This window comes from Myxocyprinus asiaticus, chromosome 4, assembly GCF_019703515.2.
Source record: "Myxocyprinus asiaticus isolate MX2 ecotype Aquarium Trade chromosome 4, UBuf_Myxa_2, whole genome shotgun sequence".
NCBI lineage: Eukaryota > Metazoa > Chordata > Actinopteri > Cypriniformes > Catostomidae > Myxocyprinus > Myxocyprinus asiaticus.
The window spans coordinates 53,563,675-53,685,570 of record NC_059347.1 but is presented as its reverse complement, the minus strand read 5'-3'; the positions used below and the strand labels follow the sequence as shown (position 1 = coordinate 53,685,570).

The following is a 121,896-nucleotide window of genomic DNA, read 5'->3' as shown; positions in this document are numbered from 1 at the left end:
GGTGCTCCCAGGTAATGGTTCATGTCCAACAAACTTGGTAATGCCATTGTTACCGGTCCTGCTCGACCCGCTCCGAATGGGATTTGAACTGGCGTCTCCGGCATGGGAGGCGGGCACGCTAACGAGGATGCTAAAGGCTACAGCCCTGAGGTTGTGAGGTTTACATACTGCACAGCTACCTACCAGCTGGCTACCCTTACACTCACCCTCCTAAACCTCACTCCCATCTGGGTCACGGCACCACTGTTACCAGTCCTGCTTGACCCGCTCCAATTCGGGATTCAAACCAGAGTCTCTGGCATGGGAGGTGGGCGGGCCATCAAGGAGGCTAAAGGCTACAGCCTCTAACCTCAGTCGCTAGTGCACCTCTTGAGGCCAGGGGAGTGAGGTTTACATACTACACAACTACATACCAGCTGGCTACCATTGAATTTGTAGCGAAGCTACTGCCCATGACTGACTAGATGCATAAAAGAAATGTGCGTACTTTACTTTTGCTGTACAGAATAGAATAAAAAGACCTGAGGAGTCCTTATAATGGGTGGCAGTTTAGGAGGTGGCAGAATGCTGTGTATACGTAGCAAGTAGTCATTTGAGATGTATCTATCTGCAGAGCTGCACAGCAGTTTCAGGACAGCAATGCTAGGCCCGCAGTCTCAGGCCGGAGGTTAGGGGAGGAGCTAATGGAGCCACAGCAGCTTCCGGGCAGATGATTTGTTCTGAAGCACAATTTCTTACAGCTGAAGTCAGAAGTTTACATACACTTTAGCCAAATACATTTAAACTCCATTTTTCACAATTTCTGACATTTAATCGTAGAAAACTTTCCCTGTCTTATGTCAGTTAGGATCACTACTTTATTTTAAGAATGTGAAATGTCAGAATAATACTAGAGAGAATTATTTATTTCAGCTTTTATTTCTTTCATCACATTCATCACTATTTTGTGAAGTGCACCAGTCCCTCTTACAGCAAAGCACCCCCACAACATGATGCTGCCACCCCCATGCTTCACGATTGGGATGGTGTTCTTCGGCTTGCAAGCCTCACCCTTTTTCCTCAAAACATAACGATGGTCATTATTGCTAAAAAGTTCAATTTTTGTTTCATCAGACCAGAGGAAATTTCTGCAAAAAGTAAGATCTTTGTCCCCATGTGCACTTGCAAACTGTAGTCTGGCTTTATTATGGCGGTTTTGGAGCAGTGGCTTCTTCCTTGCGGAGCAGTCGTTCAGGTTATGTCGATATAGGACTTGTTTTACTGTGGATATAGATGCTTGTCTAATGGTTTCCTCCAGCATCTTCACAAGGTCCTTTGCTGTTGTTCTGGGATTGATTTGCACTTTTCGCACCAAAACTATGCTCATCTCTAGGAGACAGAATGCGTCTCCTTCCTGAGCGGAATGATGGCTGTGTGGTCCTATGGTGTTTATACTTGCGTAATATTGTTTGTACAGATGAACGTTGTACCTTCAGGCATTTGGAAATTGCTCCCAAGGATGAACCAGACTTGTGGAGGTCCACAATTTATTTTCTATGTCTTGACTGATTTCTTTTGATTTTCCCATAATGTCAAGCAAAGAGGCACTGAGTTTGAAGGTAGGCCTTAAAATACATTCACAGGTACACCTCCAATTCAGTACACCTCCTATCAGAAGCTAATAATGTAATTGTCTAAAGGCTTGACATAATTTTCTGGAATTTTTCAAGCTGCTTAAAGGCACAGTTAACTTAGTGTAATTAAACTTCTGACCCACTGGAATTGTGATATAGCCAATTAAAAGTGAAACAATCTGTCTGTAAACACTTGTTGGAAAAATTATTTGTGTCATGCACAAAGAAGATGTCCTAAAGGACTTGCCAAAACTATAGTTTGCTAAAATGAAATCTGTGGTGTGGTTAAAACATGAGTTTTACTGACTTCAACCTAATTGTATGTAAACTTCTGACTTCAACTGTACATCTCTTAGTTTTATTAGATTTAAAGGGGTGGGTAGTAACATGCTATATTTACGTTACATTTCCTTGAGTAACTTTTTGGAAAAAACGTTTACTTCGTTACAATGGGGGCGTTCCTGTTGTTACATTACTGGGTTTCATTTTAATTAATGCGTAATTTATTGAGAGATTACTGAATGGGATTTATACGACAGCGGAAGTTCACAGCTGCGCACGCTGTCACAGACTGTCACTCAAGCCGAGTACATCACTGCTGCAGCATCAACCTCTTCAAACTAAGTGAAACACTTTCTTCGCTCCACACAGTGTTTCATCATAAAATGCCTTCATTTAACACCAAGACAAGTGGATATTTCAAGATTAAAATTGAAGCTTCAACTTAAGGCAGCACGCTGAGGGCTCTATTGATAACGCAGGCTTTTCTGTGACATCGGTTTTGTGTACATTTGTACATTTTTAAATCTGCAGCAATATATCTGTGCACTTTATCCCGTGTCCTGCATGACATAAGCAGTATTTACACATTTACCCCGCGCCTTCGCGGGGGTACCGGCAACTATTGCAGCTACTTCGGGCTGATATAAATCCATGTAAACATCCACGTTAAGTGTAAATGCCTTTTGCTCGTGTAATTGACAACTGGAGCGCGAACAGACAGCATTTCTGCGCATGGTGCACTATGCAGGCTGTGTACTCTGCGTTTAGAGAGCAGCAATACTGTGTACAGAACTAATGATCTAAATTCTTTTGGCACTGAAAACTGTAACTGCACTGTACTAACAACTAAAAACTATGAAATACGAAAGTAGGCATTAATAAAACATGATCTCGTTTAGGTTTATATTTCAGCATTATATATAATGTCCCTGTGGGATATTGTTCACGTTTTCACCGTAATAATTCGTTTAAAAACCTCTCTTCTTATTGATAAATTCATCTAGATCTGACAAGAGCCCTAAAAGGTATAGTTCACCCAAAAATGTAAATTCTCTCATCATTTACTCACCCTCATGCCAGATGTGTATGACCTTCTTCCATCTGCTGAACTCAAATGAAGATTTTTAGAAAAATTTCTCAGCTCCTTTGGTCCATACAATGCAAGTGAATGGGTGCCAATATTTTAAACTAAAAAAAAAATAAAATAAGTCAGCATAAAAGTAATACAAAAGACTCCAGTGGTTAAATCAATTTCTTCAGAAGCGATGAGGTGTGGATGAGAAACAGATCACTTTCACATTCTTCTTCTTTTGTTTTTGGTGATTCACATTCTTCTTTGCATATCGCCCCCTGCTGGGCTTTTGGCACCCATTCACTTGCATTGTACTGACCTACAGAGCTGAAATATTCTTCTAAAAATCATAATTTGTGTCATACACACCTGAGATGGCATGAGGGTGAGTAAATGATGAGATAATTTTCATTTTTTTATCACTTTAAAGTGATAGCTCAGCCATAATTTAATATTCCGTCATCATTTCCCTACCCTCATATTGTTCCAAATCCGTGTGACCCTTTGTATTCTGTGGAACACAAAAGATATTAGACAGAATGTTAGGGACTGACAGTCTCGGTCACCACTCACTTTCAATATATATATAAAACTCACATTCACTGAATGTAAATGGTGACCAAGGCTAACATTCTGTCTAAAATCTCCTTATTGTGTTGCATGGAAGAAAGAAAGTCATACGGGTTTGGAACAACATGATGGTGAATGATGACAGAATTTCCATTAATAATAATAATAATACTAAAATTCTGTAATACATGTTAAATGTGTATTATGTAATGGAATGTAGGGAGTTAACGTCCATTATGTCATTTGTGAAAGTAACGAGTTACTCACTACTTGAGTACTCTTTTAATTTGATACTTTCTTACTCAAGTAATTATTTATGTTAGCACTTTTACTTCTAATTATTAATTATTAATTAGTAATTATTTTTAAAAAGTAATTGTACTTTTACTTGAGTAGTTTTTGGCTACTCTACCCACCTCTGGATTTAAAATGTGCTGTTTTCACATCTTAAACATTTAATGGTAACACTTTTCAATAAAGTTCCATTTGTTAACATTAGTTAATGCCGTAGGTATAATGAACAAACAATAAACTATATTTTTAACCATTATTTATTAATCTTGGTAATGTTAATGGAGAAACACACATTTGTTCTTTGTTAGTTCATAGTGCATGAACTAATGTTAACATATACAACTTATAATTTTAGAAATATATTAGTACATTTTGAAGTTAACATTAACTAAGATTTACAAATGCTGTAAAAACTATTGCTCATTGTTATTCAAGTTAACTAATGTTAACAAATGGAAACTTATTTTAAAGTGTTACCCATTTGACTATTTTAGTTGAGATAATATGATTTCCTTCATGTTCATGATGTTAAAAATAGCACTTAAAAAGGAACAAATCATAGGCATTTAATGTCATATATGTTTAATCATATAAAATAAAAAAATAACATTCAATTTCAAAGCCTAGCAAAAATGTACATTGAACAATTAGACTAGAGAACTAAAATAATAATCTAAACAACTTTACACAATTTAAATGACAGCTCTCTCTCTCTCTCTCTCTCTCTCTCTCTCTCTCTCTCTCATATATATATATATATATATTGTGTGTGTGTGTGTTATATATACTGTACTATACTGTATGTACTGTACATATACTGTAAATACATATCTGTATATATCTATATTTGACACTACCTCATTGCTGCTGGGAGTGCCTTGTTCTCCTCTTGGAATTGACTCCTGAAAATAGGCTTCTGTCCTGTAACATACATTTTTTGGTTGATTTAGAATTGTCTGTCGTTCGGGGGGTGGCTAGTGTGGTCTGGAGGGAAATAGGGAGATACCTTTTAGAGATAACTCCAATTCTAGGTGTATTTATGTCAAAAACATGATTTGCCTGTATTCCTTACCATCAGCATGAAAACCCCACAAGACTGCTGGTGTGGGCACTGTAGTTGCTTAGTACAAAGGGTGGTAATCGAGTGATGCTTTACAGCCCAATCCACAACTGTGAAAAATGAAGTAAATATAAATATTTGTGCTACATACGTATATTGACAAACAACTCAAGATGTTTATATCTCAATGGACAATTGTCTTGTTGTGGCTTTGGAGATGCAATTTTAATTTGTCCAGTCTGGTCGGCTTTAACACACTGGCCATGCAAAAAGGGTAGTGAAAATTGCTGCAACTGAGGTAACATTTGACCTCTCCAACTCGTAATATGTCTCTACAAGGGAAAAAATGCACTTTGATCAATGCAACAAAATACTTACGATGCTCAAGAGTGTAAGCTAACAAAAACTCACAAACCTTAGGCCTAAATAAAACAAAATAAAATGGAACAACCCATTTTTATTCAGAAATAATAATAAAAGCTTATGTGACTTTATTGCAAAGCTCATTTACAAAAATAATCTGAAGGGTAATAGAAATGTCCCCAGAAAATTTTTAGATTTATTAAAACATGTAAAAAAAAAAAATTCAAGCTTCAATAAGAATAACAAGAAACACACCTATAGATTCAGTAGTAAGCAGATTAAAAACTAAGCATTAATATATAAATTCATTTTTCACCAAATAATGATAGATTTAATAAAACATTATAAAGATAACAACTCACCCTGCTCTCCGCCATGATAGTTCTGTCATCATTGGCTCCGCCCTAACTTCTGGCCTGAGACTGTGGGCCTGGCGCTGTGGTCCTGAAACTGCTGTAACGTATTTCTCTGCGGCTCTGCAGATGGATATTATTGGGGTCATTTAGCAGATTTTGTACCCAAAATAACTTACACTATACTTCTTAAAGGGACAGTCGTCCTGGAGCAACAAAAGCGGATATACTTTACTCACAGGTACAGTGGTGATAGCTCTTAGATCACCAGTGTTTGAACCTATAAGCTTTCAGTTAGTATAGACTCTAGACTATAAAGCGACCACACTGCTCTGTCGAACCAACAGGCCTAACAAATGGTGGCTTTGTTCATGACAATGACAAGTTTGGAACACGAAATCAAAACTATAATGAATAAACTTCTATAGAGGTTAATGGAGAAAAATAAAGAGAGTATAGAAAAAAAAATCCACTTTAGGTTTTTTGAGGAAAAAAATGGAATAAACTGTTGAAGAGAGAAACATGTCAAAATTCACTCCCTAAGCAGCTACATGAAACCCCATTGCAACAGTGTTGACTTTTTTTTTACTTTAAATTTAAATACAATTATTATTATTTTTTAATAAAATTAAAAATGTAATCTAAAATCTAGATAATATAACACAAAGAATAATGTTATACATTTACATTAAATAATTATAAAAATAATAAATACCTGTACATATATAATAAAAACATTTATTATTTATAGTATATTAATACAGTGTAAATATATTTGTTAATATTATAAATGTATTAATATAATAATACAATTATTTTTACATAAATACATTTAAAACAATACATCAATTGAAATTGATTAAAAGGTTTGCTATATTTATGCTGCTAAATTAAGGCATCATCACAGTCTGTGAAAAAGTTCTTAGGGAGTTAGTGGCCATAAACACAATTACATTTTGGATCACTCCGCCTCCAGCCTCATGCCTGCCGCTGAATCACAGCCGTGCTGATGTAGGGTCATACGGCACTCTTGCACCTGTGATATTGCTTTAATATTATGAGGCTATTATGAGCAATATTATGTTGGACGGCCATTCTGATTACAGGCCTGGTGGAATTTTCAGACCAACACTCCCTACAGAGTGTTGGACACCAACAGAGAGCTTGGCAAACAGGCTTGGTTTGAGGTCAGTCTGCCTATCCCGGAGGTGATTGGCTGAGCTTTCAGCAACCACACCTTGGAAATCTTTCAAATGATTCAAGGTAACAGGGCTACATCCAACAGATGTAGATTGTCTGAGGACTTTAAGGGTTCAACCAGTGCAGTTTTTGCTCCTAAGAGCCTCTGGCTGAAATTGAATTTGGGACCTAACACTTGATTTATATGTTATAAGCAGGCCCAAATGGAAGCTATGCCCGCAGAGAGCTCCACAGATCTTTTTTCAAATATTCCCAAAGTTCAACACAATCCTCACCCCTCGCATATTTATTTATGAAATATTTTCAGCCAATTTGAGTATGCTTTCAGCTACTGTACTAATAAGAGTGTCATACTCTTAACTCCATTTAACACATTTCACCATAATTAAGTAAATCCATTCTGCAAAATTCTGCAGTTTTCCCACCAAATCAGCGCAAAAAAATATGAATTAAGCATGCAGATTCAGTCTAGGCTTAGTTTTAAGTTTATACATTTCAAGGGAGTGCCTTCAATAACGTCACACTGAACAGTGTTACACAACTGGCTTAAATGTTCCACACCATTTATGTCCATGTTGAAATCATATGAAATCAGTAATCATGTTAAATAATATTTGATTGCATGGGGTGCTCTCTGTCTCTCCTCTTTTAGACTGTAATGATCGGTGACTGGTGACCTGTAATTGTACATGAATTGTTCTAGAAGTGGAGGCCCAGCTGTGTACACACGGAGCTGCCTTGCTCAGAGCAGACTGCTAATGACACACACGGCTGTGGCTACCTCGCTTGCCGCACGTGGCCACCCTGCCAACATGCAGCATCAAAAATGGTGTGCTCAGATGCTTTATTAAATAACACTTTATTAAAATGTGTTCAGATGGGAGAGAGATTCTAAGCAGGAAACACTGCACTTGTTGTGATTCCTGTCCAGATGTTGTGTTATGTTTGTGGACTCTCACAAAACAAAAGATTGCATTAATATTTTTCAGAGGCATTATGAAAATGTAAATGGCCATTATGCATTACAAACAAACAAGACACTTGGCATTTTGAAGTCGTTTGAACACACAGTTACTCATGCAACCATACACAACCAACACATTGTGAACTGGTCTGTACTTTTATTTTCTGAAGATATATACATATATAAAAAATAGGGGTATATGTACAATGGTAATAAATATCAACTTTTTGTACAAGCAAAAAATAAGTTACTTAACATAATTACTTAAAAAAACAAAAAAACAAAAAAAAAAACACTTTCTTATGCAAGGAAACAAGAAAAAAAAAATGTAATACAAAAATTACAATGGCAACCACAAAGAAACAGCAGATTTAAAGCCAAGTGAGATGAAATGCACTTGAGATGACCGTATTTTTTTTTATCAAGCAGGGAATACTGGGAAGCATTTTTGAGTCAGTACAAAAATGCCATGCGTAATGTAATCGAGCATTTGCAACACTTCCTGGTCTTCTCAGTGAAATTATGTCATTCTTAAGTCTGAATTTAGGTCATTACTTACATAGGCATATCAAAGCGATGAGTGAAATTAAGGACTTTAAGATTTCACAATTTCGAGAGTCAGAAGTCCACCCTGAGAAGTTCTGGCAGAAAGGATTCTGTTTTTTCAGCATACATTTTAGTACAAAGATCTTTTCTAACCAGTGTAAACTTCCCTCTTATGCTGCGTGGCACAGACTGGATCATAGACTAGAACAAATTGAATAGCAGAATGAAAAGCTGCTTGAGAAAACTGTAAAGCTATCATGCCACAAAGAATAGCATTCCACCAAAACAAGATTAGTAGTAACAAAGATTTCCGACAACACTTTAGTTTTGTGCAATGGACAAAATCCAGAACATAAAAAAAGAGGAGGATTAAAAACATGTCTGCAGTCTGCTTTGGCTTCACTCAAGGTGTAGAGGCACAGGTATGAAAACATTTCTTCTTTTTTTATATTCTGTGTATACACTGCCTGGCCAAAAAAAAAAAAAAAAAAAGTTGCATTCTCTAATATTTCGTTGGACTGCCTTTAGCTTCGATTATGGTATGCATTTGTCATGGCATTGTTTCGACAACCTTATGCAACGTCACAACATTTATTTCCATCCAGAGTTGCATTAATTTTTGGCCGAGATCTTGTATTGATGATGGGCGAGTCGAACCACTCCGTAAAGTCTTCTCCAGCACATCCCAAAGACACTCAATGGGGTTAAGGTCAGGACTCTGTGGTGGCCAATTGTTAAAATAATTCCTCATGCTCCCTGAACCACTCTTTCACAATTTGAGCCAAATGAATCTTGGCATTGTCGTCCTGGAAAATGCCTGTGCCGTCAAGGAAGAAAAAATCCATTGATGGGATAACCTGGTCATTCAATACATCCAGGTAGTCAGCTGACTTCATTTTATTGCAGCATAACATTGCTGAGCCTAGACCTGACCAACTGAAGCAACCCCAGATCATAACACTGCCTCCAGAGGCTTGTACAGAGGGCACTATGCATGACGGGTGCATCACTTCATGCGTTTTCTATCGCTTTGGAATAGGGTCAATCTGGACTCATCAGACCACATTCCTTTTTTCCATTGTTCCAGTCCAATCTTTATGCTCCCTAGCAAACTAAAGTAGTGTTTTTCCGGTAAGCCTCACTAACAAGTGGCTTTCTTGTGGCCACACAGCTGTTTAGTCCCAATCCTGTAAATTCTCGTCGCATTGTGTGTGTGGAAATGCTCTAACTGTCACTATTAAACACAGCCGTGAGTTCTGCTGTCGATTTCTTACGATGTGACTTCACCAAGAGTTTCAGTGATCTCCGATCATGATCATTCAAGATTTTTTTCTGACTACATTTCTTCCACGAAGTTGACGGTTCACCACTATCCTTTCAGGTTTTAATAATGTGTTGGACAGTTCTTAACCCAATTCCAGTGATTTCAGCAATCTCCTCAGTTGTATTCTTTGCTTGAAGCAGGCCAATAATTTGCCCCTTCTGAAACACAGTAACATCTCTTCCACGACCACGGGATACGTCTTCCGACATGGTTGTTTATGAAATGAGAAGCTACACATTGCATCAGTTAGGGTTAAAAGAATTGTTGCCAGCTGAAACATATTAATCACTGCAATAATGATCCAATCATAGGCTCTTAAGTATCTACTTTTTTAAATCCAAAGGGCGACTTTTTTTGGCCAGGTAGTGTAGTATGAGATTATTGTTTTATTGTTGAAAATTATACAATATATTTTGCAGAACATCATGCAGTGGAATATGGGCCCAGTGATGACCATCATAGTGCCTCTTCACCCGCAGGGTCATGAAAAATGTTTGTCTCCTTTATTTGTCTTCACAATCATGGTCAACAGAATTAAAATATCCTCGGCTTTCTGGTTTCACCCTGTTTTTGTGTTTAGTCTCTGTTTAAGAGTTGCAAAGCCCACACTGAAAGAGATAAAAGAGAGATATAACCTATTAGTTTAGAGTTTTTATATTTTATTAAACAGAAACACAAACTTATATGACAATTCAGGGTTCCCACACTTGCTGACCAATAAAAATCCAGGGCTTTTCTATGACCTTCCAGGTGTTTGCGATTACTGGATACAGATAAAAAAAATAAAAATAAAAAAATAAATCTTTTTGATTTAGAACGATTTCCTAGTAAATCATTCAGACAAATTTGTGAACCTTTTTTAACCTATTTATTAACAAGAATCCACTCAAAATAATGTTTCGCTCACCATCACAATGTCTTGCGAACAAGTTTTACTCTACACAAAGGCATAATCCACACTGGGAAAAATGAATCAGTGGGGTTGTAATTGTAAAAAAAAAAAAGAAAAGAAAAAAAAAGAAAAAACTTTTTTTAATTTGCTAATTTACTTTGATATTTTTAATAACCTACTTAATATCATTAGTTGCAAATACATAATTTTTATGGTTAAATATTGTATGTCTAAAATCTCTAAAAGGCTTTAAAGGCATTAGGATTTTTGATATAGTATTTAAGTTACATTTACTTAAAAGACTTGACTGTTGAATTTGAATGATGCAATTTGGTTTAAACAGCACAAAACATGTCTCTACAGTAGACTATGCCATGAGATACATGTGATTTTAAAGTAATTTTAAAGTTTTAACATATGAAGCTGCACTTGTACTGTAAAAGACTTTTGATGGAGATTATTGTTGTAACGCTAAGGGTGTGTTCACAATTAGCAGGTTTGGTTCGATTAAAACAAACTCTGGTGAGATTGTTCTGTTAGTGCAGTTCATTTGAACAAGTGTGAATGCTGCCATCCGAACCTTGGTGTGCACCAAACAAGCGGACCGAGACCGCCTGAATAGTGAGTCTCGGTCCACTTCCAAACGAACTCTGGTGCAACATGGACCAAAGACGTCTAAACGGACCAAAAACAGGAAGTAATTTGCCTAATACTGACCTCAAACATACCTGGTTCTTCTCATCATAGGAGCTATGTTGCCCATTACAGTTCGGTACAGGTGTCAAAGATGCCGTCAGCCGTCCTTGCAGCATAACTTAGTTTGTGTCAAGGAATTCCTGGTGCTGTTTTGACTCCTTTACACATTTTATTAGCTCTTCATTTGTTCTCAGCTGGTAAAAATACCACCATTATACATATATAAATCTAACGAGTGCATTTCGCCCAGCAGCCATCATTGTTTTGGATGTTCGGCAAGTTCCGTCGCAAAATATATGACATAAAAGTGTTTTCCTGATGCCTTTTGTTTCGTACATTTAGGTTCAGTGTTAAAAATGCCAGTGTGAACGCTAAGCGAACCAGGACTAAATGTATGATTTTCTTTTTTGGTCCGGACCAAGAGAACCGAACTACAAGTGTGAATACACCCTAAATGATTGCGCACAGTGTGTGTGTGTTTTTCAGTTGAGTTGAGTTGAGTTCAGTTGAGAGTAGCAACATGGTGCATCAAATAAATGCGGGAGAAGTTCTGTTCAAATATTAATTTGTCTCTGTTTCTTATTTTATTATATACAAGTGTTTAGTCCCGATACGAATGCTCGATTACATTTCCTATGTCAAAACAAAGTTCTCATCCCGGAAGAGTCAAATCAACAGGAACAAAAGGTAAGAATCCAATGAGATAAGAACAAATTTACTTAAGAATGATTTAATGTTGGGCCTAGGTAGCTCAGTGAGTAAAGACGCTGACTACCACCCCTGGAGTTCATGAGTTCGAATACCAGGGCATGCTGAGTGACTCCAGCCAGGTCTCCTAAGCAACCAAATTGTCCAGTTTGCTAGGCAGGGTAGAGTCACATGGGGTAACTTCCTCGTGGTCGCTATAATGTGGTACGCTCTCAGTGGGGCACATGGTGAGTTGTGCGTGGATGCCACGGTGGATGGCGTGAAACCTCCACACGTGCTATGTCTCCGCGGTAACGTGCTCAACAAGCCGGAGGCAACTGAGATTCGCCCCTCCACCCCCCGGATTGAGGTAAGTTCCTACACCACCATGAGGACTTAGAGTGCATTGGGAATTGGGCATTCCAAATTGGGGAGAAAAAAAATAAATGTGGATTAGACATGATTGAAAAAAAAAAAAAAACTGTCCATAACAAATTGTAACATTGAAGGAGGGAGCGGAGTCATATTTAGTGATAAGAATAGAGACTGGGCTCTTTTCATTTGGGCCAATAAGCAACCACCCAGTAACCACACAGAATACCCTGGCAACTGCATAGCAATGTGCTACAAACACAGTTGAAACAACTTAACAACTGCATAGCAACAACCTGACAACCACTTAGAAACCCTAGCAACTGCATAGCAATATGCTAAAAACACAGTTGAAACAACTTAACAACTGCATAGCAATAACCTGACAAACACATAGAAACCCTAGCAACTGCATAGCAATGTGCTACAAACACAGAAAACAACTTAGCAACACCATAGTAACTGGCAACCACACATTGTAACAATGCACTACACACAGCAGATCACCTTGACAACTGCATAGCATACCCTAGTAAACATATACTGCAGCAGCAATGTGCTAAAAAGCAAAGAGAACATTTTAGCAACCACAAAGAACACCCTAGTTTATAAAATAAATATTGTTAGATATTTTTATGAGCGCTGGTAATTATTTAAACACATCGCATTTTGGTTAAATGTAAAAGGTAAATGCGTTTGATTGATTTTTACATGAACAGGTTTCCTGTAAAGGCAGGAGACTGATAACACATAACTTCATCATTATTTCACAACTTTCATCATGTTTAAGCCTAAACTTATCAAATTAATTCATAAAAACACAAATGTAAACTTATATGAGCAGTTTCTTGTCTTCCCAAGTGGAGACAGGCGACATAACACACATTATCTGGCGCGCGATTCGCTTGTGATTTTGATTCAGATTCGTGATTCGCAAAACGAATTATTCAGAACGCTGTTGGAATCTTTTTGATCGGTTCAAATAATTCAAATTTAAAAAAAGATTTGACAAATGATTCTTTCACGAATCAGACATCACTATCGCCGATCTGCATGCATTTTTGTACATACAGCTTGTTATTTTTCAAGTACTCCTCCCTGCAGACTGTAGCGCGATGACATAGTGGATCTAATCCCATGCGTATTGGATTTTAGTGACGTAGTGGATGTTTTAATGCGCATGCCTATTCACATTTTAATGTTTTGTTTTATTACTGTAGTGTACTTAACGGGCATTAATACAATATATATTCATACAACACACACACACACACACACACACTTATATATTAGGACTGCACAATTAATTTAAATAAAATTGCGGTATGACATTGTGCGACTATTTAACTGCAAAGGGCCACGACGATTTAATTAAATTAATAGATAAATCAAGCTGTTCGCTTCAAAGTCTATGCACGCTGCTCTGTCCTGTCTGTATTGTGTATAAGCATTATTACAGTGTATTCAGAGCGGTTCTGTGCACCACAACTCCATCTTGTGCTCAGAGTAACAGATGTGCTCCATTCAGTTCCGTGTGCTGAGCGTTTTTAAAGCGCTCCAGATTCACTTTAATTTCACTTTGCATACTTCCAAGCAGGGCTGTAGCAAGGTATTCTGGGCCAGCTGACTGCATATTGCTCTGGGCCCCTTTCCTATTAAAAAATACAGTTTAGAATTTGTTGTTGGGCCCCCCTGGACCTGAGGGCCCCTAGAATCCTTACCACATTTCACCCCACTAGCTACAGCCCTGCTTCCAAGTGTGTTTGACCACTAGATGTTAATATACAAATACAAATAATTCACCCAATGGCATTTATGTAAAGCGGAGGAGATGTTAAAATGAGCACATTATAGTGAGGAGTATATTGCTTAAATTAAAAATGGTTATGACCATTTTTAAAAGCTAAGCTATATTAAACAAATGTCTCAGTGTAATACTTTAATACTAAGTAATGTACTCAGTGTTACGCATAAAAACCAAAACATTCACTATGTCACCAAAATCCACTACGCAGAGGATTAGATCCAGTACGTCATCACGCTACAGTATGCAGTGAGGACCCTCTCTTATTTTTTGCTGTGTTCTGTCGCAAAAATATCTAAAGGGTCTGGAGAAATTTATAGGAGTAAAAGTATTAATTTTCTCTTCAAAATGTAATGAAGTAAAAGTAAAATTCCAAAGAAATATTTATACTCAAGTACAAATATTGGAAAAACTGTACTTAAGTATAGCAACAAAGTATTTGTACTTCGTTACTGTACACCTCTGGTCGGCATGTTGTTTCCGAGACTTCCGGAACCCTTGTATCGGCCACATTATTCTGACTCACTCACAAGCAGCATCTCCTTTCAGGCATTTTTAAATCAGCTCCAGCATGTTTACCTTCCCTTGTGGCGCAACCAGAAGCATGTTGCATCAGTAGTGTGGGAGACCTGGGTTCAGATCTTGCATTAAAATCAAGAAGTAATCGCATTTGCATAATCAGTAATGAGCGTGATTCGGAGGTTGCATTTTTTCGCGTAATATTAAACTTTTACTCCACTGATGGTTAAGTTTAGGTTTAGGCTTTGGGTTGGTTGCATCCCTCTTCTATTCTACTGTATTAAATCCTGTACAGCTGAAAACAACTCGCTTCACAAATCGCTTTTGGCGCCCCACCGTGGACATTACAACTGGAAAATGGAACTGACACATGCCCATACGGCGAACAACACTTACCGCTTTAGCCACTGGAGGCAGTGTTTCACATTTCGGTAACCAATTTTAGTTAAAGAAAAAGTGTTTCCGATTTCACTTTGATATCAGTCTGGACTTATCGAGACCTGGAAATCACTCTTTAAAAAAATTCCCTGATATTTCCAGGTTTTCATGACTGTGGGAACCCTGACCATTAGAAATATCAATCTGTTTTTTGGTGTTGACTTACCTGTGTTTCATCAGCCGTAGCGTCTGATTGGTCACTTAAATTGGACTTAATAACAAGCTCAGCAACTGGTAGTCCTTGAAGGATCCTGTTCCTGAGGAATAATTCGGAGTCTTCTAAACCAGACCAGAACCAAAGTTTCCTTCCATCATGTGTCTTCATTCACCTGGTTTATCATGTAGGGAAAATTTTGAGGTGAACAAGAACATAAGCTAGTTTCCTTTCACATTTCAGCTGAAACTCGTAATAGTAAAAAATAAATCCTTCTTTAACAGTTGCAATAAACAGACAGAAAAACCTCACAATATATTATTAGTGCTGCAAGTCTCAGGACACATTCTCGAAAAAAAAAAGACAATATTAAAAAAAGTTATTGAGCTGTAAAGAAAGACAAAGCATTTGTCTGTGGTTTGAGTCCTGTTTCTGTTTTTCAGCTCACAATTTTTTTTTCTCTCTTCTCTTTAACAATTTGTCCTCCGTTTTCTCTCTTGAGAGAAAAGCGTGATTGTCATCTTGCAATTTAAGTTTTTGCTTGTCCTCTTTGTCTTCTCTCTCATGCTTTTCTATTCACAAAGAGTTCAAGAAACTTGTCCAAACACCTGCCTTGACTGAGGAAAGCAACCTGGATGTCAAACTAAGAGAGCAGGGCTCTGTATCCTCCAGCTTGCCTAATGAATATGATCTGTTGCCAGAACTCTGCCTAACACAGATCAAACTGACAGCTACATTTGGCTCGTCGGATTCCTCTCAGAGATGTACCTGTGTTTGCCTGTTAGCCATGCTCAACACAAGGCCCTGTTGTCTGGTCCTTGAAATACAGACATTTACAAAAGATTGGCAAGATTTGTTCAGTCTTGGGTGAGGCTGCTTCTAGGAGCAACTTTGAGTGTTAGAAGTGCGAGAACCAGAATAATTGAAGGGAATGTTTTGAAGCATGGTGGCCTTGCGGCACGAAAGATGTTTGCCACAGCAAAAGTGTTGGCAGAGAAGTAATAAGTCGCAAGTAGAGAAGAGTAGGATGGAGAGAGATTTCCCCAAGCAGGTGGGAGGTAGGTGAGGTATTCTGTGGTTTCTACAAGATCTACACAGAAGACTCCTCTGGGTTGGCATCGGGCAGGACGGTCCTCTGCTGCAGAGTTCTCCGGAGCTCCTCTTTAAATGGACTAGAGTAGTCGTTCTCTCGGCTGCCCAGCCCAAGTCCACTCCCCATGCCCATACCTGCTCCTCCGCTCCCTCTCTCCTCCCCGGCCGTGCTCAGATTCAGGCGGATGTATCCATTGGTGCTCGAGTTTCTGATGTTGGTGAGGCTTAACCTGCTTGGTGAGTGAATAGGCTGACCTGGAATGGCGCTTGGAGAGGCTGAGCTGCCGGTTGAGCACATGGCATGTCCGGGCACAATTTTCAGGGACCCATCAGAGTAGAAATAATTAGCCCCTGTTTCCCAGAAGCGGTCTTCATCGTTGTCCATTTTGCTTGGCACAAACGGCGGACGGCTGGTCGGCTCTTTGGGTAAGGTAATTGGGTACACTAAAGTGCTCTCCAGTGGCTTCATCTCAGCCCCTTTGCCCAGGGCTAGCTTAAGTCGTCTACGAAGGTACAGGGAAGCAATAAGCAGCAACAGACAAACGGCGCCTAAGGTGATCACCAGTACCCAGAATAAACCCATGCTGCCATCAGGTGTGCGGGCTTCCATGAAGACAGGTGCGCTGGCCACCACTGTGACCTGGTATCTTTCTGTCTGGAACTTCACTCCCTGCTCCTCAGAGTAGCAGATGTAGCGGCCTGCTTGAAGGGGACCAGCTTGGGGGATAACAAGGGCACGAAGGGCTTGGTCGAATCGTGGTCCCATGGCCTCACCTTCTACTAGGGTGAGCTCACGGTCATTGAGTTCCCAAAAGGGTTGAGCCAAGTTAGAAACCAGACTGCAAGGTAGCACCAGATCCGATCCAACGACCACTGTGGCATTTCTCAACCTAGAATGATCTGAAGAAAAGACACAAAATTGATACATTCCAATCTGTTTTACAAGTTCAAAGCAGTGGTAACACTTTTCAAAAAGGTTATATTTTTTTGTCATGAACTAACAATGAGCAATCATTTTTATTGCTTTATTGTACATTTTGAAATATAGTATTGTTCATTGTTAGTTCATGTTAGTTCATATTGCATCGACTAATGTGAACATATACAACTTTTAATGTTAAAAGTGTATTAGTTAATGTTGAACATTTACATTAACCAAGATTAATAAGTGCTGTTAATGTACTGTTCATTGTAAGTTAAACAGTTCTGAAACTAAGCCTTAAAGGAATGTTCTGTGTTCAATTCAAGTTAAGCTCAATTGACAACATTTGTGGCACATTGTTGAGTACCACAAAAACGAATTTCGAATTGTCCCTTGTTTATTTAAAATAAGCAAATAACGCAGTTACAGTAAGGCACTTACAATGGAAGTGAATGGGGCCAGTCCATAAATAATAAAATACACAAAACTGTAAAAGTATAGCCAAGAGACAGAAACGTTATATGTGTTAACAAGATTTTAGTGAGATAAAATCAGGGATTTACCTGTGTTACGCTCGCTTAATTACCAGTTAAATGTTTACCAGCAGTTACATCGTCATGACAACAAAATTGTAATATTGGATATAACTTTACACGTAAAAGGTTCGCAAACGATTTTATTACACTAAAGTCATGTTAACACGAATAATGTTTACGTCTTGTGGCCAAACTTTTGAAACAGTTTGTATTTTAATGTTTATGGACTGGCCTCATTCACTTCAATTGTAAGTGCCTTACTGTAACTACTTTTCTATTTTTGCTTTTTTATAAATAAGCGATGGGCGAGAAGACATTTTTTCTTTTTTCCATACAATGAAAGTGAAAGGTGACCTAGGCTGTCATTCTGCCTAACTTCTGTTTTGTGTTCCACGTTAGGGTGTGTAATGGAAGACTGCTAACTGCAGCCTGTGGGGGCAGTGTATGTCTGACGTACCAGGGCTGGGGATGGAGACCGGCTTGTCAAACTTGGCTTTTCCTCGGTTAAACCTCTCCAGCATGAGGTCCTGGGAAAGTGTGGATGTGGATCTGTGGGGGGGAGCAGAAGGCTGTTAGATACACTGCTACGGTGCCCGGGGAGGAGAGGAGAGCCGTTGCAAATTGATGTGGAGTAAGTATAAGGGACAGGCGAACAGGTGGCTATTAGCAAGGGAAGAAATGGAAGGGAAATAAGGGGAGGCAAGAGAGAACAAAAGAGACATGAAGAAATGATTGAGGCTTAGAGTTCAGTTGAAAGGCATTAATGGATGCTAGCAAAATGTGTTAGTAGACTGGCATAATGAGGGATGAAGTAAATACATGGAGGACAATCGAGAGATATATGACTTTACCCGCGGTGGAGGTCGATGCGGACACAGGCACGTCCCTCGCTGTCCCAGGCACAGTACGGGTCTCTGGATAGCAGGCAGTCTGGCTGAGAATGATACCGGCTGCAGTTGGCCAAGGGCAGCTGAAGAACCTCAGAGCGTGAGCCAATGTACAAATACTTCTATAAAGATGGAAATGGAAAGATATGAGAATATGTTCATTAGACTTGCAACAATATTATAATTTTGACATTGGTGCGTTGTTCACGTTCAAACCGAATAACACCAGTATTACTGCTGGTTGGACGCTAAGTGGTACTATGGGGTAATTTTCATTAAGCCAACACAATAACGCAAGGCAGTTTGATTTCAAACTTTGAACTTTATTTTTTCTCAGTGATTTGGAGCATGGCATGATTGTTGGTGCCAGACGGGCTAGTTTGAGTATTTCTGTAACTGCTGATCTCCTGGGATTTTCACGCACAACAGTCTCTTGAATTTACTCCGAGTGGTGCCAAAAACAAAAAACATCCAGTGAGTGGCAGTTCTGCAGACGGAAATGCCTTGTTGATGAGAGAGGTCAACAGAGAATGGCCAGACTGGTTCGAACCGACAAAGTCTATGGTAATTCAGATAAATGTTCAGTACAATTGTAGTGAGAAGAATGGGTTGGTGCTGTCTTGGTGGCACGAGGGGGACCTACACAATATTAGGCAGGTGGTTTTAATGTTGTGGCTGATATATTTATACACACAGTATATATACTCTCTCTCTCTCTCTCTCTCTATCTCTCTCTCTCTCTATATATATATATACACCTTATCTATTTATGTATATTTTATTTGGATTTCTGTTTGTCTTTTGACTTGAGTGTGCAGAGCATAACAGCTTATTCTAGTTACTGTTAATAAAACCTATTTAAAAAACAATAAATACAAATACAAAAAAAGTGTGATTTTTTTTTAAACATTTTTTTTTACACTGTACAGGAAATAATGAAGAAAGTACACGTGGAATTGTATTGTGAAAATAATTTCCAGTTAAAAGTGCATTGTGTTTTCATACTCTGTTGTGGTGACCAAAACCGGTTTGTGCCAGTGAGGCAGTATACTTGGGTTGAAGAGAATCCCTAAGGATCAGTATCAACAAAAAAAAAAAACACACAGAGACAGAGAGAGATCCGAAATTACTTTGCTGTGAGAGATGGTGAGGCTGTCCACTGGTTGCCGTCGATCAAACAGCTGAATCTCTTCAATGACATGGGCTTCTGAACCCAAAATCACGACACGCTGGAGCCATCCATCCGCTGAACGACAAACAAAATGAGAGAAGAAAAATGGGGGAAGGAAGGGGAGGAAGGACAGAAAAAAGTGAGAGAGGAGAGACATAGTCTATTAATACATAATCTGCACATGCCATATTTTTCTGTCATTGATTTTAGGTTCAAGGTTACACAAATTACCTGCAGGAAAATTGAATAAACCCCAGATGGTGCCGTGACCCAACATAACTCTGTGTGTCTGTGTGTGTGTGTGTACTTTATCCTGTCCTCCCACACAATGCTTGTCACAGTTAATGTACCACTGACCCTTCTCAGTCTGGGAGAACAAGGGAGAGTGTGGCAAAAGGATAACGGAGGAGAAGATTGAAAAAGCTACAGGGGGTCCTTCATAAATCCACCTTGCCACTTTGCTTTAAGTCAGAGTATCTATGTTCACTCTTAATCCCCAATCCAAGACTTCTCCTACACACACAGAAGCCCACAATCTGCCTCTTGTCTCCAGCCCAAAATGGCAGTTTTTTTAGGTGTTTTAGGCAAAATACTGTCATCTCAATGGGAATACACGCTATTGTGAATTTTACACCCTGGACTCGCGGTGGCAAAGAATTTCGCCTTGGGGATTTTGCGTGGAGTTCAAGTTCGGTGAACTTTGACAGGCGAATTTGCCATGTTGACCAATAGGAAGTTTCTTGGTTTGGCAGTGATTTCTATCTGGGCGGTGTTTCATACACAGCTATACTGAAGATTCACGATGGAAAAGGATATCATTTTAGGGGCCAGATTATTTTTCACTCCCCTAGAGTATAAAGTGCAGCATTAAAAGGAGGCTGCTTGGCAATTAGATTTTTGCTGGTTTCACATGCGCTCAAAATCCACCCACGCCTTCTTCGCCCGCAGAATCTGGACGTGCAAAGGTAGCTGTACCTTTCCACTGGTGCATGGTGAGCAAAGCTGAGCAAATGTTTTCAATGCATTCCTATGGGAGTCAAGCGCCATGCTCATGCGGTGGATTGTGGGATTGACAGCGGCTTGGAGCAAGCATTGAGAGCGGTCAAAAGCATCAAAAATTTGAGAAATGCTCAAGTTTATTTAAATGAAGAGCAAAAATGCCAGGTGGCAGCCAGTCACTATGAGCTGAAAGCAGTGACGTCTGTCGCAAGCGCTTCAACATCTAAAGATAATGCTAAAGATTCTGCAGGACTTCAAATGATGAAGGACTGCATGCATTTATTGTGACAATACTGTGGCTGGTGTAAAAAAGTGCAATAAATCAATACAGTTTTTATACTTTGGGCATTCAGAAGTAAAGTTGGCATCTTTTTTACTTTAATCACGAATATATATTATGGTTATATTAACCGTGAACCGAATACATAAATACACTTTTGCTTTAACACGGCCAAAAGCAGCAGCTTTCTAGCGTGGTGAGCGGTGTTGAGAGGATTTTTTCCATGCCAGTGGACATGTTCCTTAAATGTGACATTGCCTTAAGGCTGCATCTTAATGTAAATGGAAACTTTAAGGCTAGTGTATAATTATTTAGTGAACAGGCTTCTTTTAGTTCACCTTAAATTATGATGAAATGCACTGACACTTTTATTCTGCTATTGGTGTTTGTTTGGTGATATTTCCCCTATTCACGCACATATCCCTGAAATTCTTGGCTAGTCGAAGAGCTTTGATGATCGGTTAAAACTACTCCTGGGTGTGGTTTGGACATGCCATTCTTTATTTACAATTGCATGTAATGTAGCTTGTAACTTCTTTACTATCTCGATGTTAAAAATGGCTAACTTTGAAGCCTATCTCTCTGAGATTGTTTAATAGTACACTTTCTTTGTACGATACAGCTTGCCAGCTGAAGTGTCGTCTGCCTGCCACACACACACACACACACACACACACACACAGAAATGTGTGTATTTGAGAGTGCCAAGGCCAAATACATCTTTTCAATGTTTACTTCGATGACTGACCTTCCTGCATGACTAGAATCAATTGGCGGAGGTGGCATTCTTACTTAAATACAACATTATGACTTATAAATAGCTTCTTTGGCCGATCTATCCATATTTGTGGGTTAGAGAACACAAGAACTAACAGGACAGAGTAAATCACTGAAATAATCCACTTAACAAACAGATGCTGCCCTTGTTAGCTGTGCTAGCTTCATCCATCCATCCATTTATCCAATCCAAGCATACCTGTCCCTATGAAAAGCATGCTGTAGGATCTCTGGTCCAGTGAGCTCACTCTGTCCACAGCGAGGCGAGTGAAGTTGATTCCTTTAGTAAGCAGCAGGGGGCGAGCTTCCACCTTTAGCTCCATTAGTGGATGTTTCTTGGCAAAGTTCAGAGTAGCATCAGGCAGCTGTAGAGAACTGTTATAGCCATTTTCTCTGTCAAAGTTTGTGATGCACTGTGAAAATAACAAAAGCCAAAGAAAAGCCGAACAAAAGACATTAATGTTTTTATGTTCTATATATATATATATATATATATATATATATCAGTGTATCATGCACAATCTTAATGAAGTATTTTAGGTTTGTCGGAAAGTTTGCCATTCAATTGTGTGTGTGTGTGTGTGTGTGTGTGTGTGTGTGTGTGTGTTTTTGTGGCAACTTTAAACAAATCAATTTTTAAGTCAACAGATCAATATTGAAATGATGTGTGTTGTGAAAAGCGCTATGCAAATGAAAATGACTTGACCTGACTTAAGTATTTTTTTTACTATAAATCTCCACTTTCACTTTCAGAAAGTTAATGTAAACGTGAAAATGGAGATTTAGAGTAAAAAGGACTTAAATATTGATCTGTTTCTCACCCACACCTATCGTATTTCTTCTGAAGACATGGATTTAACCACTGAAGTCATATGGATTACTTTTATACTGCCTTTATGTGATTTTTGGAGCTTCAAAGGTCTGCTCACCATTTACTTGCATTGAATGGACCTACATGTCATATTCATTCATTTAGATAAATATTAATTATGACTAAATTGGCATTTAATTTTAGTTGATGAAAGTAACAATGTGCCAAATGACAAAAACTTGTCAAGCTGTAACAGACCAGACTTACCAGAACACATTTGTTACATCAACATGCTGATCATGTTGATGTTTGTGAAATGTTGGAATGAGCATATACTCACCAGCCAATGGGTCATGTATTAAGTTCAGATTTTGGGGTGAAAAATTACAGTGCATTTTCATATGAAAAGCTTTTGCTATTTTTAGCAGCCTGCTTAGTCATGGACACCCTCTTGCCCTCCCATCTCACCGCTCCAGGTCGTGGACTGGGTACAGTGCCAGTATATCGGCCCCATCGCTGAGACGACTCCCTGTATTCTTTATACGGCCCGTCGAACACAGTTTTCACCTCCCCAATCTGATACTGACACACAGCAGACACATCCACATCCCCCCTGAGAGAGAAAAAAAGGGAAAAAAGAGAGAGTGCAAAAGAAAAAGTAGTCAGTCAGTCTGAACTAAATGACTGCACTACATTGGTGGGTTTATTACAGTAATAGCTTTACTGTCAACTTAATGACAGTATGACAGAACAGCATTTTCTACAGTTGAGGTACACGGCTGGATGTTTGGCACAGAGGCACTTTATATAAGGAGAGGCAGAATGACTTTCACAAGTACGTCAAAGTGAGAAATATTAATGAGACAGGCTGGTATGGCAGGAGAGCTCACTCACCACTGTGCATGGAAGATGCCATAGAAACTTGTGCTCCTCCAGTCTGCTCCAGGCAGGGTAAAGACGGCCCGCAGGTTATTAAAGGTGATGTGGCGCTCTGGGAGGGAGCACATCAACTGAGCCTTCTGAAAGGTGGTCCACTTTTTCTGCAGGGTCCGTGTACCTCCCAGGTCTCCCTGATAAGAGATGTAAAAAGTCATCAAACAGACGTTTTTATCCAAACTGACTTGCAGGACAGTTATTATAGAGATTTCCCATACAAGGTCTCTGCATGTTTAAGAAGTTTAAGAAGTTAGTCTGAAAAAATATAAATATAGATAATCAGTGTTATGAGATTATGCTTAAAAGGATGTTTTTCTCAAAGGAACCATCATTTGAACCAATTGTTGCGCAGCAGCTTAAAAATGTTCATTACACGGCTCTCTGGAATACTCTAATCTGATTGGTCATTTGGGATATTTCACCGGTCATCAGGGTATTGCGAGTAATCTTTCCAACTTCTCATGTCACTCTGCGATCTCTACAAGTAAGCTCATAAAATAATTATGTTGGCTTGACAAAGAGTTTCAGAGTTTTTCCAAAATCCCTAAACTATTAAAATGATCAATTGTAACTCCTCCAAGAGCTTTCAAACTAAATCCACCAATCTTGGCACAGACCTTCAGACTGTTCTGACTGTGATGTCTTTTATAATTGATCGGACTGACAGTTTTTCAATAGCACGCAATCAAAAATCCCCAAAATCCCATAGACTTTCATTGACAGAACATCAGGTGGGCCAAGACTATTCAAAATCCAACTTTCTTTCTTTCTTTGTCTAAAGATTGATTTGTGGCAATTTGGTCTCATTTTTAATAATTTGTACAATGTTGCAAATTTATGTAGCTACTGAAAATCCATGAAATGATCACATACTGTATATTTTGAGACTAAATTCTTGTTTGTTATTTTCAGTTTTCTTCAAGGTGATTAAATCAAAAGTTTTTCAATATCTGTACAATACGTGAAAGGTTAGTATTTGGGTTTGAAATGCCCCTCTGTTGTAGGTGCTAAAGGCCCCCCATTAAAAATTTCTTTTTCTTAAATGGGGTTAATAGATTTGTTATGAAAAATGTTCAAAGTGGGCTCACATTGACTGATCCAATCACAATGGAGATTCATTTGTTTATAGAATACTTGAGATGTAATGAAATGCCAAATCTGTTAGAAATTAACAGGAAATTGTGCACCTTTTTCTAAAGTAGTTATTTTGAATAAGTACCATTGTAATTTGTTACTCAAAAAAGCATCTTACTGTCTCAAAATTATTTACATTAGTTGACAAATAGCTTTTGCCCCTATATCTACACTATCCATGCATCCTTCCTTCCATCCATCCCCAAATCCCCAAAATTTCATAGACTTTCATTGATGGAACGTTCAGGTGGGCCAAGACTCTTTCTTTCTTTCTTTCTCTCTCTCTCTCTCTCTCTCTGTCTGTCTGTCTATCTGTCTATCTGATGGTTTATTTGAAAGTCTGTATATCTGTCTATCTAGCAACCTGTCTGTTTGTCTTACTGTAAAATCAGTACAACCATCAAACTTTTAAAACTAGTTAAAAATTTCAGACAAACTTTCAAGTCTTTGTCAAGCCAACATCAAAGTTTTATATCCATTTATTTATTCATTTATGAGCAGTTAGATGGTCATTTTCACAATATAAACTCCAACGCAAATCGTAGGCGGAATCCAGAGACTCTGTGCTCTCTTTCTTCACACGTAGTAACTTAATTTCAACACAAATCAATATTTCATGTACTCATGTACATTTACTTATTTTGGTACTTAGCTGTGTAAAAGACAGGGTAGTGAGCCGGTCTTAATCCCATTGGTTGAGGTTTTGGACAGGAGTACAATATATGACTTCAGAGAACAGACTGTGATTAGCACTGAAGAGGTTGGTGGTTTACGTTCTCACCTTACAAACACGTGCCACTCGTGCCACTGTCAGATCGCTGTCGCAGTCCAGCTCCACTGCTCTCTCACTAAAGAAGAAGTAGATCTTATCATCATCTCCATCTTTACTGTTCCGGCTCTCCCGCACCAGTGCAGAACCTACAAAGTTTGGCTCTGGTCCAGACAACAGATTAGGAGGTGAAAGGTGAATTAAAAGGAACAATGAGTTAGAATTGTGGATACAGCACTGTAGAGACACCAGATAAAGAGCTGGATGAAACAATTATTTAGCAGGGATGTGTTATATTTTGTAAATGTGTTTGTGGACTTACCATTGAGCCAAGCAGGTAGGTATTCACTCTTCATACTGTAATGTTGCTGTCCCAGGTTCCTCAGGATCACAGGCTCTGTGCCCAGGAAGTTATTAAGGGTGGCGGAGTACAACTCTTTGTCTAAAACAGAGGAGATGAATGCTTAGAGCAGGACCAGATGTACAGGCAGACACACCTGTCTAGAGCCTTACAGTTATGAGATATTAAAGAGGGATTCCATTTGCTCCCAAGTGTGGGAAGAGAGGAGCCATAAACACTTCTGCAGACGGCACTGAACTAAATATGGAACACTCACACACTGACACACACACAAGAATAATAATAATAATACAGGAGCAGGGTTGAAAGATACGGTACATTTCACACATCAGAAACCTGTACACATATATGACTCACCAACAATGAGTCCTGTATGACCCTTGGCAGGGTCGTAGGGGCACTTTCCTTTGCCGTCCTCCAGGGCGGCGCTGTCCAGAGTGAAGTGATCTGCATTCTATCAGACAAGACAGAAACAGTCACATATGGCTTGAACATGCACACACACACACTGTGCCACCAGCCATGTTTGGCAACTAGAGTTTCATCTGCAGCTGAGCCCCTCTACATTGTCCTTCTGCCCAAATACAAACAAATACACAGCACAACACACACAATCTTTCATCCACCACTGAATAATGCTGTCTTATCATAACAGCCTGCATTGTGTAATAACACAACCTAATTTACATTTGATATATTTCACTTTGACCCACTGGAAACCACCCCAAGAGACATACTGTGTACACACTAAAACTGTCTTAAATGGATAGTTCATCCACAAATTAAAACTATCAACATTTATTAATCCTCACGTTTTTCCAAACCTGTTGTTCATTGGAACTTTTTTCAAACAATGAAAGTGAATGCTGAATGATGCTAGCCAAGCATCTGCTTTTGTGTTCCATGGAAGAAAGAAAACTCATACAGATTTGGAACAACTATCCCTTTAACACGAGATTCACTGTCTCTCTCCAGCCCATTCGACATTTAATCACATGCAGGATATGAACTGCAGATATCAACAAATCAGTTTTGTCTAGTTAAAATGCTAATTCTTGATTTTAGGACTGAAATTACTACTAGTGAAAGTGCAATTTTATTTTATATCAGTAATTATATTTGCACTAGTAAAAACATTAGCTGTGTCCCAAACGACACACTATACACTATGCACTTTTAAAATATACTATGCACTCAGCCATGTAGTTATGAATTTTCAAAGTGTAGTATCGTCCCAAATGGAACACTTAATGGTTATTACTACACAGAAGTGTTCGGCTTTTAACAGCTGGCGGAAGTGACGTTTCAAACGCACCTGATGTGTATCCGGGTACTCGTAGTACACTTCTATATGTTGCATTTTCAGTGTAAACATACTACTCGCACAACTTACACTTCAAAATTACGTAAAATAGTGCAGAAGTGTGCGGTTTGGGACACACCTGTTAATTCTTTTTTTTTTTCTTTTTTTTTTTTTAAATGATATCATTACTCACAGAAAAACACATTCTTGATATCAAAAATGGAATTACAATTTAAAAAAACCTAATTACTGACATCTGCAATTGCATTTTCACAAGTAGAATTTAACAATGATCTGTCTTTCACTCCTGTTCAAAACACAATTACAGATATCTATAATTAATTTATTACTCGTTGAAATTCCAAATACACATATCGTATATGTACTTCTTACTAGTTAAAATTGTAATTTTTTATCTTAATAATGACATTGTTACTAGTAAAAATATCCATTCCTGATATCAACAATATAATTACAACAAGTGAAAATGCAAATTTCTGATATCTATAAATCTATTTCAGCATGTTAGATATTGCATTTCAGATATCAGTAAACCGAAGAGCAATTACAGTAAATATATCGTAAAAGCTTTAATACTATTTACAATCACATTACAAATGAGTGAAATTTACATTGCCATTTGTGAAAATGAAATTACATATATAAAAAATTTGCTTGTTGTAATTCAGTTGTTGATATCAGGAATGGACATTTGCACTACTGGCAATTTAATTTATCATTTATACTATTAAGAAGTGCATTGCTCATATGTGAAATTGGAATTTCAGCTAGCAAGAAATGAATTATAGATGTCAGTAATTGTCTTTTGAATGGGTGAGTGAATGACATATCATTGTGAAATTCTACTAGTAAAATGCAATTATACATAACAGTGCTTGTTTTTGTACTAGTTGAAATTACATTTTTGCTATCAAGAATGTGTATTTGTGCAAGTAATGATGGCATTTTTTTTAAATAAAGAATTAGGGCTCTAATTTAAGAGTGCTAAGTGCAGCGTATGGCCATGAAGTTTTGGTATTTTTGTGCAAGCATGCGCTAAGTCTAGGCGCAAGTGGGTTTGGCGATATTTCATGTGCAACATGTTAATGGCCTGGGTCAAGTGTAATTTAATTTATTAGTTAATGCACCATCTGCGTCCTATTATATACTCCATTGCCTGTCAAGCACCAGCAATACAAACAAAGACAACACATTCACAAGAAATTGGTAGTGTAAATGGACTGTATGCAATGAATTAGAATAATAGAAATATGGACATACTCCTTTTTATGCTTATAAAATTATTTATTTATATTTAATTGTTTAATTATAGTTATTGTCAGGATTTGGATGTTCGCCACGTTAAGTTATAGGGAATGTAAGTATTCATAATAATTTTCTTCTACTGACACACAAATCATGGCTAGTAGCCTATTAATAGTGATTGTATCGGCACGCGCAAATAATAAATAATTAAATGGTCAAAACAATCATATACCAAATCCAAACATTTTATCCTCTCCGCAACTACTTTATCCGGCCTCTTTTTCAGTGACTTAAAAAATCACTCTACAACAACAGGTGGAAAAATACCAATACAAATTAGATTATAAATTCAATAGAAATTTTTCACACTCCGGGTTTTGGAACGCAAAAGTAAACGTTTGCAGGGTAAACTTCGACAGCGGTTAATGGGAGTGAATGGGAGATCACAGCAAATATTATTTTCACTTGCCCATTTGCTCCAAGAGCAAAATAAAAAATCCACTCTTTCATTTCAATGACTTTAAAGAAAAGGAAAAAATAGAGAGCAGTGGATTAAGACAGTAAAATGGGAGAAGATGGCAAATTTACTGTCACTCTCTCAGCAGCTGTAATCGAAATCCCCCTTGTAGCTGTGGAATTTGTTTTTTTTTAAACTAATTCCAGGGTAATATCAAATCAAATCAAATCAAATCACTTTATTGCACTTTATTGCACAAATCACTTTATTGTGTTATATTAAACACATACTTTGTGTTTAATATAACACAAAGCATAATGTTATAAATTTACACTCAATATTGAAAAAATGTATTTTGCGAGATTTACGCTGCTAAATAAGGCAGAAACGCGTCCTCACAATCTGTTGGTTGGTGACGTCAAGTGACGTCATTGTTCAATGAACATTTCCTGCTTGTCAAAACAGAGACTATTTAGCAGAGACAGGACACTTCTGTTAAAATGAATGGGAGAAATTAGAACAGCAAACGTTCAACAGATGTAGAAAGGAAGTCCCGCCAGGTAAAATAGCCAATCACCTTTTAGATACAGAAATCGCCTGTCAATCAACTCAAGAACGCGCATGCGCATTAGCTATACATTTTTTTTTTACGTAATCTGAGTTAAAAACGCACACTTTATTATACCAGTTGTGACGGAACAACATGCCCCTCCCATGGATCATCGTCACCCGTGGTGACTTTTCCTCGTTTGGCGGCCCGTGATGGGGCTCTCTTGAACCCAATGAAGAGCCTCTTCACTGCTGCCTATAAACACAGAGTGCGCCTTTCCTCGGGAGACCAGTCTCTACCTGCTGGCGTCTTAGCAGGTCCATGAACGGAGCGGTGAGGTTCCGGTGCGAGTTAGATGCGTCGCTGGAACCGCACCCCGGAGTAGATTGCAGAAACAAAGCTTTCCGAAACTTCGAGTCAGTTGAACCAATTGCTTTGCAAAAAGATTCACTGTTTTTAAGTGCTCGAAACGCTGCTGCCGAGGACATCTGCTGGTCACAACCGTGTAAATGCAATGAGAAGACTCGAGTCAAAAGCAGCTACAGTGCTACTCAATGCATTAAAATTCATTTACTGCCCTGCTGTATTTGTCATATATTTTTCATGGTTGTCGTCTATGTCCTGGAATAAACAGATCTGAATATTTGCAGAATATGATGACCTTCTTAATAAATTAATTAAATACCAAACAATATATTTTTTTTATTCTAAAACAACACTTTGTTTTGTATAAACATTTTGTTTTGTTTTTTCAAAACATTTTTACTTTGACAGATAATTTCAATTGTGCAATAAACAATTGAAAAAGACACGTTATTGTAATAAGTTTCAGTTGGTCAGTATGAGACTCGAACTCAGACATCAAGTGTTTAAAAACACACAACAAGTACATTAACCACTACTCTGTGTAGCATTCCTAGCATTGGTAAATTGGATGTACTAAATAAAAAAAGATAGTAAATGCGCGTTATGTGCAATAGTTGAAATTCCAGATTCACTTTTTGTAAAACAAACAAATCTCTGTATGTCTCTTTAATTTTTTTTCTCACAAACACAACATTTTGATTTTTTTCCTTTGGGAACACAGCTCAAGGTGATTGACAGGAAAATTAAAATGACTGAATTCAAATCAGCAACTCTTCTTTGAATCTGTCTGATTTTATAGACCTAAGTTATTGCTGAACTGACTCGAGGTCAGTTACAGTCTATATTTAACACTGATTCACGGTTTCATCGTGGGATCAACACCCTCTAGCGAAACATTTTGAAACAGTATGACGAAGCCTTGTTTGCTGAAATCACGTGACTTGGCCAATTTGATACTTGCATTGGTTCGAAACAAATGATTCGTTAAGGTTTCTAAGCTTTATGAAGCAGTGTTTCAAAAGCGGCCATCACTACCCTGGAGCGAGTTAGATGCGACGCCGGGGATTTTATCGTAATCTTGACCAACCGTTTTGGAGATTTCGGTCTTTCCCCATTCAAGTAGATAGGAGCTGCACTTACATGGCGCTTGTTTACGTAGAAAAATATCTGCCCAAACTGCCCAAGAGCATTCTAAAAATGTCCGCCGAGTGGACTGGCTTACCTTGAAAAAGAGACTTTGTTGAAAGGATCCGGAAATACATTTGGACCATTCTAATTCCCGAACTTGAGTCTCCAAACTGCATATGTAGGAACTGAATTTAGACTTTGCGCTGAAAACAAACCTGCTTTTGAAACGTCTTAACGCAATTACCTATTTCTCAGGAAAATAGCAAATTGCGCTTTGCGCCACTTCATTAACATACAATACACCCACGGTTTGCGCGCATACACCCACAGATAGTGCAAGCACTCCCACCCATGGCCACATGTGCTTTGCTCTGGCACAAAAATTGCACTTAAAATTAGCACTCTCACAAAAATTTCATAAGACTTAGCACACGGTTGTAGTGCTTAGCACTCTCACCAGTAATTCCATTCCTGATACTGAGATTAGTATTTTAACAAGTGAAAATGTAATTGTTCATATCCATAATTCATATCCTGCAAGCAATTAAATGTTGTAAGGGCTTGTGGCTTGCCCCACTTGATCATGTGGGTCTGACAGATTTATCAGGGTAGTAGACAAAAATCCAAGTGGACGCTCACAATGTAGGTGCATTTGGGCTGGAAGGCATATGTTCCACATGTGTACAGATGAGTGTGGTTGTAGCTCTGCAGGAAGCAAATGTAGTTGAAACATTCAGTCTGGAAGACACAAAGAGAAGAAGGTGAGAGGGAGGGGAGAGTAAATGCATTTCACAAGGGTCATACAATGTAAAGCTGTTATAACATAAAGGATGAAACATCAGCCGGTACCTGGTTATTCTTCCCCTTCGCTGCACACTCACTTTTCTTTTCCACAGGAGCAGACCACTCAATCTAAGAGAGAGAGAGAGAGAGAGAGAGAGAGAGAGAGAGAGAGAGAGAGAGTGAGAGAGAGAGAGAGAGAGAGAGAGAAATATGTGACTTTTGCAAGCAAATAGCACTCTGCATGTAAAATGTGTATCTCTATTGACTGCTGCAACTGGCAAATTAACACAAATGACTCAGGCATTGAAAGAGTGAGTCATTTTTAAATGCTGATATTTTTGAATGATAAAATGCTAATGGTCTCTTGTCGGTTGATGGTTTGTGGATTAGTATTTAGTGGGTGCAGGGCTTTTTAAATGAAGAAATTAGAAATGTGTTTTCTTTGTTGAAGATACCTGCGGTCGGAGCTGTCTGCTGATGTCGTTGGGATCCAGGGCGAAGATGTGCTCCCGGGCTCCCACGTACAAAACCCTCTCATGTTCTGCCAGGGTCAACATGCTGTAGTTCCACACCCCAACAGAGCGAAACCTCGCCATACTGTCATGCACATCTGAAGAGAGAAACAGAGAGAAATGATGCAATGTTATTGGACGATATCAAACGGTGATCCAAATGCCACTGATCCAACTTGAAAGGGATAGTCCACCCAAAAATGAAAATTCTGTCATCATTTACTCACCATCATGTTGTTCCAAACCAGAATAACTTACTTAAGTTATATAGAATGTTTAGTTTCAGTCACCATTCACTTTAATTGTACGAGAAAAAGAAGCAATCAAATATGCTGATTTGGTGCTGGTCAAGCTGATGTTCACAAAAATAATTTAGCTGATGAAGTTGGTCAATCACTGTGTTTTTGGTGAAGACCAGTGTTGTCTTCTGGTTAAAGGGACAGTAAGTAATTTCATGTTTACATTTTGCTGGCTATTATTTGCATTTCAAACAACTGATACAAGAGTGGTGTATTGACAGAAAGTTTAAGTTTATCAACGTAACTATTATAAGACCTGGCTGGTCATGTGACCTCAACATGGCGGTGACTATGAGGGGGCAAACCCGCGAAATGTAGAATAAAACATTTTAGTTGTAGCTAAAATGAAAATTCGGTCATAATTGTCTCTCATGACAATCCAAACCCATATGACTTTCTAATGTGCAACACAACAGGAAAAATTCCAATGAAAATCATGGTCTGTCTATTCAATACAATGGCAGTTGATAGTGACTCACTTCAAAGCTTAAAAAAGCACCTAAAAAAATAATAAAAGTAGATCATGTGGCTCATGAATTATATTCCAAGTCTTCTGAAAGCATACAGTATGTTTTGGTGAGAAACGACACAAAATGTAAGTCATTTTAACAGTGAAAATCTTGACATACATTGCACGTTTATAAGTGTCTGAGAGAAGCTCATTCACAGTGACATGTTCACGTGAGAACTTCCATTGTTTTTAGCGCTAAACAACGTGAGTTCCCACGTGAACAATCAAGCCACTGTAAACGAGCATCTCGCATAGCGCTAATAAACACGCAAAGTCATACCAGAGACTATTTAGCCTGAGACGGAGCACTGGTATTCAATGGGAGAAATTGGAATGCCAGAAATGGCAGATGTAGAAAAGGAAGTCACGCCTTACAGGTTAAAGAGCCAATCACCTTTTAGATACAGATATCGTCAGTCTACTCAAAAATGCACATTAGCTGGACCAGCCTGAAAATGTTCGGTTTTTTTAGCATGATATGAGCTAATCAAGCACAATTTATGATACCATTGTAGTCAGATTTAACTGCTGATTTAAAATATGTTCTTTGATCGTAATCTTGACCAACCGTTTTTGAGATTTCAGTCTTTCCCCATTCAAGTAGATAGTAGCTGCACTTTTATGCCACTTGTATCCATAGAAAATAGCTGCCCAGGACCTTTCCAAATGTAACCGGTTCTGCTCGACCTGCTCCGATCAGTATTCAAACCAATGTCAGCCGGCATGGGAGGCAGTTGCGCTAACGAGGAGGCTAAAGTCTACAGCCTCTAGCATCAGTCGCTAGTGTGCCTCTTGAGGCCAGGGGAGTGAGGTTTACGCATACCGCACAGCTATCACGTACCAGCTGGCTTCTGTTACACAAAGATGACTGGACTGGACTGACTTGCCATGAAAGAGGATTTGGTCATACATATTTGTAACTACATGAGGTTGATTAAATGATTACAGAAATGTCATTTTTGGGTGAAATATTCCTTTAATCTCAAGTGAGTGAACATCATTTAAAACATTTATTAACATAACTTTAGGTGTAAAACTTTTTTAAAGTGGAAAAATGTACTTTAAGCTAGTTAAAAAGCTGGGTGGGAATGTGGTTGTGACGAGCCACACTGATCTTTTCAGCAGGGATGTGCCGTCTGAATACTCAATCATAAACTACTCCCTGATCTGATTAACTGCATGGCAGATGGGTGAAGAGTGGAAAGAGAGTTACAAGCAAGTGCTTCAAGAGAAGAATATAGAGAAGGCAAGTGAGTGGAGGACCGTGAGTGGTGGGATCGAGCAAGATGGAAGCCAAGAGAGTGTGGTTATTAGATGGAGACTGGCAGCTTGGTAATGTGTAAGAGGGTTGGAGGAGCCAAGAGGAAAGGGAAAACAGACTTCCCCCCAGGGGGGACGGAGAACATCTGCCTGGTTACAAACAGAGTTACACACATGCTACACACTTCTAAATACCTGCATAATGACTCAAATGCCTCTCAGCTAGTCACTGATGGAGTTTCTTTAAGCTTTGTGCTGAGCTAAGAGTGTCACGTCAAATAATTAAATTCAGAGAAGCAGCAATTACAGACAGTGGAGCAAGGTGCACTTACGCATCCCAACCAGACAGTGGCAGCATTGAGAAAGCCATCCACTGTTCTTTGTGTGTGTGTGTGTGTGTGTGTGTGTGTGTGTGTGTGTGTGTGTACTAAATAAAAATAAAAAAATAAAATAGGTTAACAAAGCTGAAGTAAAACAATTAATAGAGTAGACCAAGGCTAGCTATCACACTCTTTACTTCAGTGAGTATTTCTGCAAAAGCACATAAAGAAATGTTCCAGGTTCCAAGTTAAGCTTAATAGACAGCATTTGTGGCATAATGTTGATCTCCACAAAAAATAGTGTGGACTTGTCCCTGTTTTTTTTTTTTTTTTTTTAAAGCAAAAAATAAATAAATAAATAAATAAAAATAAATAAATAAAAAAAATGTAAAGCAAAAGTTGCAGTTACTGTTAGGCGCTTACAATGGAAGTAAATGGGGCAAGTCCATAAAAGTAAAAAATACGTAAGATGTAAACATTATAGGTGTTAACATGATTTTAGTGTGATAAAATCAGGGATTTGCTGATGTTACAGCGTTTAATAACCAGATACCAATGTTTACTGGCTGCTAAATTGTCATGACAACAAATTTGTAATACTGGATAGGCTATAACTTTATACAAATAGGTTTTGTAAATGATTACATCACACTAAAATCCTGTTAAAATGTATAATGTTTACATAATGTGGCTGTACTTTTGAAACTATGTGTATTTTAGCATATAGCACTTTCATTAGGTGTCACTGTAATTGTTGCTTATTTTTTATGGAAATTAACATAATGCAACAAATGCTGTTAACTGAGCCTAACTTGTATTGAACCTGGAGCATACCTTTAAGACCATTTTGAACTAGGTGTTTAAACCAGCATACAATAAAACTTCACGAGAAAACAAGCATTTTTGTAATTTAACTATTGACTCTGGAATGTATAGTTATTGAGATATAGCCATTGTGAGAACTAGCCCCTGTCTCCCTACATTAAGTAGAACTTAACCAAAGCCAACAGTACCACACCTAATGGGGCAGGGAGAGAGTCTCTATCTGTGTGTATAGACAAAAAAAAAGAAAAAAAAAATTTGTGCTAAAAATAGATACCACTTTGAATGGAATCCAGATGTGAGCAATCCAAAAGAACACAGAGGTGAACTTTGTGTGTGTATGTGTGTGTGTCTTTGTCCTTCATGAGTTTTCAGCTGGACTGAATGATAGGGCAGTCGAGGAGCATGCTCCGGTTAAGGGAATGGAGCCGCAAATCTGAACCGAGTCAGGCTGAAGGTTGCTGTTTGCCTCTGATGTTCCTCTATGGCTCCTTAAAAGCAGCTTTGCTATAAATACAGTCTTACCCTGCTTATAGCTCATAACCGCAGCACTCAAAACACACACTCCTCTATTAAAGACCTATTTTAAGCTCTTTGATGCTGCAACATGGATTCCAAAAAAACTAGAAACACAGAGAACGTACACACACACTAATTATGAAGAGAAAGTATGAGCGAGCATGTGCAAGCTTACACAGACTTTAAAAACATGCCCATGTTTACCAGGACAAAGATCCAATGAAGAAAGAGAGTCAAGGGTCAAGTCTGAGGGTGACACACAAAGGCGCAATTAAAAAAGAAGAAAGGGAAAAAGACATTGAGACACATGTAGGTGGTGTGTTTAGGCAGACACACAAACACATACATGGCGTGTATAAGAGCGTGAGAGAGTTAGCGGGTGGAGGGGAGAGGGGAAGTGCTGTAATTGCACTAGATTAGATGGAGTGGTGGGGCTGCTACTGCTTTGGGAAGGGAAGACAGGAGAACACAGCTCAGCACAGGAAATGGTCAGAACGGATTACCACAACAACAGGCAGAAAACTCACTAACACCACAAAAGTGGAGACTGAAAGAACAACAGAGAGGGAAAGAGGTGTGGTGCAGAGAAACACTAAGGGCAAATTCACAAAAGAGATCTCATAAATCTCAGTTGTTTCTCTAAGACAGCAATGAGATTGAATGGTGAGCAAATAGAGAGCTGGTTGCTTGCTTGTTCTTAGTCTCTTTTGGTCCTCTGGTTGTTTTGTGAACTTTTAAGAAGTGTTCGGCTTTTATTCATTCATTCCTTTTATCATCTTCTCCTCTTTGATTGATGGATGGCATAGTTGCTGACAGGGGTGTTGCGCCACCTACTGCACAGGAGTGATTTTGCTTTCGCTCAGCCTGACAAATATGTTTTCCGTTCTTGTCAATAGACCATTCGTCAGCGATTTCTTCGGCTTGTTTCCTTTGCTGTTTAGGCCAAGTCTTGTTTTTACTCTTGTTTTTCTGTTTTTTGTTTTCGAGAGACATGTTTTAAAAGTTGAAATTCTTTTAAAGTTTACACAGCGTTTTAACCCTTTCGCACTTACGATCAAGCTGGTGTGATTACATTAGGCTGGGCTCAGAGGCGTACGATCAAACAGGTGCGAACTGCATTCGTGCAGCTATTTTCCAGCAGAGAGGGACTGAAGTGGTTGTCTGAATGAAACAACTACTTAAATAGTCTTTTCAACATCACAACATCTTTATTTTTTGTCATAAAACATTTTTTGCTAAAAAAAACTTTAGTTGACTGTTTTGATGCAGCGATGCAAAGAATTTATTAACTTGTTAGTCCACTTGAGCCTTCTCCCGTTCCATACATCACTCATTCTCACTACTTCTGGTGCAACAAGTGGAAGGGCTAGGTTTTTAGAACCATCTTGAACTCAGAATCCCATGCTGCATTGCAATGTAAACAACATGGTGGCACATCTTATCCACCATAATCAATCATTATAAACATTGAAAAATGGTGCGCTCCTGCACAAGACACTGTAAAAACAGTGGCGCAAAGTCTGTCTAGCGCATGTTTACATATTATAATTTTTTTTTTTTAAATAGCAAGTCATCTGCTTAAGAGCCGTTCAGACTGAATTAGTTGTGTGAAAAAAGCAAGATGAAGCACAATGAATGGAACAGAATGAAGGTGTCTCGAGACAATGTTTTTCAAAGTTGAAATGCTTTTAAACTTGACACGGCATGTTAAAAACGTGCCGCTCCTGTGTGTGTCTGTCAAGTGCATGTTTACATAAAAAAACAAAACAGCAAGTCTCCTGCTTGGGGGCTGTTCAGCCTGAATGCATTCTTGCATTAAAAAAGGTGTCGCAAGATGTGTTTTCAAAAGTTTACGTTTTTTTTAACTTGACATGGTGTCTTAAAAATACAGCGCTCCTGCACAAGATGCTGAAAAACCAGCGCCTCAGCGTCCGTCTAGCGCATGTTTACATTTTTTTTCTTTTTTAAATTAGCAAGTCCCCTGCTTGGGGACCATTCAGAACGAATGCGCAATAAATGGAACAGAATCCAGGTGTCTTGAGACACGTTTTTCAAAGCTGAAATTCTTTTTAATTTGACAAGGCATCTTAAACAATACGGCCCTCCTGCAGTGCAATGTCCGTCTAGCACATGTTTACATAGAAAAACAAACAAACAAGTCTGCTGCTTTGGGCCATTTGGACCGAATGCATTCTTGCATAACTAATGGAACAGAACGCAGGTGTCTTGATAGGCATTTTCAAAGTTTAAGTTCTTTTAACACTTGACACGGCGTCTAAAAAACATGTGCTCCTGTGCAAGTCGCTGAAAAAACATCAAGATTCTTATGTTAACTGTTAAATATGTTAAATAAAAACACTATGAAAAATCTGCATAGACGGATGCAAAAAATACATTCGGTTTTAATGACCCTTTAGAGTTCTCCTGACTAAATATCTTCTCAAACTCCTCAAAAATTTTAAAAGAGATCTTAACAATGTCACAAACTGTGCTCAGATTTGCCAGACACCAAAGTCTGCTATCAAAAGTCAACAGATTACATTATGAACTCAAACTTTTCTCATCAAATTCTTCAAACACCAATTATCTGAGCTGTGCTACATTACGTTAATAGCTCTGTGCTACTGTATGTCGACAATTCTCTCTTTTGCTAGTTTTACTTCACCTACATCTGACAGTTGCTACTTAATGGAAACATAACTGAGAATTAGCTTTATGCATCCTGACCTATGAAAGAGCAACATCTGAGCAATAAAAATTTCCTCCAGGCCCACAAGAATGTGTAGAGTGAGTGAGGGGAACGTCAGAGAGAGCGAAAGAGGTACGGCTGATGAGAAAATGACAGAAACTGTATGGGAGTAAAAGAGCAAGGTGGAAATGGGAAAAAAACAAGATTGAGATAAAAAAAAAAAGAAAGAGTGGAAGAGACAGAATGATAGTAAAAGGGAAAGATGTGTGAAAGGCTGTTGAAAATAGTCCGGTGTTTGACAGTCCAGGGGGGGAGACAGCAGTCGAGAATTGAGCTCACAGCTTGTACCGAGAGTGACCTTTTCATAATAGTGGCAAGCATACAAAAAATTGAAAGACTTTCTTTTTTTCTGCCCCCTTTAACAAACAGCCTCCTTCTGGAGCATACAGGTCCACAAAGGGTAGGAGACAGATTTATTGAATGGAAAAGAAACACGGTTTTACAGACAATGAGTCGTGCAGCCACAGGAGAGGGCATCTGCTAGATTCAAGAGTATAAATCACAGATAAATCAAAGTATATATCAGTGTGCGTGTGTTATCTGTGCGTGTGGAGGGGTTCTACACAGAAAGATGGAGAGGACAGGCTTTAGTCCTCTTACATAAACCAAGCACACACAGGCCCGTCTTTTTCAACAGAGGCCGTCATTATAGTAATTGGAGGGTAGAGAGTTGTGCCGGGCAGGCAGTGCCTCTCTCCCTCTCTTTTTCTCTTTCTCTCTGTAGCTTTGCCATCCTCAGCGCATTAGACTTAGTACATTCATGCTATTCCTCTAAGTCAGCAGGAGTTTCCTTTGGCCTCCATTGAAATTTGTCTTTAATTTACGTTAGACTCAGTCTTTCTCTCTTTTTCTCTGGCCTTGTAATGCTGGGCTGCCAGCTGTGGAAAGTTACTGGGTGGGGCATGGAGAGGGCAGGGCCTCTGACTCCACTTTGAACTCTTAAAGCCGTTTTTTGTGGGCCACAGGGCAAACGAGCGGCCCGCTACAAGCGTGAAAACAACAGTTTAATGGCTGCCAAAATAAGTTGTGGCTCTTTGATGAGAAATGAAAAAGAAAAGACACGTGTTTGCGTTTCTTGCAAATCCCCAGCGTCTTTAAGTCGGGGATAATTATGGAGGCAGGGTCTTCAGGGGGCGGGGGTGTGGAAAGTCATGGGTAAATATTATCTCTGCTGCGATCCAGCTCCCCACCTCCAACCACACACACGCACACACTACTGAAGCTCTAAATCCCTCAGACTGCCAGTCTAAGCACTCTATATGCATAGACATGCAAACATTAAAGTGTACTCCAATGCTTTGCCTGATTTTTGTCTTTCGTCCTCACCAAAAAGCTCATGTTCGGTGCACTGGCCTACTGTGGCCTACTGTTTATCTGGTTTAGAGCCTGTACAAAGTCACACATGACCTAAAACAGTAGTTAAACACACACTGCAGACACATTGTGTACTTTTCTTTTCATTTTTGGACTTTCTTTGACGTCCCACATCTTCTTTCGCCCTCCCTCGCTCCCCATTGCTGTAGCTCAACTAGCCATTTCCTTTCCATTTAAGGCAGTGTGTTCCCAGCCTGCACTCTCTCTACTGTTGGCTTAACAGGATATATTATCAGTTTATGAGTGTACACATGAAATTATTCCTACTGCTGTATGTTTAATGTAACTGTTTGTTTGGTTATAAACAGAGATTTGGAAGCCACTTTCCAAGATTAGGGTACAAAATAGGGCGGTAAAAATCATGCGGTAACGGCTGTGTGTAAAATGTGGGACAAAGCTAAAGATTACATTTGCAATAAAATGAATAATTGAAAAATACATTTTTGCTTCAATGAAATAAATATCAATTCAATAGACTGTCAAAATTGTGACAATGCTATTTTTAATTGTTGGATACAGTCGAGAAGGTCAAGACCTCTGAAGTGCGACAGGCCAAAATCACCATTTTAAGTGGAGGATACAGACATTTAATGAGTTTCAAACTAGCAACTTTTCATGCAAGGTTAATTATATGTTAGAAAATTAACCTAAATAGCATGAAAAGAAGCTAGTTTTAAACTCTTTAAATGTCTGCATCTAACTTTGGCCCATCTCAATTCAAGGGATAGTTCACCCAAAAATGAAAATTCTCTCATCATTTACTCACCCTTATGCCATCCCATATGTGTATGACTTTCTTTCTTCAGCAGAACACAAACAAAGATTTGTAGAAAAATATCTCAGCTCTGTAGGTCCATACAATGCAAGTGAATGGTGATCAGAACTTTGTAGCTACAAAAATCACATAAAGAAACATAGAAGTAATCCATATGACTCCAGTGGTTAAATCCATATCTTCAGAAGCAATATAATAGGTGTGGGTGAGAAATAGAAGAATATTTAAGTCCCCTTTACTCTAAATCTCCACTTTAACTTTCACTTTCAGATGGGAAAGTGAAACTAAACATGCACCACATGTGACTTAAATTCAGATGTAAAAGTGAAAGTGGAGATTTACAGTAAAAAACAAAAAGGACTTAAAATTTTGTCTATTTCTCACCCACACCTATTACATCGCTTCTGAAGATATGGATTTAAACACAGGAGTCATATGGATTACTTATAGATTATGCTTCCTTTAAGTGATTTTTTTAAAACTAGCTACTTTTCATGCTATTTAGGTTAATTTTATGTTAGAAAAAAGGTTAACACTTTAAAAAAAGGTTGTATTCATTATTATTAATGAATTATATGAGTTAACATGAACTAACAATGAACAATACTTATACAGCACTTATTAAACTTGGTTAGTGTTAATTTCAACATGTACTAATACATTTTTTTAAAATAAAAGGTTGTATACAGTATGCTAATATTAGTTAATGCATTATAAACTAATATACATAAACAATCAACAAATGTATTATTCATGAACTAACATTAACCAAGATTAATAAATGCTGTAAAAATATCATTCATTGTTAGTTCATGATATCTAATGCATGAAGTAATGTTAACCAATAGAACCATATTGTAAAGTGTTACCATTAAAAGTTCATCGAACATAATACAACAAAAAATATATGGGATTTGTACCTTTAATGCTTTTCAAAAACCATCTTTGTGAAATGTGCCTTAAAACAGGAAAAGACTGATAAACCATAAAAGAAAAGATGTGAGATCGATGGTCAGACAAAAGGAACAAATGGAGTGAGTGCAAATGAATAGAGAGAGACAAGCACTTTTCTATAATGCCCTATAAAACCCGGCAGTAACCCGATATCTCTGTGAATTCATAGCAAAAATCACACCTCTTATCTCAAATCTGCATGGAGAATGAAGGGAGGGGTCATATGAAGAAAAGAGTGTGAGAAAAAGGCCATGGGACAGTGGAATTGGGATGAACTGCTTGTAGTTCTGTATGGTCATTAGATACTCACCATTATATTTAATGGTCTTGCGTGGGACAGGGTTCCAATTGACGCAAATCCCCTTTTCAAACCCTATCACGAACATCACAAGAAGGACTTTGGTGCAGCCCATTTCGCCAATCCCACTTGCTTTATTTTAATCCACTGAATGCTGATTCTGATTGGATGAAGAGGCGCGGAGGATCCAGATGCACAACAGCTCCTGTCAAGGGAGATAAATAAAACAACAAAACATAAACAAAAGTGATTATGGGCTCCACCTCCCCAAAGCCTCCCTGTCACTATCCCCGCAGAGCTGGAACTGTATAAACAAAACAGTCAGGACAATTTAATGACAGATTTTACACTCTTTCAAAAGGTACTGCAATAAATGCACGTTGGCAGACCACCAGCCAAAACGTGGATGCTTGTCAAAGCATGGCAGCATCAACACAACTCACAATCATTATGAGAAACACGTCACATATGAAGGACGGCTTGTTTTTGACAGCCACGGACAACGAGAGATGTGTTGGTAATTAAAATTGGAGGCTGTGTTCACTGGGATGCATTATTTCGATGCCTGAAGCAAAGCTTCAAGGGAAAAAGCGAAAAATAAAATAACCCCACAGCGCTCCAGTCTGTTCAGCACTAGCCATTTTCACACGTTTGCTCTAATCATCAAGTCACACCTGTTTCTCTCCATTAAAAAGGGAAATTAGGGCCTTGATAATAATTGCTGATTTGAGAGAAATCCCATTGACTTTTAAATGTGTGTCAAATGTCAAATACTGTTTAGTGGTGCCGATAACAATGTAAAAACCACTCTACCTGTGCAGCGTTTTTATCATTCAGCCCAAAAGGTTGGGTAAATTCAAATGTTCAGGATGATAAGCAAGTTTGGAGGGGCGGCCTTTTACCATCACTGAATTGAGATGACGACCTGTGCAGGAGCAATCTCACAGCCATTGATTTCTCTTTTACTTTTTTCATTAGCATGAAAGAGAGAAAGAGCCAGAGAGCGAGAGATAAGAGTAGTGAGAGATGATGGCGATTTGCTCCAAATGAGTTTTCCGTAATAGAAGAGGTTGCAATATAGCAATTCGATGACTCACATCTTCACTTTTATGCCAGTTTTTTATTGGACCGATGTGGTGCTGTTTGTATCTAAGTTGCATGGGAGGGACTGGTGTGATTGGAAAGTGTCAGACTATTGTGACAGGTGGACAGGTTTTAAGAATTCAACCTGTAAATTTCCCTTTGTCCTTGCTCGCTAAGATTTCTGACTGTTACAGAGAACTGTTCATATGGCCATGCATGACCTAGAGAAGGATTATGGGTAGAGCTCCAACAGCAACAGAGCAGAGGGGCCCTCAAAGATCTAGTGCTAAATCTCCAGAAAACAAAATATTTTTTGGGATTTTTCCCCTTTTTCACCCAATTTGGAATGCCCAATTCCCAATGCGCTTTTAAGTCCTCGTGGTGGCGTAGTGACTCGCCTCAATCCGGGTGGCGGAGGATGAATCCCAGCTGCCTCCGCGTCTGAGACCGCCAACCCGCGCATCTTATCACGTGGCTTGGTGAGCGTGTTGCCACGGAGACATAGCGCACCGCGGCATCCACGCTCAACTCACCACGTGCCCTAACCACATTATACGAACCACATTATAGCGACCATGAGGAGGTTACCCCATGTGACTCTACCCTCCCTAGCAACCGGGCCAATTTGGTTGCATAGGAGACCTGGCTGGAGTCACTCAGCACACCCTGGGATTCGAACTAGCAAACTAGCGAACTCCAGCGGTGGTAGCCAGCGTCTTTTAGCACTGAGCTGCCCAGGCCCCCGAGAAAAAACAACCATTTAACTACAAAGAACAGAGAGTAAAACTCTCTCGTCATGTGCAAACCAGGAGGAACATCTAGCTAATTAAAAGATTAATTTAGACAATATAGTTTTTACTGCTTTCTTAATCAGATCCTATTACATATAAGATTCTATTACTACAGATTAAACATTGAAATCATACATAGTTCTTTCCTTTATTTGGCAAATACATTACAAGTACAAAGAATGTCCATTGAATTTTCATTAATACACTGAAAAAAATTGCACTTAGTAAATTGTACATTATCAAATTGTGTTCTTTTTATTCATTTTTATTATGTTTTTCATTTGACAGTTTTTTAATAATAATATGTTGTTTTTAAGTGTATTCTCCGTATGTACTAATATACATACATACATTAAATGTATTCAAACGTATTTAATTTTTTTAGTCAATTAGAAAAAAAAAATTGTCATTCAGGTCTTGCACCCTCATTTTTAATTATGTATGCCAAGTGGTACGGTAAGGTATGGGGGATTATATTTAGCATAAATAGTTGTTGATGTTGTATTCACAGTTCTGTTTAGTGTTAACCATGATGTTTTGTGTTTTTTTTTTTTTTAAGTCACCATCATGAAGATTAGTGATCCATCTAACTAAGGTAAACCTTGTTCTCAACAATTTAATTCTCATAAATGGAACATGTGGTCAGTATTGTAGCACAGTTATATATATTATATCTCTAATAGTATCTGAAAGAAGGGAATTGAGAGGACCAAATCACCCTTCATGTTCAGCTACTGCTGGACAATACACTGAAGTTACACTGAAAAGTACTGAGTTACCCTAAAAAGATTATATGAAGCTTCATGCATATATTTTAATTAAGCAGAATGAACATGATTGGATTTAGTTTGAAATATGAGCTGTTTTACATTTACAATCTTCAGTGTAGAAAAATCTATTTTGTGCAACCATTTACCTTTAGTAAATTCAATAAGCTATTTTGTTTTCAGTGTACAGATGCAATACATTCCCACAAAAAAAAAAAAAAAACTAAAGTAAAAATAAAATAAAAGTTATTTTCTTGCTTTAAGCATAAACTTCACTCAATTTTGTTAGATTTCTCTGAAAACAAGTATATCTTGTAATTTTGCTTTTCAAGTAAATGTGTCTTGTTTGCATGTTTAGATACAGGATATTTAGATATTTTTACTGGAAAACAAGACAAAAATACTGAGTAAGAAAATGATTTTTGCAGTGTGGTGAGTGAGAAACAAACTCCTCCCTAAAGAAAACACGCCACTCTGTTTCCTCTGCTGTTTTTCATGTATGTTTGGGAAAATGGCAAAGGTTGAGTGATGACTAGCTTTGTCAGTCTAAAGTGTTTCCCATGTCTTTTCAGTCTGTTCTCTTCTCAAACATAGGCTACTTCCTCTTGGCTTCCTGCCCATAATAAGCCCTTCTCTGGAACTAACATCCAAATCAATCCCCATGTTCCTCGTCTAAATTAAAAGTAACACCATTTGAGCTATGACCTGTTGACCCCCAAGAGACAGCAGATGTCAAGGCAATGGTGGGGTCCTGACAGAGATGAAGGTTGGCTGTGAAGCTGATGCCTGAACCTACAGATGCAAAAGAGGAAACAACTGTGGCCCTCAGCATAAACAAACCTTTGCAGTCTAACACTCAAGAGCTTTTCTCTGTCCTTCCATCCCTCTTTTAATGAATGATAAACAAAATCCATTTGCATGTCATCGGCCAGTGAAATAGGAAGGAAATTTCCCAACATCCTGCCACTATCTGTGTACCATGTCAACGATTCCCGAAATTGACCACTCAACATCAGCTTCTTAAATTGGAACAGCAGGAATGAATCCCCTAAAAGCATCTACGTCAAACCCTCTTTTAAGGTTAAGTACAGTGCAGTATGCATAAACTGAATAGTCCTACTACTGAATACAAATCTGCCTTCAGAACATCTTCTTGTTCTTCTTCTTTCGGCTGCTCCCATCAGGGGTCACCACAGCAGACCATCCATGATCCACATATTTGACTTGGCACAGGTTTTACACCAGATGGCCTTCCTGATGCAACTCCCAGTGGCTGGGGGGCTCTCACACTCACCTACAGGGCAATTTTAGAGTCTCCAATTCACTTAACCTGCATGTTTTTGGACTTGTGGGGGAAACAAGAGCACCTGGAGGAAACCCACGTGAACATGGGGAGAACATGCAAACTCCAGTGCGACAGTGCTAACCACTGAGCCACCGTGCCACCCCAAATCTTCCTTCAGCACATGATCTGTTTATTTCTGTATAAGATCAGATGTCACTAGTCAAAACACAGCAGCATGCTTTTACCCCCTTGAGTAACAGACTGGGATCTTTTATAGTCACTTAACCAGGACAGTAGGGCGCCCGACCAAATGGCTTGTGGTAAGAGGAGCCACCAACCCTCTCGAGGTCTCAGTCCTGCCCTTAAACCCCCTGGCTGCTGTTCTCAGGTCTTCACAGAGAGTCTCAGGCTTTTGGAAAGAGTCTCATACTTTCAGAACCTCAAGCTTTGAGCACTGCAAATATCATTTTCTTGATATTTTTTGTCCTGTTTTCTAGTGAATTATTTAAATATACTTTATTTAAGTATTTAAAACAACACATTTACTTGAAGTAAAATTACAATATATTATGTTTAGCTTTCAGAGAAACAACAAACTTCTGCGAAGCTTATGCATACAAAAAGAAAATATATTCATATTTTAAACTTAAAACTCACAAAATTTAATTGAATTTCTCTGAAAACAAAACTTAATATCTGTTGTCATTTTGCTTCTCAATCATGTTTTAAGAATGTTCAGATATTTCTGATTGAAAACAAGATAAAAACAATTATTAAGAAAATGATTTTTTGCAGTGCTCAAAGCTTAAAATTAAAGTATGAGACTCTTTGTAAAAGACTTTTCTTGTTGTATGTACTATATGTCTCAACAAATATTGTGTCATTTTGATTCTCAAGTAAATGTGTCTTGTTTAAAGGATATATTTAGATATTTTACAGGAAAACAAGACCAAAAAGTTACATTTTTTTTTTTCAGTCAGAGAGACCCAGTCTTTTTGAGAGATTTTTTGGCTTCCAGAAAGAGTTTCAGGCTTTCAGAGAGAGTCTCAGACTTTCAGAAAGAGTCTCAGGCATTCAGAGAGAGAGAGAGAGAGAGAGAGAGAGAGAGAGAGAGAGAGAGAGAGAGAGAGAGAGAGAGAGAGAGTCTCAGGCTCTCAGAAAGGGTTTCAGGCTTTCAGAAAAAGTTAAAGGCTTTCAGAAAGAGTCTCCGATCTCAGAAAGGGTCTCAGGCTTCCAGAAAGAGTATCAGAATTTCAGGTAGAGTCTCATGCTTTCATAAAGAGCCCAGGCTTTCAGAGAGAATTTCAGGACTTTAGAGAGAGTCTCAAGCCTTCAGAAAGAGTCTCAGGCCTTAAGAGAGAATCTCAGCATTTTAGAGAGAGTCTCAGGTTTTCAGAAAGGGTCTCAGACTTGCAGAGAGAGTCTCAGGTGTTCAGAAAGAGTCTTAGGCTTTCTGAAAATGTCTCAGGGTTTCAGAAAGAGTCTCAGGACTTTAGAGGTAGTCTCAGGTCTTCAGCTTTGTGCTGGTGAATGTGTTGAGAGTAAGGTTTATAGTAATGCTGTTTGATTTTCTTTGTTTGTGACAGTGCCTGCAAATGGCATGAATGTATTATTTAGTGTGATTTTTCTTTTTCGTGGAAGAAAGTGTGAATGTTGTTTTTGGTCAGACTGCATGTGTGCTGTAAGTGTGACTGATGATGTTGGAAGTGGGAGTGTGTGAAAGAGTGGGAGGCTGACAGCTCATGTGTGTGTTCAATGATTGTGTGTGTGTGCATGTGCATGTCTGTTCTTGGGCAACAACAGGTCATGTGCTGTTTGATTAATGTATGACAATAGATGAAAGTCTGATAATCAAATGGAGTTTGATCAGCTGCAGGCCTGCATCCGGTTACAGGTGCATCCCACTTCCTGTTCCACAGGAAAACCTCCCTGCCACTGCGATCCTGACTCCCAGCGCTCCAAGAGCAAGGCAATCTCTATATCTGAGCAAAACGTCTAAACTACAAGTTCAAATCACTTGATGGTGATGTGTGTATTTTTGAATATTTAAAAATACTTTCTCCTATCCTAGATTAAAATGCAGACAAATCTAAGTAAGCCATTTGTAAGCTTACTTAAAGGGATAGTTCACCCAAAAATTTAAATCCTGTCCTCATTTACTTACCATTTACTTACTCATTACATAATTTACTAACAAATTCATCCCAGCCATGAAAGACACATTTGAAGTCATTACACTGTTATTCTACAGATTTGGCTTCTGGTTTTTTTTTTTTTTCTTTTTTCTAAATCTCTAAAGACTATAACTTTAACTCCTCCAAGAGCTTTCAAGCTAAATCCACCAAATTTGGTGCAGACCTTCCGACTGTTCTAGAACAGTGTGCTATATCTTTTCTAACTGTTTGGAATAACTGTTTTCGCAAAACGGACGATCAAAATTCTGAAAAATCCCATAAACATACATTGACGGAATGTTTAAATGGGCCAAGACTATTCTAATTCCAACTGTCAACAAATTCAAAAGTAAACAAACCTTACTTATCAAGTTAATTTTGCAATTTGTGAAATGACAACTTCACCTTTAATTACTGAGCGCAGGAGAGAAAGAGAGAGAGATAACGTAATGGATATAAAGATCCCTTTTATGATGATTTGTCCTTTCTCACATTCCGTCTCTCACTTTGTATCTACAATTATCCAGATCTCACCTTTTTATTTTTGATTATAGTATAAAATTATCTCCATTCGCTGTCTGTAATACCACATCCCTTTCTTTTGTCTTTCATCCTCCCTCTATAAACCTGTCTCTTGATCTCTTTGAATATAATCTCGCTCTCTCTCTGTGTCCTTGCTGTGTCAGTTGTTTTCATGACGTGGTTTAATCACAAAGTGATCAGTGAGTGTGTTTGTGTTAGGGTACGAGGGACAGTTCGAAACTGGCATCGCTCACTTGTTTCCATGCCCCCAGGAGCAGATGATGCTGGCATACCCTCTCTGACCTATCATTAATGCTGCATGTGTTCCCAATTCAATCAGCCTCATTAATGACAACTGTTCACTACCAAGTTGGTTTTATATAAATACAAGATATAGGTTGATTCCACACCACATGTGAGCACTGCTTTAGTGCACGGTAGCACATCATCAGAATCAACAGCAATTAGTAGACAATGAAACGGCAACCACATTGTGAGCATATGGTCCAGTGGGGCCTTTAGGAGAGAGACACGAAAGCCAGGGCAATTCTTTTAAAGACAGGAAATAGCTATACGACAGGATTGGCTTTAACATTATGCAATAACGATTACGGTTATGTTCTACTTTTATGATTTCAGTGATGACTGCTGGAGTGCATAATCATTTCAACAGAGGTCTGTAGCATGTTTGGAGAGCTGGCTGGGAGCCTGGGAGAAATATTCTGTATTTTGCTGTGTGTACAATATTTTACAGGGACATGGCTGCATTATATGCTGTTATTGTGCAGCAGCATAACATTTGTCTATATACACAAACATGCATAGATCCTACAGCACTGCTTTCATGATAACAACACAACTCAGTTTTTTCAGCTGTTCAGGTGCTATAGATTTTGTCTGTCGATGTTGATGGGTAGACAGATGGAAAAACAAACAGATAGACAAATATATGGATGGATGGATGGATGGATGGGTGGACAGGACAGACTGAAACAGACAAATGGATGGATATGGGTGGACAGATGGATATGGATTGATAGACAGATGGAAAAACAAACAGATAGACAAACATATGGAGAGACAGATAGATAGATGGATGGATGGATGGACAGATGGATAAGACAGACCGAAACAGACAAATGGATGGATACGGGCAGATGGATGGATATGGATCGATAGACAGATGGAAAAACAAACAGATAGACAAACATATGGAAAGACAGATGGATGGATAGATGGATGGATGGATGGACAGATGGAGAGGACAGACCGAAACAGACAAATGGATGGATATAGGCGGACAAACGGATATAGATGTATAGACAGATAGAAAAACAAACAGATAGACAAACACATGGATGGATGGATGGATAGATGGATGGACAGTGCTGGGTAGTAATGGATTACATGTAATATGGATTACGTAATCAGATTACAAAAATCAATTAGTTGTAATTGGATTAAATTACATTTTAAAATACTTGTAATTGGACTACAGTTACTTTTTATAGATTACATGATAACATATTAACAAGACAACAGCAGTAAATTGTTAATAATTTATTGATCATCCTAATCATTCTCTTTTTTCAATCTTTTACATTTTTCATTCTAAATCACCACTCCACTAATATACATTCGGTAATTCTTCAAGTGTTTTTGGAAGAGAGGGGGAGGGGGAGGATTGCGTGTATTGCACTCAGAACTGATACTCGCTATTAGCCAGCCAGGTGAAGATGGAGCGGTCTACCTCAGCATTTAACCACTGGATCTATAGAGATAATTTCATTTTTGAGGAGACATGGGGCAAAAACATCACTGTGCAATGTAAACTCTGCCTTCCAAAAGTTAATATCCTGTCAACTGCGAAGGATTCTACGTAAAATCTAAAGATGCATTTGGATGTATGTTTGCATGTTTTTTAACTTTACATTGTAAATCTAACCAACTCACACACATTTTTTCAATTATTATTTGAATTATCACTCTGTGTGTAATATAGCCATATGTCGCCATATCTTTGGAAGGGTTTTGTCCACCAAACGCATCAAAATGCACAAATGCACGCCATTTCATATTCAATTGGATTAGCGCTGTAAAGTTACTTTTAGTTTCTTAAATTGCTTTTGTAGACGGCTTCACAAATGCATATGAATGCACTTTTGGTGTAGTGATATCTCTGAGACATTTTCGTGACGATGATTCACAAATATAACTGGTCTGATCTCTTACCACATGTGGATGACGTTTGATAAATTGCAAAATTGCATTTGAACCTGTCCATAATTTTAGAAACTCCAATAAGAAATGCCTGTTAAACTTGAGTCTGCAATTGATGGCATCAGCATCACTGGGGAAAACATGAAAACTTCCTTCATGGTTTTACATTTGTGATGATTTTTCTGAATTTGTGGACATAAGCACCACTCAAACCATGCAGAATAAGATTGAAAGTAATCCAAAAGTAATCCAAAATAATTGGATTAGATTACCCCAAAAATGTAATCTACAAGATTATGTTAATGATTGCATTTTTGTCATGTAATTTGTAATCAGTACCTGCTTACAATTCACAAGTAATTTGCCCAGCACTGTGGATGGATAGATGGATAGATAGATGGATAGATTGATGGATGGATGGATGGACAGACAGAGAGAAACAGACAAATGGATGGATGCGGGCGGGTGGACGGACAGACAGACGGACAGACAGACAGATAGATATTTGCCTTATAAACATTCACTATTGTTTCTGCCAAAATATTGTTACTACAGTAAAAGTGTGGTAATTTTTTACAATGGTAACAAAAGAGTAGTAGCTAAATATGGTATTTCGGCGGAAACCTCGGTTGCCAACATACATTTTTCTATGCATATATGGACTCAGAAAAAACAGACAGAAAAGACAGTCCAAGACATTACAGTATGCAAATACATGCACTTGCCTTGTATTTAAGTGTAATTTTGTGTGTTTGTAACACCCTCACGCCATTTGTGTTGTGTAGCTGTCTCACTCAGTTTCAGCACTTTTGTATGCTAATAGGTTGGAAGTGCAAGACACACACTGTGCTCCCTCGGGGGTTAATTGTCCTGTAGGCCATACTTTTCCCTGTCTCTCTCCCTCCGCCCTGCTGTTCCTGATAGCTGGAGGTACAAGGGTCGGAGGAGGGCAGAGGTGGAGAGGCTATTTGTGTGCTTCATTCATTGCTGTCTATCTCTTTCAGTTAATAAGTGAAGGTATAGAGAGAGGAGGCCCTCAATGCAACTCTGTGCCCCTCTAGAGTTTCCTGTTTGCGGAGTTAATGGGGAGTCATGCAGCGCTGCTCAATGATTGTATAGTGTTGCTGTACAGTATGAAACACCTTCATTCCATAAGACACACATCCACTGTTCATTAAGGAGAGAGAGTGAGAGCTAGAGAGAAAGAAGAAGATACAGATGGTGTAGATGCATTTTAACAGACTATAAGCGAGATCGATGGAAGATCTGGTGTTAGTCTAGATGATGTAAACAGGAAGAATCTCAGAGACGGAAGAAGGGCAGATCAGGTTTAATAAATATCCAGTGTGTATGTCAGTAGGAATGCTGGGATGTATTTATGCTGGTTTGCAAGTATCTGTAATACAGTCGCATGTCATGTTGGGTTATTTTGTTTTTCAGTATTGCTGGTTTTGTTTTTCTTATATTTTTCTGAGAAGACAGTAAGCCATCTATTCTTAAATGCATCTGTCCATTTCTTTTCCTGCCTTGTCTGCAGACTTCTGTGGTGTAGGGGTGGGCGGTATGACCAAAGATCTTCAAGGAATGACTGAATTTGCATCACGGTTATGGTATACATCATAACAGCTTTTCAGTGTTGGGTACATTATTTAAAAAAGTTTTCTACTACAAACTAATAATAGCTTCTCTAAAATTGTAATCAGGCTACTGACTTTACTGGTTACTCTCCTGAGAAAGTAATCACATTACTAATTAAGTTACTTTCTAAAACACTTTTCACAAACATTTTTTTGTTTTTCTGGTTTACAAATTCCCAAAAATGTCTATACTTCCTTCTTGTTCATGGTCACACATAAGTCATACACAAAGCACCACACATTTTCCCCTTAAAATGACTCGAAATATTGACATAATTCATGTTTTATATGTATTATACATAATACTATTTTTGAAATATGTGTAAGTAATGTACTTAGTCGGTAACTGTAACTTTTTGTACTAAAAAGTAATTAAAGTAAACAATTACTCTGTAATCAGATTACAACCAACACTGGCTATTTTTGGATAGATAAAATGTTTTAGCTATTACATTACCATGTAATAATTACACTGTTGATAACCCAGTCAATTAAATACTTTGGATGACTGGATGAGCCACATCCAACCCTTTGTAAAATGGCTAAAATACACACACCTTAGTTGAATCTTATATAATTAAAGCAAGTTGTCACATTGCTCGGCAACCATAAACAACCTATGTCTAGACTATGTCTACATTTACTGCAATGTGACTCAGAACATCTTTATTTGCTTTACTCTCTACTTCATTAATGTTGTTTCTGTATTCCTTTCAAATGATTTAAAACTGTTTTTTTTTTTATCCATATATGCATATGTTTAGCCATTTCTTTATATTAATTTTTACTTATTACTTTTGATTTAATATTGTTCATACAATGTTTTGCTATTGCTGTTTAATCTTATATTGTAAACTAAAATGCCCTGCAATTGAGTTATTACTGAAATTGTGTCTCTTAGACTTCGATCTGTCCAGTGATAGACAGTTTTGGCTCAGCTATGATTAGATTTTGAGAAAACTGAGTGTATAAATTTGATAATCCACAATTTGGAAGGACAATCAAAAAACTATGAAGACATTTATAGTGTCATTTTTGCCATAGTTACAGCATTTGGCTTTGCATGGCAGAATATGTTAGAGATATGTCTTCAAAAGTTATACAAGAAATAAGAGGCTGTCTCCATTTCAGAGACTTCAAGGACACTGTTAAGAAGCAGTACATTTCTATTTCTGGACAGACAACGTGACAAAGTCTAATGGCCACATCAACACTAATTTACACTTAAGTTTGAAATCTCTGTTTTCTTTCAGTCGGGCGCCTTCCAGTGGCCCAAACAGGGCATTAAGTATTTGGATATTTTATTCCCAGCAAATTTGTGTGATTTAGATAATTTTGACACTTTAATAAAAAGGTTTTCGAACAATCTGGGCAGGTGGGCTTCATTACATTCATCTATGATTGGGAAGGTTAATATTATTAAAATTAATTGTATTCCAAAATTCAACTACCTGCTACAATCTCTCCCTATAGATGTCCCCCTCTTTTATTTCAAGTGATCTGATAGCATGGCGAAGTCCTTCATTTGGAATGGTAAACATCCCAGATTACATTTCAGTAAGTTGCATAGGCCGATTGACAAAGGTGGGCTAGGCCTACCCAAGATTTTGTTTTATTATTATGCATTCGGTCTCAGACATTTGGCTCATTGGTCGCTTCCACCTGAGAGAGCCCCTCCCTGGTTTTGTATTGAACAGGAAGTTCTTGCCCCTATTTTGCCACTGCAAAGCCCTTCTATCAAACTAATCAGAGATGTTAAGTTACACCCTGTTATCTCGCATTTGCACGCAGTATGGACAAAAGTGTCCAGAGTGTTTAATTCGGACATTTATTTAAATGTTGCTTCAAGCATATGGCTGAACCCAAAGTTATGAATTAATAAGTCCCCTTTCTTCTGGTCAGAGTGGATTGTGAGGAAGGTTAATATGCTCGGTGACCTATATGAGAGTGGAATGTTGAGATCCTTTGAAAATTTGGTTCAACATTTTGGGATTCCCAGGTCTCAATTCTTTAGGTATTTAAATATATATATATATATATATATATATATATATATATATATATATATATATATATATATATATATATATATATATATATATATATATATTTGTTTTTTGTTTTCTGTTTTTTTGTGTGGGTAATTTGGCTTTGACCACAGGGATGTTTGTTAGGGGTAAGGGTGGGGTTGGGGATTGTGAGGGGGAAGGGGAATAATGGGGGTTAAATGTTGATTCTGTGCATATATGTTTTACTTTTCTGTTTAATGTGTTAGAATCAATAAAAAGTGTTAATCGGAAAACTGTTTTCAGTTTCCTAATGCCATCGTTTTCCAAAGTATGCAGTCATGGAGAGCGCTTTCGAAAGTCTCCATTTTGGGATAGAAGAAAATGCCATTCCAGTGTGGATGAGGGCATAAACATAGTAATTAATAGTGTTTTTAAATGCATTTGTGTATTTTTGTGGATGTGGCCTAATCTTTTCAATGAATTCTGCTTATTCTTAACAATCACTTTGTCTCCATCCTCCTACTCCTCCCTAGAGTTAACTTGACTGACTTTGAATCTCAGACAAAAATCTGTTGGAGACAGAGATCTGGTGACAAATAAACTGGATTGCCATGGGTTCCTTCTGGATTTTCCTATGGGGTTTTATAATAGGGTTTCTCAACTTTTGAGTAAAATAAGATCTGTGGTAAACATTACTTGACGACATATGGAAGTTTTGTTCCTCAACATATATTACACACTTTCATACCACGGCTTCAAAATTCATGTTTGAGGTATAAAAGTGTGAAATATATGTTGTAGAACAAAATGTCCACGTATCGTCAAGGAATGCTTACCACAGACCTTATTTTACTTATAAATCCAAAACTCCCAAGATAAAACCCCATAGGACAATCCAGAGGGAACCCATGGCAAATTATCTTCTGGGTTTGTGGACTACAAACTGAACAGCTCTGTACTATAAACAGTACAGCAGAATCTCTACCATCTCTACCAGAATTTCTACCATCACACTGTATATACCATCATGCCACCCAGCCCTAGAAATGCTTGTTTGTGAATGTTTGAAATGCATGTCTTCACCATCATTGATATGCAGGCACAGTAATCTGCTCTCTCTTTGACTTCGCTCTCTGTAGTTTTTGCTTCTTTTATTCTCCTCCAACTCAATCCCACCCTAGCCCACTTTACTTCAGACTTCTCTCTTTATCCCTCTGTTTCCTTTCTTCTCTCCTCCCCACATCCCCCTTTTATCATCTTCCTTCCCCTGCCTCCTCCTTCCCAGCATGTGTGAGTGGGATTCAGACAGTGCAAATCTATTTATGATCAGCAAACCAATGGCCAGATATTTCAAACCATTCACTTCCTGAGATAAAGGGAGATAAGCAGAAACAGAGAGAGAGAGAGAATGAGAGAACACAAGGATTGCCATGGGTTATTTTTACTCTTTCTGTTGATTGAGTGAGAGAGCCCCTCTTTTGTGTGTGAATTCGGGAGACAGCAGGAATGCAAACGATTCGGACTTGTTTTCGCGACACTGTTATCTGAGGCAATTTGCCGAAGTCTGAGGTCTTCAGTTTAACTAGGTTTTTCTATGGCAGACAATCAGCTCGCACAACAATAATTTGTCTACGATTTCTCTCGCAACGCCCCCACTACCCCAATCTTACCCAAATCATCCCTCAATCTCTCTTTCAGTATTTCTCTGTCGCTTTCCTCACCCCACAAACCTATTTGTTTCATTGCTGTGTTGTGGTCAGGGGAGAGAAAGTTGTCTCTGGAATAAATCACTTCTTTGCTTTGACTAGCTTCACAAACACCTAATTTTCATCTAATTTGTGGCCCCCTCCCTGTTCTATCTAACTCTTCGAATCTTATTTTCTTCTTTGAAACATGTTCTGTCTCTAAAACTTTCTAGCCAAGTGAAAAAAAATGGCTTGTATAATTCTTCTTCATGATTCTCATTTTAGAAATCTGTTGCAGTATATGAAATCCAATTACACCGTAGGCTTAACTGGCTTGATCAAATTGAGTTGTACAGCAGTGTTGCTAAACTGCTGTTCTATCAACAACATGTACCCAAAGTTTAAGTTATGCTGTTAACTAATATACACTCACAGAGCACTTTATAAGGAACATCTGTACACCTACTGAACTTATTTGTTCAATTATCTAATCAGCCAATCGTTTGGCAGCCGTGTAATGCATAAAATCATGCAGATACAGGTCAGGAGCTTCAGTTAATGTTCCCATCAACTATTAGAATTGGGAAAAATTTAGACTGTGGCATGATTGTAGGTGCCAGATGGGCTGGACTGAGTATTTCATTCAGTCTCTAGACTTTACTCAGAATGGTGTCAAAAACAAAAAACATCCAGTGAGCGGCAGTTGCGGATGGAAACGCCTTGTTGATGAGAGAGGTCAACAGAGAATGGCCAGACTGGTTCGAGCTGACAGAAAGGCTATGGTAACTCAGAAAACCCCTCTCTACATATGTAAGTCACGTCAAATTTATTTGTGTAGCGCTTTTCACAACAGGCGTTGTTTCAAAGCATCTGCATATGAAATTATGCTATAACAGAAAATGAATGAATATAATGCCAATATTTGTTATTTATGTTTAGAACTATTAGTGGTTAAATATAGTAATCTAAGTAAGTGTTGTGGGTCAATGATTAAAAAAATGATTTTATATGAACTATAAGTTTTAGTGATAAAGTCCTTGAAGTCATCCCGAATTAACTGAGGAAATACACGTATATGCATTATCTTTTGATTTTGGCCGATGAAGGCTTTTTTTAGTGGTTAATTCATTTTCTATGTAGTTTAGAATAGCATCTCAGAATGCACAACACGTCAAACCTTGAGGCGGATGGGCTAAAACAGCAGAAGACCATGTTGGGGACTTTATTAGGGCTATAGTGTTTCTAATAAAGTGCTCAGTTAGCGTACATAAAATACATTGCTTACTTAGTCCAACAGTCAGTTTTATTTCTTATCCAATCCTAATGAAATTGAATGAAAATTATTTTTCCACTGAGCTTGTCGCAATGCATTCTGGGGTGGTCTATGCATGATGCTGCCTCAGGCCACATCCAAACTAATACGTGTTTGTTTGAAAATTGTTCATTGTTCGAAGTATTGTTCATTGTTAGTTCATGTTAACTAATGCAGTTAATTAATGTTATTACATGGCTCTCTGGAATACTCAGTTCTGATTGGTCAATGGAGCCATCCAGCGATCTGATATTTCTCTGTAACAACCGCACATCCACGTATCAGACCGCACATCTGGGTATTGCAAGCCACCTTTTCTGCTTCTCGGATCACTGTGCGATCTCTAGAAGTAAGCTAATTAAAAAATTTCAACTCAAATCAGTGTTTCATGTGCATTTCTTTATTTATTTGGCAAGTAGTCTTGTAATGAGATGAATAATGAGCAAAAACACAGTCATTAATTACAAAATAAACATCAACAGAACTCCGACGCAAACTGGAGGTGGATTTTAGCTGTTCATCAATTTCTTTCTTCTCATACAATTACATAATTTCAACGCAAATCAATATAAAATGTCCATGTATATATTTATTTAGTTAGTAGCCATGCAATAAGTGAGATAACATACAGTCAGCCGGTTGTTATCGCAAAATAAACCCCTTCAGGTTTCACCCTTTTGGGATTTATTTTTCAAAAACAACAGGCTGACAGCACATTATCCCTTACTTAAAGGAATATTCTGGGTTCAATACAAGTTAAGCTCAATCGACAGCATTTGTGGCATAATATTGATTACCAAAAAGAAATAAAAAATAATAATTTTGACTTGCCCCTCCTTTAAAAAAAAAAAGAAGCCAAAATCTGGGTTACAGTGAGACACTTACAATGGAAATGAATGAGGGCCAATTTTTGAATGTTAAAATACTCACTTTTTCAAAAGTATAGCCACAAGACATAAACAATATGCATGTTAACATGATTTTTGTGGAATAAAATCACTTACTAACCTTTTCTGTGTAAAGTTATAGCCAATTTTACAACTTCATTGCCATGACGATGTAATGTCAACAAACCCTAAAACCCTAAAATTACTGTACAAATGACATTTTTAAACAACTTTACATTTCAAACATGAATTTTCTGGTAATCAACATGGTGTCGATTGAGCTTAACTTGTACTGAACCCGGAATATTCCTTCAACAAATGGAACTTTATTGTAAGGTGTTACCGAAAATACATACATTTTCATGTTCGTGTTTATCTTCACCAAAAACATTGTTTCGAAAACGCTCTCCATTACTGCATACTTTGGAAAACGATGATTCTAGGAAACTGATTAGTGTGGATCGGGCATTAAAATCTGGCCAAAGGTCTTTAGAAGGCCAGCTGACCTGGCTAAAACCAGCAAACAAGCCTGGGCTGGTTTAAGATGGTTTTTTTTTTAGCATGGTAGCTCACTAGGTTTTCAAACAGAACTTAAAAGTAAATATACAGTATGAGTTTGTCCACACCGGGAATGTTTCAATCAAAATTTCAATCCAAAGCAATATTTTGCATGGCTAAATCAGTTTCATGTCAAATTTCATTACTGTCTCATGATCGCTCCCCCTCAGTGATGTGCTGTCTACTGGTCACAAAATGTGTTCCTTATCTTGAGTCTATCTTCTGCTTTTCACTAAAAGTACCAGAGGAACCTTTTTTCACTGAAGTTCCTGAAGGAGTGTAACAAACACACAGAGACAAGTGACTGAAGGTCATGCTAGCCCAGGGGTAAGGGGTGGGCGCTTTCAATCAGGTTAAAGTGCCTCTCTACAGCGTGATCTCACTCTCTCTCTCGCTCTCTCTCTGTCTCTCTCTCTCTCTCTCTCTCTCTCGCTCTCAGTTTTTTTCAGTTTTCAGGTGCTTTATTGGCATGACAAATATGTGTACATTCGTATTGCCAAAGCGTTTACAGCTGAGCTGCACACAAATAAAACAGTGCAAAGCAAAGACAGTCGAAACAATGTACATATTATAAGGACAAAAACGAAATATCTAAAGTATACATGACAAATGTGATACAAAAGGATAATGTTAAATAATAAAAATGAAGTTACACATAGAGGAAAAATCAAATATTACTAGAAAACTATAAGGAAGATCCATAGTAAAATATGACAGAGACCCAGACTCGGGTCAGTTCACTCACTGTCTCTCATTCTGTGGCAGACAGACACATATTGTTCTGCTATCACACAGCACTCCTTGTGTTCTCCTAATAAGATCTTTCATTGTTTGTTAAATGGTCAAATGTGCTGTGAATATGTTAAATGTTGTGGTAAATTTTTCCCCAGATGTCTGTGCATTTCATGCATTCTGTTAGAAAATGCAGCTCTGCCTCAATTTTATTTTGATCACAGTGTGGTCACAACCTTTCTTCCTGTGGCAGCCATGTTTTCCTGTGCTTGCCCTTGAGGTTGTGAGGTTGTGTCCACTGAGCCTGTTTCTCGACAAGGTGGCTCTCAGTTTTTTGTCTGTCACTGTGTACAGACAGTCTGCCATTGTGTATTCTCTTTTTAGGGCCAGATAGCATTGCATTTTACTCTGTTTTTGCATTTCTGAATTTGCAGTTGAGTTATTTAATTTTGTTTTATTTGTGCTGTAATTTGGCTGTATCTAATTAGTTTAGCAGTATTGTTCTGGTCTAGGTCTTTATTGTGATGAGGGTTAGTAGATTTTGGTGAAGCATCAGGACTAAAGCTCCGCACCAACTGAGAGAGGGGATTGGTTTCTTTGCTCAACTCTTGGTATTGCAGGGCTTTATAATGGTATGAGTGGGGGTCACTGAGTTTGAGATGTTTTTGTATTTTTATCATTAGTGGATATTTGCCTAACTCTGCCCTGGATGCATTATTTGTTATGTGCTGGTGTGCTTGTAGAATACTTTTACAGAATTCTGTATGCAGGGTCTCTATTGGATGTTTTTCCCATTTGGTGAATACTTGATTTGGATTTGTCCGTGGATCCCACAATTCACTGCCATACAGGGCAATCAGCTCAATCACTAATTCTAAATTTTTGTACCAAATTCTGACAGGTATCTCTATAGGACATTGTCGTTTTATGGCACAAAAGGCCCTGCAAGCTTTATCTCTCAGTTCATTCACTGCAGGGTTGAAGTGGTTTTTAATCCTAGATAATTGTAGTGTGATGAGTGTGTTATTTGGTTATTTCCTAATATGAATATTTGTTTGCGTTCCCTGGGATCTGGATCTTTTCTGGAAGGTCATGATTTTAGTATGTTGAGGTTTACTGTCAGGGCCCAGGTCTGACAGTATTGCTACAGCAAGTCCAGGTTCTACTGTAAACCATGTTCAGTGGGAGACATCTGAACCAGGTCATCTGCATACAGCAGGTATTTGATTTCTGAGTTGTGAAGAGTGAGACCAGAGGCTGTAGATCCCCAAGACTGGTAGCCAGTTCACTGATGTAAATGTTAAACAATGTTGGGCTTAAACAGCAACCCTGTCTCACTGGGAAAGAAATCTTGTTGTTTTTGTGCTAATTTTGACGCCGCATTTACTTTCAGTGTACATTGATTTAACAAGGTCATAGGTTTTACCTCATATGCCACTTTCAATAGGTTTGTAAAATAATCAGTTGTGCCAGATTAAATCAAATGTTTTTTTAAAGTCAATAAAGCATGAACATTTTTTTTATTTCTTTTGGACAACATGTTTTTCAATTAAGGTTTGTAATGTGTAGATATGGTCAAATATACGGTAATATGGTAAAAATCCAATTTGACTTCTGCTTAAGACATTGTGTGCTGTGATGATGTCCAAAATTCACGAATTAATTATATTACAAAATAACTTTCCTAGGTTGCTACTCACACATATGCCTCTGTAATTATTCAGGTCAAATTTATCTCCATTTTTAAAGATAGGCGTAACCAGTCCTTGATTCCAGATGTCAGGAAAGTAGTCTATACTCAGAACCACATTGAATAATTTTAGAATGGCTGATTGGAATTTAGTGCTGGTATATTTTAACATTTCATTCAATTTCCATCAGGTCCAGATGCTTTTTAGGGATTTAGAGTTTTAATTTTGTCTTTAAGTTCCTTTTCAGTAATAAGAAAGTCTAATGGGTTTTGATTATCTTTGATTGCCAATTCTAGTATTTCCAATTGTTTAGTTAATTGATTTTGCTTACAATTTGTGCCAGTTTCTACTTTATTAAATAATGTTTGGAAATGAGTCTCTGATATTTCTCAGTTTTGGACTGCCAGTTCTTCCTGGTCAGTTTTTTTCAGGTTGTTCCAATTGTCCCAAAACTGATTTGTATTGACTGACTTCTCGATTATTGTCAGTTGCTTTTGGATGTATTTTGCTTATTTGGTTTTGAGTGTATGTTTGTATTGTTTTAATATTTCACAGTAAAGAAGGCGAATCTGTTATTTGGATCTCTGTGTTTTTGATTAGGAAGCATTCTGTTTTTTAAGAATTTTCTGACAATCTTGATCAAACCAATGTTTGTCATTTTTGGATGCATCATTTTGTCCAGTTGTTGTTTTCAATTTTGACTGTTTTGCTGATTTTTCAAATATATAATTTATATCTTTCACAGCCAAATTAACACCTTCTTTAGTGTGAGCATAAGTGTATCCAGAAAGTTATCTAAAAGCAGTTGTATTGTTTGGCTGCTTATTGCTTTCTGGTACACCTCTGTGCTGTTTTCAGCCCATCTGTATGGTTTTCTGATATTGTACAGCTTACTGGGCTGTGTGTTATTAATGTTAGTCCTTGTCCTTTTGAGATACAGTGTAATTTGGCTGTGATCGGACAGAGGGGTTAGTTCTCTAACAGTGAATGCTCTGAGAGTTGAAGGATCTAAGTCTGTTATCATATAATCTACTGTGCTATTCCGAAGAGGTGAGCAAAATGTAAATCTCCCTAAAGTGTCCCCTCATGTCCTACCATTGACAATGTACAGACCCAGACTTTGAAAGAGCTGCAAGAGATTTTTCCCATTCTTATTGACAATACGGTTGTGATTATTTCTGTGAAGATGAGAAAAATTGTTGTTTATACATGTCAATTTTTTGTTAATATATTTACTCCCCTGTATGTCCATGAAGTCAGTCTGTTGTCCTCTTCTTGCGTTCAAGTCCCCACAAATAAGTACATTTCCCTGGGCCTGGAAATGGCATGTCTCTTTTTCTAATGTGTAAAACATGTCTTCACTGTAGTAGGGGCACTCCGATGGTGGGATGTATATAACACAGAGGAATGTGTCTTTTTGTGACAGGAGTAGTTCCTTACAGAGTATGAGCCAGATATTGTGCCATTACAGTAAATAGTGTCAGTAAAATTGTGGTACCAAATTATTTGTCCTCCTGAGTCTCTGCCTTGCTGAACTGTGCAGAGTTTCTGTGATGGTAAAATGATTTCTTTATAATTAGGGGGACAGTGGGTGGTGGTGTCTGCCTTGCTCCATGTCTCCGGTACAATTATAATGTCCATGTCCTTGATGCTGTGGTGGAATTCTGTGTTTAAACTCTTTTTGACATTTGTTGGCTGCTGTTATTTTTTATCTGTTCATGTCAGCTGGGCACTGATGTAGTCCAGCAGCTGTCTGATCTCACCCATCTCCAGAGTCTTTCCCTTTCCTTTAAAGGCCTCGGCATAGGTCCGGTGGTCCATAGGTGGTGCTGAGCAGGGTGTGTTGTCAGCAGGTGGTGGGTGAGCTGGATTGGTTGCTGGGGGCTGTGGACCCTTCCTAGTCTTACTCCTCTGACTGGGGTGATGTCTCTTTGATGATGGGGGTCTTTGGTGCTAAACTGCTGCAGGTGCGTGTCTCTGGTGGTATCCTGGTGCAGTCTGGGGTTTTTGGTGGTGTCCTGATGTAGGTGGGGGTCTGTGGTGTTGTCCTGGTGCATTAGGTGCTCTCAGGTAGAGTTTTACATGGGGTGGGCCACACTGGGGGTCCAGTTGGAGCCAGGAATTCTACATGATGAACCAGTGGGTTTCTGCTGGGTGTGTGGTGTGTTTGGTGGATTGGCAAGTGTCTTGTTTTGAGGGATGTTGAGGTGATCTGTCTGCCCCACGCGATGTCTTTCAGTGTTTTTGCAAACACATTTACTTTGTCCTTTTTTATGTGCACATGGTCATAGAGGTCTCTGGTTGAGATGGTGGGGTGATGAGCCAGGTGCACATTGGAGGGTGGTAGGGGGCAGTGTTGTGTAGAGGTGGGGGAGGGCAGGGGGAGCTTGGTCTTTGAAGCATTTAGAGGGGTAGAAAAACACATTATCTGTGTTCTTAGGTTCTCTATTGGTACTTGTCCACTGCACGTTATGGTTCAACTCAACTCGACTCTTTACTTTTCTGAGCTTGCTTTTCCACTGCAGTTTAGTGCAGCCTCAACACGGGTGGGATTATAGGCTGATCGTCATAGTTGCGCTGCCTCTACTGCCGTAACATCATCTTAAACGTGACACAAAACAAACTAGCAACAACAACTCAAGAACGTTACTGACCATAAACAATAGCACGACCGCTAGCTGTTAGCTACTAGCTCATGGTGCTGCATAAATCAGTTGTTGCATGGTGATTTTACACAAGTGTAACAGTTAAATTGGCCAGGTTGTTTTAGAAGCAAGCTTTCTAGTAGCTGGTCAACTAAATAAAGTGAAGCTTTCAAGCAGAATACAGATATAGAGTTAACGTACCATCCTCCATCGTGGACTCCAACAACGCCATGGCCGAGTCCAGGGCACTCTCCCTCCCATTGCTCGCTGGTCTATTGCCATAGATAGCGTCCATTTGGTTGAATCACTTCCACTTTCTTCTGTTTGAACCACTCCGGCTGTTGTGGTCCTTGATGGTTCTGTAGTCACTTAAATTTTTTTTTACTTTTTCCTACAGCGCTGGTAGGTCCGGTGGTAGCCGTGTGCGGCCAATAGCTGAGACACTTCCTCATTTTACGTCACCCCATCCAGCTCTCGTTGGATCCTCTCCTTGGCTACTAACGAGAGGAACGTCTGCACCTCGTTTATTGACCACGGCGTGGTTTTGCACACAGCCATTTCTTTTGCTGTTGCTAACTTAAAAAACTAGCAGGTTGATGTCCCGTGTCGCAAATCCAGAGTCGCTGGTAGTGACGATTCTCTCTAACCAATCAGTGATCTGCAGGGTTTTGACGTCACATTTAGTATCGACTCAGCTCGCTTGGAACTTCGACCGTTGTGGTACTAAAAAAAGTACCAGGTACCAGGTACTATCCACAGTGGAAAACCCCAAAAAAGTGAGCAGAGTCAAGTCGAGTCGAGCTGTACCATGCAGTGGAAAAGCCCCATATGTGTGTCCCTCTGTTCCATCTCTACTTTGAGACCACTGATCTCTCACTTTAAGTCCTCTTTCATTTCCGAAAGTTCCTTCCCCATCATGTGTTTAAGTTCTGTGAAGTCTCTTTTGAGTGTGTCTCTGTCCTGGGACAGGGTGTTAACTTCTCCCTTCAGCTCTTGAATGGACACTTTCAGCTGGTTTCTGATTTGACAGAGCTGGTTGCTGAGTGTCTTTGGTGGTGGTAGCCTGAGCATGGACTTGCTCACTCAGCTCCACTATTTCCACTTCCAGCAGAGCTAAGCTGTGCTATAGTTGAGCAACTGTGTTGTGGAGACTTGGGCTTGGGGGAAGGATGTTGTTCTCTGTTTCCTTTGGAGTGGTCCTTTCTAACTAATGTACTGGCATGGGGGAGGACTCAGTTTGTTTGTTGTGTTCTGATGTCCCAGGGGAGGGGGATTGCTTGTAGGGGGTTGCTCCCTCCCTTTCCACCATTTCTTTTTGGGGGTGGAAGGTCTGTTCAAACTTTGTGAGGTCAACATCATTTCCCAGCACAATTACAGTCCCATTTGATAAAAGTTTACTGTTAGGTGCCTGTTCTCTGGGTCCATTTCTGAATCCTCATATATACACAGTTGTCTGCCTTTACAAATTCCATGTTTTGTAAAATGTTCAAAAAGTGTGCAGAATGCTATGCGCCAGACAGTTGGGCATTCTGTGTAGAAAAGCAGGATGGTGGTGATGATTTTACCCTTGCTGTGTGATGTGTCTTGCAACAGGGTCTCAGGGTTTTTTTTCTTTCTGGATTTTAAATTTGTGTTGTTGTCTGCTCTTCTCAGACTGGATGTCTGTAGGATAGTCAAAGGTGCAAGCACAAGCCCCAACTACTGCTGTTGCCATAGCACTGCAGTTCACATGTCTCTGATGTTCAGGGCTATAGATCAACCAGCCAATCTGAAGGTGTGAAGGCCAACTATCCTGTGCTATTGTTATTTTCAATTAGCGTAGCATGTAACCTTTGAACAGATTTGTTTAAAACGTTTTTTGAAAGTTCCTTTTCATTTCATTCTCTCTTCCTACTTGTTTTTATTAAGATATTTTTGGGTGGAATGCTTACCTCTATCAAAGAGCCAGTTGAAATCCTCTGTTGGTTTACTTTAGATTTCTCAAGTCCTTCTGGGCTTCCACTGCTATTTTGTCTCTGTTGTTATTTATTTAATTCTCCTTTGGGTCAAATCCTTTTCCAAATATATTAAACCTTCTTGTTAATCCAATGAAGTTTGAATGTAGTTCCTTATTCTCCAGATTTTGTTGTTTTTCATTTCTGGTGTCCTGTGAAGTTCTTCAAGTACAGTTTTTCCAAAAATGTGTCTTATTTTCAAAGTATTCTTGCCAAATGTATTTTCTATTTATGGTGAACTTGTGTTCACCATGACATTTTGGCTGAATTTTGTGTTTTTTCTTAGGTTTACCTCATCTTAAAAGCAAGTTCAGGAGCTCATGTTTTGCATGACCTCTCTCTCTCTCTCTCTCTCTCTCTCTCTCTCTTTCTCTGTTTCAGCCAGGGCAATCTCTCTCTCTCTGTCCACTTGAAAGGAGAAAGAGAGAGAGATAAGGAGAGAGTAAAGATTCAAGATACTCTCTTATGACAAAAATAGGCTATGTTCTATTATGAATATTTTATCATTCTACGATATACGGTTTGACAGTATTATGTTACACTGTTGTCACATGACCTCATTATGTTGCCAGTTTAAATTTTATCTAAAAATGTCAACTTTTGGCAGTCTGATCAAATAATGAATCAACATAGATACAAAATCACAGCTGACATTGTTTTCATCACATTGGAAATTTGTAGGATACAGTATTTCACGGAGTAAGCTCTGTTGAATACTGCTAATTTTGTATGTGTAGTTGGTCATCTAGGAATTCAATACCAAATTTGCTTTCTGTGCACAGTATATATATACCACTGTATATACTGCAGCTATAATAAAAGTAGTATGCTATTCCAGCCGTAGTCAGCTGTGTCTGTCACATCACCTTTAAGACGTGCATAATACATGCAGGAATCCATACTGTAATGGCAATAGCTCATGAAAAATGAGATGCATGATAGAGAGAGAGAGAGAGAGAGAGAGAGAGGTAATGAAAACGACAGAAGGGGAAGTTTAAAGAGGTTAGATTTCTGAAAAGTTAATCCTTTCACCCTCTGATCGATTACAAGATATAATTATACATGCTAAGATGAAGGGCAGACACACTGAATCACTAAGACTCACTTTTGTGCCTTCAAATACATAAAAAATTGTGCACCCATGCACATAAAATTAACTTCTGCAAATGCATCTCATTTCAGATTACTTTAATCAAATGACCTGCAAACTCAATTTAGGCCATAATTAGAAGCACGACCCATCTGGGAGAGCTATTGTGAGTGTGTTTCTGTGCAAGCACGTCTGTTTAAACGTTTAACCCCTAATGGAGAGTCCCCCGCCTGGAGTTGAAACTTCCACTCTAATAAAAAAAAATAGCCCAATGGCTTTACGATCTGTTTGGAAAAATCTAGGGAACATCGGGAATGAACGCACACTTCTTAGAGGCAAGGAAATGTCACACTAATAATGGTTAACTGTATGGAAAATACACACAGGCATACACAACACAAACAGATCAGTGAATAAAAAGTCTGCCGGCACATTTGCTATTGCGCTCAATGTTGATTTTCCAAAATAAATGGGGCAATCCAAAAACTATTTTATTTCAATCCCTTCTTTTTTCAACCAGATTAGAAAGAGCTGCAACACACACTCAAGATCTAAACACTCCAAATCGGATCTGTTGAGGGGGTTGAGCACATTTTTGTTTAAAGAAACGGGATTTAAAAAACACTTGCACACTAAAAGTTGAACTCCAGAGTTTTAGTCCAGCTACTGCTGAGTTTCTCAGTCAGAACACACACATATTTACCTTGAAAAGCTAGGTATAACTATAACAAACTAACCTTACACCTTAAAGAAAAAATGTCACACTTTTGGCTCTGCTGAAATGAAAGATAGAAAAAAAAAATAGACAAAAAGAGAAAAAAAGCTTTGGTCTTAGCTGGTCTCCCAGCCTGGTCTGGTTTGCTGGTTTTAGAGGGGTTTAGGGCACTTGTCATCAGAACACCAGCAAATAAATAAATAAATAATATAATATAATAAATTAAACAGAGTGTCTATTTGCACCTTGGTGTAAATAGCATCTGCCACACAGTGCGGCTATTTGCACCCCAATAGTCTCGTGAATCCACAGGAATATATGACAAACTAGACAAAAGGTGTCGCTGCAGTGGCGTGGGGTGTAAAGACGGTGTGAATGTGTACCGTTTTCTTAGCGACCCTGGTTCGAATCCACCATTTGTCCCACTCTTTTCCCATCCGATTTCCTGTTTCCACTCTTAATATTTCCTTTAATACTACTTAAAATAATAGATAAAAATGAATATAAATGTTGATTTCATCACAGTGATTTGGTCACGGTGAATGTCGGGGAGTTTGATCTGGAGGCAGGGTCTGTTGATCGCACTCCTTCCCGCGGCTCGGCATCGCTTGTGCGCATTGAATCACTGTATTACTATAGTAATATTGTAGTAACCATGTTTTTTTTGGCAGAAACCATATTTTTAATGCAGTTAACCATGGTGTTACTACAGTAATATGGTGGTAATATAGTAACCATGGTTAATTTTGTGGTTACTGTAAATTTAAAACCAAGTAAAACCAAGGTTATTTTTTTCTAAGGGAAGGTTAAGGTTAGGTTTAGGGGTAGGGGTTGCTGTAGGGTGTCTGTGGGACTGCCAATTATCACGCTGCAGTGATGCCCATATATGTATGTTAGTATTTAAATGTGGGTGCAATTAGTATCCACCAATATTTGCACCAGGGTTGGGATGCAAATAATATCTGCCACTATTTGCACTGGGGTGTAAATAGCATCTGTCTAAAATAAATTATATACAGTATATACAGTATATATATATAGAGCTACATTAAAAATATCCCCTTTATTACACCCTGAAATCGAGCGTGACAGCAGCATAATACAGATGATTCATTAGCTGACATCGCTAACGCTAATCACAGCCATGCATAGCGGAGGGAGACACCGCTGAGTCATTTGAACTGATGCTTGTCTCAGGTCAGTATTGCACCCGTGGATTTGGCTGTGAGTTCTCTGACACTGGCCCCAGATCAGTGCTAATTGCATCCTGGCTTAGTGCTGACTGCATTAGTTTCTTATCCAAAGTCTTGCAGCTGTGGTTTTGATTGGAGTTTTGCTGGGAAACTGGTTGTAAATCAGTACTTAGTGAAAGAGTTTTGCCCTGCTATCCATCCTAAATAGTATAGAAGATTAGAATTAGTGTGTTCCAAATATAGTGTAATCTATCACAATAGACTAATTACTTCTCTAATTTGCTAATCTGATTACTGATTTGACTGATTACTTCATCAAAAAAGTAATCACATTGATAATTACTTTTAAGTTGCTTTCTAGAAAACTTTAACAGAAAAGCACCCCCCCCGCATTCAAAATAACGTCTATATTTAATCCTAACAAAGGCTGTGTCTTGTTTCGAAGGCTGCAGTGCTAGGTAGGACGCATCCTTTGAAGGCTGCAGAATACTGAACGTCCTCCTTTAATCAAGCCTCATTTAAACGAGATGGCCTTCATAGGACAAACGGAAACGGAACGGAACATGGTTGCAATGACAGCACGGCACTCTTTAACAAGCGCAAGCGCTTTGAGTGAGAAGGGAACAAAGTCCCTTTAGAAGGGAATGTATGAGGTAAATTTTAGGAGAGTTTTAATGGTGTAAAGAGAAAAGAAAATAGATTTTACAGGTGTACTTTTAGTCTAATACTTTATTTTAATTATATATTAATATAATTATACATATTATATACTCTGCACCCATCTACTGAGGTACTTCAACTTGGGAATTAACATTCCTTGCATTTGAACATCATATTTACAGGCAAATTGGCATCATTTCTTTAGACATTGCCGTTGAAGCAAAGAATTGTGGGTTGTGAGTGCCCACGAAGGATACACCTCATGCATCCTCCGAATTCCCGTGAAAGAAGGTCGCATTCGAAGTGTCCTACTTGCTTTTCTGAAGTGAGACAGCCTCGCTGACGTATGTGGCCGACAAATGCGACCTCTGGAGGACGCATCCTTCCAAACGAGACAGCCAAAAGGTGCATGCTCTTCATACTTATAAACATAATTCATGTTTTAAATTAATTCTGCTACATAAATATTGTTGTAGAAAAAGATGTAACCCTATTAATGAACTTATTAATGTATATAAATGATTTATATGATATATGATTTTAATAGTAATGTGTTACACTACTTTTATGCTTAAAAAGTAATTGAAGTTATTTTGTAATAAGATTACACCCAACACTGTCCAAATATTAGTACATAATAAAATTGCTTACCAATGGCTGGTACTGATGGTCTACTTTTTTGCTAACACTTTACAAAATTTGTTCCATTTCTTAACATTAGTTAACAACATTAGTTAACATGAACTAAAATGAACTAACAATGAACAACAGGGTACAACAGGGCTAAAGGCATACCTTTAGGAAAATTAGCTTTTTTTCTGGTTACAAAGTGTCTCAAGATTCAAGAAATAAATGTATTTTTATTGAATATTGATGGAACAACATAATTTGTATTAAAATAAATAACAACAGAAGGTTATTTTGAATGTAATTCATTTTTTTTTTTTTAAGGTGGCAAGGGGGCCTTTTACCCCACACCTGGGGTAAATTGCTCCATCACTTGGGGTAAAAGGCCCCTAGGGGATTATATTGATATAGTGTAGATAATGGGGCAATAGCTATAGGGCACAATTTGTCAACTTAGGTAAATCATTTTGAGACAGCAAGATGCTTTTTTAGTAACAAATTAAGATAATGCTTATTCAAATTAACCACTTCAGAAAAAGGTGCATTATTTCTTGTTCATTTCAATCACAATACATATTTCATTACATCTCAAGTATTCTAGAAACAAATTAATCTCCATTGTGATTGGATCAGTTAATGTGAGCCCACAAAAGTTTTCATAACAAATCTATTCAACATTGGACTCAAGATGGCGCCGAGTATGGCTGCTGCGTTGCGAGCTCCGACACAACTTAGCAATGGTTTGTTTGTTTTGTTTACAATTCTTATGTTTTTTGTCTTGGATGTTGTCTGCCTTATTGTCTACGACAGACAAACACTTTTGGACATTGGCTCAGCGATCTCACACCGTAAACCGGACTTCACATTCCTCAATGCCGACCCGCTGTTTACAAACACGCAAGCGGAGCCCTTTGTCTGGGCAGCACGGCCGCGGAAACGCAGGAGGAAAAGGGGAAACAGAGCCGGCGTTCTCATCAGAGTAAGACGCCGCGCAAATCGACCCCCGCTACCCACTATTCTACTGGCAAATGTTCAGTCTCTGGATAACAAGCTCTGCGAGCTGAAAGCGCGGATCTCTTTCCAACGAGAGACGAGGGACTGCTGCGTTATCTGCCTTACGGAAACTTGGATGTCTGCGGAGATTCCAGACTCAGCCATTGAACCCGCGGGGTTCTCCATGCTCCGAGCGGACAGAGCGAAAGACCTCTCAGGTAAAACTAGAGGAGGTGGTGTATGTTTTATGATCAACAAATCCTGGTGTGATCAGAGGAACGTACATTCCATCAAGTCTTTCTGTTCTCCTAATCTGGAATTTCTTATGCTTCTGTGTCGACCATTCTGGCTACCGAGGGAATTCACAGCGGTCATTATCACTGCTGTGTACATCCCCCCACAAGCCGACACAGACCGGGCACTCAAGGAACTGTATGGGAGTATAAGTGAGCAGGAAACCGCGCACCCTGAGGCCGCGTTCATTGTGACCGGGGACTTTAATAAAGCCAGTTTAAAATCAGTCGCACCAAAATATCACCAGCACATTAGTTTCAACACACGAGGGGACCGGGTTTTGGACCATTGCTACTCTCCGTTCCGGGATGGCTACAAATCCCTCCCCCGCCCACCATTTGGCAAATCGGACCACTCTTCCATTCTGCTTCTGCCCGCTTACAGGCGGAAACTGAAACAGGAAGCACCCACCCTCAGAACGATCCAGTGCTGGTCGGACCAATCAGACTCTACGCTACAAGACTGTTTTGATTGCACGGACTGGGAGATGTTCCGGTCCGCCTCTGATGACGACATCGAGCTTTACGCTGATAGCGTAATGTGCTTCATCAGAACGTGTGTAGAGGAAGTGATTCCGACCAGAACTGTGCGAATCTATCCGAATCAGAAGCCGTGGATCAACAGCGATGTTCGCGCAGCACTTAATGTGCGGACCTCCGCTTTTAATTCCGGGAACGCGGAGGAGCATAAACAAGCCAGTTATGCCCTCCGAAAAACTATCAAAACAGCAAAACGCCAGTACAGGAGTAAGATTGAAGGACAGTTTAACACCACCAACTCTAGAAGCATGTGGCAGGGAATTAACATCATCACGGACTTTAAAGGGAATAAAAACTCCGCCATGAACACCGCTGCCTCTCTACCGGATGAGCTAAATACTTTTTATGCTCGTTTCGAGGGAAATAACACCGCCCTCGCGGAGAGAGCTCTCACGGCCGAAGCTACAGAGGTTAGTTCACTCTCCGTCTCTGTAGCGGATGTAACCCGATCCTTCCGACGGGTGAATATCCGCAAAGCCGCGGGTCCAGACGGCATTCCGGGCCGCGTCATCAGAGCGTGCGCGAACCAGCTGGCTGGTGTTTTTACGGACATTTTCAACCTTTCCCTCTCTTTGTCTGTAGTCCCCACATGCTTTAAAACATCCACCATTGTGCCTGTTCCAAAACAATCGAAAATAACTTGTTTAAATGACTGGCGTCCTGTTGCTCTGACCCCCATCATCAGCAAATGTTTTGAGAGACTAATCAGAGATTACATCTGCTCTGTATTACCACTCAATCTTGACCCGCTGCAGTTTGCTTACCGTAACAACCGCTCCACTGATGATGCCATTGCATCTACAATACACACTGCTCTCTCCCACCTGGAAAAAAAGAACACTTATGTGAGAATGCTGTTTGTAGACTACAGCTCAGCATTCAACACCATAGTGCCCTCCAAGCTAGATGAGAAACTCCGGACTCTGGGCTTAAACAGCTCGCTGTGCAGCTGGATCCTGGACTTCCTGTCAAGCAGACGCCAGGTGGTTAGAATAGGCAGCAACATCTCCTCATCACTGACCCTCAACACTGGAGCCCCGCAGGGCTGTGTTCTCAGCCCACTACTGTATTCCCTGTACACACATGACTGTGTGGCAACACATAACTCCAATGCCATCATTAAGTTTGCTGATGACATGACGGTGGTAGGTCTGATCACTGACAATGATGAAACAGCCTACAGAGAGGAGGTGCACACTCTGACACACTGGTGTCAGGAGCACAACCTCTCCCTCAATGTCAGTAAGACAAAGGAGCTTGTGGTGGACTTCAGGAGAAAAGACAGAGAACACAGTCCAATCACCATCAATGGAGCACCAGTGGAGAGAGTCAGCAGCTTCAAGTTCCTGGGTGTCCACATCACTGAGGAACTCACATGGTCCGTCCACACTGAAGTCGTTGTGAAGAAGGCTCATCAGCGCCTTTTCTTCCTGAGACGGCTGAGGAAGTTTGGAATGAACCGCCACATCCTCACACGGTTCTACACCTGCACTGTGGAGAGCATCCTGACTGGCTGTATCTCCGCCTGGTACGGCAATAGCACTGCCCACAACCGCAAAGCACTGCAAAGGGTGGTGCGAACTGCCAAACACATCATCGGAGGTGAGCTTCCCTCCCTCCAGGAAATATATACAAGGCGGTGTGTGAAAAAAGCTCGGAGGATCATCAGAGACTCCAGCCACCCGAGCCATGGGCTGTTCTCACTGCTACCATCAGGTAGGCGGTATCGCAGCATCAGGACCCGCACCAGCCGACTCCATGATAGCTTCTTCCCCCAAGCAATCAGACTTCTGAACTCTTGATCTCCCACGATCAAAATACATCAGCCCTGCACTTTATTACTCTTTTATCTCACACCGGACTGTCATAAATTATATTACTGTCATTATATTATGTCTCTCTTAACAACTGACTATCAACCGACAGCCTGAATGTCAATACAGTACAATACTGTACATTCTATATATATACTTTTTTCATATATATTTTAATTTCTATTGAATAATGTGTATCTATATAGTATCTATATAGTAAAAAAACAAAAAAAACAAAAAACAAAAACAGCATATTGTATACTGTGCAATGTATGTTATTATTGTATATTGTTGAGTGTAATTGTGTATAACAGATGTTTAAATTGTGTTGTGTTAATTTGATGTTTTAAGTTGTGTAATTAATTATAACAGATGTTTAAATTGTGTTGTGTTAATTTGATGTTTTAAGTTGAGTGTAATTATGTATAACAGATGTTTAAATTGTGTTGTGTTAATTTGATGTTTTAAGTCGAGTTTAATTATGTATAACAGATGTTTAAATTGCGTTGTGTTAATTTGATGTTATTGTAAATTGGTATATGTCTCATCACTGTCACGACTGCTATGTTGATCGGAACTGCACCCAAGAATTTCACACACCATTGCACTTGTGTATATGGCTGTGTGACAATAAAGTGATTTGATTTTGATTTTGATTTGATTTATTCGCCCCACTTTAAGAAAACACAACGTGTTTAATAGGGAGCTTTAGTCCCTGCAACAGGGGGGCTTTTTACCTCAAATACTATCCGTTCACTTATTGGGCAGTTATTGAAAATATTTTGATATAACCACCTTGTAAAAAAAAATAAAAATAAAAAATAAATAAATAAATAAACTGTTGTTTAAAAGTTTTAAAACATATAAACCCAAATGTTAAAACCAAATTTTAAGGTAATAAATTTAACTAGATGTTAACGTTCCAATATTGCCGCACTGTCTTACTACTCACTCCATAGACCTTCCCATGCAGCAGAAAGCATACTTTTTGTGCTTAGTATAAGTATGCAAATTGGTACACAGCTTAGCTCAAGTGCTGATGACATTAGTCTCTCTTGAGTAAAAGCTTTTATGTCAATGTAAAATTTAAAAAGGTGTCCCTGTAGTTCAACTGGTAGTCAATTTATACCAGGTGATTTGGCCAGATAGATTGGGGGTTCAAGTCTCAGGGCACACAGCAGGTATTGATAAAATGTATCCCTTTAAAGCAGTGTAAATTGCTTTGGATTAAAGCATCTGCCAAGTGCATTAATCATCAATGGCATCTGTGGATATTAGCAAACTTGTAAAAGCACAAGTATCAAAGTGTCTTATTGTGTCCTCTGTGTCTTCCAGTGTCCATCTGCACAAGGTCAATCATAAGGCCATAAAAGTCTGTCCCATATAAAAGGGGCATTGTGGGTCAGTGAGGCAGAAGTGGCGGCCAGTGTGTGCCCTCTTTGTTGAGTAACTGCACTTCTGCATTGACCTTTGACCTCCAGAACCTTCTAGAGCCCAATTATTCATGGGGTCATGATGGGCAACCTTCGCTTTAAATTAGCCCACTAATTATATAGACACTCCCTTCACTAAGGTCTCTAAAAAAAGACAGAGAGGAAGGAAAAAAAAAAGAAGGAAAGAAAATGTGGTTAAGATAAATATGAATATTTAGCTGCACAGTCACACATCCACATTCATTAGAGTGGGTTTTGGCTGTGCCGTGATTTGAGTCGATATAAGCTTGTCTGAGAGAATGCTGTGGGTTGCTTTTGTTATTTTTTCAACTATGCCAGTGTGTGGGAAAAGAAAAATGAAATACCCTCCACCTGCTGCTGGGCCTGGCAAGAATTAGTAACCAGCCAACAGGGAGCGTGGAGACACACACACACACACACACACACACACACACACACACAGGCTTGTTTTTATATCATTGTGGGAACTCTCCATAGACTTCCATGCATTTTATGGATTTTATACAGATCTAATGATAATTTCTAAACCCTAACCCTACCCCTAAACCTAACCCTCACAGAAACCTTTTTGCATTTTTACATTTTCAAAAAAACATTATTTAGTATGTTTACCAAGCCATTTCCCTCGTGGGGACTGCTGACTGGGCCCCATAAGGTAGGTGATCTCAGGTTTTACTATCCTTGTGGGGACATTTGGTCCCCACAATGTAGTATAAACATGTGCACACACACACACACACACACACACAAATTCACAAACTATGACTAGACAGTATGTGGGAGGACGGCCTCTCTGAGACAGGCCGAGACTGGGTGTAGAGAATCTTTTGTGCTACAATAGTTTCACTCAAGTGGCACCTTTGAAGAGTTCCATGACCTTGGATCCAAATCCAACGGACACAGCTTTTTCTATTTTTCTTCCAGGAGATGGCGAAATGGACTGGACTGAAGTTATTCAAAGTTGCAGCAAAGTGAAAGTCAATATAGTGCATGATGTGTGTTTTATTCCAACTTTGAGAGCATGCCGATTTTGATATGTGTATGAGTTATCTTTAAAAATCTGGTGTGTTTATGTTAAATAGGCTTATTGTATTTGAGCTTTACAGTAAAATCAGCATGAAATGGCATTCACAATTTTTTTTACTTCTGTTATGTGACATATTTCCAAGTGAAATAGTATTCAATGAGAAAAAAAAAATCTATTGGGAATTGATGAGCTCATAAAAAGTTGTCTCTATATAAATGGTTCCTAAACTTTTACAACACCCCTTTATGGTGTTTTTTTCCCCCAACAGCACCCCAATCACTGAAAAATAAACAACCACTAGTTATTTAAAAAGTTTTACATTAATATAATTTTAACAAATTAAATAAAAAAAAATGTAAAGTAAACAATGCTTCAAGCTTTTAAAGTAATTATTCAAAAGCCAGTTATGAAATAGAGTAAAAGAATAGAGAACAGAGTAAACAGTGCTTTAAGTTTTTCAGTAAATGCTGCAATTAAAAAAATAAAAATAAAAAAATCATAATATAAAAACACTAAACAAGTAATCTAATGCAAAATACTTAAATTGTTGACTATCTTTACTGTGTTACTGTTAGATTTCGTACTTGGTACTTGGTGGCATAATATTGATTACCACAAAAATTAATTTAGACTCGTCCTTCCTTTTCTTTAAAAAAAAAAAAAAAAAAAAAGCAAAAATCGAGGTTACAGTGAGGCACTTACAATGAAAGTGAATGGGGCCAATTTTGGAAGGTTTAAAAGGCAAAAATGTGAAGCTTACAGTTTTATTAAAACATTAATTATTCTGTTACAACTGGTGTATTATTTGAGCTGTAAATTTGTTTAAATCTTAGTTTTATGATCGTTTAAGGGTTTACGGCATTATGGCGCCAAGTAAAATTGAATATAACTTTACACAAAAAAGTTAAGTACACAATTTTATCACACTAAAATCATGCTTACATGCATTTTGTTTACATCTTGTTGCCATACTTTTGAAATAAGGAGTATTTTAATGCTTATGGATTGGCCCCATTCACTTCCATTGTGAGTGCCTCACTAGACCCCAGATTTTTGCTTATTTTAAAGAAAAGGAAGGTCGAGTCAAAATACATTTTTGTGGTAATCAATATGATGCCACAAATGCTGTTGATTAAGCTCACCTTGTATTGAACCCAGAATATTCCTTTAATACTGATTCAATGCAGTCAGAATTTGACTGAGAAGCAGACATGTCATTGAAACGTATTTGGCTTAAAACCACTAAAGTTATCCACCTGAAGACAGTGACTGCTTTTCGCGTTTTCTTGTCAATATTGCTGACTGATTAATATTAACAATATAACAGATAGGACTCTATAAACACAAGTGCTCTATGGAGTACGTGCAGACATACACACGGGGGCATTTGAAAGCAGCCGGCTGTAGTAAAACAGCACGCGTGTAATTGAGTCAGTCCTTTTAACATCAATGGCTATTAATATATATATATATATATATGATTTTCTCCCCTTTTCTCCCCAATTTGGAATGCCCAATTCCCAATGCGCTCTAAGTCCTCGTGGTGGCGTAGTGACTTGCCTCAATCCGGGTAGCAGAGGACAAAACTCAGTTGCCTCTGCATCTGAGACCGTCAACCCGCTCATCTTATCATGTGGCTTGTTGAGTATGTTACCACGGAGACATAGCATGTGTGGAGGCTTCACGCTATTCTCCGTGGCATCCAAACACAACTCACCACACACCCAACCGAGAGCGAACCACATTATAGCGACCATGAGGAGGTTACCCCAAGTGACTCTACCCTATAGCAACCAGGCCAATTTGGTTGCTTAGGAGACCTGGCTGGAGTCACTCAGCACGCCCTGGATTCGAACTCGCGACTCCAGGGGTGGTAGTCAGCGTCTTTACTCGCTGAGCTACCCAGGCCCCTGATGGCTATTAACATATTAAACTGAGCAGAGTCTGCAACAACACTTGTTAGTCATGGCTGTTCCCAGTTTGGGAACCACTGCTCTATATGACAGGTGGTTCAAAATAAGGAGGCTTGGTGACGTCAGTCAAGAAAGAAAGTAATTTTGGAGGTTAAGCAAGTTATTAGAGTTTGATGAAAGACTAAGATGACAAACATTTTTTTTTTGTCTTTGTAATAATGTGCATTGATGAATTATGCACAATAACACCAGTAATGTGTGTAGAAAGTGTCCCCCTTTGATAGATGGACTCTCCCAGTCACCTCTGTCATTCAACGCGAAATGGACTATTCCCAAACTTTCCACCGGAGTTCGCAAAGTGACGGAGAAGAGAGCAGCGGATGATAATGGGAAAAGGAGATCGGCTGAATATTGTAGATAGTTTGTAGAGTAAAGTACACTGTATTAGTCCAAATCGGAGGAGTTTTATCAATTGTGCGTGTGCGTGCATTACACTGTAAGTAATCACATAATTACTGAATATTCTCGGCAAATGTAAAGACAAACGCTATTCCGCCTGTATCTGTGTTTACATTTAATGTTGTTTACAAGATTATATTCCTCTGCTATGACATTACTGCCATTCCATATTTATTTGTCATTCTCTGTTAGTATTAGGTATATTTATTCTTTATAAGCACAAAGGCACGGTTGCATCTCAGGTAGCGCGCATGCGCTCAAAGTTGTTTACATCTTAGTTTGACCGCCCGTGCAGCAGCAGCCATGCTCACGTGCGCAGCTCCTGCACAGCGTTAGCGCACACATAGTTTGTATACATTGTATTGAACACCCACTCCCATTTATTCAAGTATTTGATAATAGAGATCGTAATATTGTGTTATATTTTACCTTTGTTGATCAGTGTTTACCAAATAAGCTTTATTAATATTGTGTTGTGTTTTTATATATGTTTATATCCATATTCATATTTGTATTTTGTATTCACAGACCCACACATCTATGCACATTTAATAAAGACAACGATTTGGATTATAACCTGAGTAAGACATCATTGTTCTGACCGGACAAACTGTAGCCTTCAGCCAAACCCGGACTAGCAATTAAAGTGAAGACTCACAAGATTTTTCAATGTGTATTAAGAACGTAAATAATGCCAATTTTCACGTCATGTTGATTTTAAAAGCATATTTAAAAAGTATGCGTTTATGTCTATTATGCATGTTTAGTGTGTTTATAAATTGGTGATGATGCATTATAAAGCACGTCAGAGGATCTGTGGATTGTGAGAGTGGGTAGAGAGATTTTGGGTGCCTTTGCTTGGAGTGTATCTTTGTGTTTATATAAGTGGGAGGATTGCAAAGTAATGCTCTGGCTTCATTTCAAGCCTTTTCAGAACAAACCCCAGGGCTGTGTGAGATTTATCTGAAAATTTTCTCATAAAAAAAAGCAAAACCAAACAAATCCATGTTCGGAGACGCCCACTGATAAAAACAGCCGCTCACAAGCCCTGGATTCAGCTCTGCCCCCACCAAACAAACTTTCACTGTTTGTCTCTGAAGCCTGGAGTTAAGTGTTTTAGTACGTATCATCCTAATCCATCTCTCCTGTAAGGGTGCCCAGGGTGAAGTTCTCATACTGCGAGTCGTCAGATCAACAAAAGAGATTACAATGTAAAATTTGTTGTCTAGTTAGTTGACGTTTTGTATCGCCAAACTTTGCCACCCAGAATTTCGGACATTATTCTCATGCATCCATGTCACAAAGGGTGCAATTTTATTCTGTTTAATGTTTCATCTTTTTCTGCTCTTAAAAGAGAAAAATGAAAGAGTCAGATGCCGCCTTTGTGTGGTGCATGAAAAACAATTTGGTTTATCTTCAATTGTTTACAAATCAGCCGGTCTTGCATTCCGCACTCGTTCGGCTCTGCAATAAAAAAATCTCTCTCACAATTTTCTGATTTTGACAGTTGAATAAACAATATTCTGTTAACGATGTTTCCACACAATGGAGGTCTACAAATGTCTGCACGGGGTGGATCGGCTTTCCGAAGGTTACTGATATCTAGAAGACCGGAGGAATATTTAAGAGGAGTTTTATTCATGAGGTATGAATAATAGCATGTGCATATCCATTTCAAATAAGCGCATACTAACATGCTTTATTGACGGTTCAAAATATGATGGCTCACCCTCGCACACACAGTCACGCAGAGGTGAGGTAAGGTTGAGGTGAGCTCATGTGTTTACCTCGGCTTCCATCCCAGAGGAAAAGTAGAGCTTCTACACACTATAATGAAGAAATACTACAGTATCTCTAACACACCTGATTACTACTTTCTCTAATGCACCTTAATATGCATTTTCACTCTGTACTAAAACATTACATCCTAAAAGCAACATCATTGACTCTAATTATGGTATGAAGGCAAAAAGCCTTTGGGAAAAGCCTCACATACTGGTTCTAATTGCAATAATTCTCGCATATGGCTAGTTTTCTAAACTTAATCAACATTTCTTTTTAAATATCAGGTAAATATTTTGATGGCAATTCTATCAGTGTATGTTAGATAATGCATTCAGTGAATGTTAAATTAAAGAAAACCAGCTGTTTGTTGTTTATTGCTAAAATAAATGCAAACAAAATAATTATGCAAACACTTAAAGATCATTACGATATATTGTGATCATCACAAGCATACATGCCGATATGCAGCTGGGATTATCAAATACATAACCTGACTGAATAATTCAAATGTACACTACCGGTCAAAAATTTTGAAAAACTTACTCATTCTTTATTATAATTTATTTTATTGTATTTTATTTATTTATTTTTTACATTTTAGAATAATATTAAAGTCTTCAAAACTATGGAATAACATAAATGGAACTATGGGAATTATGTTGTGACTAAACAAAATCCAAAACTGTGTTATATTTTGGCATCTTCAAAGTAGTCACCCTTTGCCTAGAATTTGCAGACATGTACTCTTGACATTTTCTCAACCAACTTCTTGAGGTATCACCCTGGGATGCTTTTTAAACAGTATTGAAGGAGTTCCCATCTGTGTTGGGCACTTATTGGCTGCTTTTCTTTATTATTTGGTCCAAGTCATCAATTTCCAAAAATGTTTTTATATTTTTTTATTATTAAATTTTAGTTTTATAATGAAATAAATTAATATGATGGCACAATTATATTTTTGTCTACAAAACTAATTTCAAACATTTAAGCATATGCCTTCAGATCAAAAGATTTTTAAGATCATGAGAAACATTTCAGTCAAGTGTTTCAAATGTTTTGACTGGTAGTGTATAAAAGAACAATAGCCTGACAGTGCAAAATTGTGCTTAACTGACATGAAAATAATGTCACAATGTAAAAACCTCAAAAATAGACTTATATAGGCTTAAAATAGCCTTAAGTGACTTTATTCAAAAAATAAGCTCTTTATAAATAACTTCTTTAGTATATTAATATATTAAATTATATATTTTTATATTAGATAATATATTTCTTTTTTATTTTTGATTTCGAGGTGGACATCTCTTTGTGTTCTGTTACAAATACACACAGAGCCAGAGAGTGACAGGGAGCAGACATGAAAGACAGAGGCAGACTATGAAAGTAGAAAGAACCAGAGAGAAGGCAGATGGATGACACACAGAACAAGAACACAGAGAGCAGGTGAGAGACACAGAGAATTGAAGAGGGAGGAAAGATATGAAAGAGAAGGCGAAATATGTATTGCATCGAAAGAAAGAGAAGGGGGGTTGAAAGCAAAGAAAGATGGAACAAGCAAATGAAGTCCACAGAGGGAGAGCCGGGGAGGGAAAGGAAGTTATCTGAGGACATGTCCCAAGAAACTTTAAAATGGCAGTTAACAAACCGCTTATTAAGAAGCCACAGCTTGATCCTAGAGAATTGGCTAATTACAGATCGATTTCAAATCTACCATTTATGTTGAAAATACTAGAAAAGATAGTGTCCTCCCAACTATGTTCATTTCTACAGAGAAATGGAATTTATTAAGAATTTCAGTCAGGATTTAGGCCCCATCACAGTACAGAGACTTACAAACAGAGTTACAAATGACTCGCTCTTATCATCTGATCGTGGCTGCATTTCTCTTCTAGTGCTTTTAGATCTTAGTGCTGCCTTTGACATGACAGATCACGACATTCTCTTGAATAGGCTAGAGAATTATGTTGGCATTAGAGGACTTGCATTAGCATGGTTTAGGTCCTATTTAGCAGACCGCTACCACTTTGTATGTGTAGGAATTGTCAAATCAAACAAAAGTTAAGTATGGAGTGCCACAGGGATCAGTTTTAGGACCTCTGCTTTTCTCCTTATACATGCTTCCCCTGGGAGATATTGTCAGGAATCATGGAATAAGTTCCCACTGTTATGCCGATGACGATACCCAAATTTATATTTCTTCTAAACCCAACGAAAATTCACAGTTCTCTAAATTAGCAATCAAGTGTATCAATGAAATCAAAGATTGGATGGTCAGAAATTTTTTTCTACTCAATTCTGACAAAACAGAGGTACTAATGATTGGACCAAAAACCTCTAAAAATAATCTGCTAAAATATAATTTGACTCTTGATGGATGTACTGTTACGTTGACTACTTCTGCAAAGAACTTAGGTGTAATATTTGATACCAATCTGTCCTTTGAAAATCAAATTTCCAATGTTTGTAGAACAGCATTCTTCCACCTGAGAAATATTGCTAAATTACAACACATGCTCTCTGTTGCTGATGCCGAAAACTTAATTCATGCATCATGACCTCAAGACTAGATTATTGTTATGCATTACTGGAAGGATGTCCAGCAAGTTCAATAAATAAACTTCAACTGGTTCAAAATGCAGCTGCCAGAGTGCTGACTAGAACTAAGAAATATTATCATATTAGCCCAATTTTATCGTCGTTACATTGGCTACCTGTTAAATTTCATATTATTTTTAAAATTCTGTTAACTATATACAAAGCTTTGAATGGTCTAGGTCCACAGTACTTAAGTGACCTTCTGACACTCTATATTCCGTCACGTCATTATGATCCGTTCTGTAGACGGAAACATCTTGTTGATGAGAGAGGTCAACAGAGAATGGCCAGACTGGTTTGAGCTGACAGAAAGGCTATGGTAACTCAGATAACCACTCTGTACAATTGTAGTGAGCAGAATAGCATCTCAGAATGCTCAACTCGTTGAACCTTGAGGCGGATGGGCTACAACAGCAGAAGAACATGTGCGGTTCCACTTCTGTCAGCCAAAAACAGAAAGCTGAGGCTGCAGTAGGCAATTAGTATCCATTAATATTCATCAATCATCGGTTGAATGCTACAGCCTATTTGATTATTGTTACTGACCATGTGCATCCCTTTATGGCCACAATTTACCCATCTTCTGATGGCTACATCCAGCATGATAATGCACCATGTTACAAAGCAAAAGTCGTCCCAAACTGGTTTCATGAACATGACAATGAGTTCACTGTTCTTCAGTGGCCTTCCCAGTAAGCTGATCTGAATCCAATACAACACCTTTGAGATGTGGTACAGCAGCATTTAATTAAATATTTCGCTATATAAAAACTTTCATAAAAACGTTCTTTATTTAAATGAAGTGTCCGAAGTTCGCTCAGTTGTAAAGCTGTGTATGAAATACAATGTGACAAAAAACAGAGTTTTGTAGTCCATGTTATAACACAGCAGTGCTGATTTGTCAGAGAACACTGCGTCGAGAACAGAGAGAAAGACAGAGAGCGAGAGAAAAACTGAGGTTATACAGGGCCACGCTGGTGGTTGGAAGCTTGGATGGATTAACGGCACATCTGTCAATAGGTAACAGAAACAGAGAGAGTGAAAGAGGGAGTCAGAGTATAACACACATTCTGCTGTTTAACTCTTCTACCAACTAAACATTTTACCATCATGATAGTACATAAAATTTCTAGCAGGCTCGGATGATGTCAGGCTATTCTAAGTTATCAGACTGACAGCTAAACCAATCTAACCTATGGCTAAAGGCAGTGTATCACTCTCTCACTCTCTTTTTGAGAGACTCTCAATAGATGATGATTGAAACTCTATCTCTCTACTCTATAGGCTGCTAGTACTCTCTTCTTCAGACTCTTAATGGATCTCTAATAGGTAAAGAGCTTGGAAAGAAGAAACGGAAGCCCCTTTTCTATTCTTCTCTGCAGATCCCATGCAGACACACACAAACCCTCTTCTGCATCACTTTAAATTCATTTAGAACCGCTTTCAGTCAATAGCCTCCTAATAAACTGCTGGTAAATGTTGCTAAGTGTAAAAAGCCACTATTAAAATCCGCTACGGACCCAGAGCCAATCACTGACTGTGAAATCTTTCAACGCAGCTAGCTCACGTCTCGGTGTGTGTGCATCTTTAAATCAATGCATTTTGGCAAGCCGGCTCTTTTAAATGACAATATATTTTCTGTTTAGGATGGAATGAAAAGAAAATAGCAGGAAGAACAAACAGAGAAACAAACAGATGAGACAGAGTGGGGAGATGGCAAAAGGGATGCCGGTGGGCTGGCCTGGGGTCAGTGCCATGAAGTGAAAAAAAAAAAAAGAAAGGGGAAAAACAGCAGAGAAGTGGAAAGTGCTTTAGGTCTCCTCCTGAGAGAATGCAAGCCACCTGTGCAGCATCCTTGATTACACCAGTAACTAGTGAAGCCAAACACACACAGACACACACACACACACACAAATACAAACACATACAATACACACACCCTGAGTCAAATACACACAGCATGCATATACATTTGTAATTAATCAAGTACACTTTAAGCTTTGCAACAAGTTAAGCAACATCAAAGTTGTTAGACAGAAAATGGATAAATATAAAGGTTATATATATATATATTTCTTACACATTTTAAATATGTATATTGGGGGGATTTGGGGGGCTGATATATTCACAGTATGCTCACCTCTTCAGTCACCACCAAACCACTGGGCCTGGGCACGTTGTCACATTTGTATTGGGACAGGTTGTAATGTATGCTTTAAATGTTATAACTTAATACAATTTATCAATAATAGTATTTGTTGGCCATGTTTTTATATTTTTGTACGTTTTTTCCATTTTTGTTTCATGAATCGTGTTGTGCTTCATCAATGTTTACTGTTTAAATGTAGCTGAAAAGACTATATTAAATTGTTTACTGTAGGCTTACTGTAGATATAAAGAGAGTCATAGTTTTGTTGGTAGCAATCATGTCGCGGTGGAACGTCCTCGCTATTGAGACAAGCTGTCACAAAAGGTAAACATGTGTTCAATGAACTGTATCTTTTGACTAAATCTGATCTGATGACTAAAAGTTGGGGTGGCCGATGGCCAATATAATACCCATAATTTGAGATATAGGCTATAGCAAATGACATACTGTATATACATAGTATATTCTGATTTTAAAACATTGATTACACAGTATTTTTATTGAAATTCCCTAACAATATTTTAAACAGTATTTTATTTATTTTTTTATAAATAAATGTGCATTATCCTTTTTTAAGGCTGTTGGTAGAAAATGGCATAAGGGAGAGCTAACACTTTAGTTAATCAGCCAAGCTGGCACAGTTATTGGCCGATGCTAACATTTTGGCCACTACACACTAGTGCTCCAATCTAAAATTTTTCATGTGTCAAGAAAAATCATGCCACAAAACATGTCATACAGAACAAAAGATGGATAACTGTTTCTGAAACCTGACACAGAGATAGAAATGGTGTGATTTGAAAAAATAATCCCTGATATTGTCTGTTTCTAATTTCAGACTGTTGCTGATCTTTAGACTAAACGCTAATATCACTGATATATTGTGCATCCCTTAAACTAATTGCTACCACAACACAACCTACATTCCATAAATACTCCAGGAAACATGACATGTTCAATCAATACACATCCTGTATATGATATACCTACACACTCTCACGGCGAATTCGTTAGGATACATATGACTTTTCTAAATTTGGCTAATTCGTATGATATCATACGACTGCACTTGTGTGAATTCATACGACTTTCACAACAGCCAATGTCGTCGCTGGACATCATTTCCATCTAATACGCGACAATTACTTGCTTCTGTCACACATAACAGCTTCCTATCTTGTTTACACATTCTACTGATCGGTTAGGTTTAGATAAGGGGTTTGGGTAAGGGCATAATATTAATAAGCATGTCCTTAATGCCTCATGCACAAAACTTGCAATTACACATCCAGGCATATGCACGTGATGAAATCGTACAAATTTATACGAACGAACTCGTACGAAATCATACGAAATAGCCAACTCATAAAATATGTATGAATTTTCATGAGACCGAGTTGGATATACAATCATATACTCCAGTCTGCTGCAGTTATCCAGCACTTTGTGTAAGTGATACCTGTATTTCCAGGTACAGACAAATGCAGTAAAGCACTGCAGCTTGCCCATGACAGCCCTGAGCACAGATTAACCCATGACAAAAAACACACACACAATACGGCTTTGTTAACGCTGGGAGGAGAACCCCAGCACCACAACAATACAAGTGCACAAACAGTGTCACACAATGATCACAACCACGACAGCCATGAGATTCACTCTGTCAGACAGACACCTACACAGACACACACGCATAACAGTGTTGCAATAGTAAGCCTGTGTTATTAATTAAATACAAGCTCCCTGAGGGGGGCAGCTTGTATTGTGTGATTTTATTCAGCACACATAGATAACATTTTCATAGGGTCGGATGTGGAGAGAGAGAGACAGAGAGGAAAACCCCATGCAATCTAGGTATCTGTATCGCCTTTTTAGAATGCTTAAAGTCTGCATGACTACACTGCTCGTCTGGACATTTGTCCAGTTATAATGCTGTTCGACATAATTTGAAAATGTACACAAACCTTTACCACTTGCTTATGTGACTTATGTGAATACGCCGCAATCTACAATAAGCATTCGCATAAAAAAGAAGCATGTTTGCGGTGAAAAGAATGACAACTACTTAATTTAAATGCAATTATATCCAGCACAAATAGCGCCTGGTTAAACTGGACAGTGAATGGTTAGCAAATAAATGGCAAAGTATCCATCAGTTTTGCTTTATGCGCGTAAAGCCGCGGTTACACTACACTTCGTGCTATATTCACTCCCATTCAAACGCATCCGAACACAGGAGACAAGTACAAAAGTTCAAGTTAGGTGAACTCCTACCTGAGAATTCATATGAAGAGAAGACATGTGACCAAAAGAAGATCAAAACGTCACAGACTGAACTCTTGGCTTGACACAAAGAATACATATTTAAAGCTGTATGTTTTTAATGTTGGAAGGTGAGTAGATGGTGTGTTTTAACATTTTAAATATAATAGTAATTGCTATTTGTGATTTATTATCTATTAAAACCAGTAGCCCTTGCACATGACTTCATTTCCTGCCCGAATAATTTAGCAATATCCACAGTTTTCCTGAGCAACCACTGGGTGGCGCCATGATGATTCTAATTGCCTGTTTTCTGTTCCTGGTCTCTAGAAGCAATGAAAAAAAAAATGTCAAAACAAGCAATTCATTTTTCAACTCAAACAAGTTTTTTTTGGAGTAAAAATTTATTTCAGATGTCATAACAACTAACATAACAAGTACTTAATGATATCAACGTAACTAACCTCAGACCATCATTTCATGTCATCTACAAACTCAGGTGAGGCACTGAAAAAAATGGTCATCTCAACTTCAACTGTGAAGTATTGGCATTATAGAGCAACTATAAAGCAAGTTTTACAAACGTAACACTTTAAACAACACATTACCCGCTAAAGGCCAAAATATACTTCAGGTGTACACGTTGTGGAATGCTCCGCACACAGTATGTGTGACGCAAATTGCATCATCAACACAGCTGCATGGCTGTGTGCATCATCTGCGCATGCGCTGCCCATTGACTGTACTAAAAAAGTGTCACAAAGCAATTGTAGTGCGTATGCATCGAACATGTTCCTATTCGTTCGCTGTCAGAAAAGTATACTCAGGAAGGCAACGCGGTCAACCAGGCACGAGCCGATCCGGAACCCGCATATACCTTGGTCTTATGCCGATGCGAGCGCAATCACTGGAGACCGGAAATTGAATAAAGCTGAATCGTGGAACACTTCCGCATTCAGTAAAAAGGTGGATAGTCCGCATCTTTTCGTGTCGTCAGCGCATGCGCGTGTCGTTGACTGTACTAAGAGTATCACAAAACAGTCGTCGTGAGCGTTCATAGAGCACGTTCATATGGGCTCGCGATCAAAATGGTATACTTTGAAATTCTGAAAGGCCGGGTGCTCAACCGTGCACGAGACGTGCCAGCACGTGGAAAATTAAAGTTTACCCAAGCCTTAAGATGCAGGATTTTGAGCTGAAATACCACGCTCTAAAGTGGTGCACCCCAGGGTGTTTGCCTCACAGTATGGGGGAAAAAAGAGCGAAAGGGCAAAAAGGTAACCGTGGGACCAGATCTGTTTCTCCCACCCGTCTTTCTCCATTATCCGTCAGCCTCTTTTAAAGAGATTCTTTATTGATTTTCTCATGCGTGGTGGGGCCACGGCTTACCGGGGGTTTTTCTCTCTCTCTCTTTTGCTCTCTTTTTCTCACCGTTTATTTTGCAGTGGTGCTACACAATCATAATAAAAGAGTTTTTCTCTCTCTGGCTGCCGTTTTTTTTTGTGAAGGAACTTTGTTTAATAGGTGCAAAAAATAAGCACCTAGATAAACTGTTCCATGTGTGCTGGAGAGGTGAAATAGTGGGAGAGAGAGCGGGGAAAAGGAAAAGAGAGAAAGAGCAGGCACGTGGATGAGGTCTATTACAACACACAGGAGCACTCGGCACAAGAACCGAGGGGAAAAAAGACTCACTGGAGGGAGAAAGAGATGGAGAGAGAAACAGAAAGTGAGCGAGTGACTGTGGAGATTGATGCTGTATTTGCTGTCTGCCGCTTTGCTGTTATCTCTGTTTCTCAGGTCCAGTGGTTACGGGTGCTTCTATGCTTTGCTCCTCTATCTTCCAACCTCCCTCTCGCTCTTTCTCTCTCTTTCTCTCTCTTTATATTGCAACTTCTAGACAAAACCCCTTCTTCTTTCTCTTACTGTTTCTATTTGTGCCAGGCCTGTTCTCTGCTGCTTAAAGGGATAGTTCACCCCAAAATGAAAATTCTCTCATCATTTACTCACCCTCATGCCATCCCAGATGTCAATTTCTTTGTTCAGCAGATAATATACAATATCTATAATATATAATATCTCAGCACTATAGGTCCATACAATGCAAGTGATGGTGATCAGACCTTTGTAGCTCCAAAAATCACATAAAGGAAACATAAAAGTAATCCATAAGACTCCAGTGTTTAAATCCATATCTTCAAAAGAAAAGGTGTGGGTGGGAAACAGTATTTCAGTCCCTTTTTACTCTAAATCTCCACTTTAACTTTCAGATAAGAAAGTGAAACTAAACAGGCACCACAAGGGACTTTCAGATGTAACAGTGAAAGTGAATCTGGAGATTTAGAGTAAAAAAAGGACATACATTTTTATCTGTTTCTCACCCACACCTACTATGTTGCTTCTGAAGATGTGGATTTAACCACTGGAGTTTATGGATTACTTCTAAGTTTCCTTTATGTGATTTTTGGAGCTACAAAGTTCGAATCACCATTCACTTGCATTGTATGAACCTACAGAGCTGAAATAATCTTCTAAAAATCTTTTTTTGTGTGTGTGTTCTGTGGAAGAGAGACTTTGGGATGGCATGAGGGTGAGTAAATGATGAGTGAATTTTTATTTTTGGGTGAACTATCCCTTTAATAATTATACAAATAAATAAATTTAAAAAACATACTTTTCTTTACCTTTTTTCTTAGATTTGTACATTTATATTGTTCAGATATACAGTACATTTATATAATATTTTATATTGTTAAGCTACATGTTATAAGTTTGGTCATAGTCTGTTGCTGATGAAAAATTTATTTGTTTTAGTTTTGCAAAGCATCCAAGTAAGAATTGAATTGTACTCAGGGTTGGGAGGGTTACTTTTGAAATGTATTCCACTACAGATTACAGAATACATGCTGTAAAATGTCATTTGTGACGTATTCCGTTAGATTACTCAAGGTCAGTAACATATTCTAAATACTTTGGATTACTTCTTCAGCACTGGTAGATTTTTTCACTTATTTTGATTATACAAACTCTGCCAGTACAGTAAGACAAAATACACATGATAAAAATACATTCTCTAAAAAACCTGAATATCTTACGCAGTGTTGTTTCTAAAACAAGATAAATCAAATTGATCTTATTTAAGGAATATTTAGATATTTTTACAGGAAAACAATACAAAAATTATCAAGAATATGATTTTTGCCCTAATATCAAAGGTCTTACTCGAAAAAAAGAAATTATGATCCAACGTGAATTTTCTTGATAAAATAAATATGATTGTGCGTGGTAACATGCATGTAAAATGGCTAGAAATAGCATTTTAGCTTAGTGTAAAGCTGACAATTTACACAAGGTTTATTTCTATTTCTTGTGCTCCAAACTTACTTCAAACTTACGTCTCTGTCTGCTCGTATGAATATAACACATCATAAGAAAGTGTTTCACCGCTGTTCAAATGCACTTTGGATCACATCATTTATATGTATAAATGTTTTCCGTCTGAAAGGACTAAATATTAAATGAAACAAATAACAATAAAATGCAAAGTAATCTCTTCAGTAATCAAAATACATTTTGAATGTAACTGTATTCTAATTACCAATGATTTAAATTGTAACTATAGTGGAATACAGTTACTTATATTTTGTATTTTAAATACGTAATCCTGTTACATGTATTCCGTTACTCCCCAACCCTGATTGAACTTGATGCAAAATTATTTTTCAGTTTCAGTTTTAATTTTTAAATCACATAGGTCTATAATACCTTGAGAGAGCTATCCGTTAGCATTCCCATTCATCTCAATGGCAGTTGCTTGGCTGCTGCATCAAGCCCTGGAAGTACGCAACCTGAATGCTGCCAACTTTGCTTATTGGCAATCAGTTCTGGCACATTTTTTTGCCAATCACCTGAGCCGTAAATTACATGTGACTGATCACTCTGGAGCCACATGAAAATTACTGTATATCTGGACAACGATGATGAGCTGATGGTACATAAAAAATGTGCACAGTTTCCAACCCATCACTAGCAACTATCCTGGACTGTGACATACAAAAATAATAAAATAAATCTAATTAGATTTTATTATAAATAAAATTATAATAAATATAATAATTATAAATGTAAACTTAAAAAGTACATTTTACGCTTTTAAGAGCCCTCCAAAAAATTGGCCACAGCTGAAATATCTACTATAATATAATGAAATGTTATGTGATGTACATATTGCTTGCAAAAAGATTTATTTCTTCAGAATTCACGGCTACTTGGAGTCCTTTAGAGGATAGGGAGGGAATTTATTTTCTGAAACAGTTTTGCGTTCTCACACAAAACGTTTCACGTTCCCTCACAATAGCTTAATCCATAAATGAACCATAGCGGTGTGTGAAACACGCAGTAGGTGGTGTGCAGCATGTAGCGAGCCAGGGTTAAAGGTCGTCCTGCAGAAGATGAGGGAGAGTGCGGGGCTAAGCTCTCACACACACTCTCTCACCAGGGGCTAAAGCTCCAACAGCCTCACTATTGTTACTTCATCCTGTGGGTCCTGCACATCTGGGGGATCGACTTTGGCAGCCCCTGAAAGCTCCAGAAATGGGCAGAGTATCTCACCTTAAACCAGGAGGTAGCGGTCTCGGGGTGGTCCGGGCCTGTGAGGGGAAGTGCGTGGAGGTTTTTGTGGACTGATCTCCCGAGGGAGGGGGACGGCAAGGGAAGGAGCCCAGCTGTGGAGCTCTTTCCCTGGCTGTGTTTCTGGCCCTGCGGCAAAACACAACCACTTTTATTGTGTTCTGTTTCTTACAATGAGTGTGTGTTGGTGAATGCAAGTGTGCATGAATGTGTACTGCTGTTTCCTGCTGCTAACGGTTCAGTCTTCAAGTCACATGGAAATGTGACTTGGAAATGTTAAAGGGCAAAACAATAGCAAATTGAACTAGTTTGTTGCATCTTCTGAAGAAAATATGAGTGGTGCTTTCCGGGGCAAAACTTGCCGCTATGATAGTTGGGTGTTCTGAGTGGTTGCTAAGGCGTTGCTTGCTACCCCGAGACAAAAGAGCCCATCAACAAGTCATATTTTGGCCTTTAGATATGGCTCAGGTCCCTTCTTAAATGTAAGCCTATGGAAATTTTTATCTGCTGAAAATCATAAATCCAAATGCTCAGAAAAGTAACAGTACACATCTCCTCAACAAAACCACATAATCTGAGGTATCATTCATTTGGCACAAATAGTAAGGGACGAGCCATGCACTCAATGATTTGAGGAGTTCAAATACTCAAAATCTTGCCTCAGAAAGCAAGGGGGAAAAATTGAACACCCCCCAGATGCTTATCTGCACAGATGGGCCTAAAACACTGCAATGTCACATTATGGCATGAGATAAAATCAGTACCAAATGCTCCCTGCAATACAGCTGAAATTGCACCATTCAAAGCAGTCATGTGTAACAACACACTTAAGTAAATAGAAATTCCAGAGACATTTTGGAAAGGTGGAAAAAAATCACCTGCTAATTCTGGACAAAGGGGGTATGAAGCACCCAAACCAGATGTAAGCTTAGTAAACAACCTGAGCCTGAAATGCATTAGTGCAAACATCTGTTAGAAACTCACAAGAAGAAGGAAAAGCAAGACAGAAAAGAGCAGCAATGAAGGAGAAAAGCTGACTTGCTCAAAGCAAAAGCGCACACATGTGATTGCTCTTCTAAACAATGTTTCTTTTAACACAGTTTCCAAAAGGACATTTAGAAAACCGTTTGCACAAAGGGAAATTGTTGACAAGCCATTTTTAAAGCAGTCCAGCTCCTACTTGTGGATGCCAAGCTTTATATAAAACACAAAAATCTGACCCTAATTCTAAAGACAGACGTCATAAATATCAACTGAACAAAACAAAAAGACATCCATAAGAACATGGGCGAAGTCATGTGACACTCTCATACATAAACAACAAATGTACAGCTTGAAAAAATCAGTACAACGGCCCTGCAGGGAAGGACACTAAAATAGCAGATGGTCGATACTGGTCATTTGCTAGCAAACGAGAAGGCCTACGCTCTCCACCTTTCCCCTCTGCGTGGCTGGACATATTGCAGCTCGTAAAAGAAATGCCACTCCATGTGCAAAACTGGCCTGATGGATCTATCTCATCAGAATGAGCCCCAAATTGAAGGAAGCAAAAACAGCAGAATAAGGAGAAGAAACTACCAAATACTGCTTCAGATGCCATCCAGACCAGTTGATGATTTAATCAAGGATGAATAACTCTAGGAACTTGAATTGAGTATCCCTTGTGTACAGGGTATAATCTATATGACATTACCATGTGAAATCATATATTTTTGGACTTTCAAAAAATAAGATTTTGATTGTTTGAATAAATAATTCTAGTTTCAACATTATTTGTGCTTCAGAGCTTTGTTTTGTAGGACAAGAAAAACTAGCTTCATACCATGTGACCCACATTTGATTTTCTGTTGAAAATTGAAAATAGGTACAGTTTAACAATTTTCACATGAAGCCACATTGAGAGCCCCATATCTCTGTGATTTAACCATATAGGGCCTTTAAAATGAAGATAAAAAAAGGAAAGTTGTTCTGAACCAGAAACTAAAAGGATGTTAAAATATCTCTAATACTTCTGTAGTTACAGGCACTCTAACTTTAGAAAAACAACACAAAACAAAGTGTTTTATGCACTCACAAAGTGTTTTGTCCAATTTTTGCACTCACACCATTGGCATATAATGCAACAAGGGGTGTTTAAGTCAACTGGTTTTTGTAATACACCTACCTACAGCATCTCTGTGTAAAAATGTAATGATGATGCTACCATCTTTTTAAGGTAATTTTTCCTCCTGTATTTTTGCTTTAAAATCATAGGCGAAAAGTCATTTTGACCCCCTTTACAAAATAACGGATTTCTCAGTAAATATTGATCCATGCCATTTAATATTTTGGCATTCATCATCATTTATGTTTTTCTTTCACCTGGAAAAATTTTTTTGAGCCGGGGACCTCTGGTTGAGTTGACACAGAAAATGTAATGTTACTAAAATGCAACTCCATGACAGCTAAAAAATAAAATAAAAATAAAAACTCATAAATGTGCTTTTTTCCTGGAAAACTTCAGTTTTTTAAATATTTTCAACTTGTTCTAACATTGGTGACATATCTACATACATCAGAATTCACAACAACAATGTTCATTACATCACAGAAAACCAAATGAACCAGTTTGCAATGAACATAAGATTTAGTGGCAACACAGCACCAGCCAGTGCAAGAGAAAGTTCCTTCAGCTGGCCCCAAACACTCTCACACTGGCAATCTGGCCATTTTGAGCTCTATTAGATGCTGGGATAATGAGGTGCATTGTATGTGCTTTAAATGTTTCTGCTATGTGAACTTGATTTGTGCATGTTTGTGTGAATCCGCAACAGTCAAGCCTGTCTCACTTTCACAACTCTGTGTGGATGTGTTTATCCACCTCTGGCCCACAGCTGCGCACACACATGGACCAACACACACACGGCATCACATCGTTTCAGCATGTGTAAACACACTGGGGGATGGTGGAAAAAAGTACTACCCTTAGCTTCAATACACACATGCTGCACTTCCACACACACACACACACACACACACACACACCTCCCCTATATTTGCAGTGCTGCTCTTAAAGCACTCTTCCCCATTCCCTTATCTAAACATCACCCATGTCCATCTCCAAACCCCTGCTGTTTTCACTCAACCATCTCACCAGATGAGCCATCCGCCTGTGTCCACTTCAGACCATGTGCTCGGCCTGACTGTGTGACCTCCCTCCACTTTGACACATCTCTAGACCCCACACTTCTAGAGCACCATTCGGCTCATTACAAATACAGGTGGAAACAGGGAAACAGAGAGACTAACTAGAGGTAGAGAGGAAATGGCAAATAGGAGTTCACACTAATAGAAAATAATGAGAGTTCTAGTTGAAGATGTCGCCCTTAATATGCACTGCAACAAAACACATCAACTCCCAGCAAAGAGAGGACAAATAACTCTTGTATTGCTTGAATAGGGAACACACTTACAACAAGTCAGAGGATGAGGAAGGTGTTACGCAAAGCGAGACATTGCGGTTGCCAATTGATTTCCATTAATTCGGAGTAGAAGCAGTTCAGGGACACATCACATTAGCTGTGTGTTAATTGTGTGACCGTGAACAACATGTCCATGAAAAAATTACAAGATGCTGATCATAACAAGACCCAAGGCCAGAACATTTGCTTTGTGATGGCAGGGATGTAATCCAATAATTCCTTTATGTGATATGGGTTCCTGCAGAGGCAGATGGTGAGTACTCTGGTCCTCAGAACAGCTTAGAAAAGAGTCTTTCTATGCAGTCTATGCAGGTACCTCTGTGCAATCCATTTGTTGTTGACATTGTACCAGTGGCGGACTGGCCATTGGGAGAACTGGGACTTTTCCCGGTGGGCCAGCCGCGTTATGCAGAATGCACACAAAACTGCACTGTGATATGCAGAAGGGGGCAGCGATATGCAGAAAAGGACAGCAATACCCCCCCCCCCCCAAAAAACCTTTTGGGCCAGATTCTATGTAAAATCCCAGGCCGAATTTTCTTCCCAGTCCGCCCCTTGTACCATATTTGTGATGCACTTGAATGGTGAATTGAAATGTGTGTGATGATACTCCTGTTATACGGTAGGTATGTTTTATTCTTGGCACTTGACATCACCGTAAAGGAATCTGCAATAGTTGTTTTATGGTTTGTTTACCAAAAAGTAATATTCTGGTTTTGATCATCATCAGACAGCTTTATAAGCTCAAGAATAGCACTTAAAGAGACAGATCACCCCAAAATGTAAATGCTGTAATCATTTATCCTCATATTAGTTTTAAACCCATATGACATTCTCTCATATGACAGCCTTAGCCAAAAGTCACAGTCATTGTATGGAAAAAAGATGCAGTGAAAGTGAATAGTGATTGAGACTAACATACTGCCCAACATCTCATTCTGTATAATTATACATTTAGTATTCTAGATTAAACTTTAGGTACTTGCTCAGAATTACAATTCTTTTTCCCTGTCCTTTTGAATCCATCCTGTCAATGTACTAAAAACCCCTTATGGGAATGTAGGTATTTGTGTGTTTCAGTATTAGGGACTACAGTGCTTGACCAAAAAAAGTTGCATACTCTAATATTAAGTTGGACTGCCTTTAACATTGATTATGGCGTGCATTTGTAGTGGAATTGTTTCAACTTATGCAACATCACAACATTTATTTCCATCCAGAGTTGCATAAATTTTTGGCCGAGTTCTTGTACTGTTGACGGGAAAGTCGAAACCACTCCGTAAAGCCTTCTCCAGCACATCCCAAAGACTTTCAATGGGTCAGGACTCTGTGGTGGCCAATTCATATGTGAAAATGACTTCTCATGCTCCCTGAACCACTCTTTCACAATTTGAGCCTGATGAATCTTGGCACTGGCATCCTGGAATATACCCATGCCGTCAGGGAAGAAAAAATACATTGATGGGATAACCTGGTCATTCAGTACATTCAGGTAGTCAGCTGACTTCATTTTATTGCTGCATAATTTTGCTGAGCCTAGACCTGACCCATTGAAGCAACCCCAGATCAAAACACTGCCTCCAGAGGCTTGTACAGAGGGCACGATGCATGACGGTTGCATCGCTTCATGCGCTTCCCTCCTTACCCTGACGCGCCTATCGCTTTGGAACAGGATAAATCTGGACTCATCAGACCACATTACCTTTTTCCATTGTTCCACAGTCCAATCTTTATGCTACCTAGCAAATTTAAGTCATTTTTTCTGATTAGCCTTACTAACAAGAGGCCTTCTTGTGACCACATAGCTGTTTAGTCCCAATCCTGTAAGTTCTCATCGCATTGTGCGTGTGGAAATGCTCTTACTTTCACTATTAAACATAGCTGTGAGTTCTACTGTTGATTTTTTTAAGATGTGACTTCACCAAGCCTTTTAGTGATCTCAGATCACGATCATTCAGAATTTTTTTCCGACCACATTTCTTCCATGAAGCTGACGGTTCACCGCTATATTTCCAGGTTTTAATAATGCGTTGGACAGTTCTCAACCCAATTTCAGTGATTTCAGCAATCTCCTTAGTTGTTTTCTTTGCTTGATGCAGGCCAATAATTTGCCCCTTCTGAAACATAGTAACATCTCTTCCACGACCACGGGATACGTCTTCCGACATGATTGCTTAAGAAATGAGAAGCTACACACTGCATCAGTTAGGGTTAAAAGAATTGTTGCCAGCTGAAACATATTAATCACTGCAATAATGATCCAATCATAGGCTCTTAAGTATCTGCTTATTTAAATCCAAATGGTAATTTTTATATTATTTGGCCAGGCAGTGTATTTGGCTGTGTAAGGAAGCAAGTCCATTGTGACTCAACAAAAAGAAGATCTTTTATCCAGGAGCTCAATTTGACTCTCAAAGGGTTTGAGGAACATCTGGGCTGAAGGGGTGAGAGTATGTGGGCCCACAGCAAGCTATTCCCTGCCAGTTGCATTTAATGTTGGAACACTGTCCAAAGGCTGGTTGGAAACAAACATAAATGGAGCTCAATTATGCAGTTACAGCTCTCTTCTCTCTCCACTGTTCATTAACAGACGATGAGAGCGAATGACGGCCCCTGGTCACAGTAATAAAGAGCATTGTCAGAGGCTTCCAGTCTCTACTATGCTTACAGAAACTGTATGAATCACTATGTTATAATGGACAATCGAATGCTCTTGGATACCATGATATCATGTGCCCACCTCACCATTCTATTGTGTGACATCACACACACACACACATATACACACACACACACACACACACACACACACACACACACACACAGTGTCAAATAAGTTGTGTTCAATTATGTAAGAATTTCTTTTTTTCTGCAGAACACAAAGAAAGATTTTTAGAAGAATATCTCAGCTCTGTAGTGAATGGTGTCCAGAACTTTGAAGCTCCACAAAGCATATAAAGGCAGAATAAAAGTCATCCATACAAATCCAAAGGTTAAATCCATGTCTTCTGAAGTGATATGATGAGTGAGAAACAGATCAATATTTAAGTTAATTGTTTTACTAAAAAAATCCACTTTCACATTCTTATTTTGTTTTTGGCGTTTCACATTCTTCCTGCATATCGCAACCTACTGGGCAAGGAGGAGAATTTATAGTAAAAAGGACTTAACCCTCTGGGGTCGACAGATGTGCCGGCGCGTCCTGCTGGATTTTTCCCTCATAACAGCGGAAACAACTTAAAATACTCCGTCATTTTTGGGCATACAGATAAGTGTAAGACATCATTAGAGACTATAAAGGGTCTGCTTTTATTTGTGTACACTCACAATAACAACAAAACCTTGTGCTTTTGTAAAATAAAGAAAATAAACAGGGTGCGCATTCAGCCGACTCTGTCTCCGCGAGCATCTTTCTGAAACACATCACAAAAATGAACTGAAACTCTGTGAATACTTATCAGACAAACATGAAACATATGTCTAAAGAAAGCTTAAAATGTCTACTTTTAAATAAAACAATTCAAATTTAAAACAAATATTCTCCTGCAATGTAATCTGCATGAAACAAAGCGATGTACAGTTTCTCCTGGCTCAGCTAATTATCGTTAATGTGATCACAGCAACCAGCAGAACGCGCTATTCATATGGTAATGTAATGGGGCGATCAATGCAAATGGTAAACGCCTCCAACAGTGCCTTAAAAACGTCAAGTTCATTCTCTTTTCAGCGCGTTTGGAAGATGGCACGCTACACAGGTGAGGAAGAGTTCACATTTTCCTCAGAAGAAGAGCGACTTGAACGTTTGCATTTTGAAGAGCGACTTGATCCAGCCGAGGATGCAATTTCAGATGATTAAGTCATTTAGTTTTACTTACATATTAGTTGACATGCTATTTTATATAAACGTACATATTTACTAGTTGGACTATTTTCAGACTTGCCAGCCAGGATTCAGAGTATTGAAATATGACCTAATAGGCAAGTTTAGTTACATTTAAATGTTGTTTCGGCTAAAGCAGATATTTAAATTGTATGCTGTATGATATAAATATGATATGTAATATGATATAAAAATAATGTGAATGTTTAGATTATATTTTAACCAGTGTTTATGCTGCCTCATTATCATCAATGAAGCTTGTGCTTGCAAATATCTGTTCGGGTGTAAATGTGTAAAATGTGCTGTAAATATGCCCATATTAGAAAATCAGCATATTAGAATGATTTCTGAAGGATCATGTGACACTTTAGACCACAGTAATGATGCTGAAAATTCAGCTTTGATCACAGGAATAAATTACATTTTACAATATATTCAAATAGAAAAGTTATTTTAAATTGTAAAAATCTTTCACAATATCACTGTTTTTGCTGTATTTTGGATCAAATAAATGCAGCCTTGGTGAGCAGAAGAGACTTTTTTTTTTAAAAACATTAAAAAATCTTACAGATCTGTAAACTTTTAAACGGTAGTGTAGGTCTAAATTTTTAAGTTAAGTCTTTATGTAAAGAAAATTTATAGTCAGATTACTTCTTTTAACTTAAACTTGATTTTGTAAATAAGCTACAAACAATACATTCAATCATTAAGTCTCCTCAAATTCATTCTCTCTCAGGGGAGGGGTTTTTGTCTCCTCAGGTGTGAATCATATCAGTATTCATGATTATCCATGCCTCCTCGCATATGGCCTTTCTAACACTAAAAATGTCTTACAAAAGTTAAATGACCATATTGTTTTGTATGAATGAGTGATCAGGATGGTTTTCACATCATTTTTGTAGCAAAAAATCTAGGCTACAAGACCCAGTTCTCAAAAGTCTTGTGAACAAATGTTTAGTATGTGTTATATGGCCTTATTTCAGTGACATAATGTTTTTTTTCAAAAACCACGCGTAAACGTTATTTTCTCAAAAATACAAACATGTACATACATGTTGTTCACATATTATTGTAGCCCAGTTTGTGCTGAATACAGTGTTATCAGACTTTAGCCATTAATATGTTTTTAACCAATTGAAAAAAGCACAAATGTCAAGGCATGTCAAAACTTCTCCAGGGCCCAAAACACCCTCAGACCCCAGAGGGTTAAATATTGATCTGTTTCTCACCCACACCTATCATGTTGCTTCAGAAGACATGAATTGAACCACGGGAGTCGTATGGATTACTTTTATGCTGCCTTTATATCCTTTTTGAGCTTCAAATTTCTGGCCACCATTCACTTGCATTGAAATTACCAACATAGTTGATATGCTCTTATAACAAATATTTGTTTGCGTTCTGCAGAAGAAAGAAAGTCATACACAGCTGGATGAGGGTGGTAAATGATAAGGGCATTTTCATTTTTGGATGAACTATCTTTTTAAGTTCATTGTAACTACAATACCCTAACCATTAGATAATCTTTTTGACATTTTTAAATTTTAATTAACACGTTGTTTGGCACAACTTCACAAGTAGATTTTAAAGGGATAGTGCATCCTAAAATGAACATGCTGTCATTATTTATGCACCATCACGTTGTACCAAATCTAAATGGCTTTATTTATTCTGTGGCACACAAAAAGTGTCAGAAAAAATGACAGCCTCAGTCACATTTTACTTTCATTGCATGAAAAAAAAAAAGATACATTGAAAGTGAATGGTGTCTGAGGCTGCCATTCATTCAATATATCATCTCCTATTTGAGTTCCATAGAAAAAAGTCAGTCACAAACTGGAACGACATGAGGGTGAGTAAATGATGACATAATTTAAGTGCTGGGGTGAACTATCCTTTTATTTTATTTGTGAGAATGTTCCAGAAATGTGGCCTCCATAAATGTAGCAAAACCAGCTCACACACATACATCACTTTAAAACCCTGTATGTTAACCATTCCTCCGCCTGAATGAGCACCCAGCAAATTAAAACACCAATGTCCACTCTATGAGTGCCTGGTCACGCTGTAATGTCATTATAGTAATCTCCCATATGCAGTCCACACTTATTTCATTACAGGCAACCAGTCACAGAAAGCGAGAAAATAGAGAAAATGCTCTCTGTTTGTTTCATATAGTCCAACAAATCTGCTAGTGGCCAGTCTACAGCTGACAAAGCATGATTTTGTGATTTCGAACATTACTTCTGCATTTAAGTTTCAGAGATGTGTTTCTCTCTCACTACTGGTGTCATATAATAACATTTAACAGACTTGTAGTGAACGTCCCCTCAGAACGGAGAGCTTTTATTGCTTTGTTAACGTGGCAGGAGGGAAAATGTAGGGGGAAAGTGCTGATACTGTGCTTTAATTATTATCATCACATAAATCACACACGATAAACAAAATTGCTGTGTTTAATCAACCACTCCAAATTCATACATCAAAATGTAAGCACCTTATAGGGGCTGTTCACACAGAACGCATCGTTGCGCCTAAATAAACTAGATGTAGCGCAACTTAACTGGACAAGGCCTTAAAAAACGCTACGCTCCTGCGCGAGACGTCCGTCTAGCGCATGTTTACGTAGAAGAACAATAGAACTCGGAGCGGACTGACGGAAGAACGGGACGCGTTCGGTGTGAATGGCCCCTTATTTTCTTGCACGGTGAGCAGAGAGATTAGTGTCCGATTATTTAAACCGCACCGCGTTTTTTTTTTAGCAACTTATCTTCTAAAGTAAAACAAACTGCCGCTGGGAACGTATCTAATTGATTGAAATATTCTTCAGTTTGCGTTAAAAACTTCAATTTACTGTAACAGTTCAAGGCAACAGTTGGAGCTCCGCCGACAGACGAACTGACTTAATAATGGTATCAAATATCCTTTCCTCCCCCATCGCTTTCACAATAAACGGCATTTTAAAAAACGCAAAATTCATTCCATGGCATTGTGACGTCAATTTAAAATGGAACGGAATGTTGCGATGATAGAACGTTGCAATAATCCAGCTGTTTTTATATTGGAGACGGCAAACTTACCTTTGGTGAGTCAGTGCGTAACACACACGGGCTGTCAGCGCGTCCAAAACGCATGGAAACACACAGCGCTTCGTCTTATAACGGCAGCATTTCAAAACGTGAACAAGAAATTCCAAAATTTCTCAGAGAAAGACTCTCAGTTCCTTCTTTCCCCCCCATGCTTTCTTTCGTAGATGGCTGGAAGAGCGAGCGGTGCGATGGTCGGTTTACGCAGCGGAACTCTCTCCGTTCACTCCCTTTGTAGTAGTTCTGAAGAGGGAGGCTATATTAAACCAGTCCCGATCCACTTCTTCAAAGCAGTTCCCCTCCGTTTCACTAACTTGAACCCGCCGCCCTTGTTAAAAGGAAGCTCTGATTCTTCAGCCAGAGACAAAGGTGGTTTACTGAAGCGCTCTTACGGATTGGAAGCGCAGCTCCAGTATACGCCACACACATACACTGCATTGGAGGATATACTGCCTCCTGATGGGTATCAGTAAGTGATGAGGCGGACCGGTGGCTCACAAAAGCAGTACAAACAGGTCTCCGCCCCAACCTCCCCTGTCCTGTACGGGGAACGAGGCTGGAATTAGACCATTAATTTAAATGGAAGTAGAACATTTTTTCATTCTCTCAAGTGCTTCTTGCTGTAGTACTGTACTACATTATAGTTTCTTTTTAGGTAACACTTAATAGTATCCATATTGCACTTATTTCACAATGCAAATGTAATTACACAGGAAACAATATTAATGTGCAATTACAAACAGGGACAAAAATTATTATATAAAGTGCATACAATCGTTATCTCTACTGTAACTTGAGCACTCCAATGTAAAGCTTGACCAGACAGGTAGGTAGATAGATAGATAGATAGATAGATAGATAGATAGATTTCATGTTGATGATGATTTTGGGTGGAATTCATGTACAAAACAATGGCTTTTAATTTCAGTCTGGGGATGTGATTGAAAGATTACTGTGGGTCTGAAGCAGCAGGAAACCAAACAACAACCCTCAGATAATCCCTTATATTCTCATTTTAGTGGATCCAAATGGATTACGTCCGGTCTTCGCATTCTCGCACTTGAATTAATCTGTCTATCTGCAACCTCAGCTCAAAACACTCATGCAATACATATTGTTCTTGGAGGTAGATCTTGTCATTGCCTAACCCAAAGAAAATAATTCACAGTGTTAAAGGGTTAACCTATGTTGTAAGATTTAAAAAAATCAAAATGAAAGAAATGTCAGAAATACTGCTTTTTATATGTTAAATTCAAAAAATGATTTAGATGTATGATATGTAATATCTTTTGATGTGTTGTCTCATATCTACAGATTCTCTGTTATATTTTATGTCCAGTGTTGTAGCTGAAAAAGCACATAACCAATAAAGCATTATCTGAAACACTAGCTGGGTTTCGATCCATTTATTTTTATGCAAATTTTGGGATATTGCATAAAAAACACCCAGATGTGAATAAAGTTCCCCAAATGCACATAAAAATGTAAACGCTTGCTTGAGGAGGATACATTTTTTATTTGATAAAAATACATGCACACCAACTATAATGGAAACACATTTACCCAATATAGTCCTATATCATTTATACAGGAATATACAGTAGATGCGCATCAAAAAAATGTGTGACTTTGCCTCAATAAGCAATGTAAATACATAATAAGCTCAGCGAGTATCATCAGTATAATTGCATAGCATATCAAATATTGCTTCGATTGTTCTGAAATGCCAGAGCCAAAGACTGTGGTCAAAATTTTTGACTTCTATAAACTCCTAGAACTGCCTAACATGCGTTCACTTCCAGATATAAGGCATCTGCTGCTGAACGCTAGCAAAAAAGAAAAAAAAAAAGTTTGTCAGCACAGTCTAAACAACAAGTAATTTATTAAATTTAATAAAGTTTCTTGCCTATTTTGCACCAATTTCCCCAGACACATGGGATGGAAATGCTGCTTAATTTGCAAACTGTTTTTGCAATATTTCGATTTTTTGCATTAAATTAAATTCGCAACTTGGATGGAAACATATGTAACTAGTACTGAAAGATCCTGAAAGCTGGATAGCCAGAGGTTTCAGAGGGACTGCAGTGTAGATCTGTGTGAGGAGGGGCCTTTTTAGAACAGTTCTCGATATTGAGTGTAGACTGAGCCTTTCATACTTCTCAAACTAAACGTACAATTGCAGTTGTGACAATCAATTAAGTGTAGTGCTTCCTCTGTGTAATCATAATGGAAATCTTCATTATATTTGTGAGTGGCACAGGCTCCTTAAATAAAAGCCTACTGCCCCAAAGGCCCCTCTGATTTAGGCATAAAAGCTTTGAGTGCTGCCTTTGGAATCGAGGAAGCAAAGATATCATTTAAAATGTGTTTGGACAACAGTCCATGGAAGGGCCCAGGAGACCACACCGAAAAGCATCTCTAAAACCCTTCAAATTATATTGAAAACAATCGCCGTCCATGGAAGTGAGCGGAAAAGGGAAATATGCAATTTTCTCTGCATATGGAGCATATTTAAAAGTTAATTTGACAAGAAGGTTTCAATATGATTTTCTTCACCACAAGATGTTTTAATATATTATGTGCAGGGAATACAGTTTTTTGTTGTTGTGGTGGTGATCACATATTTAATAACACTAAACACTGCTGTTATGACCAGGCAATTGTTCCTATGACTACAATTAATGCCACTTCACAGAAATGATTAATAAACAGAAAATGTATGTACACTTGCAATTACCTTCTAAAAATAAACAGCTAAAGCAGGATTAGCATTGAATTGTTAGAGTGCAATGTTGCAGCTTTAAATTCAATATTAAATAAATAATTTACAGTAGGCTACCTTCACACACTGCTTGTGACTGACGATCATATTTACTAACAGGTGTGACTATCGAATTGTATTGCTCATAAAACAGCTCACAGGAACACTTCAAATTTTGTATGGATGAACGAATAACCGTAGCCAAACTGCTTTTCTATTCTTTACAATTCTCTGAACTGAATAGAATAGAATGATGCCTGTAACAATAGCCACTGCGACAGAAGTAAATATGAAAGATGGCAACTTCCCTAAAATCGGAAAGTTATATCACAGTAGACACGCCTTTATTCATTAAACAGAGATCGATATTATGAAAATTACATGACTGTGGTGACATTTTTGCAAAATGATATTTCGTGACTCATTCTACATATCACAGCATTTCCGAGGTGAAATGTCCACTGAGTGGTGCTAAAAGAGAGTTAAATTTACTCCCAAACAGATGAGGTTTTAAAGGTTAATGCTTTATCGAGTTTTAAATAACACACCTCCCTACCCTAAACCTAAACCTAACTGATAGTGTCATAAAAAGCAAATGCGAGATGAAAAACAGAATTGCTGAAGTAACCGAGTCATTTTTTGAATGGTTTGACAGCACATTTAGCTCTCTAAATCAGAACTGACAACTGTGTTCTGTGGCTTTGAACGTAGCTTTAGAAACATTACTAGTATTACCAGTATTCACTGGTAAGCCTGACCAGGTTTTTATTCACATGAAGTTTCTACGCTTGAATGAAGGAAGGTTTACCAGGGGTTATACTTAATTCAGATACACATAAAGACGAGGCAAGTCTTATTCATGCAAGCTGAACCTTGAGTGAAAAACACCTTTCAGGACTTTAAAATGCAGAATCACTTTTTTGTGAGATCTAACTTTGGTGCTGGTCGCAGTTCCTGCTTCAGCAAGGTTGTATTAGTCATGTGGAACAGGAGCATGGTGGAATATGGCACAGGAAGCCGACAAATGTGGAAACTAGGCCAGGACAGAGAAGTAAGGTGTACACTCATTAGGATAGGGGCCAGGGGTCCAATCCCAAAAGCAATAGCTCTAGATACACAGTATTACTACTACTGACATGCTCTAATTTAGTTTTAAAGTAGCGCTAAAAAGAGTGCACAGTCATGAACAGGGAAACTGTTTTCACAAATCAAGTTTATATTTACTCATTATTTCGGTGAGTGTTTAAAGGTGAAATGTTTAATCTGTACGCAACTGGCTACACCAGACTGAATACAAAAATAATTATTGTTTTCAAACAGGTTACCCCAAACATTCCTCCCATCTGCCATAGGTTGTTAAAAAAAATAGCCCTGCCCCAAATTCATGCCATTGGTAGAGCCAATGTTGCTATGTCAGGCTGCTCAAACAAACAGAGCAATATTTTGATAGCACCACAGAGCCACAGTGTTTCCACTTTTTGGGGAAATCAATCTAAAAATGGCTTACTTATAGTTGTCTCTGCACATTCAGATGGGATAGGAGAAAGTATTTATAAAAAAAAAAAAAAAAAAAAAAATCCCCTTTAAAAATGTGCATACGCCGAGTCAGTGCTGTAATCTATGTAGTTGTATCTAACAATGGAAACGTTGCTTTAGGCACATTAAGATAGTAAGTGGCAGTGTTAACAGATCTCTCAAGAAAAAAGGGACCTTGTCTGGAACAACAAGCTCAAAACAAGGACTTGCCTCAACCAAAATAAGTGAGAATAAGCAATACAATTTTGGGGAAATGTAGCCTATATAAAATAATGTCTTTTCAATAAATATATTCCTAATATTCAATATATCCTCAAAAATATTTAAAGGTGAAGTGTGTAATTTCTGTGCTACTAGTGGCACCAAACGGAAATACAAAAATAAAGTGTTTTCAAACAACCTTTGCCAACACCCCTGTAACGATGCTTGCAATGACAGGCAGACGATGATGTGTGATGAACCCAAGTGCAGTTTATTATCAATCGTGAAATCCAAAAACCGTAACTCCCAATGTGAAAAAAATACAAAAACATGAACAAAGTTACATTCACAATACCTGACAATGGACAATGGCAAACATGAGGCTTAAATACATGGACAAGGGAGAAACATGACAATGATAACCAATGACAAGATAGAATCGATAACAAGGTAACAAGACAATAAACCGATGAAAACAAGACACATGAACATGGAGGGAAACATGAAATCACGTGACCAAGAAAACAGGAACAAACATGGCATGGAAACAGGAAATAACATGACATGAAACCACATGACCTGAACAGGAACTAAACTTTAAAATAAAAGACATGAACAAAAAACATGAACAAAAATACATCTAGACATTACATACCCCCGAAACAAAAACATAGAGTTCTAGAGGGAGCTGGGGGGAGGGTGGCGACTTGACGTGGCTACATGGCATGACGTAGTAACATGGTATGGCAGTATCCTGACTTGGCCATGGTAGGCGTGGATGCTGACTCGTTGGCCGTGGCAGGTGTGAGCACTGGCTCGTAGAGTGGAGGCGGGCCTCCCCATCCGCCTCCCCCATAGTGAACGTAGAACCACTTATCTGCAGGTCAAGGTCGATATACTGAGCCAGATTGAGGGGACTGCGACCACCAGGCATCAGGGAAGAGATTGGCTCATTCAATCCCACCTGGAAAACGTCCTTGAGGGCAACTTAAAAAGTCCACCTGGCAGGCAGAGCGCAGAAGTCCTCCACATAATTTTCCAGGGATCGATTCCCCTGGTGAAAACGAAGAAGCTGGATTGCTGGGTTCATTTTGGTCAGTCAGGTATTCTGTAACGATGCTGGCAATGATGAAGACGATGATGTGTGATGAACCCAAGTGCAGTTTATTATCAATCGTGAAATCCAAAAACCGTAACTCCCAACGTGAAAAAAATACAAAAACATGGACTTGACTTGACCAATCCAACAAAGTTACATTCACAAGACTTGACTTGACTTGACTTGACTTGACTTGACTTGACTTGACCAATCCAACAAAGTTACATTCACAATACCTGACAATGGACAATGGCAAACACGAGGCTTAAATACATGGACAAGGGAGAAACATGAAAATGATAACCTATGACAAGACAGAACTGATAACAAGGTAACAAGACAATAAACCAATGAAAACAAGACACATGAACATGGAGAGAAACATGAAATCACATGACCAAGGAAACAGAAACAAACATGATATGGAAACAGGAAATAACATGACATGAAACCACATGATCTGAACAGGAACAGGAACTAAACTTTAAAATAAAAGACATGAACACAAAACATGAACAAAAACACATCTAGACATGACAACCCCTTAGACTGATTCCCTATTAACAAATCCACAATATTCCTCAAGAGTCCCATGATGCTTTGTGGGCGATGTGGATGGAATTTCCGGTTAAGCACAAACAATCGTTATGTTATGTACTAATGCAGCATTAAAAATGACAGAAACTTGAGAACAAATGATCACAGAATTATAGTGAGGTGATATTGTACTTCCTCACCTATCTGTTAATGATTATGGATTTCAGGATGATGGCCAAATATTGTAAATAGAAGCATTTTAGTTATTTTTGTTGAGTCTTTATCCATCGATGGAAGAACCTGAGCAGACTAACCTGAAAGCTATGTAGCCTATTAGCACCTTCACAGCTATAAAGTTGAACATGTTTTGAGAACTGTAGATAATTATGTTTATTTTAAAGCATATATTGAGTCTAGTCAGAACCTGAAGAGTTTGTTTGGGAGATGAATGTGTAGTAAGCTCAATCTAGCTTTATAATTGTTAGTTTACATACAATATCCATATCTAAATGCTATAACCTACATGAAATGTTTTAGTGTAGACTGAACAACTGATACTGTTGATAGATTGAATTTATTGTTCTTGTGTAGGAAATAACGATGTATTAGCAGCCACACAATAAACTGTACTGTACAAAAATAACTACATGCAGTACAATTAAACATATTTATTTGGACATACATTATACACATTGTACCAAAAGTTCAATGTCCTCTATAAAGCAACAATAAAACAGTATGTATTATTAAAAGCACCGATAATATAAGTAATCCCCGCTGTTGACTTCTTGCCAATAAAGTGAAAAGAGCACACAAACAACTTATTCCAAGCTTTTTCAAACAGATGTTCCTAAGTCAATCCTTCTGTAGGCAGCCGATGGAAGAAGCAGCATCTGGGACAGGAGCGCGGTGCTTTGCGAGTGGTTTCTGATCATAACATTGCTGTTTTAGACAAAACTTTAGTTTCGCTTGATTATTAGGATAACCATTAACTGCACACATTTTCCAGGACATTTTTTTGACATTTTACAACATTTAAAAAGCAAGAATCTAACCGCATGACACGCAAGCAAGCAATGACCGGCTACACACAAAACGCCAACCAATCGCACTTCTGCTAGTCAACCAGAAATTCCGCCCACCTTGTGAAATACAGTGGACTCACTAAGAATATTGTGGATAGGTTTAGATAGAAAGGGGTGGAGCTGAGCGGGCCACTCAAAATATAACATTAATGTTTTGATAGTGCCTGGGAGGCTCAGTGTTTACACTTTTTAGGGGAGGTAAACCCATGAATAGCTTACTTATAGCTGTCAATGAATAATAAACTGGGATATTAGAGTGTATTTTGACATAAAAAAAAAAAAAGTTACACACTTCACTTTAAAGTATTCCATCTGGCAATCTAAAATCAATGAATAGACAAGATCTCTCTCTCCTGCATGCATGCACACACTGCTAGTGTTTGGTCCATTTTCAGTTCCTGGTCCTTAATATTCAGCCTAACATTTTTTTTTTTGTGTTCCATGGATGAAATAAAGTCATTTAGATGCTACAAATTGCCTTTTTGGGTGAACTTTCCCTATTAGTCCTAACTTTGTCCCAATGGCCAAATAAATCTGTAGTGACTAAAGCATTTCCATAGTAGTCAGACTCCCAGGAGTGATGTGGATAGGTTAGCCGTGCCTGTTGTCTAAGTCCATTCACCTGCAGCTGAAAGAGAAATGCTGCCAGGTTCAGCCACAGTTCAGGGAGAGAGCCAGTATGCTCAGTTCTGGATGACAGGCCTGGAATTGACTTGCACAAGCACACAACAGGAAGATGATAGGAGAAGAATGGCGAGCGTCGCTACAAGCTTATCTAGAGCAATTAAAAGGAAAACAGTAAGAAAATAAGACTGAAATATAGTTTGGGAAAAATATTGCCAGAATAAGGAGAAACACAATCACAATGGTGACTGAGGCTACCAACTCCTTTTGTGTTCTACGGACGAAAGAATGTCATGCAGGTTTGGAACAACATGAGGGTGAATAAATGAATCAAGGGTAAACTCTCTCTTTAATATGATACTGAAGGGTTACTGCAGACTTCTGGTACTATACTGATGCAGAGACACACTATCAAAGAGAATGAATGTGGATGAGAACTCATTGTAGTCATCAGGTTTAGGTAAACAGACATTATTTGGCACATCATGTAGCAGCCTAATTAAGCCCTGCTTATTCAAATATTTGGCTAATGTGGAAATAATCAAGCCACTCAGGTTGAATGCAAAGCATGTGAGAAGGAAGATGTTGCAAAGAGATTTAGCTATTACTAAAACCTTGTCCAAAAGCTGGGAGGTTTCACAGGAGACTGGGATGGCTTTAGACAGCTGTGGTAATTCCTCCTGCTTGGCACCAACTTGCTTCCAAAGTGGTGATGAATTCACTGAATGCTTGAATAAGTTAACTGGCACCATTTCATTCATAATCTCGGAACAGAGAGTGCTGTGAGGGCTTTCCAAGAAAGTAAAAATTGGCAGTGGTTCTATCCATAGCCCAGATTAACCAGAAAGGGTCATTCAAAATGAAGGGTTATAGCACCTTTGCATCAAAGTACGATATTGCAAAAAATCATTTTCCTGATAAATATCTTTGTCTTGTTTTCTACTAAGCAATTAGCGCACACACACACACACACACACACACACACACACAAATAAATAAAAATAAAAATAACAATAATAATAATTTTGTGTCTTGTTTACAGGGAAATTCAACAAAATTTAGCTTAAAAATTAAGGCTTATGCTTAAAACAAGAAAAAAAAAATCTATTTGCCAATGAGGTGATAAAAATAAACTTAATTCAAAGAAGAAAAAAAAAAGAAGTTGAATTTTCTTCATTTTGTTTCTAAATTAAATGTGTCTTATTTTAAGGATGTTTATGCTGGAAAACAAGACTAAAATACTGGGTAAGAAAAATATTTTTCGCAGTGCATTCAGACAGACAATAAAGCTCAAATACCCTCAGACACTTTTACCAAATGAGGGCCAACAATGAAAACAGAAGGGAAAGGTGCTGGGAAAAGGGGAGGGTTTAATTCCCATTCACAACAACACCTTGTTCTCATTTGGCTTAACAAAAATTGCCTTTTTCACTGAATGCTGAAACTAAGGACCAATTGGATGGAATATTCCAAAATGGCATGTTAAACACTAGAAATTTGATTTTTTTCTTGTTTTCCTCTCTTTATCTTTTTCCATGAGTTAAGTGTGCTTGACAATGTTGGGAGCACAACAAAAAGAATTTGATTGGTTGCAATCCCTCTACAGTTGCAAGATAGCAGCCAAAAGTATTTTTATCATGTCAGACATCTGCAACCCTTAATAAGGTTGTTACATCTCTTAAATAATCCTTGAATCTTATTAATAAGGACAAACTACTCCTACAATGTTGGGTCTTAAAGGTGAAGAGTGTAATTTCTGCGACATTAGCATCACTGAAAAGAAATTCAAAAAATAATGACTGTTTTCAAACATACAGTATTTCCCAAAATCTCCCCCATCTGCCATTGGTTGCATAAACAGAGGGTCTTGCCCAATTGGCTGGTTTTTGCCCATCGGCTGGGTTTCTCCAACAAACAGAGCAATGTTTTTATCGTGCCACAGAGTCACAGAGTTTAAACATTTTGAGGAAATCAAACTACAAATGGCTTACTTGTACCTGTCTCTGCCTATTAAGAGAGGATAGAAGAAAGTATTTAAAAAAATTACATATCACTTTTAAGTTGACAATACAGAATTAACATCAGAGAGTTAGTAGATGTCTTAGACCAGTGGTTCTAAACTGATTTTTCTTCAGGACACAGATTTTACTTTGGACATTAAGTGGTGACCCACGTTAAAACTGTAAACTGTATTTATTGTAGTCTGGGATGATTTTCTTGTATCTTGCATAGTTTTGTTCAGAGTTTTCAAGTATAATTATACTTATAGTGACCACTTTATTAGGGGTATAAACATTATTATGACTACGCTCCTTTGCCCCCAGAACGGCCTGAATTCTTCATGGCATGGATTCAACAAGGTGCTAGAAACATTCCTTAGAGATTCTGCTCCACACTGACATGAAAGCCTCATGCAGTTGCTGCAGATTTGTCGGCTGCACATTCATGCTGCAAATGTCCCGTTCCACCACATCCCAACGTGTTCTATTGGACTGAGATCTGGTGACCTTGGAGGCCATTGGAGTATACTGAACTCATTGTCATGTTCCTGGAACCAGTTTGAAATGACCTGTGCTTTGTGGCATGACGCGTTTTCCTGCTGGAAGAAGCCATTAGAAGATGGGTAGACTGTGGTCATAAAGGGATGCACATGATCAGCAACAATACTCAGGTAGGTTGTGGCATTTAAACGATGCTCAATTGGTATTAAGGTGCATATGTGTGCCAAGAAAATATTCCCCACACCATTACACCACCACCTCCAGCCTGAACCATTGACACAAGGCAGGATGGATCCATGGATTCATGTTGTTTACGCCAAATTCTGACCCTACCATCTGCATGTCACAGCAGAAATTGAGATTCATCAGACCAGGCGATGTTTTTTCAATCATCTGCCGTCCAGTTTTGGTAAGCCTGTTCCCACTGCAACCTCAGTTTCCTGTTTTTAGATGACAGTAGTGGTACCCGGAGAGGTCTTCTGCTGCTGTAGCCCATTCGTCTCAATGTTTGATGTGTTGTGTGTTCAGAATTCTTTTCTGCATAGCTCTGTTGTAACGTGTGGTTATTCGGGTTACTGCCACCTTCCTGTCAGCTTGGACCAGTCTGGCTATTCTCCTCTGACCTCTGTCAATAACAGGCCGTTTTTGCCCACAGAACTGCCGCTCGCTGGATGTGTTTTGTTTTTCGCACCATTCTCTATACACTCTAGAGACTGTTGTGTGTAAAAATCCCAGGAGATCAGCAGTTACAGAAATACTCAAACCAGCCTGTCTGGCACCAACAATCATGCCACTATCTAAATAACTGAGATCAAATTTTTTCCCCATCCTGATGTTTCATGTGAACATTAACTGAAACTCCAGACCTGTATCTGCATGAGTTTATGCATTGCACTGCTACCACATGATTGGCTGATTAGATAATCATATGAATATGTAGGTATACAGGTATACTTAATAAAGTAGTCGGTAAGTGTATTTTCAGTGCAATGCCATATAAGCACAGATAAGACCATGGAAGGCTCCGACCCAATTCGAATAGACCAGTGACCCACTTTTGGATTGCGACCCACCAGTTAAGAAACACTGTCTGAGAACAAATGTTTGAAGTATGCTGAAATGTGAAGTGTGTTGTTTCTGCGGCACAAGCGTAAACAAATGAAACTGCAAAAATAGTTACTGTTTCCAAACAGGTTTCTCGTACATTTTGTCCATCTGTCCCTAGTCAGACAAACAGATAGTCCCACCCCAAACTAATGCCATTGATCAAACCAATATCGTTATGGTGGTTGGGTTGTTCAAACAAACAGAGCAATGTTTTGATAGTGCCACAGGGTCACATTGTTTATACTTTATGGGGAAATCAACCTACGAATGGCTTAGTTTCTGTCCTTTAAAAGTAATCTCAGATCAACAGGAAATGCCTAATTCTTTTTACTTTGTTTTACGGCGAGGGAACGTATCTGTTTCTTGTACTGGTTATAGTACTATTTCATAAGTCCTAAGATACTTTTTACACCCCAACTGGCTTTGTAATGGTTCTGTGTAATAGATCTGTGGCTCAGAATTCTCTCCTGTCATCTTGACATAAAGCACCTGTGAATAGGTCAGCTGCTACATGAGGCACACCGGGAGAATCTTTGAAGAGATGTAACAAGAAGATAAATAAAACGCTAATTTATTTATTTATTTAGTTCCTTCCTCATTAACCCCGCAAAACATCTTGATGAATGGCTCCGTAATGTTTCACAGGTGTCCAATTTACTCACTGTTTTTGCTGCAGCATTTTGAAGTGTCATTTTCGATTAGTCCATCACTCATTTATGCACCAAAACACCCGACTCACACTCTATCAGCCCATCAGCATTTTCAATTAATAAAGCATGAGAGAAATATTCTATCTACATTTAGAATTTACAATTAACAGTTATATCACTGTCAACGAACCATATAAGAAGTCATGAGCAGTGAAATGGAATTGCGAAGTTTTCGAGTTGTGTACAAATATATCTCCTCACTTGTGTGTGTGAATTTTTATTACAAAATTGGCTGTCTGACAGGAAGCCAGGTCTCTTAAAATGACGAGCTGTCACTTGCCGTTACATAACTAGTTGAAGTGTACAGATTTTTTCATGTGGATACGCAGGAAGGGGGCTGATGTATTTGAGACACGGGTGATATTTTTCAACATCGAAAAAAGTACAGAAACTCATTAACATCAGAGGAAAGCATTAAAACATGTTGAAAGGAGAGAAGTTACACACTTCTTTGTGACTGCAGCAGGAAATTAAAAGCTGGAACTACAAGATTTCACGTGAACAGCACATCCAGTTGATGGTAAAAATCGCTATTCATTTTAAAGCCACTTTCACTGCTGAGAATTTTAAATACACTTGCAAATACACAGCTGGGTGGCTGGGTTCCCTGTCGGAAAGGCTGGCGTATGTTGTGTTTTGGATGCTGGCATGGTGGCAGTGCCCCTACAAGGCTTCTCAAAGGGTTATTTCTAGGACTGTGAACCGATTAAAAAACTAATTAATAGCACAGTTTTTTTGTGATTAATCACAATTAATCACGGTACATGGCACATTAAAACAAACATTAAAATAAAATAATCATAAATATATTTACTTTATATTTTGTCTCAAAGGACTTGCAAGAAATTGGTTAGTCATCATTTATTTATTTAAATATTAACATGTTAAAATGTTATTTTTTTGCAAATAGAGTTAATTAGACTCATTTTTACAGTTATATACTATGTACATGCCATTAAATCAGTGGACATGCTTTAAGAAAAAGTCGGGCAAAATCTTCTGTCATTTTCCAGTGGACTTTTTATGGATCAAATGGGCAGATTCAATTCATATCAAGCTTTAAAGGCAAAACAAACTTAGTACATTGTCAATGCATTATTTGACACACAGATATAAAACAAACTGAATACTGAAGTTTAACTTCTTCTTCCATACAAAAGTTCAGCACCTAACTCGTCCTGCACCGTTTGTCGTACACCCATGAATGAGGTGTCAAATTGACCGGCTTATTGACAGTACCTGTGCTATGATTTTTATAAGCAATCGGGGGTAGGATGTATCTCTGGGGGGCAAAAACGGACCCAAAATATCCCACTGACTTAACATTGACAAGAAATTTGTTGGATCATATCTCCGGGTCAGAAGGTCCTAGAGACTTCAGGGTTGGCTTGTTTTACTCTGGTTAGCAAGCAGTTTTTGAATGTCACCTTGGAAACTATTTAGTCAAGCCCTAGCAACCATTTATAGCACCCTAGCTACAAACCCCATTGACTTCCATTCAAAATGGCTTTGAAGGATATCTTCGGATCAGAATGTCATTAGAGGCACGAAAGTTGGCTTGTTTTACTTGGCTGAGCAATCAGTCTTCATGTATTCCCTTGGAAACTACTTATCCATGTCCTAGCAACCATTTAGAGCACCCTAGCAACCAAAACCCACTGACCTCCATTCAAAATGGCTTAGATGGATATCTCAGGATCAGAATGTTGTAGAGACTTCATTTTTGGCTTGTATGCCTTTTTAGTATCACCCTAGCAACTGCCTAGCAACCAAATGTGCTCACCCTAGCAACCAAGTAGCAAAACACATATCTCTGCACCAGAACATTGAAGAGACTTCCGGGTTGGTTAATTTGACTCAGGCTAGCAAGGAGCCATGTTAGTATCACCCTGGCAACTGCCTAGCAACCAAGTAGCAAAACACATATCTCTGCACCAGGACATCATATAGATTTCCAGGTTGGCTCATTTGACTCAGGCAAGCAAGAAGCCTTGTTAGTATCACCTTGGCAGCTGCCTAGCAACCAGATGTGGTCACCCTGGCAACTGAGTAGCAAAACAAATATCTCTGCACCAGAACATTGTAGAGACTTCCGGGTTGGCTCATTTGACTCAGGCTAGCAAAGAGCCTTGTAGGTATCACCCTGGCAACTGCCTAGCAACCAGATGGGGTCACCCTAGCAACCCTAGAACAACACCCATATCTCTGCACCTAAACATCTTACAGTCATAGGGGTGGGCTTACAGTCACTAGGGGCTGTGTAATGAGGCACTTCATGACTAGTTTTGCCATGGCAAAAACCACTCACATTTTCTTCAGGAAATGTACCTATCTAGTTGTATTTACATTTTTGCATTTTACGGTTTCTATCCAAAGTGACTTATAGTGCATTCATGCTTTACAGTCCTTGTTATCAGTATGCATGTTCTTGGGAATCAAACACATGACCATGCCGTTGCTAGCATAATTTTCCCCCAACATGAAAGTTCTGTTGTCATTTATGTACCCTAATGTCGTTCCAAACCCGTATGACTTATTTCTTCTGTGGAACACAAAAAGATAGTTTGGCTGAATGTTAGGAACTGACAGCCTCAGTCAGTATTCACTTTCACTTTCACTGTATGTAATGGTGACTGAGGCTGTCAGTCCATAACCTTCTCGTTTGTACCATTTGGGCTTACTGAGAACGACATGAGGTTGAGCAAATGACAACAGAACAACAAAATTGTGTCTGGGGCAGAAGAAAAGAGGGATTTTGCATTATGAAAATGCAATATGATTTTGATTAAATTAGCTTTTTCTGAACAGTGGATTTCTGCAGATAAAGTGTGTTTGTTTTGTCTTCACTAAGGACTCCGGATTTTGCACCTACACATTATATACATTTCAAAGATCTAATTTGAGAGCTGAGAGTACTTGGTTCATATCAGCTTGGTAAATTAGAGCTGATCAATGAAGCCAGACCTCTCATACATTTTGCAGTGGGGACCATAGGCAAAATATGAGCTTTGGCATAATTTAGATGTCTGACCAGGCTGACGTTTTGATCTCATGAGAGAGAGAAAAAAAAACATTTATATTAACATTACCACCCCAGCTTCACAGGTGAAATTCCATCTCTGTCCCCACATCAATGGACCTCTCTATCTCGGAACATGGGGAGAGTTCTGGAATAAGAAAATGTTTTCTTTGAACTTTTATTGAAGTTCTAATAGAACTTAAGGGCTTAGCTGAATTCTAATGGAATGTGTTATCATCAGAGTGCTCTGTGATGTGAGGCAACTGTAAGTGTGTGTGCTCATTAAAGTGAGCAGACAGCCAGAGACAGGCTGGATAGGGAGGAACAGAGAGGCTGGTATAGTCCCCTGAGTCTACCCAACATGCCTCCCTCAGCACATTTCGCTGTGCCGCAAAATGGAGCAGCCAGAGGGGATTCAACCCAGTAACTCTCGAACACAGTCCAACTGTGCTCACAAGTTTCCTAGTTATGTCCCACAAGACATTAGCATAATGGCACATGGTGATGATGTGGCTTCAGCAAGGTGCAGCCTTGACTGTGTTTCATAACCACGAATTCTCAGTTACGTATCTGTGATATGTCTCTGTGGTGGTGGGGGTGTGGTTGAGCATCGGCTTGTGAATGGAGAGTGAAATCAGGAGATGAGAATGGTAAGGATCATCACCTGGCAGTAATTGTCTCTAACAGCTGTTTGTCATTGCAGCGAGAGTGGAGATGGGTTTTAAGAGTGAGCCGGATGCCAGTGAGGAGAGAGATACCCACACACATACACTGAAATAGCATGTGCTGAGTTTATGCTGAAAAGCAAGTTGTTTGAGTTGGTGTAAAATTAATTACATGCTTGAGTTGAAGTTCGCCATCTCCCGCTTCCTCCTTGCACCTCATCAGGAACTTTGTTACACTGGTGCCGAAACCTGGGAGTATTAAGGAGGAAGATGGTGGATTCGGGTTGCAGCCAAACCTCCATCCATCAATGCCTGGTTCAAGATGAGGCTTTGGGTGCTAGTCACAAGATGAAGGTAAGGTGTGTGCATGGGGATATCCACGATTATCCTGTAGTGCTTCCCCAGCCCTTAGAGGACTCCCCGCCAAGGATTTCCCTCTGGAGCAGAGCGAGACGAGACTCTTAGGCACGCCTTCGACCAAGTAAGAGTGACTGATGGTCAACGTCTTCAGCCAGAAATTGCACTCGCATATCCGTACTTTTCTATTATAAGTGATCGGTTGTATCGAGTGATGCATGACGCTCAGACAAAGGAAGATACAACCCAGTTATTGATACTGAAGAACTGTCAGGAAATGTTATTCCAGACAGCTCATTATAATCTGGTGGCCGGTCACTTAGGACAGAAAAAGACAATTAACCATCTAATGGCCTGTTTCTATTGGCCGGGCATTCGCAGGGATGTTCACAGATGGTGCGTGGCATGCCGTGAATGTCAGCTGGTAAATCCGCTGGCCACCCCAAGAGCATTTTTGCACTCGCTTCCTTTGATCAAGGTCCCTTTCAAAAGAATTGGTATGGACCTCATCAGGCCATTACAGCAGACAGCACATGGACATCATTTTGTGTTGGTTCTGGTGGACTACGCAACATGATATCAGGATGCAGTGTCTTTGCACAACATTTCAGCACATAGTATTGTGGAGACACTCTTCAGAATTATCTCCCGAGTGGGAATTCCAAAAGAAATCCACACTGATCAAGACAATACTTTTATGTCATGTACATTACGTGAGCTATACAAATTATTTGGTATTAAATTGATTCAGACAAGTGTGTACCACCCAAAAACGGATGGCTTGGTCGAACGATTTAATAAAACCCTGAAAAACATGATTCGCAAGTTTGTGCACAAAGATGCTCGGAGTTGGGATAAGTGGCTTGAACCCCTGTTATTTGCAGTTCGAGAGGACCCGCAAGCCTCCACGGGGTTCTTCCCATTTTAATTATTGTATGGGCGTAAACCTCGCAATGTCTTAAATGTTGTGAGGGAAAATTGGGAGGAGGGACCTTCAAACAGCAAAAACGAAATTCAATACGTTCTTGACATGAGTGCAAAACTCCACACATTGGGGCAACTATCACAGGAGAATTTGCTACAGGCTCAAGAACATCAGACCTGGCTGTATAACAGGGGAACTTGGCTATGGGAATTTACATAGGGAGATAAAGTCCTTGGCAAGGGCCCTTTGAGGTCACACGGCGAGTCGGGGAAGTCGATTATAAGGTTAAACGAACGGATAGGGACAGAGCACGGCAAATTTACCACCTCAACCTCATAAAACCGTGGAGGGAGGTGGTCCCTGTGGCTTTGGCGAAGATGGTAATGGTGAGGGAGGAGCTCGGGCCGAAAGTGAAAATAAAAGCCAATCACGGCACCCTGGTCACTTATGGAGACCACCTCTCACCGTCGCAAATCACGGACATGGCCCGGTTGCAAAGAGAATTCTCTGACGTGTTCTCGCCCCTTCCCGATCTTATGAACCTCATAAAACACCATATTGAAACAACCAAAGGGGTAGTGGTACGCAGTCGTCCCTACCGATTACCCGAGCACAAAAAAAAGTGGTTCGAGAAGAATTAAAGGTCATGCTCGATATGGGGGTAATAGAAGAATCCCACAGTGACTGGGCCAGCCCGGTGGTGCTGGTTCCAAAGAGCAATGGCTCAGTCCGGTTCTGTGTGGATTATAGAAAGGTCAATGTGGTGTCTAAATTTGACGCATATCCAATGCCTTATTTTGACCAACTGCTCGATCGGTTGAGCAAGGCTCTCTTTTATTCGACACTAGATTTAACAAAGGGTTATTGGCAGATCCCCTTAACACCAGTGTCCCATGAGAAAATGGCCTTCTCCACACCGTTTGGCTTACACCAATTCGTGACCCTTCCGTTTGGTTTGTTTGGGGCCCTGGCTACATTTCAGCGCCTTATGGACCGAGTCCTCAGACCACACTCTGCGGATACTTCTACCTATCTGGATGACATAATTTTATACAGTAATGATTGGCAGCGGCATATGCAGCATCTGGGGGCGGTTCTGATGTCACTGCGATGGGCGGTACTCATGGCAAAGCTCAAGAAGTGCGCAATTGGACGGGTGGAGGTACGGCATCTGGGGTTCCACTTGGGTCACGGGCAGATGTGCCCCCAAATTGATAAGACCGCAGCAGTTGTGGCCTACCTGAGACCCAAGACCAGAAAGGAGGTGAGACAGTTCCTGGGGCTGGCTGGCTATTATAGAAGGTTTGTGCAAAATTATTCAGACGTCACCAGCCCGCTGACTGATCTCACTAAAAAGGGAGCCCCAGACCTGGTTCAGTGGTCGGAGCCATTCCAGCAGGCTTTTATGCAGGTGAAAGCTGCGCTTTGTGGTGGGCCGTTGTTACATGCTCCTGATTTTTCTCTCCCTTTTGTTGTACAGACCGACACATTGGACAGGGGGTTGGGAGCCGTGTTGTCCCAGGTGGTGGAGGGGGAGGAGCTCACGGTGCTGTATATCAGCCAGAAGCTTTCGGCAAGAGAGGCGAGGTACAGCACAGTTGAGAAGGAGTGTCTGGCCATCAAGAGGGCTGTCCTCACCCTTCGGTACTACCTCCTGGGACGGGCTTTAAAACTTCTGTTCTGACCACGCCACGCTCCACTGGCTTCATCGCATGAAGGATACCAACGCGCGGATCACCCATTGGTATCTGACTCTTCAGCCTTTTAAGTTTGAGGTGGTCCAGAGACCGGGGGCGCAGATGGCTGTTGTGGACTTTCTCTCCAGAAATGGATGGGGGGGTGGGGGGTTTGTACTGGCCAGGCCAGATGGCTCCCTGGCCTGAGTCAGGCGATGGGGTATGTGGTGGTGAAGGTGTGGTTGAGTGCCAGCTTTTGAATGGAGAGCAAGATCAGGAGATGAGAACAGTAAGGATCATCACCTGGCAAAAGATTGTCTCTAACAACTGTTTGTCATTGCAGTGAGAGTGGAAA

General features: G+C 38.8%; 1 protein-coding gene across 1 annotated transcript; it reads right to left on the bottom strand.

The window, feature by feature from the left end:
* Nucleotides 1-7,690: 7,690 nt before the first annotated feature.
* On the bottom strand, nt 7,691-103,194 carry LOC127440230 (semaphorin-4C-like). Its single transcript, XM_051696723.1, has 16 exons — nt 102,733-103,194; nt 42,137-42,329; nt 32,187-32,341; nt 31,798-31,860; nt 31,588-31,686; nt 26,236-26,332; nt 25,840-25,959; nt 25,530-25,681; nt 23,573-23,748; nt 23,147-23,291; nt 22,067-22,280; nt 19,771-19,886; nt 18,605-18,762; nt 18,211-18,302; nt 15,216-17,195; nt 7,691-10,249 (listed from the first exon to the last, which is right to left on the bottom strand). Exons 2-15 carry the CDS (start codon nt 42,237-42,239, stop codon nt 16,294-16,296), a joined length of 2,592 nt encoding a protein of 863 aa, XP_051552683.1. The 5' UTR covers nt 42,240-42,329; nt 102,733-103,194; the 3' UTR covers nt 7,691-10,249; nt 15,216-16,293.
* Between the last annotated feature and the right edge of the window lie 18,702 nt (nt 103,195-121,896).

Coding starts and splice junctions, on each gene's coding strand:
- LOC127440230 (XM_051696723.1), bottom strand. CDS start 42,239: ATGGGCTGCACCAAAGTCCTTCTTGTGATGTTCGTGATAGGGTTTGAA. Junction 31,861..32,186: donor GCAGACAGCTCCGACCGCAG/GTATCTTCAACA, acceptor TCTCTCTCTTAG/ATTGAGTGGTCTGCTCCTGT. Junction 25,960..26,235: donor TCATACAGGACTCATTGTTG/GTGAGTCATATA, acceptor CCTCTGTTTTAG/ACAAAGAGTTGTACTCCGCC.